The 144,179-nt window shown below is 38.8% G+C and overlaps 1 protein-coding gene across 4 annotated transcripts; it reads left to right on the forward strand.

Annotated features, from left to right (window-relative positions):
- Nucleotides 1-4,964: 4,964 nt before the first annotated feature.
- On the forward strand, nucleotides 4,965-110,020 carry PCDH19 (protocadherin 19). Of its 4 annotated transcripts, none has more exons than XM_084790143.1 (6): nucleotides 4,965-8,834; nucleotides 11,646-11,786; nucleotides 12,463-12,790; nucleotides 61,592-61,650; nucleotides 69,148-69,320; nucleotides 104,362-110,020. In XM_084790143.1, the coding sequence occupies exons 1-6, from the start codon at nucleotides 6,688-6,690 to the stop codon at nucleotides 104,949-104,951; spliced, it is 3,438 nt and encodes a 1,145-aa protein (XP_084646269.1). In that variant the 5' UTR covers nucleotides 4,965-6,687; the 3' UTR covers nucleotides 104,952-110,020. The 4 variants fall into 4 exon arrangements, with proteins under 4 accessions (XP_084646269.1, XP_084646268.1, XP_084646270.1 ...); XM_084790142.1 differs by having other exon boundaries at nucleotides 6,054-8,834; nucleotides 69,151-69,320; XM_084790144.1 differs by lacking the exon at nucleotides 11,646-11,786 and having other exon boundaries at nucleotides 6,054-8,834.
- Nucleotides 110,021-144,179: the final 34,159 nt, after the last annotated feature.

The raw sequence follows: 144,179 nt of genomic DNA on the forward strand, positions 1-144,179 counted from the left end.
AATGGTCCCCATGATGTGTGTTTTTTAGGGCCAGTTATGAGTCTGGCAGCAGCAGGAATTTGGTCTTCTGGGAAACAGAATTCCTAAAGAGAGAGGACATAACGTTTGAGGCCAGGGTTAGATTTAACTTCTTCAGGGATGTTGGCCTTGTCAAAATGGGAAGATTTGGAGTGATTAATAGCCTTTTTGTAGTCTCCACTGTCCACGACACTTTTGTTTTACTTGGAAAAGGCAGGCGTCAGGACCACAGTGAGCAATTTTAGCACTTATGAACACTTTCTGTATTTTGTTTATCTGTTGCAATTCCTGCTGTCACTGTTTTCCTTTGTAACACGGCAAGGGTGAGGTGGGGCTTGGCAAGAAGAGAAAGGAAAAAGTACAACGGATCTCAACATCTTTTCTTGGCCCCCATCTCTAGTTTTCCTGGTGTTCCAAAAGGGTTAGAAACTGCATGCCTCATAGTGGAAACCACACCTCATTCCTGCTCCACAGGCCCACATCCCCGGACTGCTGCTCTTGTTGCCTTGACTTCAACTGCCTGGGTCAATGAGGGGGGAGGAGGGGAAGTTACTACAAATTGAGTAATCATTTGGGGTAGAAGGGATTAGAATTTCAGGAAGCTGTCAACATAAGAAACCCCATTTTAGTTCTTTCTCAGGGAGTATTTATAGTGTATAGAAACTCCATGCTGTTATTCAATTAATGGACTGAATTTTAATCTTCACAGGGACAAGGTCCATCTTTAGAAAACTCCTTATTCCCTAACACAATGCTGGGCACCCAGCCAACACTTGTTGATTTCACAAGGAAAGTGGTTGAGTTTTGTGTAATGAGGTCATCTTGGCAAATCATTGAGCCGCTCTGCAACTGTGCTTCCACATCTGCAAAGGAGTTTTACCTCCCAGGGTTACTGTAAAGCTTAAATAGGATGATGACTTTAATAAGGACACTTTCCTATTTCCTCTGCGTACTCCCTTTTCGTTCTTTCATTCTGTGTATTCTAAGCATTGTATCTCAAGCCAGGAGAGAAGATGTGTAGTTAAAGGAAAGTGCAATTGACTTTGGCCAGCTTTGAAATCAAGCCTTTCTTTCTAAGAGAATGTTGCCAGGCAGCTGATCAAATTATTTGGGGGATGGGATGCTCATGCGATGCAACAAAAATCAAGCTAGAAGACATCTAGGTTTTTTTACAGCAAGGTCAGAGATGAAAAGAAGAACGAAGGAGGGAGGTGAAGAGCCAGGGGAACTGGAGTCACTTGAAATCTATCCTTTCGAGGGGGTGGTGAAACAAATAATTTTCTAAGCATAGCTCAGAGAGCTCATTTAACTTTTCTAACTCTACTGTCCCTCATAACCCAGTATCTTAGTTCTTACCTTCAATTGAAAAATTTCTGAACCAAACCTTCCTACCTGAGTCTTAGGCAGCAAAAGATTACGCTCACACATCAGCTTAATTTAAAGTTAAGGATTTCCCTGTTTTGATTATTTTATTGCCACTCTGGACTATTTTAGAGGCGTGCATAAAATTCTAAAGACAAAAAACCACAATCCCGTTACCAATTTTGACTCTGGCCTCTGTAGCCTAAGGAATTGACTTGGCCTAGAAAGCTATAGCAGACTCTAAGGCTTGTGTCCAGAGCCCCCTGTTTCTCCACACCAGTTAGATGAAAACATACTAGAGATAGTCACTAGATGGCGCTCTTGTGTCTCTATAGAGGCTGAGGAGGCGGGGCTCCCCTCAGGATTTAAGTAAACGGAAACAAAAACGAACAGAACTTACTTTTTGCTTTTATTATCTACATGCAGACGCTTTTATTCAGCTAGCTAATAAATTCCTAATAATGAAAGTGTTTTGGGATCCCCCATTTAGTTAATAGTATTGTTGGAATGCAATAATTTCTGGTACATATTAGAAGAAAAAAGAGAAAGAAAACGGAGTCAGAAAGCAAGGGGTGTTAGGATTATCTATAGACAGACTGGGGGATGGAAGAACTATTGTGTGTGCAGGGGGTTGTAACTGTCACTGCGAGTGTGAGGGTGGGGGAGGTGATGGGAAAGAAGGGAAGCAGATGCATACGCCCCCTGCCTCTCTCAACATTTGGCCTTCTGTAAAAGCAGTTTGGTAACTGAAAGTACTTTGGTGCTCTGCTTGGAATAAGAGGGGTGCCTGGAATTTGAGCAATGAGCAGGAAGCCAGAGAAATGGTGCCACTGCGTTAGGGAAGAGGGCTGTCTTTGTAAAGGCAGAACATGTCTTTACAGTGTGATTGCAGTTACAAAGGAAATGACATTCTACATGAATTGAATTCTCCTATTTATCTTTAAAAAAGACAGCAGAATATAGACATTCTATTAGCACTCCCTAAGGTAAGAGGTCTGCAGTCTTCTTAGCTTGTTGTGTGCATCTTTTCAGATGCCACGGTAATGTTAATCATTTTACCTGAGTAATTCTTCCATTTCTCATTACCTGGGGGATTGTTAATGGCCGAGACTACTTCTCAGACTCTTTGCTCCCGCTCAATCAAGCCGTGGAGGCGCCAGTTTACTTTTATTGATCAGCGGGTTCCTGACAGCCTTCGCCACAAGGAAGCAGCATCATCCTTTTTTAACTTAAAGGGGAACAGATCGCCTTAAAGTTTACAGCTAAGAGCTTCTAAGCATAGCACGCAAACATTTTAGCATGCTGCTAATTGTTCTGTTTAAATAGTCCCAGCAATATTTTAGAAAGCTGCCAAACACGGAACTCACATCCCGTGAGCAGATAGCAAACCCATTTCAAATGCCTTTTTAGACCTTTTTAATTAGACCAAGCTGCACTTCATTCCCACTCGCTGACATCAAAGGTAAATAACTATGATAAATCAAATGGAACCCTTCCTTTAGCAGTCCAAGACGTGCGCCCAGTACTGCATGCCATGTTGTCATTCTCTTCCACTACTTGCCCATTTCTCTACCGGGGTCTGCAAAGAACTGGGCGGGCCACAGGACTCCCTGAAGCCACCCTCTCAGCCATCTACCCGCAGCTCAAATGATCAAAATAAAATGATTCTCATTGCAGATGCCTCGATTTTCTCCCTGATGTTCTGGGCTGAATTACATTCTAATGTGAAACAACCCCCAGGAGCCAAGCAGATCAGGCGCTTGGCCTTGGCTACATTTTCAAAGGGTCCCGTCCCAACCTCACCAGCAAAATAATTCCTTTTTGTGGGAGGAAGCTGTCTTCCCACCCCCACCGCCACCGCCAAAGTAAAGGCTGCTAGACTAGCTCCTTTTGGATGATATATTCTTTTAAGCAGCTGGGTTGCTCTTTGCAAAAAGATGGCAGTTTGGGGGTGGGGGGAATCCATTATATGTCCAAATGCGTTTTCTCTTTTCTTGTTTAATGTTTTTTTAAGGGCAAAAGCAAGTCTAATTTTGAACCCACAGGTTCGGGCGAAGTTGCTGAGCTAATTATGAGTTTGTTCAACCAAGACTCCCAAGTAATAGAGATCACTAACTCAGAAGGAAGGCTTACTCTTCCAAGAACTGTGAATTCAGAAGCTGTTCTCCATCCTCAATCTATAATTCAAAAAAAAAAAAAGCAAAAATTGTTCATCAAGGGCGCTTTTGATTCCTTCTGCTCGCGATCTTAATTAAGAGCCTTAGATTTGGGTGGGGAGGAGTCCTCCTCTGTTTCTAAGGTGCCTTTGGTCCAGAAGGCAGACTAAGCTTGATGTCAGCGGGCCACACCGGCCTCTCTGGCCTCCCGCTTCCCAGCATTGGCATAAGCTGCAGCTGCCACCGCCGCCAAAGGAGAACTGGAAGCCCCGGGAGGGAGGGACTAGGCCCCAGGGGAAGGCTGAGAGCCCACCACTCCAGCGCGGGCCCACAGCTGCCAGAGACCTTGGCGCGCCCACTCCATAGCTTCTGTCCGGATCCATGCTCTCCTGGCGCGGTGCGGCTCGGCGCGGCTCGGCGCGGCGCGGCAAGGCGGCGTCCACTCCGCTAGCTTTTCTCAAACGCAGTTTATTTATAGGGAGCTAAATTATCACACAGGGTTGGGTGAGGGGAGGCTCAGTCTTTAAGCTAGCGATCCCGTTTGATTACCAGAGACCCGAAAGAGCAGGACCTGACCAGTAACTACTGCTTCTCTCCTCCCCCTCCCTCTGTCTCTGTCTCTGTCTCTCCCTCCCTCCCTACCCCCCCTCTCTCTCTTTCTCTTTCTCCTCCTCCCTGCCTCTCTCTCTGTTTCCACACCCCCCTGTGTGTGTCTGTGTGTGCTTGCGCGCCGTACCCGCGCGCGCGCACATGCTGGGGTGTTCAGGGGAGTGCATCATCTTCCCCATGAGGAGGGATAGGGATAATGGTTTGGGTGGATGGCGGTCTTGCTCTTGGCAAAAGTGAAGATACATTGGCCAAGAGCTTGATGAATGACCATAGTGGGGGCGCTTGCTCCTCTTTCTTCCACTACCAGAGAATAGGAGAATAAGAAAACAGAAGTAGAAATGCAGAAACAGACAAAGGAGAGAGAAAGAGAAGCAGGAGAGAAAATTGCATTTAAGATATGAAGATACGTGAGTGAAATAAACCACAAAATAAAAATCAAATCCTCATCTTTTTTCTGTAATCACTGAAAACAAGAGATGCAAAAATGCTCAGTTCATAGGTGGACTCAGCTTCAAGGGCAGCACACCTCAAGTCCAGCTTACCCTTCCTTCTCAACTGTGCTCGTCCTGCGCCAGTCAGGTTCTCTCCGCCCCCGACCCCCATCCCCACCCCCCCACTCCCGCAGGGGCTTTGCAGGCCAGGGGAACTCAACTCGGTTGGGCCGGTGTGTAAGTTTCCGCTTGGCCCCGCCTCCCCCTCCCCCCACCCTAGGCTGTGGTCCCGCCCCAAGACTGGAGCCCGCTGGGCGGCGCGCTGATTGGCTAGTGCCTGGCGTAGCCAGGCTCGGCAGCTCGGGCTCTCTCCGGCTCTCTCCAGACTCTGTGGCCAGTAGTTTGCGGCAGCGGGAGGAGGAGCAGCAAGAGCAGCAGTAGCGGCGGCGGCTGGCTCAGAGGAGAGATAGAGGAGCGGGTGCAGACCGCAGCCCCGGCTACCGCTCACCATGTTTGGCTTTCTCGGGGGGCATTGGCATCCACTTCCCTAGCCCCTCGCGGGCCCTTGGCGCGGTGTCCTCCCTGGCTTTCCAGCTGAGCCAATTCGTCTGAGATCTGAAACCTCCCACCCCAAACCCATTTCTTCCTGCTCTCTCATACTCCACACTCACACTTCCCATCCACACACACTCTTCCTCCCTTTCGCACATCCACGCACAGCCCGACACAGAGAGACAGATCTCCCTAGCGCGCTAGCGCTGGGGAGGGAGAAAGCCCTAAGCAGGGCGCTTCTCTTGGAGGATGGGATCCAGACGCTCCGGCAAGTAAACTTTGGAGGCGACAGAACCTCTGGACCCTGGCAGCAGTTGAGGCAGAACCCAGCGACCTGAGCCTGAACTAAAGAGGGCTTTCTGCGGCGGCGGGGGCGGCGGCGGCGGCGGCAGCAGCAGCAGCGGCGGCGGCGGCAGCGGCAGTGGCAGCGGCTGCGGTCCCTGGAGCAACACCCCAGCCCAAACCTAGGGAAACGAAGAAGCCCGGGTGCCCGCGACTGCAGCCCCGCCTCTCCTGGCCGGTACTGTAGTAGCTTCCCTTCTTCACCTTCCCATTTCCCCCCTACCTCCCTCCATCCCGGGGAATTGGAAAGAGCAGGACTTTGCTTTTCTTGGACAAATTGCCATCTTCCCATTTTCATAAACTTAAGGCGGAGGCCAGGGCTGCGTTGGTAACTTTGATTTCTGAGCTACAAACGCCCGCAGACCCTCAACCGCTCTGTGGGAAGAACCCAGCGCCCACCTCGGATCCTGGGCAGACGCGCCCCCCACGCCCTCGGACGCCAACCTCAGCGCCAGAGAGCACTCTCGCATCTCTCCCCTCCCCCCTTCCTCTGCCCGCCCCGGGACAGCCCTAGAGCTCAGCCAAATCCTTGGGAATCCACGGACCTTGCCAGCAACTCAGACTTCTGCCCGTGATCCCCCCCTTTATCCCCAACAGGACTCAGAGAGGCCAGAGTGGCCCCCCTGGAACCCGGAGGGTGCGTACCGGGCGGGAGCTCCCTCCGCAGTGAGCTGGGCGCGCTGGGGGGAGGTCCTTGCGCATGCCAGGTGCACAGACTACGCGCTCGCCTGCCCCAGTGCCGGTGCGCTGCGGCGGGTCGCGCAGTGCCTGAAAGGCTGCGCCCCCACAGCCTTCCGCGTCCGCGCCCCAAATACCGTCCCAACTCTGCCGCTTGTGGCCGTCTGGGGCGTGCGAGCGCCACTAGACCCGCAGCCCTGCGCCGCTGCAGCCAGTCGCGCCCGGCTAACTTTGAAGGGGGAAAACTGAGTAGCCGGGCTGGAGGGAGGGGGCTCGGGGCCGCGCGGTGCTCCCTCGGCCCCTCGGAGCCCCCGGGCCCCCAGAGAGCCTCTGCCGAGTCCACTGCAACCTCAGCATTGGAGCCTGCGCGGGTTCATCCCGTGCGCCTCCGGGCCGCCCTGGGCGGGACTCCTCCCGGGGCCTCCGGGGCCACGGGACGCGCGCAACAGGCGGCCCGAGCCGGCGGGAAGCTGGATCGCCGGCGGCGTCGGCCTCGGAGGGGTGTGGAGAGGCGAGGCCAGGCAGAGCCCCGCGCAGCCATGGAGTCTCTCCTACTGCCGGTGCTACTGCTGCTGGCCGTGCTGTGGACACAGGCAGCCGCCCTGATTAACCTTAAATACTCGGTAGAAGAGGAGCAGCGCGCCGGGACGGTGATAGCTAATGTGGCCAAGGACGCGCGGGAGGCGGGCTTCGCTTTGGATCCCCGACAGGCTTCTGCATTCCGCGTGGTGTCCAACTCCGCTCCGCACCTGGTGGACATCAACCCCAGCTCAGGCCTATTGGTCACCAAGCAGAAGATTGACCGAGACCTGCTGTGCCGCCAGAGCCCCAAGTGTATCATCTCACTAGAGGTCATGTCCAGCTCAATGGAGATTTGTGTGATTAAGGTCGAGATCAAGGACCTGAACGACAATGCTCCCAGTTTTCCGGCCGCACAGATAGAGCTGGAGATCTCTGAGGCAGCCAGCCCCGGCACGCGTATCCCACTGGACAGTGCTTATGATCCGGACTCAGGCAGCTTTGGTGTGCAGACCTACGAGCTCACGCCCAATGAGCTTTTTGGCCTGGAGATAAAGACGCGGGGTGATGGTTCGCGCTTTGCTGAACTAGTGGTGGAGAAGAGCCTGGACCGGGAGACACAGTCACACTACAGCTTTCGCATTACTGCGCTAGATGGAGGCGACCCACCACACTTAGGCACAGTTGGCCTCAGCATCAAGGTGACAGACTCCAACGACAACAACCCAGTGTTTGGCGAGTCCACCTACTCAGTGAGTGTGCCTGAAAACTCACCACCCAATACACCGGTCATCCGCCTCAATGCCAGCGATCCAGATGAGGGCACCAACGGCCAGGTGGTCTACTCTTTCTATGGCTATGTCAATGACCGCACACGTGAACTCTTCCAAATTGACCCACACAGCGGCCTGGTCACTGTCACCGGTGCGCTAGACTATGAAGAGGGCCACGTGTATGAACTGGATGTGCAAGCCAAGGACCTGGGGCCCAACTCTATCCCTGCACACTGCAAAGTCACGGTGAGCGTGCTGGACACTAATGACAACCCGCCAATTATCAACCTACTGTCGGTCAATAGCGAGCTTGTGGAGGTGAGCGAGAGCGCCCCCCCGGGCTATGTGATTGCCCTGGTTCGGGTATCTGATCGCGACTCTGGTCTCAATGGACGTGTGCAGTGCCGCTTGCTGGGCAATGTCCCTTTTAGGCTGCAGGAGTATGAGAGCTTCTCCACTATCCTTGTTGATGGAAGGCTGGATCGCGAGCAGCATGACCAGTACAATCTTACGATTCAGGCTCGAGACAGCGGTGTGCCTATGCTGCAAAGTGCCAAGTCTTTTACTGTGCGCATCACTGATGAGAATGACAACCACCCACACTTCTCCAAGCCTTACTATCAAGTCATTGTGCAGGAGAACAACACTCCTGGAGCCTATCTGCTCTCTGTGTCCGCCCGCGACCCTGACTTGGGTCTCAATGGCAGCGTCTCCTACCAAATTGTGCCATCACAGGTGCGAGACATGCCCGTCTTCACCTATGTCTCCATCAATCCCAACTCTGGTGATATATATGCGCTACGATCCTTTAACCATGAACAGACCAAAGCATTTGAATTCAAGGTGCTGGCCAAGGATGGCGGCTTGCCCTCGCTGCAAAGCAACGCCACAGTGAGGGTCATTATCCTCGACGTCAATGACAATACCCCAGTCATCACCGCCCCACCTCTGATCAATGGCACTGCTGAGGTCTACATTCCTCGAAACTCTGGCATTGGCTACTTGGTGACTGTAGTTAAGGCAGACGATTACGACGAAGGCGAAAATGGCCGAGTCACCTATGACATGACAGAAGGTGACCGAGGTTTCTTTGAAATAGATCAGGTCAACGGAGAAGTCAGAACAACTCGCACCTTTAATGAGAACTCCAAGGCTTCCTATGAGCTTATAGTGGTAGCCCATGACCATGGCAAGACATCTCTTTCTGCCTCTGCCCTTGTACTAATCTACCTGTCCCCAGCTCTTGATGCCCAAGAGTCAATGGGCTCTGTGAACTTATCCCTGATTTTCATTATTGCTCTGGGCTCTATTGCCGGCATTCTCTTTGTCACTATGATCTTCGTGGCAATCAAGTGCAAGCGTGACAACAAAGAGATCCGGACCTACAACTGCAGGTAGAGCCAACTTTTTTTCTCTTTTCTTCTGTGTTTTGAATGAGTAAGATATGTGTTTTTGTGTCTGTGTAAAACCCTCAGTGCTTTTGTTTCCCACTTAAATGCATGCAGCATAACTCACGGTTCGTCTTTGTGGAGGGTGAAAAGTTTGTGACAGTCCAAGTTGATCAATTCTTTTGATCTGACAATTTGCTGGAAGACAATCATTTACTGTTTGAATGGATTCTGTCACATAATGATGATGAGCAGAAAAGCAATTATCATTTTAAAATTTGCACAGCTGTCTCCAGTGAAGTTAAGGGGGAAAAAATGAGAGGAGGAGGGAGGGAGAATCAAGGAGGGAGAGCTAAAGAGAGACAGATTTTCATATTTTTCGAGAAAGTTCTACAGATCATGGTTTGAGAGCTTGGTTTCCTGGAGCACAGTGTTTTGCAGACAAAACCGGAAAGGAGATGGAGTACCGACAGCTGTCTTGTCCTGCTGTAGGGTTACACTCCATGGAGTGCTGGGAGTGAGTATTTATGATGGGAAACAGTAGGAGGAAGAGAGAAAGCAGTGTGTAGGGAAGCAGGTCGTTAGTGGTTTTTAGTGTGTTCTTGGCTTGTTTTGTATCTAGTTCCCAGACATCTGGCTATCCAAAGTAAAATTCTGTCAAGTATCTGTATGTTTTCAAATATCTGCTTGGTTGGTGTGTGAAGACCAAACATCCCAATGAAAGACAAGACTTTGCATCCAGATGTTTCAGTAAAATAGCAATCTTCTGGAGCTGGCTAAGCTTTCCTCTAATGTAAGACTGTGCTGTGGCATTAAGATCTGGTCCCTACCAGTGGATGTCACTATGGGATATTGTGTTACAGTTTCTCTGAAGTGTGTGTAGGATGTGTGTGGGGGTGGGGAAATAAGGAGAAGAAAAATAAGAGAGGAGGGAAATGTAGAAACTTGAATGGCATGTAATGTTATATTTTTAAAGTCTTGATTTACACATTAGAGGTGCTTGCTGAAGACTTCCTTGCAATTTGATAGAAAAAATAAGTCTAAGAATTTCTAGAATCCTACTTAGGATAATCACATAATTCTTTTTTTCCAGCAGTGTCTCATCGAAACAGTTGAAAAAAGAGTTATTTTTATTTTTTTTACTTTGCTGAAAATGAATGATGCTGCTATTTCTAGCTAAGGTGTGTGTGCTTGTGTGTGCTTTCAACACACCTACACATCTACTGTATCTTATACCATCTGTGCTTGCATGTTAATCAGTCAAAATATGTTCCTGTAGGTCCGATGTGTATCTGACACCATCTGAAATACACACTTCTGTGAATCAGAGCTCCCTGAATATGTAACAGCCATGCAATTATTGTTTCCCTTTTACTATTCTCTGCATTACACAAGTTAGTAGACAAATGCTAACCACACATGAATATCAATCAGGTGCCATAAAAGAGCAGCTGCAATGCCTCATAAATGCTTTAATCCTGTTACTAGTGAAATGGCCATGTCTTTTCTTCCCTTCAGTACCAAGTCACTTGAGATGGGAGAAATGGAAATTAATATTGCTCTTACCTTTGAAACCTGTGAATGCCAGTGGTGATTTTTAGAGGAGAAAATGCAGACTCAATAACATTTTATTTATATGGAGATAATGATAAAGGGGATTCTTTTTAAGCCATTTTCTCAGCATAAAGTAAATGCCTAAGACCCTTCCCATGATGAAAAAGAAATCAGCTTGAAATAAAGATATTGAAGGCTTTGCCACTTCTTGGTGATGTATGACTAGAAGTAAGAGCTCTTTCTGAGAGCTTGCCAGGGACATCATTAAACAGGAAAGAGAGCATTTGAATTGGGGAAAAAGTGCAAATCTCAGTGCTCTCCAACTTCACCCAAATGTGTATTTTGTAAAGTACTCTTTCCTGTGATGGCTCACGATTAATGAAGTATAGTTTAATTAAATAATTGGTCAATACAGAATGGGCCAAGCAATGAATGCCTCCACTGAATAATTGGATGGGGCACTGCCAAACTTACCCATCATGGGTAAACAAAATGATTAGAACTTCCCATTGATTCAGTAAGCAGATCAGAAAAGAAATGTAACCCTGGCCCTGAGATTTAGGGGGATTCTATCTGCCCCTTGGCCTCTGTATCATCAATTTGCCATCATTTCAAGTCAGACTGGGCAGAGAGCAAAAAAGGTGAGGTGAAATAAATTGCTTAGCTCTAGGTAGATCCCAGGGACAAAGCAATAATTTGCCTTGGTAGAAATGGATAGATATGCAAACTCCCCATCTGCTCAGACTTCTTAGAATCCTAAAGTTCAGCAGAAGCCTATCTTTCTTTGTGATTAGGCAGGGTTTTCTAGTTCTTTGCTTCTGCAGGACCTCTTCCTGAAATGCATTAATTTATGAGGCTTGTGAGATGATCTGCAATTGCTGCTTGAATTGAGCTCCCTTTTTGTATTCTGACAACTAGCTTTGTCAAGTGAGAACACAGATACACTCTTTCACTTGTAAAGTCCAACCTGTATTATTTATTAACCTTATTGTTTTGCTGGTTATTACTTAGAGATTGAATTCTCAAACAATAAGCTGAAATCATTATGTGCAAAGTAATTCATGACATTGAGAATCTGGCTACATTTTTATGTATTTCTTTTGACAAGTCTCTGAATGCTTGGTGTCTTTTCTGCACGTTCCTCGGTCTGTGTCAGTGTTAATTAAATTGAGCTTTTTATGTTCCAGTTGCAGCACAGCTGCTTGTAGGTACACCTGAATGGAGAAGGATGCTGAATGCACTAACCTTTAAATTCCTTTGCAGTAATTGTTTAACCATCACTTGTCTCCTCGGCTGTTTTATAAAAGGACAAAACAGCAAGTGTCTGCATTGCATCTCGGTTTCTCCCATTAGCGAGGAGCAAGACAAAAAGGCAGAGGAGAAAGTGAGCCTAAGGGGAAAGAGGTAAAAAGGCATTTCCCCTCTTTCAAATGGGTTTGGCTATCAGATTTCTCTAGGAGAGGAGGGGGAAGGGTGGAAAGTAGAAGGGAGCTGGGCTAGGGCAGGGAGGAGGGTGTGGATGAGCCAAGCTAGGAGCTACTGGAGGACAAGGTCTGAACCTCAACCCTAGTTTAAGAGTGATAAGTTTAATCACAGAGGAAGCTGCTCCATGGTGTTTGCCAAGTTACAAATTCCTGGAGGCATTGGCAAGAGCTTTTCTTAATTCCCTCTTTCTTCTTTCCTGTTAAATTGGCACTTACTTTTTTACTTTACCCAGTACTTCCTCTAGGTTCCAGAGAAGCTTCAGATTTGAGCATTTTCTTGCTCTCTCCCATAGGCTCGACTTTCCCCACCCCCACCCTTGCTTACTGGCCACTCACAATGAAAAATTCCAAATCTAATATATAAAAATTTCTGTGGGAGGGGTTGGTGGGAGGTTAGTAAGTTTAATATGAACACTTCATGGCCCTCAGTTGGTTTTTCGCATGCAAAAAGCACAGGGAGAAACCCGATGATGTAATGCATCAGAATAAGGAGCTGAAGCAGAGATGGGGTGCAACCCTCTGGGGTGCTTAATGTTTCTTCATCAGTGCATGGTCTGGGAAGGTGTTCTATTCATGCTGCCTTTTCTGTCACATAGAATCGCTGAGTACTCCTATGGGCATCAAAAGAAATCAAGTAAGAAGAAAAAAATTAGTAAGAATGACATCCGTCTTGTACCTCGGGATGTGGAGGAGACAGACAAGATGAATGTTGTCAGTTGCTCCTCTCTTACTTCCTCCCTCAACTACTTCGACTACCACCAGCAGACACTGCCCCTGGGCTGCCGACGCTCTGAGAGCACTTTCCTGAATGTGGAGAGCCAGAACACCCGCAACACCACCGCCAACCATATCTACCATCATTCCTTCAACAGCCAGGGTCCCCAGCAGCCAGATCTGATCATCAATGGTGTGCCCCTGCCTGAGGTGAGTGCAGCTGAGTGGTCCTGTGAGGTCTTCCCAGAACTTCTGGAGCTGCTTGCTATACCATAGGCCATTCTGGGGGCACATCCCTTGTCTAAGCTCATTTTCACACTCTGCATTTTACTGATAGTGCTTTGTGGGACAAATAGTGATTCAACATTTGTGTAAGGGGTGGTGTTGGGAGTCTGAACTCAAATGATCTGAGCCTTGACATGCCTTCATAATGTCCTAACATACTAAGAGATGGTTTCACCTGTTGCAGCCAGCTATGCATGCTCAAAAGCCAGTGTTACCAGCTTGGAGACTAAAGCAGCTTATGGTTGCCAAGCAGTGTTGAAAATGAGTGAATCCCTCTAATGCTTCAATTCCACTTTCCTCTTGTGGTTCAGAATCCTAAAAGCCACTCCCCATTTTGTTTTTTTCTTCTCACACTACTGTTCTCTGCCATCTATCTTGCTGGCATTATGGCTAATAAAACACAAGCAATAATGTTTAAAAAGTCACAGTGTTGGCTCTTAGCAGTTCTGGAATTTTGTTTGACAGTTGAGGAGGTTGAAACTGCCACTAATATGAATATTGTATGAAGTAGCCATGTATGTGAATTAACTGTTTCCCTTCAGTTTGGCCGTTTTCATGGAGACATTTTACAAAGCACAATATGGTCAAATGTCTGTTGGTTGTTGAATTATTTTGGGCAGTAGGGTGATATGCCTGTGTTAATAATGACGATAGAGGGAGTGGGCCAGTAGAAGGCTATAAACAAGTTATTAAGTTGATCTCATTTTCTGTGAATTGCTTAAGTCCCTCTTTGATTGGAAATTTAATACACTGGGAGATATACTTTCTACCTAGTCACTATGAAAGCTATTCTGCAGATTTCAAGTGCACTTCAACAGTTTTTCAGGGTACATTCACAAGCACCATCTCATTATAAACTCATAAACAGACATCTTAATATATTTCTCTTTGGTGGAAGATGAAACAAAGGTTTAGAGATGCCAAGGAACTTGCTCAGACTCAGACAGCACATCACACTTCTTAAGTGTTTGAGTAGTACATCCTGCCTTTAGAAATGTTTTAGACTGACATACCTAGGCAATCATGGGAACATAAGATGGACTCATAGTGGTTGTTTCAGTTTTGTAAGGTAAAGGGTGCTTAGGACCATTTACATTGTTTCCCTGTGTCTCCTAGTTCCTGGAAAATAATTCCTACCAGAATTAATAGCATGGAAAAAGCAGTATTTTTACTGAGCAACTTATAATATTCTGCTGTCAACAAAAGGACCAGAATTTTAAGTACATAACTCTATGAATACAGAGTTATTCAAAGCATAGTGCTGTGCCATGAAAACTCAGTTCTAAGTATTAAGAACCCATAATATCGCTAGAGCCTCATAGACTGCTTGGAGAGATTCAGTGGACCACTAATAGTTCAGCAATAGAGATAAAAAGGTAAGGGTTTGTAGTAGAATCAAATGGACCATGATTTTGAATCCAGGAGTCACCTTTTACTATGAGACCTCTCCGAGTCTCTGTTTCCTCATCTAAAAAAGTGGGTACATCTATTTCAGGAAGTTTTTCTAAGAAAAAAATAAAACATTATGAATTGTAAAGAGTGTATGTGATTTATAATTGTCCCTAAAAATAGAGAGCATTGTTTTACTTGAAAACTGGAGAATCACCATTAGCAATGGGCTAGTCACTTGAATATGTCTCTCCAGTCTCTATAACCAAATAGGAATTCAGGCTAGCTCTATGTAGATAATACTACAAGATGGTGTAACCCGACTATTGACTCATAGTGATTGTTGAATAATGAAAATGAAAAATGTGAATATTGCAAATTTGATTGCTGGTCTGTTATTGCTTGGGGTGATGGAGAAAAATATAGAATCCTGAAGATTTGGTGATCATTTTACTATCAATTCAATTTCCTTAGAAAAAGGAGCCATGTTGTCTACTGAATATGTGCAAGAAGCAGAAGGTTACTTGGTTCACCTAATATCATTGGTGTCTTTTCTGGGTTTCTTCTAAGGCCAGGGTAAAACAAAGAATTTCAGAAAGCTAAAGGCTCAGTTATGCTGCTTTCTCTGACTCTCAAAGCTAGATATCCCCTTTGTCAAAAAAAAAAAAAATTGCACCCTTCTGGCATGTAGGGTTAGTCTGAGGTTACATATGTATTTCCAGTAAATAGTTTTGGAAAGTTCATAGTCAAGCATCCATCAAGATATTTTGGATAGAGAAAATGACACTTTTACTTTTCTTTCATACCATAAGCCCCTGCACATTGATGGCATAGACTGCTTAGATTTGGTATGACCTACGGAAGAATAGGAATGATTGATGTGTTTATTCAACTGATATTTGTTGAGTGTTTCTTGTGAGGTACTGCTCTAGGGTCTGTAGTTTCAGACACAAAAAATAAATACATAAAAATGAAAATGCAATGAATGCATATTCTAAAATGAGGCTCACATATAAACAAGTAGTTTTCAATATAGGATGCTAAATGTTACTATATTGTGCAGTAGGATTCCTAGAGTAATAATGTTCTGGTGTATTTCCCACCTTTATACTCATACTAATCCATCCAAGAAATAATTCACATATGAAGCACTTATACTGCTGCAAATGATACGTGCTATGATGTAGTAAGTAGGCGATTCTACGGAAATTTCTCTTAAGTCGTATTATGACATTAAATTTATCCTTTATGTTATTTCATGAAACCACTTTTCATTTGTTCTTAACTCAACCTACTAGCATTTATTGCATGGTTAGAATGTGGCAAACACTGTATCTGCTATTTGCTAGTGATGCAAAGATAAAACACTTGGTCTTTGACATCAGAGAGCTTAAGAGAAACAGACAAATAACACAGTTTCAGTTCTGGATGGTGTCCCTTTCCTAAGCATATTCGACATTCTTACTCTTCAGATTGGGACCAAAGGTCGCTACACATTATATTCTCCTGCTGTGGTACCTTTTATGGCACACACTCCTTTTATTATTTGTACAGTGATAGGGATTATTTGAAATAGTAATTACACAAGTAAGTAGACTCAGATCTACTGTGCTTACCCCTTGTTTCAACTGCACTTGACTTTGAAACGTATCACCACTGCAGTATATTAATTAAACCATCAAGTGTTTTTTATAATGCTTAATGCTCCCAGCTATGTAGCAGGTTGTGTAGAGATTCCAAATATGTATAAGAGGAAAGGAACTTTTGCCCTCAGAGTGTTCACAGTCTAGCTAGGGAGCCAAGAACATTCAAAGGATTCAGCTGCCAAGGAGGCAACACAAAGATAGCTTTAGTTACCCCTTCCTTTGTATGCTAGTTAGTATTTCTTCTTTCAAGGCAACCCAGATATTATTTTAATGTAAATTTGCTGCTGAGCTAGCTAGGCTTGGTTCTGAATTGAAGGTATCTTTTGTTTAGGTGGTAGGGCTCAAAGCAAGAGCTAAGTGTATACTAGTCAAGTGCTCTACCACTAATTACCCTTAGCCTATATAAACCTAGTTTCCTTCCAATTAGATCAGGTCAAAGGTCATGGGAGCATGGCTTTGAATGTGGTTAGGTAGGTTAGGTAAAGAGCATGGAGCACTGATCTAGAAAATTGGAATTTAACTTCTTGTACTGCAGAGATAGCCTCCTGTAGAACCAGATGTGAATATTTTCCTGTCCTCTGCTGTTGCTTGAGATGTCAGCTATGGTAATTTTATGGTTTTGTATACAAATATGAGAAGGTAACGTGGAAGGTGTCTTTATGTTTGCAGAAGGATTTTGTAGAATCCGTGATGCCTTGTACCTTTTAAATAGTTTAACTTGGATTCACATTCTTTGGCATCCTAGTTTATTTAGTTTGTAGGCTTTATGTATGAATGCAGTGTGTGTGTGTGTGTGTGTGTGTGTGTGTGTGTGTGTGTGTGTGTAAGAGAGAGAGAGAGAGAGAGAGAGAGAGAGAGAGAGAGAGAGAGAGAGAACAGAAGAAAAAGAGATTGAAAAGAAGAAAGATATTAGGCTTGCTAGTATTTTTCTGAAAATATCTGGATTTTATTCTGAGAATTCCTTAGTGTGTCACATTTTTTCTTTAAACTTCTGATATTATGTGACTAGAAGCATGAATAGTGGGTGTTACTGGGTTCTAGAAAATGTGATTCCTTTGTATATTAGTATTCTTGTATTGCCCCTTTGGTCAGTAGGGAGGGGCTCTGGTCATTAAATGTCACAAATAGAACTTACGTTTTTTCCTATGAAGAGTGGAGATTTGGGTCGAGTCTGTTTCTTTTCATTTCCAGGATGGGTGAAGTGGTCCAAATACATTTAACCTTTTGTGAGACTTTCTTCTTCTTCTTCTTCTTCTTCTTCTTCTTCTTCTTCTTCTTCTTCTTCTTCTTCTTCTTCTTCTTCAATTTTTAGTTTCTGATGCTCAATGATTTGGAGCTGACTCTGTTCTGCATGAGGGATAGTAGGGAGGAACTTCTAGAACGTCTACATAGATGCAAGGGATTTCTGTTTTGGCTTACCCTCAATCTTGAATTTTCTCTTTATGTTTTTACTTGAAACCATTTGCTGGCAAACTGTAGCATTTTTGATATGAAACATTTGTTCATGTGTGTGTGTGTGTGTGTGTGTGTGTGTGTGTGTGTGTATGTGTGTGTTTTACTCCAGTTGTTTGTGCAACAGCTTTATAAGTAGTAATGTAGCAGTGGAAGAATCTGCAGAACAAGGCTATGTATGACAGGGAGCATAATGAATGCTTCCAGTTAGCCTACAAAATGTCTGAATGCATGGCCATGTTATGACAAATATGGAAAATAAAATATGATTTAGGTCTTGAAGAAAAATTTAAAAATGAAAGAAACCTCTCAGTATGCTTTGTTCCTTAAAACAAAGAAAGATTGGGATTTGCAATGACTTGAAAAATAAATTTGGAATGTGGATAACCACAAGCCAGTCAGACCGACAACAGACCCAGAAAGCAATACAAACCTAGTAACTCCAATGAAGCCAGTTTACATAGGATGGATACCATACACAGTATCACTTACAGTTTTAGATCACTAAATTCTAAATTTACGTCACTAATTCTAAAACCAACAAGCATTTCCTTCTGTGAGCTTAGGTTTTAAAAAAAAAGTTTCCTTGCCAAATGCAGTGGCACATGCCTGTATTCCTGACACTCAAGAGGCAGAAGCAGGCAGATTACTGAGAGTTTGAGGCCAGCCTGGTTTACAAAGCGAGATCAGGACAGCCAAGGCTACACAGAGAAACTGTCTGGAAAACGCAACCCTAACCTCCAAAAACCCAAGCCAACCCAAGCAACCCAAAACAAAAAACAAAAAACAAAAAACAAAAAACAAAAAACGTTTCTCCCCCCCCCATAAAAGAACAACCCAAAACAAAAATCAACCCAAATAACAAGACAAAACAAACAAAACCCAAAAAACTGGTTCCTTGTTATTATAGGATCTTGAACTCACTGAAGCCATATCTATAAAGGTCAAAAGACATCCTAAGGCTGCAAGATGAAGCAGTAGAAAACAAAGCATCCCTGCACCACCTTGAGCTCGCTTCAAAACTCAAGGGCTCTACTTCTACCAGTGGCTATTCTTGGGCTACCACTGCCTGCTGTATGTTTACTAGGCCAGTTTCACATCTAGCTGAGGTAGTGCCTCTCCCAGCGGGCATCGGGTAGCAAGCTGTGTTCCAGAATAAACTGTTCCTCTGTCGTCTCCATGCAACTGCTGCAGAACTGACTTAGTTTACATTAGTATTTGCTAATTTATTATTATCATTCCTTATTGGCAATTAACTGGTTACCTGAGAGATCACCTCTCTCCCAGTACACCTTCACTGAAGTTGAGCTTAGCCAGAGTGCTTGCTAATGATCCTGAGATTTTTCTCCCGCAGGGATCAGGAGGCAGGACATTTTCCAGAGAATGCCCCGGGGCTTTGGAATTCCTCTTATCGCAGGACCATTGTGGTCCAGCCTGTTTTTCTTCTGTTCATCAGATTCACAAAGTTTGAAAGGGCTGTCCCATTGTCTCCCCAAACTTGCCCTGATCTACTACTACTGTTGAGTCCATATACTGTGCCCAGCTGTTCAAACTTGGCAGGTAGGAGATAGATAAGCAGGAGTTAGAGAAATGAAAAAAGATGGAGTTACTGCCTGGCCAACGTAGAGTCTTTCATTTATGGCCCTGCAGTACTTTTAACTTTCAGATGTTGACCCCTTTGCTTATGAGTCTTAGCTTTCACGGCTTGCGGGAGGCCAAGCCTGACTAGATCGTGTCTCATACGTGGATAAATAAAGGCACGTGTCTAAGAGTTCTGGGTCTGAGAGGTGGGAGGCTGGTGCTAGAGCGGCCTTTTCCCACCCCTGAGAGAAGGCTGGATATTTTGATGTGTGACTGGCTGGCCTTTAATGAGTGCTTCATTTACTTCAAACAATTGGGAGATTTGAAGTGAAAGTCCCAGTGGGGTCAGTTGTTTGTAGAGGGAAATGCTCTTCAAGTTTCATTTCCTGTTGAGTATGAGAAGTGATTTTTTTTTAACGTGGGCTGCTTAGTGGGGTCACCCAGATTCCACTCTGCTAATGCCTGCCTGTGTCCCCCACAGGAATGATGAGCTGCCGAGATGGGCTTTCTCAGCTCCAGGAGTTGGATTTCTATGAAGTAGCCTTTTTGGCTTTGGGTTAGTGCTTTGCTTAAAAGATTGGCTGTGACCGCAAAGGGCCATAGACTTCTTGGAATAGTTGTCATGAAAATGTGGTTACAGAAAAGGCAAATGTCCTGTGGGCTTGGTGGGACAGCTGGGTCACCACAGCTTCAGGGAGCTTGAGGGAAAGAGTCCCAAATTTAAGGCCAGCATGGCCTAGACTGTGAATTCAAGAGTATTCTGAGCAACTCACTGATCCTCATAAAAAAAAAGAAAGAAAGAAAGAAAAGAAAAGAAAAAAGAAAACAAAAGGGGTGAGAATGGAGTCCCGGGCATCTTGAGATCCTGGCTTCTGTGCACAGTGCCTCCCACCTCAAATCAAATAACCAGCCCAAGTGCATACAGCTGTGGCCAAAGCCGACGCCAGGTACCTTGACAGTAGTTCCTCAGCTTCCCCGTGTATTTCATTCTCTTTCAGAAGAGAAGACCACCAATCCCCTCCTCTCCCGGAGGCTGGTAGGTGTGTTCTTGCAAAGCTGACCCACCAGGCTGCGTGTTTGTTTTGCAAATTACACCCTTTGTTATCTACCCAAGGTGATCCTCTGTGTTTAAAGAAACCTAGGGTGGATTCCTTCTTCAGGAAAGGATCCTAATGTAATATGAACAGCCAACGCTTAACTGTCTTCCTTTGGAAGTCTGGAGTTTTACATATTTTGTTTGTTTAAAGCCAGGCTCATTACCCTGGTAAGATTTGCAAAAGCTTTGAAAGCTAGGGCAAATTCCTTATTCCCAGGGAAGGTAACTGGCTCTCCTGGGTTAATTCCTGCTTGAATTTCACTTAATTAAAAATGCAACTATGTAATAGTTAAAACATACAGAGTCCAGACCTGACAGATACATGCCATGTAGCTTTAACACATTTTTATAGTTTTTATTTGCTACAGATATGAAAAAACGAAATAAAAATGTGTAGCTTTCCCTAGTCAGCCCAGTCTTTTCCCTCATGCTCCTCACTTCCTATGCCTATGGTACAAACCTGCCAGCAATGCTTTTAGGTCTTTCTACCTTCTCTTTTAAAGTTCATTCCTTTTTTTTTTTCCTCTAGTATGTAAAAGCTCCTCAGGTCAATGAGGATTTCCTGGATTGAGTAGAGCCTAGAAATTACTTTGAAACATGAAAGAATTCCTTTATAATTTTTGTTTAAATTGAGTATTTGTGAAGGGATAGAGGGATTTTTCAGATGCAATGAGACTGACAAGCGTTCGGAGCAGCTACCTTGAGAGCTGTGCACATTTGAGACTTAACCAGACAAGAAGTTTGGTGTCAAGCCTTTGTGCTTCTTGAGCCCAGCATTAGTGGACTAGCACCAGGGCTTCCTAATGTCAGATGCTTAAGCACTGTCTTCATATGCGTAGTCTTCTGATGCTCCATTAAGCCTCTGAGTGCCAGGGTGGCCAGTTTTCAGCTTCTCACACTGGGCCCCATCTGGCCGTTGTTCTGTGGCAAGCTGCTCTCCTTCAGCACCACCAGTAACTGGCCTTGGCGGCCTCAGCTTTCTAGATTGGTTGCTCCTAAATCTGATTTCCAGAGCATGAAGGGCACCTCTTCTCAGCCTGTAGTTCTTTTGAACAAAATGGATTCCCTGGTAAACCAGCAGGGAGAAAAGTTTAATACAAAAGTTTCATCCTTCTTTACCGCGTGTGTGTGTGTGTGTGTGTGTGTGTGTGTGTGTTGGGCTGATAATAGACACATCTATGATTTTTAGATCATCAGAGACCCCTTCTCAATTCTCCACTCTGTTACCCTCTGCTAGTTGCCTCTGTGAGAAGACCAAGGATAGATTTTTCCAGGATGACGTTTATTTAGAATTCTGAGTAAGAAGTTGTCAAATAATCATTACTGCACGTGAAGCGCTGCTAAAGTATATCCTCAGGTGAATATGCTTAATTCTTTGGAAATTATTTCCTGAAGACTGTTTTTCATTTTGTCTCTTTTGAATTTGCCTTTGTTTAGAACCCTCCTCTTTCTCATTAATTCCCATGGTTTGATTTGAAGAAGTCTGACTGGTTTAGCCCGCCAACATGTATAGGTAACTGGCTATAAAACCATTTCTGATGATGATGCATGAGTAGAGAGACAGCCCGTAGTCAGAGGGATTGGTTTAACCCTTGAGCAATTTTTTTAATAATGAAAAATCTCTGTGCTATAACGTTAATATTTGAAATTTAACACCTGAGAGAGTGGTGCATGCATTTGGCTACAGGCTTATTGGAAGATTCAGCTCCTCCTCTGTGTTGCCAATCACAAAGACAGTGGTGAAGACATGGGCACACTGCCCTCATATGACTGGCATTCACTGTGATTTTGCTGTACTGATCACTTCTTCAATTAGTGCTTTTCCATTTTCCCAAGTAGAGATTTTTTTTTTTCAAATGACAGAGTATGTTGACGGTCATGTTTGTTCCTAAGAGCTTAGAACAAGACTATGTAGACATTAGTGTTAAATAATGATTTTACCCTTCATAGTGGAATTTTACCTGATTTTTTTAAGGTTGCAAAACAATTTAAAATAGCTACTGCTTTTTAGAAACAAATATCAAATTCTACAGAAGAAACAACGATTTTCTTCATGGCTTGAGAGCTTGCTATTGGGATGTGTGTTCTTACACCTCTAGGTCAATCTTTTTAATTTTGCCTTTACTGATAATTCTTTAGAAATGGAAAAAGGGGGTGTGCTTCATAGCAGTAACAACGTAGTATAGGGATACTCGAAGTGGAAAGAAAATGAAATTGCTTTTTCACAAACTATGCATCGTGTGGTGACATGCTAGAGAAAAGTTGTTAAAAGCTGGCATGCTCTCAAGGCTGTGACACTGGGAATTATTGCTTGGCATCCACATCTGATCATCAGGTACCCTCCAGAAGAGATCATGGTAAGTGGAGAAAAATCCAGAACTGCAAAGGTTTGTGACTAAACAGTCTCATAGTTAAGGCCACCTGAATAAAAGTGTATTGAAAACTTGCAAGCCTTTGCCCTTCTAAGTCTCTGAGCCCAGTAAAGTGTGCATCTGTACAGTTCTGTCTAGAGTGTGTCTCCAAAGGTGACAATGTAGCAATCTACAGTCCTGTGAGAGGGGGTATAGTAAAACAGGTTAAACAGAACCTCACAAAAAAAGTTTTGCTTTCTTGAAACTTGTTATTAGTAAGGAACTAAAAATCTAAGACATCAAAAATTTTGAAGAATCGAAACAAAAACCAAACTACACCAAACCTGAAATAATATGAATTATCAGGGATTGGATCAGTGAATTTCCAGTTTCTCATTCACCTCATCTCTGAGAGCAATTGTATGTATGTAATTCTGCCCAATTGGTTTGACGAGCTTTATAAAGCTGACTGCATTAAGGTTCGAGTCTACAGATGTTAGTGTCTGCTTTGTTGGTTGTATTGAAGGCAAGGGCCTAGTGCATGTAGACACGACTCTTGTTAGCTTTTAAATGAGGGTAGAATGTTGTATGTGTAATCAGTGGTGAGTATCATCTTCAAATATGTCTTTCAGCCCAATGCCATTTCTTTTTTTGAAAAGACAGCAACAAGTCCTCATCTTATTTCACATTGCATGTACTTGTTACAAGGATGAACAGGAGATGGATCTCTCTTGCCTGACCAACTAGGCCTTTGCAGAGAAGACAAATTCACATATCTAGAAATTCTGTTGATGATTATCACCATACCTAAAAACTCATAAGCTGAAAGTCAGTGAGCTCTCCTTTTAAAGTTAGGTATTCTTGAGAAAGGTTTCTGTCTATCTTGATAAATTATCCAACCTTTTATACCAACAAAAGCCAACAGTAAATAAGCAGTGTTTTATTCTATCCTGAGGTCAATCTAACCAGACTATGCAACTTCTAAACCAATTTTTGAAGCTTCCACTTAGAAAGTTTTCTCATTTTAATACCTTGTGGCTGAGGTAAATATTTTAGCTACAATTCATGTGTAACAGTATGTTTCACTGATTGTCATTTTTTGGTGGGATTTGTTGGCATGATGGGCAGTTCTGCTTGGCTTTGTTCATTTTGTTGTTTGCTATAGATTATCAGCAAAGAGCCAGAATTCAATAAAAATGTATTTTTGTTGTTGTTATTTTTAATTTTAGTCCATAGGAGGAGGCTAACTTAGCCTTGCACAATCAATATTGGGCACTTGGGGTTTTACTTGAGAGCCAAAAAATGAGGTAGATTTTTTTTTTTTGCAAACTGGATTTGATTCCAAAATTATTAAACCCAATAAATATTGGAGGCTTGTAGATTGCATTCAGCAGGATTTAGGACATTGTTTGCAGTAAGACAATCTCTTTCTTTCAGAGAGTCAGTGGCTACTTCAGGGGTTAGGGAAGTCAGTGAAGTGGTGTTCTACTGCAAACCTCTAAAGAATCATTTTCAGGAGTCTTTTGAGAGGCAGGTCAGCTGTATACCATCCCTTTCATACAGTGTCAGCTGTTTATTGACTATCATTTGCTGCTGATGAGTTTAGCTCTTTAGTGGTTAAAGATCCCTGCTCTTACAGGATATTCACTTCGTCTGGATAAAACTTGGCCTGCCATGATGATGTGCTTCTACAATTTAGCGAATGGGGGTACTGTTTAATAGTTAGGCCAAAATATTTTGGCTCCAAAACACCCATCCACGCACCAGCCACTAAATATTTGCAATCATCTCTTCCTTACCATTCTTTTTTTAAAAAGATTTATTTATTTACCATTGTGCCTACAGTGCTCCGCCCCACATATACACCTGCCTGCCAGAAGAGGGCATCAGATCACATTATAGATGGTTGTGAGCCACTATGTGGTTGCTGGGAATTGAACTCAGGACCTCTGGAAAAGCAGTCAGTGCTCTTAACCTCTGAGCCATCTCTCCAGCCCCTTCCTTACCATTCTTGTACTCAACTCTAAGAAGTAGAATAGGAAGCTCTTACCTTTATAGCTTAGATGGCCAGTGGGAACACACACAAGAAGATGATACTTGATGGTGCTAGGAGATTGGTTTACAATTAGAAAAAAGATTTTCCATTTTATGACAATGTAAAATTTACATAGGTTAAAGAGTTAAAAGTGAAAATTTGATAAACATATAGCAGTCAAATATGTAATTTGAAGAGAAAAAGGAAGGGGAAATGGACACAAAACAAAAGCACCGATCGTTTTGCCTCACTATTTAGGATTTAATAAAGTCCATGTCTTAGGAATTTATAAGCTAAATTAAAAACACTAAGCTGAGAAAAGATTTTAAATTCACACAGCAGTTGAGTAAAGTGTATTTATTCATTTTGTTTTACAGCTTTATTGGAGTTATTTGATATGGAAGTCATATACATTTAGGGTATATAACTTTATATTGTGATGCCTAGATACAATGGGAAATGATTTCCATAATCAATCCAATTAATGTATCCACCATCTTATATAACTGTTGCTTTTAAAATAGTGAGAACACTTAAGTCTTACCCTCCTGGCAAATGTTACGAGTACAATACTGTGTTGTCATCTATAATGACTCTTACATATCACACGCTTTGATACATTTTATACTCAAAACTTGGTACTGTTTGGCCAGTTTATTTCTATTTTCCTCAACCATAACCTCAAGCAGCTACCATTCTCTTCTGTTTCTATGATTAAAAACTCCATATTTTCTAATTCATTAATTCCTCAAATATTTGTAGAGTGCATACTGCATGTTAGTCACCATTTAAAGCACAGAGGGTATAAAAGTGGGCAAAAGAAATTTCCAGCTCCCACCGAGTTTGCATTTCTATGAGTAGATGCAAGCAAGAAGCAAGTAAACAAACAAACAAATAAACAATTAATTTACATGGGGACGTAGAAAAATAAGGAAGCATAAGTCATACATGTGTCATCAAGAAGAAGGACTATTTTAGGAAAGTCAAGAAAGACATCTCAGGTAAGGGGACATTTCAACAATACCCTTATATAAAAAGGACTGTTATAAATCAACGAAAAGGCAAACATTAGAGTATAAAATATAAAGTGGACACAAATAGGGATGTCACAGAGAACCTATAAGATGGCAGTAGATGTGAAAATATTTCAGTTTTAACAGTCTGATAATAGCCATGGCATGTGAAAATATTTCAATTATATTAATCAGAGAACAGAAATGGAATGACATTATTAATTTTTAATTGTAAAACTGATGCATGCTTATTCCACGCAGTAAGAAGTGTATAAAATATAAGGTAAGGTTTTCACAACTGTATCCTCAACAACTTAGCATCATAAACAGTGGCAGACAATAGTTTAATAAGCAAGATTTCAGATTTTACTCATCACATTAACACAGATTATAAAAAACACTACTTGGGGGTGCTATGGGCATGATTAGGATATACTGCTATATTGAGTGTAGTCAATAAAATTCATGTCTTTCTTGAGGCCAGTTTGGTGATGCAGTAAGTATAGGTACTATAATATCTATTTTTACTTTTGGAATTTATTTTGAGGGAATTTTAGATTTGTATAGAAATTTATGGTGTTACAGTGTCAAATTGGACTTGGAAGTATTCAAGTATCCAAGTATCACTTTATGTGAATGATTAAATATATGTTAGAATAATGTGAGGATGTAAAATGGCTTTCTGAGGATTATTTAGTGACAGAGGAAAATGCTCATGGTATATATTAACTGGGAAGAAACAGAACAAAATAGAGAACAGCACATATACATTCGTCCCACTTGTTTTAAAACAGAAAGTGAGCAAGAGAGAGAGAGAGAGAGAGAGAGAGAGAGAGAGAGAGAGAGAGAGAGAGAGATTATCAAACATTAATTTATCTGAATATACAGATGTATATTGTAGGATAGCAGAAATTGTGTTAGTTTTACTTTTTATATATTTACTCTTCTGATTTTTCAAATTTTATACAATTACTTGAATATGCAGTTTTTGGGAAAAAAGCCAGTTACTTAAATAAATAACTGCTAGACTGTACAGTGAGTTTTAAGGACCAACGAGATGACATACACAGATTATATAAGTTATTTTGAGGAGGCACCGAACAAATATATTTCTTATTTTTATTTTTAATCAAATTTTGTCAGTTTTCCTCTTATATTTCTTCTTTTGGTGGTTTCTCCAAATTAATCACAGGCATGAAGGATTACATTTAAAATGAATTCTTTTCTTTAACACTCACCTGTAAAATGTGAAGACTAGTGTTAGGAAAAATATTTTCCTCCTTCTTCATACCTATTTCTATTTTCTTGTAAAAGTAGACTGTTCTTTCCAGCTTTGGACATCTGGTTTAAAAGTTTTAGGTTTTACTTTTAGGATGAGATGCATTAAAATAGTAACTGTTAACTACAACCTGTGCAAAAAATTTAAAACCATAGATTTTTAAAATATTCCTTATATCAGGACCACTTTAGACAAAAAGTTTATCATCACTCCTTTTAGTACCAAGTGGACTTATTTTTGGATTCTGTACTGTTTTGTTTCATGTACCTGCTACTCAGTCCTGAGACATGCACACTGCTTTAGCATGGTACCCAAACAATTTTGTACAAAAAGAGGAAGTCACTGAAGTGGTTGTAAATTGAATGCTGAAAATTAAAAGTGTAACCATTTTTCAGTAAGGTAAAATGGGTTCAACCATTTCATGAAAGGCAAAATAATTTGATTGCTTCCCTAAGTAGCAGCGCAGTTTTGAACACCAGAAATTCAAAACACAGCTTTCCTTTGAACATTTGTTGTCTTTTATCACATGGCAAGGACTACATCTAAATGTAAAATGTTTATTTCAGTGGATCTGTATAGATGGACATTAATTGTGAAAAAGTTCTTATGGAACAAAGAAACCACATACAGATACTACACCCATTGCCCATAGATGCCCTGATGAATGAAGTGTTTCCCTTTTTACTGGACAGCATCTGCAGCCTAAAGCTGTAGACTGCCCGTTACATAAGTGGAGACTATCACCTTCATTGGACTGTATTTATTTTATGTGCAGTCATTTAAGTAGATGACTTTAGACTTGAATTTTAAATTTGTTCTTGTTATGACAGGATGCATTTTAGAAATAGTGATCTATTGCATTTTCATGTGTGATGGCACCGAAGGGACTGTAAATTGAAGGAGAGCCTCTCCCTATTTGTAAGTTTCTTAATGTAAAATTATTCTTCATTGGAAGAAATACTTAAAATTGATTCTGAAGTGACATAAAGAAGAGATTAACTTTTTTCTTTGCGATGAGATGATGAAAGATTTTGGATTAGAAGAAGAGAATTTCCAGGAAATTAAAATATTTAATTGCTTTTAAGCCTGGATTTGGAAGGAGTACAGCAGATAAAACCTGTAGCATTATGCAAATTTATATCACCACTAAAGTAAATATATAACTGTAGAAGGTGATGACAAAAAATAAGAGGATTTCTTTATTGACTTCTGATTCTATTTACACTTGTCACTTACATGTTAATATCTATATGATGTGTATGAAGGACCAATTCGAAACTTGTTTATGGCTCCTGAATAGGTCTAAAGGCCTTGCGGTACCTGTGGTACCATCTATCCTCCACCCACCATGGCTGCTGTTGCCCAAGAACAGATGTGATTACATGTTGTATTTGCAAGATTTCGTTCACTAGTGCTAACAGAAGGGAGATGGAAGCATACAAGAAATTATAGATACACAAGAGTCCCTTTCAACAAATGATGATTTTTAATGTGTTGTCATCTTTGAAGACACATCTGTTACTATCATGAGGGAGGGAATACATTATAGTATCTGGTTTTTACTTGACAATTATTAGGGAATATGTTGCTGTCTGGGGAAAGTGGGTTGGACCCTAGTGTCTTTTATGATTGCTTTTATTGGTTACTTTGTAAGAAGTCAATTCATGTCAATTGTGAAATCAAGTGAAAATTTCAGTAATATTTGAAGATGTTGTAAACTCATCCATAATTCTTCTATTCCAGGGTAACCATATTTACATTCTGTTCAATTCCTGAGACAAAACAAATGTCCAGCAAATGTTTAATTAACGAGGAAAAAAAACCTGTAGTGGCCTTAATGTTTATTGCTTCCTTTTACCATTACCTTATAATATGAACTTTTTTAAAGCCTAGATTATATTTATTTACAGAATTTTTATATAAACCCATTAAATATCTGTTTTATTTTAAGCCATCTCTTTATAGAGTTGTAAACAACTTTAAAATACACATGTGATTTTTAAAAATGCAGGTTACAAGAATGGGGGAAATTTACTTTGTTAAGTAGCCAAGAGTATTTAACTAGAAAACATCTGTAAATAAATTTTATAGCTTCTGAATTATATTCTTATGTCCCATAGTAGAATTTACTTTTATTCAGTCTCTAATATTTAACCTTGAGGCTATTTGGCTTTTAAACATTTATATTATATAAATAAAACAATGATAAAAATTCTTGTACCTAAATCACTGATATAAAATAAATTCTATAGACGAGAAGTTGTTCTGATCTAAAGGTTTAAAGAATTATAGTGTTTCCCCATGAACTGCATATGATCTGATTACAGTGTAGTCATAAAGCATATTACCATCCTTAATTTTCAGTGTTGGGGATCAAAACTGGGTCATAGGGCATGCTAAGCAAGCATTCTACTACAACTGCACACCCCTCTAGTAACAGCATTATATTTTAAGTATCACTGCCAGTATGGAAAGCTGGGGGAAATAGGCAGTCTCATACATTCTTGGTGGGAGTGAAATTGGTATGAGTCCCAGTGGAAAGCAATTTGTCAGTCTCACTCAAAATTGCAAACACACATACCCTTTAACCTAGAGATTTTATGTTTAGGGAATTCATTATGCAGGCATGCTTGAACATGTGCAGCATTATATGTACATAATATATAATATGAGTATATATGATTTTATATATATATATATATATATAATTTGAAATAGAAAAAATAGAAACTGTGTGTCTGGCAGTAGAAAAATTAAAAACTGTTTTACATATTGATATGCAAAGCTCTCTAAATATAATGCATTTAACAAAGATTTTGGAGCTATACTCTTACTTCACTTTTAAAAAGAAGGGAAAGAAAAAATATTGATTTGCATATAAAAATATTTGTAAGAATAAATGGGCAATTAATTAGAGTAGGTACCTATTGAATGAATACCAAAGGAGAGAATAGGAGCGAGAATGATTAAGTTCATATATGGAAATGTGTATATAATATCAGAGAGAAGATGCAGAAGATGAGAACTGATGCAGAGTCACAGAGCTAGAAATTAAACACACACAGAGAGAGTCTAATTTGGAGGTCTCCATCAAATTGTTCCCTCCAGAGCTCAGGGAATCCGTGGAAGAGGAGACAGAGATTGTAAGAGCCAGAGGGGATGGAGGACACCAGAAGAACAAGGCCCTCTGAATCAACTAAGCAAGGTGCTTATAAGCTCATTGAGACTGAAGGAGCAAGCACAGGACCTACATGAATCTGCAGCCGGTCCTCTGCATATATCTGATAACTATTAGCTTAGTATTTTTATGGGACTCCTGTGTGTGATGATGGATGGGTCTCTGACTCTATTACCTGATCTTGGGACTTTTTTTTCCTCCTGTTGGGTTGCCTTTTCCAGCCAGCTTGGAAATGATAATTTTTGCTTCATCTTATTATATTGTATTTTAACATCTTTGGTTGTTATCTATGAGAACCCTGTTCTTTTCTAATGAGAGACAGAAAGGGAGTGGATTTGAGAGGAGGGGAGGTGGTGAGGCACTGAGAGGAGTGGAGGGCGAGGAAACTATAACTAGGGTATACTATATGGAAAAACAATCTATTCTCAATAAGAGTAGAAAAAAAAGTCTATCTAATTTTAGTTTCAACTTGTATTGCTTTTTAAAAAACATTTCCTTTGTTATTTATTATTTCTAATAACATACAAATGGGGAATAATTCATATATACATATATATTTAAGGTAAATCCTTTGTCTTGTTTAATCAAAAAACTTTATTCAGTTTGTTGTATGACTTTTTTTTAATGAATTGAAATCAGAGTACTGACAATGTGAACAACATAGTTACACCTTTGTTTTGTTTTTGTTTTTTGAGACAGGGTTTCTCTGTGTAGCTCTGGCTGTTCTTGAACTCCCTTTGTAGAGCAAGGTGGCCTCCATTCACACAGATGCTTTCTGGTGCTTCTTAAAATATGTCTTAAGTTTTTATATATGCTAGAGACATTTTACAGCTATCCATATGTTTTACATGGCTCTATTTGTATAGCCTTGTACTGCTACCATACTCTTTTAACTACTAATGTCTTATAGCAGATTTTTAGTAGGTCATATGGAAATTTCTCCTCATTCTGTTTCTTTTAAAATACATTTTAGTTTTTATGTTGAATTCTCTCGGGTAAAATTTGAAATCATATTAAAATGTACAAATTATTATATTAAGGTTTTGGCTAAAAATATCTGGCAAATGAATAATTGGGGATATCAGATCTTTTTATTTCATCACTTAGTCTTGGCAGTATCTCTTTTTTCTCTAGGAAGGTATCAGTTTATAACTCTCAGTCTGAAATGAGGTAATCAGTTCATTGCACCTACATTAATGGGACAACACCATCCACCTAAGAAAATAAGGAAACTTCCAGTTGCTTCCATTTTAGTACTGTGAATAAATTCCACCCAAATACACCTTTCTGTAAGAGTGTTTATTGTGCTCATACTGGCTCCTTCATGCTGTCTCATTGTTCTTCACTGTGATGCTTTTCGATAGTTCAGTTTAAAGTTAGAAAAGGACCTACATGAGTTAGAGTTAGCTAGATGGGCTGGAGAGAGAGAGCCAAAGGCCCTTCTCTGATGTTATCCCCCCTTGTATTTTCTTTCCAGAGTCAGTGGATATCAATTTGGGCCTTAATATGGCATTTTTCAACCTTTCTCCTATGTGACTGTGTGCTGGGCATCTCCATTAGCTGGGAAGCTCTGGAGATGGCAATTTCATGGACCACTGGCTTGGGGTTGTGACCTGCACTTTAATAAATACTGCCTCCAAACCTTTCTTCTCCTGTGACCTGCTGCTTCTGCAGACCTGGGTTCTGTATCAGGGCCACTGGGTTTTCTTCTTGCTTTCATGCAAGTGACTTACAAATGAATTTTAAATAGCTAGTTCATGGTGAAGAACTTTTGAGCTTCTGTTCCCAGAGAACATCTTTCTTCACCCCAGGACATGAGCTCCTACTAGAAATATTTTATACTATGTTCTTAGTTTCAGGATAAAATATGGCATTGGCCAAGAGCAGGGACTCAAATTCCACTTTTGCCATTTGGGGACCAATTTATACTTTAAGGAAAGGCCAGGAGGCTTCGTGAGGGAAGAAGAGTAAAAGCTTGCTTCTCTCCTAAAGTGTTCAAACTGGATGAAGTGTAAGAATCCTTAAAGAATTTTTTTTTTACTGTGTGTGAATCGCTGCCAATGGAATATTAGGAAGCTGAATAATAATCTGTCATTATTGTCCACTAGTAGTAGCACATGTACCATACTAATGGAAGATGTTAATAACACTAGGCATTACACACAGATTCTCTGTATTATCTTCTTAATTTTCTAATAAATCTAAATGTGTTTTAAGTAACAAAAAAAAGAAAGGCCATATGTATCAGAGGTACTAAAGTATTTTTAAGTAACATATATTTTGGGTTGTTTAAAAATATTCTAGTCTGAGAAAATATTAGGGGGATACATATATATGTTATATATATATGAACATGATTCATAAAACACCAGTAATATACTAAAATGGGCAGTCAGCAAATGGAATTTCAGGGTAATTAGTCAGCTTCAGTATGTTTTTTAAAAAAATATAAATAATCAAAATGTTTTTAAGGAACCATAGAAAATAGGTAGCTTGTTGGAACCATTTCCTAATCAGGCTCCTCTTAGTCCTTAGTACATTGGTTTACTCTTTTAAACGGATAGATATTTTCTCTACCAGATCCAGCTGCTGAGTACCTGCAACTACTTTCTGTTCATTTAAATACAAGCTGCCCTTTCCCTCTTCTCTGGTTTACAGAGTTGTAATCCATGCACATAGGATTAAAATGCTACCCAAATGCAGCTCCAGGTTTCCTTTGCATTTGTACTGGCTTTGTGCACCGGGTAGGTTGTTGCTTTGCTCTCAAGCACAGGCCCAGAGTAAACCTCAGCTGTGCTGTAGCTATTTTCGACGACAACTTTCTAGTTGCTTGTGTGTAATTGCCCATATTACATCATCCTAACTATTGTGAAATGTACAAAATGCAAAGCTTATCTAATGATTCACACCAGGTGGATAGCTCCTTTTGCAAGTCCTTTTATAATCAGTTCCTTACAATAAACAGATCACTCCACTTCTTGTTTTCTTGTTCAAGCCAAAGGTAATTTAGTAATTAATAGCGATGTACCAAGAGAGAAGTGGATCGTATCCATTGTGCCCTGTAACCCTGACAGTCTATCTAAAATGTTCCATAGGCTGTGATTTCTGTTAGTGAAAGCAAAGAGCTAAGGGGAGAAAAACTCCTTTTCTAGTAAATCAAGTTAACATAAAACCCAAATGAAGTTTAAATTTTGCTGTCTTGAATACTAAAGGGAGAAAAGTATCTATCTTTAGGACCGGAGAATTTTGGTCTTCCTAGTGTTTCAGTTTCTCGGAGTTTGCTGTCTTTTATGATGGTGGGTGCATGATGCACAGATTTTAAACGTCTCCACTGGAAAAGTGTGGTAGCCCCCACTTTTAAGTTAGACATAGGAAGTTTCAGTACACTTAGACCTTTTGGTTTTCTCTTACAGTCGTTAAGCATTTGCAGGCTGGGTAATATCATATGTTTACTCACGTACTAGAAAGAAGATGAATTTTAAAATAGTAATATTTATCTTTGGCCTCAAACTTTAGAAGTTGCAAACAGAGCTCAGTGTGGGCAGTTGTCTTAGAGATAAGAATTTAAAGCAAGCAAAAAAAGAGAAGACTGTTCAAAAACCTAAAGACCAGATATAGATTATACAGTTCTGAACCCTTTTATTGCTGCAAAATAGTCTTTATAAATACTGTACATGCTCATTAGACCAAAAGCGAGAACCTAGAGCTCAATATGAATTGGTTAGGTATCAGCTGATAGCCTGTATGCAAGATGCAATGAAATTATGTTATCAATATAATGTTTTATCAATTCCTTGGTTTGCAAAATGAAATAAACACAGCATAAACACTTTCAGTGATACATTGTGGCAAAGAAAAGTGTCTTAATTTGAAATTTGAAAACAAAATTAGAGGTGATTGAAGCAGAAAGTAGTCTGGGGCCTAAGATTTCTGCCTGCATGTCTTAAAATGATGAAGTATATTGGGGTGTTTGAGAGGAAGGACACCCAGAAAACAGATTTTAAGGGAAATGTTTCACAAAGCTTTCTTAAGGGCTTCGTTAATCCCTAGAATTCTTTTATTTTGATTGGGTTATTTCGGTTCAGCATGGGTATATTCATTTTTCTAATTCTATGCTTCTCTTTTTCATTGTTAATTCTATTCCTTTGGAATCTAGATAGTGGTTAAACAGTACTAAGCAAAACTAACATGGCTCTGACTTCCTGGAGTGGGAAGATGAAACACTACCAATAAAAAATTTCAATACCATGGGAGAAAAGTACAAATTCTTATGAAAGAGAAAAGTAGGCCAAATCCAACTAGTCTAGGGAATTAGAGGCCAGAGGTATTAGGGTTGAGAGCTGTGACCAAGTGTGTGGGTGCTGAGGTGTGGCTCCGGAATGGAATCTTTGGCTTAACCTCAGAAAGCTATTCTCTCCTCCTATAAACTAGTCTCAATCTGAGTGTTGACGTCTCAGATCTAACACATTCGTTATGAAAGTGGAAAGGAGCCGAGGCAGGAAGGTTGTGGTGCTAAGGCCAGAGTCGAAATTGTGCAAAAAGCAAATTTATTCCTGAAAAGCAGCCATGGAATAAAAATCTATTTCAATACAAAGAAAGAAACAGCCTGCAGCCAGCTTCGGGTGCCTGATTTGCAGCATCCAGCCTTCCACTCTCTGCTCAGTGGCCTTTGGTATTGACACTGTACTTCACCGGAGCATTTTTTGGGTGGTGTGCCTGTGGAGCTCAGTGGAAAGGTATTTGTGATGCCTGCAAGGCTTACCTAGTCATATTAGTGATGTGGAATCAGAAAAGGGTGAGGTAGTACTTATGATTATTTTCTTGGCTGCTCTTGATATTTATTCAAGAAACTAGTTTCCAATTCACCTCCCTCCACTCAGACACACAGACTCAGGAGAAGAAAGGCTTCTTCTTTCCTTATTTTCTCCTTCCAGTCTCAGTTTCTTTCCTCCTTTAACTTTTTTTTTCCTGTGAAGTTCTGCCTGAAAGTCAGCAGAGGGCGCACAGATGCACCAAAACTCAGCCTTTATTCCCTTGGCCACAGTAATTTTATTGTCTTTATCTCCTCTTTACATTCCTCAGAGACAGAAATGCATTTTCTTTCTTTTTTTTCTTTTCCTTTGTAACATTTCCATCAAGGACAAGCCGTTTCTACTTGTTTTGTAAGGGTGGGTCAAGGCTACTATCTGAATAATCAGAGGGAAAAAAAAATTCTGTTTCTGAAATCTGGGATGAACTCTGTATATGCATGCCTCTCTCTGTCTCTTTGTGTGTTGTGTGTGTGTGTGTGTGTGTGTGTGTGTGTGTGTGTGTGTGTGTGTGTGTGTGTGTATGTGGGAGAGACAGAGGGGGGAGGGAGGGAGGGAAGGAGGGAGGGAGGGAGAGAGAGAGAGAGAGAGAGAGAGAGAGAGAGAGAGAGAGGGAGAGAGGGAGAGAGGGAGAGAGGGAGAGAGGGAGAGAGGGAGAGAGAAATCTTGGGAGTTACTAGTAACCTACGTGACTGGTTTGGAAAGGACTCATTTTTTGCCAGTAGCAAAGCAGACAGTCTGGGCTTCTCCTTGCTTCCCCCACCCTAGCCCCGCTGGCTGTTGTCCTGCTAGCAGCTGCCCCGCTTCCTGACATATCCTAATAATGAGGATGATGTAGCCAGGGGGAGAGTCAGCTTCTTCCCAGTATGACTTCCTCATTGAATCTGCCCCTTGCTGCAGTCCACCGAGGATTGTCTCCTCTTAACAGTGTGCCCTCTTCACTCTGCCCAAGGTCGCAATATCCAGCTGTGGTCTGTCTGTGTCCAACATCCCTGGCCGCAGAGAACGATCTGCATATGTCTTTGCCAAATCCACGGATGATATGTGAGAGGCAGAGGAGAGCTAGTTTAAACCCCTACAAGGATGTCTTGGCATGGCAGTACTGATGAAAGCGGAGACTTGTTTGTGTCAACGACATAATCAGACAAGACACCCAGAGCCCAGCTTCAGAGAGTAGGGAGGTGTGCAGCTCAGCGTAGTGTTCTGACAAAAGCCCTCACATTTCACGTCTATCTGCCCCAAGTGCCAATCTCCCTCAGATGTCTTAACCTGACTTTTGTTCGAGTTTGCTTGAATGATTCTGGTGCCACAAAGAATTGCCTAGCTGCTGATTGGTATATTGTGTAGCAAGTTCATACAAAGTGTTTTATAATGAACTAATCTCATGATAGTTATATATGATGAACAGGTAATATTTAGCATAGTCTGCTTATGTATGGCATCTAGCATAGTTATGGCTTCTTACAAATAATGGTCATGTCATCTAAAGCCATTTTTTCATGTACATTTTCTCACCATGACCGAGCTTGGAAAAGAGATGTACTGGAGAACAGATTTTTTTGTTAAAATCAGAAGTATTTTCCACATAATGTTTTTCTCAGAGATCTACTTGGAGACTGCATGCTAGATTCTGCCCCCAGAGAAGCACGATTGTGTTGTGTGCCAGCCAAAACGCTAATACTGTAAACACAACGAGCATTTACCAAGTAACTGTTTGTGATGGAGTAAGTGGTGCTGCCGGCTTGCTCACTTTTGGATGGCTTCTACATGATGGGAGCAGCGCTGGGAGTTGGGCCCAGGCTGCTCCTTGGTCTAAATGAACAACTTCAGAAAAGTGTTTGTATAGTCAGGGTAATTTTGGCCTTTCTCAAAAAGACTTGCAGGCCTGTGCTGAATACTGAAACCTGCTTGGTTTTGTGCTTTTGGAACAAAGGAAACTTCCAGTGGCCAGTCTGGTTAATCACCAAAGCTTATCCCCTCTTCACTACTAGTCTGTATTGGGTTTCCTTCTACTCCAGTACATTGCATTTCCAATCACATCAAACCCTATTAGGCTGTCTTCCATTCATAGTAGATTAGATTCCCTTACACCTCACTGCCTAGCAGGATTTTTCTCTCCATAATGTGTCCAGTATTAGGTTCCCTGACAAGGGTTGCTGCTTGTTAAGTTGTGTTTGGTGCTGCGGAGTATCGAATTCTTTATCTCATCAACAGTCACTGGGTTGCTAATTACACACTTGCAGATTCCCTTCTCTTGCACATTCTTTGGTGTGCAGCTCTCCACAAGCTCTGACCTCACACTTCACTGCCTCAGGCAGTTATATCTGCTCACGGAATCTGGAATCCGTTGACTTCAGCTGTGTGGAATCACGCATTTGTGCATCAGGGTCCGTGCTGAGTGCGGCAGCATTTACAAAGGGATGCAGAATAAACTCCTCAAGGAGTGTAATCTCCTGGAGCGAGGCCAGGGCAGAGCAATACATAAGATGAAGGACTCCTACATGACGGGTAAGTGCTGGCTTTATTCCTTTTCTAGAAACCTTTTGGTATTTGGTATAAAGCCCCTTGAGAAGGCAGCTTGTTTATTATGACAACCCTCTCTCCCATAATGAAAAAAAAAATTAAGTAGTACAATTGAGTAAAAAAAAAACATCTAGAAGATTCCACTGTAGTTACAGAGCTGGGATGAAACTCTTGGGTCTTTTAAAATACTCTCTTAACAGTCTTACTTTCTCAGGGATTTCAAACAGCTTAAGAACTCTAAAAGGTAGTTATCAGGCAGAGAGAAATAATTCATTTGTGCACTGTTCTCTAACATGCCTCGACATGCTTTGACATAAAATATTGTGCAATTGTATTCATCCTTGCAAGTTAAGGATCCAAAACTAATACAAAGTGGAGTGAGTCATGGATTCCCACAGGCACTGAAAAGTGGAAGAAACATTAGCAGTAGCAATTTTAGCACCCAAGAGTCTCAACTTGGGGGTAAATTCACAATCTCACGTTTCGTAGTAGTGGGACTATTGTCTAATTCCTTCCTCATGTGGCTTCACATTCCTTGACCTCTGTGTCAGACCTTGTTCTAGGCACTTTACTGTAGCATTCCAGCAATTACCCCAAAATTGATCTTCCTTTTTTGCATTTTCTGTAGTTAAAAAAAAAATCCGAGTTTACTGGCAACAAAGAGATGTGTTTTGTGTCTCTTTCTGCCAACTCAACTGGAGTGCTTCGTTAATGCCAAATTTCTAATTTGATGTGAACTGTACTCATAGCCTAGTCTGAAGCTTGAAGTAAATAGTGATTTGTAAAGAAACAGCAAAATTTAAAATTATTTGATATCGGTATTAAATAAAAACACAGATGTTGGTTGAGTATTTACTATATTTATTTATTTATTGATAGATCGATTGATTGATTTTTATTTTATGTGAATTGATGTTTTGCCTGCATGCATGTCTATGTGAGAGTGTGAAATTTCCTGGAACTGGAGTCACTGACAGTTGTGAGCTGCCATGTGGATGCTGGGAATTGAACTCACTGGAAGAGCAGCCAGTGCTCTTAACATCTGAGCAATGTCTCCAGCTCCTAATATATATGAGACAGGGTCTCCTTATGTAACACTGGTTGGTCTAGAACTCTATGTACACCAGGCTGGCCTTGAACTCAGAGAATTGCCTGCCTCTGTCTTTTGAGTGCTGAAATTGAAGGCATGCATGGCCACCCAGTTTAGTATTATTGCTATCAAAGGATGTTTAAATTTTTTATTTATTCTTGAGAATTTAATGCAATAAAACAATGGAATCATATTGATTCCCCTGTTGTCTCCTCCAACTCTTCTGTATTATCCCTAATAAGACCCCTCCCAAGTTCATGTCTTTGTGTTTTTTTTTTTTTTTTGTTAACCTACTGAGTCTACTGAGTGCTTCATATATGTACGCGTGTCTGGGGCCACCCAGTCTAGTATGGGCAACCTACCAGTGGCCACACCCTCAAAAGAGAGGGATTATTTTTCTTCCAACACTTCTTAACTGCCAATAGCTCCTCATTAATGGGTGTGACCTGAGGAGCACTTCTCCCAGCTAAGAATTCTGGCTAGTCTGTTCCTTGTACAGGTAACTGTAATTGCTGTGTGTTCATGAGTGTGATAGCCACATCAGTCCAGAAAATAGTACCCCACAGCACTTGGCCCCAGTCTCCTGTGCCATCTTTTAAAATCCCTGGAAAGAAAGGCACCAGAAAATATGGCAAAATAGCAGAAAGCAATTGCTTTTTCAACAAATACAGCTTTTACAACTACTCAGAATCCATGTCCAAAACACAGAGTATAATATTCATATTTCCTAATCTAATTTGTTTGGTGTAAAGAGACTTTTCTAGGATGAAACATGGCAGGCAGCAACATTCAGAATTTATTTTCCAAAGTTTTGCTACTATTTGGATCATTTGGACCATATTATTGTTTAATTAGAATAACATGTTTATCTTCAAATGAAATGTCCTTTTATTTGACTATAGTCATCACCAGTAACAGGGAGCTTTTCTTTTTCTGAGACTTGCTTTATTGTGTAGGCTTCCCATGCACATCTTGGCACAGACCTTATCTTTTCCTAATACTGTTTCCAAACCTTACTGAGCTCCTTTTGTGTATCTTCCTAACCTCTCAAATACTTTCACCAAGACATGTACTTCCATAACTCAAAGTATTTCATATTTGATTCTCTTTTGAATACAAGACTTGTGATCTTAACATATAGAGTATAGAGTCAGAGAATTATTAGTTGCAAAGTACTCTCACCATTTCTTGCGTATTATGCCTTCGTTAACAGCAGAATTTCACATTTTCTCCTCTGTTCGATTTTTAGCTATAAAGAACACAGAGTCAGTCACTGCCTCAAATCCAACCACCCCCTTTCACATTAATAGCATAATGGTGAACATTCTGTACATTGCCTGTGACTCACATAATCACCATGCAAAATGCATCATTCATAAACTGTTTAGTGCGACCTTTTGCACAGTAGCACTAATTATTATTATCACAGAAGCCCAGTAAACTAGACTGGTAATTATCAGGGATTTATTTGAATGGACAGCAAAGCTATTCTTGGCAAGTTAGTCAAAGCAGTTGTCATGACAGCCATACAAATATGTCTTTTGAATTGGGTTAATTAGGGTAATTAATATCTGTTATTTGGTCCCCCTTTCCCAAGGTATTGCCTAAACGTTATCAAAAGGGGGGAGGTAAAGTTTGAATGAAGATTTGAATCCTTTTATGGAAGCTATTTTTGAAATTAATGAAAACTTCCCACCCTTCAGAAGGTTCTCCCCTAGTGAAAACCTTATTTTTGTTGGAACTCTTCCTACCTTTGGATGTTTCAGAGTCAGCAAGCACAAGCAATACTGAAAAGGGATGGAGTTAAGAAGAGGAGCTAAACAATCAGTTCCCTAAGGCTGCTGCTTTCCTTTCAGTCACCTGTGAGAGCTCTCAAGGGACCATCCTTCTGGCTTTCACTTTTATCACAGGCCTACTTTGTTTTGGGGCTCATCTAGAATGTTGGTCTGCAGCCTTGCCATGGCATCAGCTTTCTTTTCTCATTTTTTTCCTCACAAGGAACTTGTGAGTTTTTCTCAACTGGGTTTCTGCTCCTCTGAGGCTTTATAAGTTTTAATTTTGTTGGAGGCCTTTTGTATTTAATGCCTTGGGGGATCATCTGAAGTTGCTCGATGGTGGTTTTGCTCTTTTTTTCCCTAAGAAACAAACGGAATGTATCTGTGAAGACTGAAGATCTGTCTTCTTCTGTTCTCCCCACCCCAAGTAGAATATAAAGTCTGTTTCTCCTCTGTACATCTACGCATATTAAGTTGTTTTCCTTCTGTTAGTGCAAAGACGAGAGGAAGGGAGAGATTAAGAAGGAAACCCATTTCCCTTAATGAGGTCATCCTTTCAGAGGATACTATTGTTCATAAAAGGAATTGGAGACTTCTGGTAATGCTTTTAAATAGAAAACTTATTTTCTTTTTTTTTTTTTGAAAAATTATTTTCTATTTCTTGCCTAAAATAATAAGGGTTATGACAAATGGAGAGAACATAAGACATTTATCTCAGTACCTGTGTCATTTAATGGATGTTTGTTTTTTTTCTCATGTATTAACTAAATTGATCCTTACAACACCAAGAGACCAGAAACTACAAGTATCCTAGTTTTATATTTGGCAAAACTAAAGTATATGTAAATTGTGTGATTTTTCTGAGGTCTCATATAATTAGGATTTGAGTGTTAGTCTTTGATCTAGAGTCTTTTGTCTATATCAACTTGAACACAACTCACCTGAAACTTCTAGGATTTTGCAGATCTCATGATCTGCAGTTCATGAACTGAACTGTCATTGAATGGAAGTTCTCATTCTTGGTTCGTGTTCTCTCTCTCTCTCCTTCCCTCTGCCTCCCTCCTATTCATCCCCTCCCTTTATACTTTCCCACTCCTTCTGCCTCCCTTCGCCTCTTCTTCCCTCTTTCACCTGCCCCCCTTTGGAAGTTCAGATTTCTAGGTCAGAAAATGGTGTCTGACTGACCCATAAAATTCAAGTTCAGGGGCAATTTTATTAAACAGCTTTTACCAGAGGGCACCAGGTTAATGCCTTAGAAATGAGCCAGTGCACTTTCCAGTGCCATATTGGAGTCTTGTAAACAGGAAAAGGCAATCCTCCTTTCTGTTTTACCGATAGATGCCATGTTGGGAAAGACAGGGTAAAGTTTTGTAAAGAGTGTCTTAGCAACACTTTCAGAGGACAGTTATGCTAAGGCTATTTTGCAAGCAGAGCAGAGTATCATTAGGAGTGTCAGAGATTGGCTCTCTCCTATGAGGTGTGTCTCGTGTTGGGCCAGTCATTGGTTGGCCAATTTCTCAATGTCTGCTCCATCTTCATCCCTGCACATATTGTAGGTGAGACAAATTTTGGGTCGAAGGCTTTATGTGTGGGTTGGTGGCCACTTCAGGCTTCATCATTTGCTGCTAGGAGTCTCAGCTAGAGTCACTCCCATAGACTTCCCGGAGCTTCCCCTGTCCCAGAGATGACGCCCCCTGATTTTCATTATTTCTCCAGGCCCTCCCCCCTTTTCCCCACACCTGATCCTCACACCCTTTCACACCCAGTTCCCTTTCTCCATCTACTTCAGATTATTCTATTTCCCCTTCTGAGTGAGATTCAAGCATCCTCCCTTGGGCCTGTGGATTGTAGAATGGTTATCCTGCACTATATGGCTAATATCCGCTTATGAGTGAATATATACCATCTGTGTGTTTCTGGGTCTGAGTTACCTCACTCAGGACGGTCTTTTCTAGTTCCATCCATTTGCTTGAAAATTGCATGATGCCTTAGGTAAGTCTTTAGTAAATCTTAATTTTGTTCTTTATCACTTTACACAGATTATTTCCTTCAGTTAGCCTCATTTATTCAGTTCTCTCACTTATTAGTGTCACTCCTACATATTCTTGTACCCTACTAAGCCTGTTTAAGGACAAAAGAGATGTTACCTTTAAAAATCCAGAGTACAATTCAGGATATGTTAAAAATGACTACACAGATAATTGCTTACAATTATGCTAGGTATGATAAAAAGCTAACTCATAGTATTTATTCATGGACATTTAGGCTCACTGGGCTATTGCCTAGTGGGGAGACTATTGCATACTATGATTGCAAAGCAGCAAGATCCAGCCAGAGTAGGCTGTGAGGGGAGATTTAGGAATTTGTGATCTCAGTTGTCTGGTTACCATAATTGCATATAGATACCTCAGACCTCTAACCCAGCTAATCACCGGCATTTGATTTTAAACATATGTATCTCTGTGCAAACACAGAGCCTGTTTTTTTTGAAACAAATAAAAGACCTTTGGATGTGGTGAATTTTGGAGCTGCTAGAAAACAGACTTAGAAGAAGGGCAAGCGTTAATGAAGGTAATGGCTGATTTTCACAGCAGAGTGATTATTTGTTTTTTCTTGTTCTTTCGTTGTGCCTCTAAAGCTTCAAAACCCCCCTAAAAATGAAAAATTACAGGACAAAATGCAACTTTTTTTTATTTTTAAACTGTGGAGAGCAAAGTATTTTAATGAGGAAATATATTATTCTTCTACAAACCAAGGGCTAATAGTCTGGAACTGGTACTTTGGCTCCCTAAAAAGTCCAACAAGACAAGCCAATTATGGACTCTGAAACATTTTTATTTTTAGTTCCTTGTAATAGCAATTCATTCTCTGCTATGGTACATTAACTGGGAAACCAGTTGAAATGAGAGTTTTGGCACCTTTAGAATAATTGACTATATTTACTGAATTCTTAATAGTACAGAGAGGTGAGTGGGAGAGATAGAAGAAGAACAAAAGGCTTAGCCAAAAGACGTGCATATAGAGAGTTTTGACTTTCAATAAAGGCCAACAAAATGGGTGTCTATGGAATATAGTTTATCTGCCATTTTTTCTTTTAGTTTATTTTTAAGTAGGCAAAAGATTAATTTTTGCTAATTTCTGTCTTTATTGTGATGTAGAGTTACTTTGGTGAGCAGGAGTAATTAATTGTTTGTAAGTGAAGGTCTGGAAGTCTCCAGTCGTCTACCATGTCAGGGCTTATTTATTGATGACATGTTTATTTACCTTTTTTTTTTTTTGTAGAATTTTTGTTTGAGAGATCAGTTAGTTTTGGTCTCCTTTTCCTACAGTGTCTCTACATGCCTGTCTGGAGATCTTTTCTGGAGTTAGCCTCTGGTGCCAATTTAGAGTAGAGCTGATAAGGCTTCTTTAAACATGTATATATGCTGTATCAGAAGGTACAGCTAAGACAAATACAACCTTAGGCCTCATTAATGAAATACGTATTTGTGTTTATGGGAGAAAGCCACTCTGAAGTCTTAACTGATTAGAATGCATCTAGAGGATGATGTTAATTTCTGGATGCTTGCACTTAAGTGGAACACCAATGGACTAGAAAGAAGTTACAACAAGGTTAAGAAATGGGCTAAGAGGCTGGATATCTTGTAACTTATCTCTTAGGTGATTGGAAGATTTATTCTTCTTTATTAAAATTTCTTTAAAACAACAACAACAACAACAGCAGGTTTACACCACCGAGAATAGAAGAGTTCTAGGAGGGCAGGACTGATGGGTGTTATGCCGTCTTCTATATTCTTGACACCTGCTAAAATTAATGTGCTGGAAACTTGATCCTCATTGAAGTCCTATGAAGTGGGACATTTGAGAAGTTCTTAAATCATGAAAGGAGGGTAAAGCTCTTGTAAGTGGATCCATGCCTTTATTGTGGGAGTGAGTTCATTGTCACAAGAATTATTTTCTTACAGAAGGACAAACTTGCCCCTGGTGGCTCTCTGTCATCATATGATACCTTCCATCATATTATGGCACAGCAAGAAAACCTTAACCACATGCGGTCATTCTGCTCTCAGATGTTTCTGCCTCCAGAATTGTAAAGAAATAAATTTCTGTTCTTTATACAATTTCCTTCTCTCAGGCATTCTGTTATACAAAACAGAGTAAGATTAACAAGCAAGTCAGACTTACACTGGTATCCTTTTGGGACAAGGGAGGAAATAATGACTTAGAAAACTTTGGATGCTGGCTTGTTTTTCTTATAGAGATGTAAAGAACATGAACAGATGGTGCCAAAATTTGTGTTAGTGCATATTAACTGTACACCATTAAAGTTTTAATTTTATATATGAATATAATAGTATTTGATCATGTTCACTGACTCTATTAAATATATATATAGCCTAAGGCTTATAATGGACATAAAGAGTCTTTTCAGAATCTTCCAGATGCTGCCATTTATGCAGAAAAGGCACAAAGATACCCATCTGACTAGACGATGTGTTTGTCAGTGAGCCACAATTTATCTTGCTTCTTGTGACTTTGCTTTAGGGCATTATATACGATGAGGTTTGTAGATGTGACACAGTTCACTGGAAGGTGACAGGGTGATTAAGGCTCCATCAATACATGGAAGGCATGAGGGTGACCCAGTAGCACTTGAGTTTCTTTTGGAGGAAAGACAGAGAGCTAACCAAATCAAGAGAAGCATAGAAAAAAAAAATACAACCATGACATCCGTATCCCAAAACCATATATAAGGAGAAAAGAGAATACTGTCTCTCTTTTCCACTAAAGAAGTCATTGTCACAGTTGTCTTTACTAGTAGGGCTAAGAGCTTGGCTGACCTTCTGAGGAAATTGAAGGTCCCCACCTACAGGCTTCTGCCAGATCGGGCTCTTATTCCCCCTGTTTCTATGTATGACTTGGGGGCTGGAGTCAGTTTTCAAGGAGATTATTCAAGCTAGGGTCTACTTGTCTCAGGACTCATCCTTATGTGGATGCTGCAAAAAGGACATGAAAGTCATGACCATTTGACCACCAGAGATAACCTTTACCAGTTCAAACGTAAGTCTCTGTGGTTTAATTAGCCACCCCCTCGGACCCTGGGGTTTTCAATTTTGGCACTAGTATAGAATTTAACGTGTCCTCCAAAGGACTTTGGCTTTAGAGAAGAGCCAACTCAAATCCAGCTGGATGTGTGACTGTAGAGAAGTGGCTTGATGTTGTTAAGCATGGTTTATGGCCTTTCTCTCTCCCCCATACTGATACGTAACTGGCAAAAGCAAGAATTTGAGCTAGAGCAAAGAACACTTATCCTTCCTCCCATAGACTGCACATATCTGAAGGCAGATCTCCCAGCACATGCTTCCTAGGGGCGAGGGCTTTTACTCTGTTGCTTCCTTCTCTATATACTGTAAGGGATTAAATGTTTGTGTTGCCTCTGCTCCCTATGACCTAATACAATATTATTAACAAATGGGGCTTTTAGGATGTAAAGTCATGAGAGATCTGCCTTTAAGAGTGGGATTAGAGTCCTTATAAAAAGGCTTAAAGGATTAGCTAGTCCTTCCTGCCTTTCTGCTTTCCACCATGTGAAGACACAGTATTTATCTTCTTTGGAGGATGCAACAAGAAGGTGCCATTTGGGAAGTAAAGACTAGCTCTCACCAGACATGTGGTTTTCTGGTACCTTGATTTTGGATTTTTCTATACTCAAAACCCGTGAAAAACATGGGTTTCTGCTCCTCATGGATTATTTGATTTTAGGCCTTTTGTTATAGCAGTATAGCCAGACTCAGACACCACCCATAGAAACACCCACAGCATTGCATTGTAATTGCCTCTTTGTTTACCTTTAGCCATATGACATCAAGTGTGCTCCTTGAGGGCAGGAGTGGAAAAGGATGCATGTCCCTGTCCTTAGCACTGATCGTGGAGCTGGTACCTACTCTTAACAGGATCCATACGTTACATAGAAAATTTCAGTTGTCCATGTTGGCATTTGTTCTGCAGTATTCGACGACAGCCAGAGAGCATGAAGCAAAGCTTTTCAATTGTGAGATCTTAGAATGACTGATCTCTTTTTGCTTTTCCTTCTATCCCTCTGGTTGCTTCCATCTGTCCTTTTGTACCAGTGGATACCTATAGTTTGTGCAAACAAAGATCTTAAACACAGTATAGGAACTTCTGTGACTTTTATGTCTTTTGACTTGGGTTGGTGCCTTTGCCATTGTACTTCATTTTATATAGTACAGTCAAATCTGATTAATCGAGACTAACTTGGGGGAAGGCCAGTTGGAAGTATAGATAGAAAGGAAATGCAATTTTGTTTCTTTCAAGTTCATAGAGTATTAAGAAGTAGACTAACAAAGTCCTTGCCAGGACGCTTTGCCAAGTAGAAGTCCTTGGACCTGTTTTAATGAATAAATAAGAGTGATGTGCAATTAACATATTTATTATTTGTAAATTGCTTCTAAAGTACTTTAATTTATTCTCTTAAGTAGTTTAAACACTTCCCATACAATCTTGTTTACACCACAATTTACCCAGCAGATTTTCTAAAAATTGTATAAGGCAGCCTGTTTCTATCTGAATGATCATCAAATATGAATGAGTGAGGGCCCAACCACAAAGGTGTGGCTCTAACATGATGAGTCATATATGCTATTAGGAAGTGGGCAAAACAGACTCCTTTCCTGCCTAGTTGTTAGTCCCCCATAGTTACCCGCCCAGTTCTATTCTGAAAAGAAAAAGGCTTCCTGCATGCATTGCTTACCACCAGTCCAGCCCCTTCAGCCATCTAATGCCAGAGAGTTTCCACTGAGGAAGTAAAAATGAGAAAATTTACCTTTTGGATAATTTCCCAATGATCAACCAACCCCCAGTGGGCAAAACTAATAGAAGATACTATATTTTGATTGCAGTTTATCTCTAGCAATTATAGATGAGCAATTTAAGTGGCAACCAAGCAAGTCATTTGCTAGAATGAGGCTGTATTTCAGAGGGCTTTATCATTCCACATCTCCCAATCACTAAGCTAAAGACAGTTTGTTTCCTTGGGTGGATCATATATTCTCTTTCTACAGTTTCCCTAGGCACAATTAGTTTTCTTAAACGACAGAAAATTGACAAAAAGTGATTTATAAATATCATTTGCACTAAATTTCACTTTTTCCCCCAAGAGAAATTTAGCTGAGAGGAATTTGAGTGTTAGGTTTTATTCTTCTGGGGCTTTTTTTTTTTGGGAGAAATAACAGGAGGACCTGGGCAAGTGGAAAGAGATGAGCTATGAGCTCAGTGTTGGAAGAAATGAGTTCAGAACTCAGGTCTAGGTTTATAATAACTAATTGTGCTGCCTTAGAGTGGTTGCAAGATCCTCCTCATAAGCACATTTGTGTGTGTGTGTGTGTGTGTGTGTGTGTGTGTGTGTGTGTGTGTTCAAAATGTTGAGGGGATAAAGTGAGGGATATAGGAAGAGAGAAAAAAGAGGGAAGGAGGGAGATAAGATAGTTTCTTAAGTCATACTGAATTTTCATGCTTATAAAATATATAATTTTGTGGTGGTCCTGAGACCAAAGAGGAGTTCTTTAAAGTCCCCAGTATATAGCATATCATTGTACAGATGCAGTGATGATTTTAAAACCTTTCCAAATGACCACATTTGGCAATCAAACAACCAAAGGCTCCATCATGAGCTGAAGACGTAGTACATTAAAGAATAGATTTCTTTCATGTGTGAAAGATAGATTTCAAAAGGGGCTATAGAGTGAAAACAAGAGCAGTAAACCCACCAACAGGGCTTCTATCTCCTATTCTCTGTAAGTGTCGAGGACACAGCCCTTGTGTGGGAAGCAGGGGCTCTTGGGCTTTCACTCTGACTCTTCCAGCACTTGGCCACTTGATCATGGACTCAGAAGCTCATGAGGCTCATGTTTCCCATCAACTTAAAAGGCAGAGCAATACTTTCCTTCTTCCCTTCTTAAGACTTACAAAGCTCTGTAAAATCAGTTGGCATACCAATACAGAATGTTTATTGACAAAATATTATTCTAATTGAGTGAGATCCATACCCCAAAAGATGTTTTAAATTCTATTAAATTGTAATGCATCCTCTTTGAAGGATCACATTGTGTTTAGAATTACTTGTTTGACCATTAATGGGAATAAATGAAAGGCATTATCCTTTTTAGGTTTATAAATGATACTTTGAACAAATGAAAAGGATGGAAAAATAGGGATAACTATACATAAAATTTATGTTTTGACTTAAGCCATTCCTCTCGACTGTTAAAATTCTTGAGAAATGTTCAAACATACACCAGTCTCAGAAACAAAGCAATCAATCTTGAAAGAGCATATAAATTTTGGCATTCTGGATTCAATCTCAGAGACAGGAGAGAGATATTCCTATCTCAAAGGATGGTTAATCAGCTGACACCAGCCTGTGAGTATCTGCTTCATGCAAGTAACTGGGACAAGCCCTGAAGATGCAGTTCTAGCCTTGAAATTTTCTGGCCCAGTGCGGGTAGTACACAGTTAAGCAATACCTGGTATTATGTAATATGAGAGAAGTGAGTATATTCTTTCTGTTTCTGTTGGTCACTAAACGTGTCACATTTCACTACTGGAGAATGCTGAGTCACAAAGCAACAGCTTTCCTCTACATTACTGCTGTTACTAGAACTTTCTGTAGAGATACAAATGGTCTACAAACAGAACTGTAGCCACCAGCTTCATGTAACATTGACCTTTTGAAGCCTAGTGACTATGACCAAAGAAAGAAAATGTAAAGTTAATTGTATTTTTGTTAATTTAAATATGAATTGCTGCCAGCGTCTATGCTATTGGAGATTGTGGCTCTGAAGGAGTGGGCTCATAGTTAGTCCTGAGTGGGCTCTGATGCAGCTGTCCAGTTCTTTAATCCTGTTTTCCTGCCCACAGACTAAACTAGCCTTGCAGTGGCTCATTTCCAGCTGACAGCTCTGAATTATGCATGCTAATGTGCTTTACTTAACCCTGGGATGATTTTTTTTAAAGAAAAGATATTCTGTGACAGTTCAATCATAACAAAGGAAGGAAATGGGGCGAAAGAAAACTAGTTTATAAAGGCTTTTATTTAAAACGGCTCAAATCTTGCTTTTCACATGATTTTTGATAGTTTGATGCCATTTCTACACTCTTTAATCTAGATCTCACTCTCTATGTATATACATATGTATGTACATATGAAATCATATTGCATTAAAGAATATATTTCTTTAATGTGTGAAAGATAGAGTGCAAAAGGGCCTATAGACTGAAAACAAAAGCAGTAAACGCACCAACGGGCCTTCTATCTCCTATTCTCTATGAATGTCAAGGACACAGCCCTTGCGTGGGAAGCAGGAGCTCTTGGGCTCTCGCTCTGACTTTTCCAATACTTGGCCACTTGATCATGAACTCAGAAATTCGTGCGTCTCACATTTCCCATCAATCAAGGAAATGGGGAGAAAGAAAACTAGTTTATAAAAGCTTTTAAAATGTCATATAGCATGTGTGTATATACATATAAATGCATACACCATAATTCTTTATGACAAAAGAAAGATTTTTCATCATATCTTTTGTTGATAGGAGAAATAGTACAAGAATGAGACAATAAAGCACAGCAGGAAAATGTAGAAAAAATATTCACAATGCTCAGTGAGAATTTAGAAGTATAAATAAATATTCAATGGAAAGCAAGCTTATGAACTGACAATAAGAGGTACCACATGTCTGTGGAGTCACAGTTTTAGAAAGCATCGGTACACATTATACCATTTGACCCTAATAACAGCCTATCAAGGTAGTTAGGACAGACATTTTCTTTTTCCAGTTTATACATTTGTAATTCAGGAAACTGAGAATTAGAGTGATTCCATGATGTTAACAAGCCTAACATCTAGTAACAATCTTCACTGCCTTTATTTCAAAAGCTTCCTGGGAGTAAAAAAAAAATATTCTATGATCTTTTGTAAGCTTAGAACCATCTGTGTAAACTGTCTCCAGGGTGACTTTAGCCGTAAGTGTAGCTGGTTATACCAAGGAAAAGTAATTTAAACATCTAAACACAGTATATACTATTATAACCCTCATGACAAAGTGCTCTCTCTCTCTCTCTCTCTCTCTCTCTCTCTCTCTCTCTCTCTCTGTGTGTGTGTGTGTGTGTGTGTGTGTGTGTGTGCACATGTAAAGAAATAACAGCCACAGCCGCATCTATTTGTACTGATTTAAGCCTAGACCAAATGTCTGGTTTTAAGCGGACACAAGACCTAGGTACAGTGTAACATATGTGTCCTCAGGGTACTTGGGAGGCTGGAGGAAAATGAGTTTAAAGTCAGCCTTGATTACATGAGACCATGTCTCAAAAAACTAAACAAATAAACAAACACCCAACAAAACAAAATAGAATCAAGTAGACACAAATATTGAGCTGTCCAGAATGAGGAGTGGGTGTGCTAGTTAAGAATGAATGAAAGGAAAGGAAAGGAGCTCTAAATCTACTTAAAGAAACAGATCATGGAAGAGGCAGAGAGGGAGTAGGCTAGTAGGATGTGGGCAAAAGAAGGGAGACATAAATGTCCCAGGTTGAAGGGCTGTGCTGTCTGACACAGTGTGGTGTTACATTTCTGACTTTTGTTTTCCTGCTGGGAATCTGATGGTAGAAGGAAACTGAGGAGTTCCCCCTCCCTATTTCTTAATCTCCCTTCAGGAGGAAATTGCTGTAGTCGTTGTGTTCACTGCCCTTGGACTTGTCTTGTTTAAGCAGGCTGGGGACTTTTTTTTTCCTCTCCCAAGTAGTATACTCAGTCAGCCAGTCCTAATTACTTCCCTTTCATTGCGTTTTTCTAGAATCCTAATGAGGTGTGGCCTGGTGGTGTGAGCACGGGCCCTGGTGTGAACAGTCTCAAATTCTAGTTGCAGATGCCTGATGCCTCTTTCTAGCTGAGGGCAATAATATTTATTTAGCTTCTAATGGTAACAGGAGGATTAGCTAGTTCATGTTAGCTAAAAGGCTTTCAGGGAAAGAACGGTAACTTTTGTGCATTGTGTTCATTGTCAAATGCTAATTCCTATTAGTAGGAGGCACCTGCTCTATTACAGTCATTAAGCACCTCACAGAAGTCTTGCTGGCTGGATGATAAGCAAAATTCTTCAGTTCTGTGCCATGAGCGCTGTAGAAAATGTAGCTACTGTCAGCCCTAGTTTCCAACTTGGGTCTGTGTTTTCTGCCTGTCTAAAAATAGTTCCTCTCCTTCATGGCTTCTGTGAGGTTTAGTAATTCCTCTCTCTCCAGCAAGCCTTTATATTTACTGTTACTGGTGCAGAATGACTATTGTGTCTCCGCTGTGGGGGGAAATAATCCCTTTCTATAGGAGCCTATTAAAACCTTCTGGAAATCTTATGATAAAAGGTTCCATGTAAACACAAGGTGCCTTAGTAATTGTTGTGCTGTTGCTTCTTTCCATAACTGCATTACAAATCGCTAATACTTTGACAACATCAAGCTGCTGATACCATTAGCTATTTTGTGAGGTGCAATAAATGGCCTTCTTGGGCATGGCTGCCAGTATTCCACATCAGAGTAGCCTTTTGCCTTGAATCTCTCTATCTTCAACATGCCCTCCTACACACTCCTCTGCTATACAGAAAATAAGGAGGTCTGTTGAAAGTCGGGAAGGCGCGTTGGGGGGTTCTTGAGAATGAGTTACCATTTCCGTCATCAGTTTTGAATCTGCTTATTACTTCGCCCTTGTGGCTCACAAAGTTCCTCCCCTTAATACTGATTTCCTACGATGCTTTCTTTTGTCACCAGAAACTGGAGGATACTGTGGCCTTCATTCAGTACCTAATAATTTGTATAGAACTAAGTGCTCTTTATTTAAACTGCTGTCATAATTAGGAGGTTGCCAATGTTAAGCAACCGTGCAGCCCCAGTTTTGAGAAATGTTTATTGTGCCTCATTAAATTTGAAATTAGTACTTAAAAGGTCAAAGATAATCTATGTACATGTTTGGGACAGAAAATGCATGTGAGTGCCGTGTGCGCACATGCTTCTCTCCGTTCATCCCAGGATGCTGAGAGTCTGTTTTCTTTGCCATAGCAGTCATCAGAGTATCTGCAACAAAAGAGACCCATGGAGGTTCTCATTGGCCACAAACAAGAAAATGGTCTATTGTATTGTATCTAATTAGAAAATATCAATATTAGAAGCTAATGCACTCACTAATTCTAAGATGGGAGATTGCTCCATTGTGTGTGTGTGTGTGTGTGTGTGTGTGTGTGTGTGTGTGTGTGTGTGTGTGTTTGCCGGCATCACATATTACAAGCTTGAGCAACGAGCTGGTACAAGGGAAATGGATTAAGAGTGATATGCCAAAGTCTGTTACTTTTTTACTTTTAAATAAGCTTGTGAAGGCAACTGCATTTTAAGTGGTGTATAATCTAAATAATGGGATTGGGGTTGGAACCAAATTTGGGGGTGTTGTTTTGGCCCACAGGCACAGGGCCACCTGCCACTTACCCTCCAAATATTTTGAAAGTCTTTTCAGCTGACAAGGCTTGCTCAATAGAAATTGTACTCTGCAGGCAGCCAGGGCTCTATAGCTGCTAAGTAGCAGGAATGGAGGAACTGGTAAAGTAGAACTTAATGGGAAAGAATGGACCACCGCAGATTCTGAAAGTGCTGGGCCTTCTCTGAGCCAGTAGCTGGATCCAAGGTAACTTATACTATGGATCCTTGGTTGTCACTGTTGGTGGGAGGTCTCACATGGATATATAGTATTGAGGACCAAATAGATTTCTTGTTATATGTTATATCAGTTTTTATCAAATCATAGCTTCTGAAATTGAAAATCACTGTATAAATTATGCCAAGTTGTTTTATTTCATGTTTTAGAGATGGTTGACATTGCCTCTAAATGACAGTTGAAATGCTCACCAAGTTTCTAGGGAACGAAATCACTCATTCCTGGATCCCTTAGCTCACATGACTGGGTCCTCCAGCTAGAGCTGGGAAACTGCCTTCACTCAGTGTGCCAAGTGCCAAGTTTTTCTTTTTCCTCTGTTTAACTTCTAGACCACACTCTACTCACTCACTCCTTCATTAGAAGCAGCCAAGCAGTGTCACTCTTAGTAAAAACAAGTATGAAAGAGGTGGTTAGTTCTCTGTTGATGTTATGAGTCTTATATTTGTTTTCCATTTCAGTAGGAGGTAATGCCAGGAACAGTGTTCCTGGTGATTTTCTTGTCTCCCTTGTTCTTAAGGCCTGCTCCAGCTGAGTTAGTATTTAAAGTGGCTGTAGTACTTAACCCGTGGGTTTGTTTTCTTGGCTCTTAGAGGATGAAGGGTAACAGTTGGCACCTGCTTGTAAAGAGCTTTGATATTTGGAGATGAAAGCATTCTGTGCTAGTGCCTGCCTGCAAAATAGCTTTAATGTGTTGTAGCTCCGTATTTGGGTTGATGCTATGGTTCCAGGATTTGCTCACATGTGGTTGATAGCTACTTAATCCTGAGTTGTGTCTTGTTTATGTGGAATGATATAGTTTGCCTTCCATGACTTCATTTTCTTTACTCTTAACCTGTATTTACTCATACTGTGCCCTTATTGATTTTATTTTTTTACATACAATAAGCTCCGGAGAGCATTCTGTATCAGATCCTGTATCAGAGTATATTATGTCTTATCAAAGACTTAGTGACAGGTCCAAAGAACTTATTCAGAAGACTGTATTTGCTTGCCTGATAGTATCACATCTAACTCAATCTTTCAGCAGGACCTTTTCATTAGAATTGTACAGATTTCTGTAGAAAACTACAAGCTTCTTAAGGAAACGTTTGTTGGAAAAGGGCTGCTCTTCAAGAGATACAACTCAAAGCAAATAGTGTTTTTCCTAGGCCATTTCTGACATGTCAAGGCAGGCTGACAACATTGGTAGTGTCAGTAAAACTTTGAATGACCTGAAAGGATGCCATGTAGGAAGCTCTTTCAGTTCAGCTGTTAACATAGTAGCCCGTGTTACCCATTGACAGTCCTGTTCTGAAACTCAGTGATATCTTACCATTCTCTATCATGTGTAGAAAAGTAGGTACCACACTTTCAGGTGGTGTCTCTAAAGTCTTCATGGATGAATACTTCTCTTCTCACAGAATTTTTATCTACCATAATTTAGAAAACTGTCAAGGATTATGACTGCCATTGCTGGACATGTTCAAAGTACTGATGGATTTAGATGGACATAAACACTTACTTACATCAACTTTTTTCCATGACAGTAGTATTTAGTCTGTGTGTACTTATGAGGTTGATGTTGGGCAAGATAAGAGACTACATTGTAGCCACGAAGACAGTATGCAGTGTGAGGGCATTCTGAAGAAAATAGGATCACTTTGGGTTAACAGAACTGACCACCTACCTTCACATGTGAGTAGGTTCATTCTTAACCAGATCCATCTTTTTTTTTTCTGGTGATTCTTAAAGCATCACAGCAATTCTTTCTAAATAATTGATCTAAAGTCACTGTAGACTTAGGTAGAACAGCATGTTAAAATACTTTCTGAAACTATCCAGGATTGTAGAAGATGGCATAGGTTCCTCAAAAGAGATCCACTACCCAGTTGGGAAAGAAATCGACATGTTCCATGTGAAATAGTCACAGACATTGAGAAAATGTATAATTGCATGTACAACATGTAATAAGTGTGAAAATATGATAAGCAATATAAAGGGATCAGTGATGGACATATATTAGAATTGAGAGAAGTAAGAAATGAGAAAATAAAGGGCTTATTCTCAATGGCTAAGTGTGGTTTTGCTTAGAGTTAATGCTAATTATAACAAGGAATCATGTCAGGTTTTGAAAACAAAAGTGTTGTAATGACTGCAGTGGGCAAGAATGACTATCCAAATAGTATTTTGTACAATGGGCTGAAGCATCAAAAAATGGAAATGAAGAAACTGTGTCAGAAGGTGATATAGGCTTTAGAGATGGTACTGAAAGAACAAAATCATGAGCTAGTCCTAAAATTTGTAAGAATTTTACAATCTATTTTATAAAAGACATATGTTTCTTACATTTATGATGTGTGTTATGCACATGTAACAAGTACAAAGGACATTTTTTCTATGTGAATCACTCACATGATCAAGCTGTTAATATACTATTTACTTCTATAAAGTACTTATATATAATTCCTTAAATTCCATTTCAGTGATGTTTATACAAATATATGCATACAGGTAGGTATGTGCCAGTTACCCTATGCAATTTATTAGACTGATGGTCCCTGGGAATACATTTATTAGCTTGAGAGCTCCTAGAAGACATGAGCTGTTTCTTACCCTAAGTGCTTGGTACATATTAGTTGATCTATATTGAATGGATGAATTAATGAGTTAGTTTATAAGAATCACTTTGTTTAGACATTTTGGTTAATCTCACTTTGATGATGGATAGGTTAAATTCTCTCAGTCTTTGTTGTGTCTTGTTTATGTGGAATGATCAGTCCAAGGTCATCTGTGAGTGAGTGACCACTATGGGTAGAAAATTTAGGTTTTTCCTAAATTTTAAGAAATACACTGTTCTTTATAGTGTAATTGTGTGTGTGTGTGTGTCTGTGTGTATCCGTGTGTGTGCACACACACATGCATGCAGGCACTTGTGCATGCCTGCTTGCTTGAAAATTTGTTTATTTGTGTGTCAGAACTGGAGCTTGGGTGTACAGACAACATCAGACTTACAGCATATGGACAGTAGTTGTCTTTCTAGTGGTAGGAACTCTGGGATGGTACCTTTTATTTTGCTGCCAGTAATTCCTAGTTTAACTGTTGCTGTGCGGCTGGATGAGTCTTTGAATATGCATTCTAGCTGGAGGCATGTTGGCTTTACTGCTATGCAGAACTTACATTTTCATTTTTTATGTGTTAGGCATAGGAAGCAGGAAAAATCATTTGTCAATTAAAAAAACCTTGTGAAAGGAGAGTCTTTTGAATGTCTAAAACAGTATTCTGTTTTTGGAAAAGGTTCTGGGCCTTTTCATCATTGATTAGTGGACACAATTATTATTATTGGAGGTTAGCTGGTAAGAGTATAAGCAGCAATTGAAAGTCACTTTGCTGGGCATCCGATTTGGTGCTTGAAGTTTCACAGTTTGTATCGCGGAGATGAGTTAAGAGTTAACCATTTAAAAAGAGTGAATTGCAGTTGTAATGCTCTTCAGTTTGGTGGGAATTTTAAAGTACAATTTAAAAGATTGTTCATTTTTCAAACACAAACCTTTAGGTCTGAAAATCTCTGCTTTAATCCCAAGGTCTGAAACCTTTTTATAGCTTGTTGTAGTGGCCTGGGGATTTGTGCCAGTGGGCAAAGAGTCTAGTCCTGGATATTTGCATTTATTGGGCTTCTTTCTCCTTAGGGTTTAAGTCTCTTCTAGTGATAAATGTGGTGCTGAGAGAGCTGCAGTCACTCTTCCAGAGACTAGGGCACAAGTCAGTGAACTGTAAAAGTAATACAAAATGACAATTAAAGTAGGGCATTCTCTGCTACCTTGAGGGCCTGACAAAGTGGAAGTATTTGACTTCTGATGTGCCAGACTTATTAACATAGAAATATAACATATCACCCACCCCAAAGTCTCACTTCAAATTTCATATATCCAGAAGGATGCTGAGGATAGAAAGTAGCAAACAACGAAGGTGCCTAAGCAGCCGAAAAAGAAACAAACCACAGAATCCAAAACACTGCATACAATTCTATATACTGAAGAGTATGTAATTTCTATTTTAGAACCACATCACCATTCTCTCTACTCAGAACTTATTAGCTCATTTCTAGACTATGTTCAGACATGTAATTTTATAGTTTCCAAGAACACACTAGAGTAAAAGCATCTGAGATAAAATGGTGGAAGGGTCCTGGCAAGCAGCAACACTTAGGGTTCCCCTTCAAGTTCAAGCTGTAAGTCCCACAAAGATAGTGCTTTGGGGTCACTGAGGGTACAGTTTAAGCCCACATGTCTCAGTATTGTAGGTCTAGATGGGTATTCACAAATAACAAAGGAAAGGTTAACTTATGCTTTTTATACTCTAAAGAGGGCAATTTGGTGATACATTTTGGAGACAAGTAAGAAAGGTCAAGGTAGTAAAGTTGTTTCAGTTCTTAAAGGGGAAAAGCCCTAACCTCTGGATGTCTCAGCTCTCCAGAAATATACATTCTTTAAGCACTGTAGAAAAACCAAGGCTTTATTAAATCAAGACCAACCCATCTAAAAAGTCTGCTCTTGGTGAATCCCTAAGGGAAAAAGGCTTCTGGTTAGAGAAAGAATTTGTAGGTTTATTGGGTGATTTAAAAACTGACATATTTCCCATCAAGACTGGAAATAAAAGTTTGCTCTTGACCCATTTTAATGTCAAAATTACGTTTTCAGAAACAAATGTTGTTCTTGTCTCTTTTCTGTGTTTCTGTGTTAACCTGGCTGTCTCATTAGAGATGGGGACATTTCCTAGTGAAATTAATGTGACATTTAGAGAAAATTTTCTCTCTCAAATGTTTCATGTTATTTGCCATTTAGAATACTTAGAGATAGGACTGGAATAATGTCAAGCAAATCTTGATTAAGTAAGGCTAACCAGGAGCTAATATATTCACACACGAAAGGAAAGCTCTGTTATTATTTCTTGAAATGTCTGTTCATTCTGTGGTTCTTTAATCTATATTGAGATCACCTTCACTGATAAACTTACAGAAGTGCTGCCATATGGTCAACTGAGCTTTGAGATATTTGGCCAAAGCCTGTAGCTAGTTCTTTGTTCATGACACATGGATTTCCCCATGGTGGCACTTTTGATTTACTGGAGACACTTTAGAAATAGTCTGGATTCCAGTGCAATTTTCTCCGCATCTTTGGTAGATGATACTTTTTTAAAAGTTCCTGAGATGATTCTGATGTGCACTCAGAGTTGAGAAACACTCATTTGAGATGTGCAAGCTGTTTTAGTTCATTAAGACAAGATAGTTTCTTTCCCAGGGTTTTCTATGTATCACTCTTAACTTCACCAGATGAGGAAAAATTGACACTTTCCGTGCACAAGAATTAGATTTGAGTACACACTGGACCCAGTATGAGACAGAACTACTACTACTACAACTACTACTACTACTACTACTACTACTACTACTACTACTACTACTACTACTACTTCTTCTTCTTCTTCTTCTTCTTCTTCTTCTTCTTCTTCTTCTTCTTCTTCTTCTTCTTCTTCTTCTTCTTCTTCTTCTTTTTGTGTGTATTATGTTGACATGTAGGTGTAGGCCTGAGGCTGGTGTCAGGTGTCTTACTTACTCTCATCTTATACATTGAGGCCTACTTCTCAATGAACCTGTGGATAATGGTTTCAGCTAGTCTGGCTAGTTAGCATGGTTCTGGTATTCCCTGTCTTCACCTCTCAAAAGATTACAGGCAGGCTGCTATGTCCACTTGGCTTTTCTGTGTACTCAGGGCATGCAGTCTCCAGTCTTCATGCTTGCACAATAAATGCTTTACCTGCACAGGCATAGCCTCAGCGTGAGCTAGAATTCTTGATGCTAAGAAATACAGGCCCATAATAAAATAAGCCTTCATGACCAGTTAACTCAGATGTTCTGAAGTACTGTTCTGTAGCACTGAAGCCAGAATCATGGATTCTGTTCTCATGTGAATGATTCTGCTGCACAGATTGTTCCTTCAATGGCAACCTAGTTACTTTAGGGATTGAGACTGACTGTAAAGGTAAAAAACAGTGGATAAATTGGAATATCCCCATTCATTCTGAGGAAGATGATTCTAGAATCCAATTTATTAGAATGCAGCATGATCTATCTGCTGGTTTGGATAATGGAACATTCACATTTGGAAAGCAGGATCCACAAGACTGGAAAATTTACTCTAAGCTTCCAGAAGAAGGAAGGTAGAGGAAGATGATATAGTTCAGTGGTACCCCTATGGTATGCTATGCCACCTTGATGGAATATCATACTGGTTGCACCTATCAATGGATAGCCAATTTGTGAACCTTAGTGGGTCGGGAGAATTTTTAGTCATTATAAATAGGGCTTCTACAATTGTCTCTACTACTAACTCATTGAGTGGGATACCTCATGGTGAGTGAGATAAATTATTCCCTCAGGAGTGAAACCTAGTACAATTAGCAGACATAACATTTGTATGATTATTCTTCTCTGCTCAAACCTGTGGTTCTTGCATGGTGCCTGGAGGACAGGTCATCACAACGCATACAGATTTGATGCTTTCATCTGCACAAATTTCTTCTGGAAAATATGTTCTTCTTAACATGATAGTAGCTTAGGATGTTGCTCCTGATTTTCCTACTTTTTTTCCCTAGCGCTTTTCTATATCTATGTAACCCCCCCTGCCCCCCCACCCACCCATACCCTCTTTACTTGTAGAGATTCACTAAGTTTGTACAGGCACTTGTTCTTTTTTTCCTGGAATGAAGAAAATTTCTGTTTCTACTTACAGTGTCAAGCTCTGTAGAAAGTAGTGTTGGTGTGGAATCTCATTATGAATCTTGATGAATGTTGTCAAATTTCTCTTTTGAGTTCATGTTCCTGTGGTTTGTATTTCACATAGGATAAAACCGAGGTGCAGAACAATTAAGCAACTTAACAAAGATTGTACAGTGAAACAAAGAAGCAAATCATGGGGTGCTGAATCATTTCCCTATTTTCACAAGGCAGCATAATTTTTAGGAGCTGATAACTTCTTGTTAAATTGTGTATAGCCCTGAATATCATAAAAAAACACGTAAGCAATGCCATTTTGCCCATTGTGTTGGTAATATGAATTTGCTCAAATGTTTCTTAGTGAGGTGGTTGATGATTGACTTTTTACAGCAAATACTAAAGTCATATTCTCAACACAAATTCAAGTTTGCCGTCTCCTCCACCAATTACTTTTGTCACAATCTCAGCATTCACTTACCAATCAACCAATTAGAAATGCACTGATCATTCTTATTTTGATTATTTCAAACTTTTTTTCCAAGATCATCAAAACTTACTTGTGCTTGCACTAAAGGGTATCCAAATATCTAGATGACAGCACTGTAAGTAGGTATTGCACAGTCTGTCTTCAAGGAAGAGCTGTGTAGGGAGCACAGACATGTGTGAGGAACTACAGGACACTGGTAGATTTTAATTTCTTTCCCAATTCTCTCTACTTATTTTCCTCCCAACTGTTCAGAGCCTATTTTCTACCTACTCTAGCTACCGAAGGCCTTTACCCTGATAGTTGGCTGTTTAGTGCCCATGTAGTAGCTGGATCTGCTATAACCTGTATAATTTTCTCCTCTATCAAATTGAAACTTTGAATGCAAGGACTAAATCTAACAGCCAAGGACAGCCAACTTCTGACAGGCAGCCATCTGAAAAAAAATCTGCTATTTTGTTCTCTAGACAGCTATTGTATTTCCATTTGCGCGTACTTTCAGTTGAAGTGAGGCCTCTAAGAACGGTGGGACTAGTTGAATGGCAGGGTGGGGGAAGAGATGTGTTTGGGCATTTGGAGTTCATACAAAGGTTCAACAAGGGTTGTGCTTTTAACATTGGGTGTAAGATCAAGTTTTCTAGGACACTGATTTCAGTATAGATGCTTCCTTGGCCTCTACCTCTTCTAACGCTGTCCCGCCCCCCCCTTCAACTTACCCAGACTCTTCCTGCTCAAAAGCTGTCTTGCCATCTCTTTCATCTGGCAGATACCCTGCATTTGCTTTTGTAAAACCCTTGCTCCAGTCAGCTACTGTAACCAGATTAGACAGTAGTGTTTTAATGATAGGAGCTGAGACAGGGGTTTGCTTGCAAACCTCACGTTTCACATGAAAGGCTTTGGTATCCCCTGTGGACTGCCCTTCACCCTGTTTCGAGCATAATACTTGTTTGCCTTTATACCTGTGATAAAACGAAAGGCATCCTGTGTAACTGATGCTGAGCAAATGTCTTAAAACAAAAAGAAGTGCAGAGTTTAAATCCACAGTAGGGGATTACCTTGCTGCATTTCCATATCTTTGGAATAAATATTTTAACATGTTAATTATCTACTTCTAATAAAAATACCTTTGAACTTATAGTCAATTTGATGGGTATAAAATGGTCTCCACTGGGGAATGGGAAGCAATTAGTTTCTGTAACGATTATGAGTAATACTGTCTCTTCTCTCTAAGTGGTTACATTGTCAGTAGCCAGCCATCTTCTACAGAATGTTTGTATCAAGTCCACCATGGTCTGCAGGAATAGGCTACTGCTTTCTGAGGGCCCTCGAGGACCCACAGAAGGTATTCATCAAATTGCTGTCCAGCTACAGTTTTGCTTTTGGATTCATTCATTGTTTTTTTTTTTTTTTTGTTTGTTTGTTTTGCACAGTAGAAGCTACCCCTTTTTAAAATAGGACACTTGGACTCTTGTGAATTATCTTTTAATCTTCTTTGTTTCTCATTGCAGACTGAAAACTATTCTTTTGACTCTAACTACGTGAATAGCCGTGCCCATTTAATCAAAAGGTAGGTTGGTTTGCTTTCACATTCCTACTGCTTAGCATGACTTAATATAAAAACAGCACATTAATTTTTAAGAATTATGTCCTTTAGGATGTTGTGGTCCATGCCTATGTGCTTATGATAGGAACGGTGGGAAACTTAAAGAAAATATAAAAAGTGAGGATCACTATAAATTCCATCACACAAAGAGAATCCCTGTTGGCTTCTTTCATCATAGTTATTACCATCAAAATACATGTAAAATTAGGATGACATAAAATATTTTACTGGTGATTTTGGAATAACATTAGAAATGTTAGAAAACTTTCAAAATCATACTGATATCCAAATCCTTGTTGCTACTCAGTTTTAATAATAGGGGGCTTCAGCTTTCGTACTTTTGTGGAGTTTGTAGTATGTTTTGAGATTGTTATTATTTTGATGGTTTTGAAAATTCAAATATACCTAAATGACAGGTAAAATGTCCTTTATAATATTTTTAGATGAGACTGGAAAATAAAAATTTCTAATTTAATGCTTGTGGAGACACTTTGAAGTGTTTCAGATGAAATCTGAAATTTGTGTGATTCGTTGGTTACAATTTAGTGATACTGTGAGTCTGGAGCAGAGGTGAATATTGACAAGATTCCACCTGGGGTGGTGAGCCCTAAATTCTTGCAATGGGGAGGAAAAGCAGATTAGGAACTCATTGAAGGAGGCAGAACTGAGCAAAAGAGAGAACTTGACCATTCAGATGAAGCCTTTATTGCTGTTCCATATAAATAGCCTCTCCAATGATCCAGTGGTTATTTTGCAGCTAAAATTGAACACTGAGTATATTTGTTAAAATAATAACAATAAAGCAGAGGAACAAACCATATATTAGAGCTGCAGTGGAAAAAATCTGAAAATTCTATTATTTTGCTGGCAGTAATCTCATAAATTTATATCACTGTAAGATTGGGATTCATAGGGAAACAAAATCCTTGCTTGTTGTACAAGAAACTCAAATTCACATAGAATTCAATTTATGATACAGCAGTAACCCCCGAACTATGGTAGATTAATCTATATTGGCTTGGGATAGCTTTGACCTTAAATCTTAAAATGGCTACCCTTGTATTACCGATCAGAGCATAATTTGGAAAAATTTGGAATTGGTGGGAAGAATCCCCTGAACAAAAGGTAAGAAATTAAAAATTATCTAAGTAATGTATTTTATTTTATTTTAAGTAATGTAATTTAGAAAGAAAGAAAAAAAGCCTCTGTATATGTACTGATCAGAAGGGCTTTGTAGGAAAATACTGCTTTGTTTTCTGCTTCAGGACTGTTATTTTCAAAGCTTCTTTTTGAACTGGTAAAAACAGTGGGCTGCTTGATCCATATAAGTCTCTGGAGCTAGCTCGTTCTCGGTATTTGGAAACTCTCTGACTAGGTTAAACTGATAATACAAGCCTGATTTTCATAGCCTAGTAGAAGGCTAAGACTCCTGGGGACCCATACATCTTAGAACAGCTCCAAATATCAAACTTACAAGGCTGACTTATGAGATAAAGACTTATGTTAAAGCATTTAGCCTTAGAGATACATGTATTTCCACAGCAGCTTTGAGACTCACCACAAACCTCTGATTTTGATTAATTACTTTGCATGTACTTTTACACACACCCATGCAAAAGGTGCATCCTGGACTGAATGGGCACTTGGAGGAAATATCTCTAGATGTGGCCTAAAATCAAAGACAGTAGATTATTTACCAGTGACCACCTGATTAAGAGGAAACATCTGAAAGCTTGGACACACACACACACACACACACACACACACACACACACACACACACACAGACAGACACACACACATACACTTTTGTCAGTTACATTTTATAGAACTGTTATGGTTTTGGGAAACCGTGAAGGTTTTTATGAGGCCAGTTGCATTTAAACAAATGCCAATACCTAGAAAACTACAAGATATTTTGTGTGCTATCCTTTTCCAGAGAATAAGCATTTCAAGTGTAAAATCAGTAAAGAAAGAGAGGGAGTGAAAGAAGGAAAAGAAAGAAACCAAACAACCACAACAAAAACTGACAGTGGTGACTAATGCTATCACTGACCCCAAGGGATCAAGCCATGGGAAAAACAATCAACTGTTCACCAAGATGTTTAAGACTGGTGTTTGAAAAAAGATCCTAGACAGGAAATTCTGAATCTTGTCATCAGTCATCATTAATTTTATGAGCAAATCTCTGAAGTTTTAAAATCCCAAGCAAAGTTCAGCCTAACTCTTAGAATTTGTTTTTCTATATACTTTTCTCATCTTACATTCAGTTTTTAGTTATTCAAGGACATTTTGGGCTTTCTTGGCTAGACTTTTTACACACGGACACTTTTTCTTTCACATCTGTCTACATTTGGTAGTTGAGCACTGGCCATCTCTGGTCTTTTCTTATAGCAAGATCCATTTCATTTTTCTGATATAAAAACAAATGAAGGAGTTGGAAATTCTACTGAAAGTACTCATCTAGAGAAGCATGGGAAGAGTAATAATGACTTCTAGTCAGTTGAGACATGTGGTCATAATAGAGTGATTCCATAGGATAGTCAGCACCTTAACATTCATCCTCTTCTATTGTCTGCTTTTCTGTTTTTGGCATCTGTGGGGGTGGGGGTGGGGAGCGCTAATCTCAATAGAAATCCAAAGTGAGGAAAGGCTCAACAGACACGAATTAACATTGAAAAGCATGAGGAGTGGATCTGGAAGGGACAAAGAAGGTCTATCGCACATTCCCCATAACTTTCTAGATGGAGGTTTTCCAATATTATCTCTCTAAACCTCTGTTCTGAGTGTATTCAAATGAACTTGCCCCTAGGCTGGCCACCAGAGCAGTAATAAAAGCATCTCCATTTACAATACCATCTCTGAAGTTTAATTTTTTTCTATACCATTATCTGTAATCTGGGCATATACTCATGGTGGTTTCTGAGAGAAGCCCAGATTAGCAAACTAGGTGAGTTGGGGATTTTTTTTCTGGGTGGCTTTTCATCCTACTATGTTTGTATCCCTGCTATCTTCTCAAACTAAGGAAGGCCAGCAGTGCTACTTTGCCAGGGCTGCAATACTCTTTCCTCAAGCCTGCTCTCTGCAGTGCTGGCTAATATCAACTCCCGGAGTGCTTTTGGAGCCATATCAAGCAGAACATGAGGCTGTAGCTCAAAGAAAGCACAGCAGTAATTGAGCACCACATCAGAGACAGTTTAGAAAGGAAAATGAGCCTTGGCTTCTAAGCTGTGCATGGTGGTTTTCCTTACTACCAAAACTGCACCAGAGTTCTGTCGTGTCTGGCATGGTGCCATGTATATTGTAAGTACTTCTTGGAACATGTTTTTCAGAAAAATAAGAGAAAGGAGTAGAAAGAAACATGATTTGTTTTCCATAAAAAAGCAGTAAAACTTCTTTCAAAGCAGCAATTTCTAAACAATAGTGTGGATTGGTAAAGTCAGTCGTTGAGCTCCATTTTAAGAGAAGTTCCAGTTTTAACAGGTTCCAAGGTGATTAATGAAAGAGGTGGTCCATAAAACACTCTGGATTATACTTCCATAAAGCCAGTTACAATAGTCTTTTGACTCTTTGTTCTTAGTCACAAATGACAATTCTCTAGGTATGTGGGATTACCTATTGGAGATTGGACCAGTATCCTTTCAAATTCTGTGTCATTTTTGTAAAACTAGTATTTTAAAGGGCACATACAGGTTGTATTAGTGTAATGTTCTTTTATCAAGCATATGTAGAATAGCTCTTGTGTATAGAACCCTGGTATGGGTGTTTTAAAATGAACTTGTCCTGCTGCTGGCCACCAGAGCTGTAATAGAAACATTTGCATTTACAATACTATTGGAAACAGGTGCCCCTAATTTATTGTCCCACAAAAGTTGTTTTACAAGTCTCTCATCTCCCACGAGATACACAGGTAATAAAGCAAGTGAAATCAGCATTTTTTATGCCTGGCATAAATTGTTATTTGTTTTGGGTGAGTAGCCATTTACCAGGCTGTTTTACTGTTTGCAGCATCTTGCTCACTGGTTCTTAAACTGCCTTACACAAATCCATTCATTAAGCCACTAAATGTCCTTACAAGATCACAGTAAGCGGTACTTAGTTTGTCAGATGGGCAAACTGATCTTTAAATGTGTTAACTATCATGAGGTTTGAGGAGGTAGTGGCTATAGTTTGATTTTTCTTCTTTTGCTCACACCAGCAGTTCCTTAGATCATAGTAGCTAATCCTTCACAGTTGTAATATTTTCTATCTTTTTTACCTGGAAAAAAACCCCCAGAATCCCTGAGGTGGGTTGCAGCATTCTGATGTATATAAAATGGATGACCAAATTTTTAAAAGGCAGATTTAAAACCAATTAGGAGAAGTGAGATAGAGATCACCAGCTTCCAGAGAGATAACTCAGTGCAATTAAACATTATGCTTACCTTGAAGCTTTTGAGAAGCCAAGGCAAAATGAAAAGTGCATTAGGTCATATAGATTTTATCATTCAGTAAAGCAAGGACACATATTTGACAGGAGAGATATTTTTCTGTTCCTGAATTTTAGGAGAAATGGCACAATGGACAAAGGCTAACAATTGTTACAGAAGAAAGGAGCATTCATTAAATAAATAAAAAATTCTTATACAAATCCCCTAAACATCAGGGCCATACTATTTAATAGTAATGTGAATGAAGTATTAGAATACAGAATAGTGATCATATTACATAATGATAATTTCATTGAACACCCATTTCTATCTTGCTCTTCATGCAAAGCATCTTTTAAAAAATATTCATTTATTCACTTTACATCCTGATTTTAGGCATCCTCTTCTCCTCCCAGTCCCCCTCACACACTCTTCCTCTCATTCTTCCCTCTCCTTCTCCTCAGAGAAAGGGGAGATCCCCCATGGGTACCAACCCACCCTGGCATATTAAGTTGCTGCAGAACTAGGTGCATCCTCTCCCACTGAGACAAGACAAGGCTACTCAGTTAGGTAAATGAGATTGAAAGTCAGGCATCAGTGTCAGAGAGCCGCCCACTCCCCTTCCAGTTGTCGGGAAATCCTCATGAGGACCAAGCTGCTCATTTGCTACATATGTGTAGGGGGCCTAGGACAAGCGGAATTCTTTGAGTTCAAGGCCAGCCCGGTTTACAATACAGAGGAGCCCTGTCTAAAAAGATCTCTGTGCCCCCCAGAAACCCAAACCCAAACCCAAACAAATAAAAAACCCTGTACAGATATGGAGCCCAGAGCCACACAAAGTGGCAGATTGCAGGTTATCACGTGACATAATGACTCCAAATTCAGTGCTTTTTCTTGCACACTGTGTTACAAGAATGCTGGTGAAAGAATGTAGAACAGTTGTCCTCAACTGAGGGTGATTTGGCAGTGTCTCCCTGGAGAGATTTTCAATTATTAAACTTGGTGGGGGTCATCACTGGCAACTAATGGGCAAAGGCCAATAGATACATTAAACATCTCATAATGTACAAGGTGTACACAACAAAGAATTCTGTGACTTAAAAATTCAATAGTGCCAATTACATTTGTCTTTAGACTATTTCATTCACCACCATATAACTCAAGCAAATTTTGGCAACTACTGAAATGCATTAAATTTAAACTTGAGCTCTTTGCCTTAACATGGCAGCTTTTATGCTAAGGATTTAAAGAACCTTTCATTATACTCCAGAACCAGATAATATAGGTTGAGAAGCTAATATTTGTTATAAAGATGGAGCAGCCTGTAACTTCATCCAGGCAGGTCATTTGTTCTCTCTGCAGGTATATGAGCACCTGTAGGCAGGGCCAATTTTTGTTTCTAAAATATAAACTTTGAATCTATTTAAGCTTTGGATTAGTATATACAGGAAGCCAAAAAATCTGTGCCATGAAGCACATGGTGAAAAACCTTTAAATCATGAGTTTCGAATTGGTCTTTTTGACCATGAAAGAATTACAGAATCTTCTTAAATAGACTTACATCCTGGTAGGTGGATTGGCCCAAGTTGTCTCTGTGACATAATTTAGAGGAGCTTCGTGAACTGGCCTGTTGAGTGATTTGGATTTTAGTGACTTTGATGTTCAGATGTATTTTCGGAAATAATTAACTAACAGGGTGGTGCTTTACATCATCGGATGTGCTCTGTCACCAATAAGCTAGAAGATCAGAGCAGCTGAGGGTATAATATGAAAGCCTGAGAACTAGAGACCCAGTTGTAGAGCTTGAAAATGAAGCACTCTGAACATGGGAGAATATTGATGTCCCCATTTAAGGATATTCAACCTTTTGGTTATTGTTCTTTCCAGGCCTTCTTCAATAGATTGCATGGGTCCTACCAACACTGGGAAAAGATACATGCCTTACTCAGTTCTTCAATCTAAATGCTAATCTCTTCAGCTAATGCACTCACAGACACCTTCTGAAATAAAGCCTAACTAGCTACCTGCATCATCTGTGGTCCAAATAGACACATAAAATTAGCCCAAACATGTTCCACACACCAATTATTTCCACAGCTACAGCCACTCCACTCCTTTTTTTTGAATTAGTCCCTCTGCCATTTTTATTCAAAACGGACAGGGGAGCCAGATGTGGTAGTTTAGGCTTGTAATCCCAAGAATCAGAAGGAGGCTGACAAAGGGACTTATCACAAGTTCAAAGGCCAGTGTGGGCTATATATATCCAGATCAGCCTGGAGTACAGAATGAGACCCTGTCTCAAAAGCAGAACAAGCAGTCATACAAGCAGGAAACTGACCTGGCTTTTACAATTCTGATCATCATTTTAATTTTAATTACATTATGTCAATTTCTGCCATTTTTGCTTTTTATAGTTGATGAGTAGTAGATATCTCTAGAGAAGCAATTTACATAATAGTTAAGATTTTTAAGCACTGAAATTTGACAGGCTGGGTTTGATCTTAGATGTGCTACCTTTTTTTTTTTTTTTTTTTTTTTTTGCTAGCAGTACGACCTTGGGCAAGTGATTTAACTTCTACATATCTCTGTTATCTCATCTATAAATAGGAATATTATTAGCCCCTTTTCCTTACACAGCTAATATGGCTTAGAAAATTAATATTGCTTTCTTAAAACAGTAACTCACAAACAGCAATATTTCATGAAACATTAGCTATTTCTATTTGAGTTTAACCGTAGAAGAATAGAAAAAATGTGGTGACAGTCTATGGAAATGGTTTTAGAATTTGATCTCTAACTACTTTGCCTGCAGTGAAGCACAAAAAAGAAGAAAATGAAAATATTAGCTGTATCAGCACCCTATATTGAGAATCTCTTTGTATTGTTAAGTTCTATTATCTTCTAACAGAAACGTCTCTTCTCCATATTTCTACCCCTTTGGACAATCTAGACACTGCTGGCCTCCGTACAGAGCTGACATCATCCTGGCTAGGAAAGACTTGAAAACTCAGATCTATCACAGTTGTAAATTAACATACTTTCTTTAACTCAGCAGCTCCACCTTCAAGGACCTAGAGGGCAACAGCCTGAAGGATAGTGGCCATGAGGAGAGTGACCAGACTGACAGTGAGCATGATGTCCAGAGGAGCCTGTACTGTGATACTGCTGTGAATGATGTGCTGAACACCAGCGTGACCTCCATGGGATCTCAGATGCCTGACCATGGTAAGAGATGGACAATTTTAAGTTGACATTGTGTCCCAGAGAAGCCAGAGTCTTTCTAGACACATTGTAGGACTTTAGTGCAGCACATGTGGTATTAGGTGGTCCATGATAGCAGCATCTAGAGAGTTTTGAAGTGTTACAACATCTCTTGTGATAAGTCTACCTTCTTGTGTAATGTTGGATCATTTTAAGCTGACAGTGTCCATGTTCTCTTTGATAATAATTGCACTGAGCACATAGGAAGTAAGCAGATGCTTTCTCACCAGGAATAAATGCTTGTTTATGCTATAGTGCATGGATTCAACTGATAAACTGCAAAGAACACAACTCCAGACCAGAGGGGTAGGGTTTATTTTTCCACTAGTCTAGTTAGCTTACCCCAGAGCCTCTGTTCTCTGCTTCCAGATTGTATAGTCTTTCCTGAAGATAGAAAGTGCTAGACTTTCCATTTTGCCTACAGGGCTGCTCTTCTAAAGCCATGGAACTACTGAAGACATCAGTGTCATTGGTTATATGGGAGGCAAGCTAGGGAAGGTGACTGAGTCAGTCCAAAACCTTCTGTTGTGCAATGAGTCTCAAAGCACACGTGAAAAGCCACATCCTCATGGACTAAGAGAATGCATTTTCATGAATCCAGACACAAGTACTTTTAAAAATAGATGATCTTTAAAATGGAGCTAGGCAGAAACCACAGAATTTAAACACTAGCAGAGTTCAGGTAAGGCAGATTGTTCATATGGATTGGGCACAAATGTCATTTTCAATATTTTACTGATGTAAACATGCTATGCAAACAGCCTGTCTTTTCCAGTTAAGAAGTATGAATTCAATTTGGTGTTTAGGTTCAGTGAAGCTTCAGAATGCTTGATTATGTCTTGAGAAAAGCTAGTCTCATGCTCAGCTGGAAGCCCTACTGCTAAAAGTCTTAAAGATGAGAAAACAAAATATGGTGATTCCGTGCTGGTCTTCAGCTGTCTCATTTTACTGTCAACATCATTAAACTCTTTTGTTTTGGTTCTCTAAATGAATCAAAAAATGCATGATTCACAAAACAAAATGTTTTTCATGGAAAAAAATTAGCCACTGTAAATTCTATTAAATTGTCTAATCCATTCCCTACTCAGGAGAGTCAAGTGTCAAAGTCTATCATACAGAGAGGTCACTACCAATTGTACCCTGTCTCTTTCCTTAATTGGCAAGTGGTGACATTGGCAGAGATAATATTCTTTCTGGGAAACCTTACTATATGACTGAGGATGAAAAAAAATTAAACATTTATATAGCTGAATCAGAGGCAATTTAATTCTCAGAGGATGAAGAAAGATATGTATCATTTCCTGCTCATGTGTATCTCAAATAACTGCTTTCTTCATTTAGATCAGAAAGGTTTTCTTTTAGATGCTCTCTAAAATGAAATGACTCCAGGAAAGAAAATAGTCATAATTGATTCTTACATTATGCCTGGCTAGGCACACATCTGTTTTAATTTTTTGTCATATTCCTCTAGGAAAATAGTATCAGTGGGTTGTAGCTGGATGCTCTGAGTGTTTCTTACAGATGGGTTGCATTATGTACTGTGTAGACTGAATAACAGTGAGAATATTAGAAAACAAGTATGTGACAGCATCCAAAGACTCTCTTACAAAAAACATGATTTCACACACATGCATATAGATACACTTTTATTTTACTATGTCATTTTGACAACATTCTTACAATTTGGTATTTTATTTACATGCTTATATTTTCCTTTTTTTTATTGCTCCAGCAATGTTTAAACTTTGAACCAACCCTTCAGCTGGTCGTTTCCAGTTTGAGTGACAAAAGGAACTGAACTCTTGTTTATATCTCAGTCTTTACCTTGTGATACCCTACAACTTCTGATGGTTTTGTGATGATTTTGCGTATCCCAAAACAACCCAGGCTTACCACAAGAACTGTGACACCAGCTAATGGGTTGATTATTAGTACTCCAAAATAGCCACTATTTTAACAACTTACATATTTTAGTATTTCTTGTCTCTAACCTACATTCATGTAAGTGTACGTTCACTTTGTCTTAAGGCTCACTAGTTGAAAGACACTCACTGGAAGAATTCACCGTGCATGCCTGGTCTTGAATTACTCAGAAAAAACTCTGAATATAATACTTCTTTTTGTTTGTGTGAACCCTTGCAATATCATACCAAATGCAACCAATAAAGGTTAAAGCCTTACACCATGGTATTGGGGAGTTTGACTCACCTTTGATGTCACAACTGTGGGTCTTTCTTATGCCTTATGACCTATGACTTTCAACATTAGTATTATCTCCTTCTCTGTACATGTGGGAACATGTATTTGATGGGAAATCCCAGGAATATCAACACAAAAGCAATTTTTATGCACCCATTATTTTTTTCCTTGAGCAAGCAGAAAAGTTTTGTTATATGGTCTCATATTGCATTGTCAATATTTAAGAAGGTACAAATTATGGTTGGTTCACTCATTTTAAGAGGCTCTGGAGCCCTAGGCTTCATTGTAATGTCCTACATTTCTTCAGCATTTGTTTTTATAACTTTGCTACAGCATTTGAATGCTCAGTATGAATGACAAGGAGGTTTTCTGTCTTAAGTATAGGCCCAAATGTCTTAGTTTTCAGTAGCTTTTCTATGAGACTCTTCCTAGGCATGAAAACCCCAGAATCACTGTGTTCAATGAAGGAAGGAGACCATTTAAAAGACTTTCAAATTCAAAGGACAAACCCGGATGTTTAGTCACTGTGGAGGTTGGATTGTATTTTGATTACTTCACACAAAAGTATTTGTGAGCTGGGTCAGAGTGACAATCAAGGAATGACAAGAATCTCTGCTTTCTTCATCAGTATCCACACTGGCATCTCTCTTAACAAGTTTGAAACCAGGTCAGGAAGTGGGTGAACTTGCTGAGCTTAATTCCCTGGTTGTCACAGAATTCCAAATTTATTTGCCACCCATTGTGGCCATGAATTAATATGGCTTATCTAGGTTTGTCCCCAGTCCTATGATCATGTTGTGGCTTCCTGGAAAGGAAGATAATAGAGCTTTCTTTAACCTCTGCTTCCTCTTGACACAGTACACTGTTTAAGATATTATCTCTCAATTGGTCTCAATGTGCCTTTAGAACAAGCAAGTGTTGTCACATCTGGCCAGCTTGTCTCTTCTGACTGGGCTCCTGAGGGGATTTGATGCTGAGTGTGGGCATCCAAGTCACATCACTTAACCAGTGTGTTCCCTATCTGATTTATTCAGTACGTTTACCACCTTCTTGAGAAGATAAGAATATTGATTCCTTTAATGCCTAAAGTTGACAATAGGGTGAAGAGAGATGGCCGAGGCTCATGGTTTGGTTGCATAATTGAGGTTATTACCAGATTCAATCTCGCCTGAGCCAGTTTGTCTCTGAGATGAGTAGTGCTGAGGTTAGTAGACCATTTGCTTTCCTCTTATTTTTTTTTTTTGCAAGGACATTTGTGGTGATGTGAATATTGCATTATGCTTAAATGTGTGATATAGATATAAAACTAAAGTTTATGGGGATCATATCTTAGAACCACACACTAGTTCTAAGCTCAAGTAATTCAATTGAAATCACACTCAATTTCCTTCCTTATGATTGTAATTATTGATTATAAATTCATCTACTGAAAAAAATGACTGTAATTGCTCTAATGTGCACCTAATTTAGAGTTCACTACAACACTGAGTTGGTTTCCTTCCCATGTTAATTGGTAACAAATAGAAGCAATGCACAGAAATTTATAGTGATGATCTGCTTTCACATCCAAACACACCCAAATACAAGATAATCATTGCTTTATTTAGGGAAGAAGATTTAATGGGGAAGTGTTAAGTTCTGAATTTTACTTGTTTATTTATTAAATTCACCATGTAAATATTATTCAGCGTATTTTCTGTGTAAAACATGAACCAGAAAAACTCAGTGCACACCTAATTTGACTGCTGCTATAACATTGCCATGAAAATGTCCCATAGTTTTCATTCCATGCAAAGACTAGTGCCAACCACAAATGTATTAAGATGTTTTCACCAGCAACACTCTACTGACAGTTTGGAATTTCATTTCCTCTAGTCTTTTAATGAAATTATGATTCAGTGACTGAACATCTTTCTTTATCTCCTTATCTATCCCCCTGACTTACCTCTCACCTCACTAAATTTCCAAACACTCATTTCAATTAATCTCTTGGCAAAACAGGGAGTTCTCAGTGGAGAATAATTTGTGACATTGCAAAGCAGTGTGATGCTGGGCTCCAGAAATTGTAGCATGGACCAGATGTTCATAGAGTAATTGAAAATTCCATTTTATCAGAATAGCATTTGCTGTCAAAAAGTTTTATCTTTACTTCAACAAAGAGGTTGATTAGATCCCCCTGGACCTGAATTAGCATCTTTGAGGCTAGATATACTGCTTTGCAATTCATGTGGTTATTTCCTTCTTAGTTTTGCTCATATAGGAACTTTTAGAAGTATCTTCATCTTTTGCCAGTATACTCACTGAGATGTTTACATACTTGAACACAGAATCATGTTTACAATGTTGTTACATATGTTTCTTTTGACCTTATTCATTATGCCCCAGGTAGTATAGTATTTTGATATTAAACAAATATGATACATACATAAAACACATAGATAAGACAGAGAGAGATAGAGACAGGGTCAGAGACAGAGAGAAAGAGAGAGAGAGTCCTTCACTCAAAAATATTTTTGAGGGCTCATGTATATAGCTCTGAAAATGGAATGTGTTAATTATTCTGTTACTGATGCTAAAGTACCATGTGTTTGCTTTGTCTTATTTAGGGTCTACTGAGATGACCTCAATACTAAAATTATTAATATTGTGCCAGTACAAAGGGCTAATAAAGATCTTATTTTATGAAAATATCATAAAAATATTTCTTGATGTTTTCATTTGCACAATAATATTAGAAACTATTTTTAAAACATGCTTGCTCTGAGGTTGAATTTCGTGTTCATCTTTAAGTTCATTATAGGATGATAGGTTTCTTTCCTTGTTGGTGTATGGGGATTCAATGCCTAGTTCAACTTTTTTTGGTACCCCGAAATATTAAAGTTTCCTTGTGTGAAATATAACTTTGTTGTGTAGTGTAGTATAACTTTGAAGCTAGGGAGAGAGGTAAGAGGTGGAGATTTTATTTATTTCAACTACATGCTTGTATTTAGATAGTAATTTCCCTACAAAGCATTATTTATGCTTTATTGTGGTAATCATTGGTTGCAATAGAAAGTTGCTCTTAACTAGTTAAAACATCTATTATCTTAGCACTTATTCACTAACGATATTTTGGTATAAACCATTTGATCAAAGAATTCTTTTTTACACTTAATCATCCGTTTCTCCATTGCAAGACATTTGGAGTAAAACAAATAGTTTATCTTCTTTGAAATAGAAAAACTAATTGCATGTACACACACACACACACACACACACACACACACACACACACACAGTGTTTTTATAACCCATTTGGAACTTTTAGTTATTTCATATTCAAGGTCATTTGAAAATTTACTATAATATCAGTTATGATAATAGATTCATTATTTATCCAGAGAACGTGCTATCTTGATTAGATTATACAATGAATTTAGAGATTAGGCCCTATACAATGGGGGCACAATGAACAATTAAAAGTTTGATCCTGTAGAAGTTTATGAAACAATAGCATAAATGGTCCAGTATGGAATAGACTGCCATATGGTCAGTGAAGAAGTCAATTAAGAGTATTTGAACTGGAAAGCAAAATGCACCTTAAAAGATACTTTGGTGTAATAGAATCCCGTTGGAGAAATAGCAGGAAGCCAGACCCCAATACTGTATGTTAGATAAAATTATTCTCTATTTGGATAATTTTCTAGGTGAATCTTCTCCAGCTGTTTCATGCAAAAGTAAGTTTTGCATCCCAGGATGAATAGATATACTGCAAATAGGGTAAAAGTTAGGGGCAAAGTCAAAATGATGGCTTCTTAATTGTTTCCACTCATGACTTTATTTTGCTTGGACTTGAAATATATAAGAATCAAATAAGGTATTTTCTAATAATAAATGATAGAGAAATTTATTTTAAAAATATATCTTTGTATACACATAATTTTAGCATTTATTAAAGATTAAACAAAATTTGCATAAGTTGAATGTACTTATTTATTTTTACATAAAGACTTAAATATTGGGTGCATATTTTATATGTAAGGATATAGAAATTCTTAATTTTTCAGTTTATAAACATTTTGATTTTATAATCATCAATGAAGAGAACACTGCTTTGTATATATAGCATAGAAAGGCAGATGTATCTTTATGTTCATTTCAGATTTCCTCAGTATCTTGTCCTAATCTGAAGCCAGAGTTCATTTAAAAATTTTTTTTCAAAATGAAACTCAAGTCAGCAACTCAAACGTCACATTTTAAAATAAAACATTCTAAGAGAATATAATTCAAAATATACTGATTTAATATACATTGAGGAATGATGAGAACAAAATATTAAAAAGCCTTTGTTTTGTGTGATTAATTTATGCTGCTTCATAAGAACAGTGTAATAAACATGACATTTCATACCCTTTGATATTTTGACCAAAGAGCTTGAGTGAGTGTTAGTTGGTGTTGTGTAGTGTTTGGTATGCACAGGGAAAAGCGTGCATGTGGTGAAGAAGAGCCAGAGCTGTGATGACGTTTCAGGGTTCAACATGAACTAGCACTGCCTGAAACACATCAGATTCATCATGTGTTTGATTCAAATTTATTTTGGGTTGTTGTGTGTCCAGAAATATTTTACTATTGTCATTTATTTTTTTTACAATCCTCCCTATGAACCTGTATTTGATTATAACCCATATTCTAGGGGGCCGTAATATTGACTGCTTCACATGCTCAATAGATGCGCTAATATAGGAAGATTATTTTCCTTTTTGAAACTTATTTCTGTCTACAATCACATAACCAATAATCTGTCAGGATAGAGACGCATGAGTCTAAACATGGCTTTAAAATACTTGTATCTTTCTCATTCTTTCTGTTAGTACATTTACTATGAAATAAATATGGGGAATTACATATGGTAACAATTTAAGAAGCAATTTAAAGAATATCAGACTTATAAATCATCTTTTTATTATGTGGCCACTTTTGAGATGGGCTTTCTTTGGCCACACATGTTTTTTCGGTCATCAAAAATTAGTTTTTCTCCTGGTCTTTTTATTCGCTGTCTTCACTAAGTGTTTCATTGCTAGGACACGTCAAGCCAGGATACGTCAAAGCTTTCTTGATCCATCCACATGTGAAATATAAATTTCTACAAGGAAATATTTTATCTTTTTCTTCATGTTAATCTTCACAATAAAAATCAACTTAAAAAACAAAATCATCAACAACACCCACAACAACCAAAAAAAAAAAAAAAAAACAAACCAAAAAACCCACCAAACACTAGGTCCGACAAGGTTGCAGTTGTCCTCTAGAGCCATGAAAACCATTGCTTGTTAGGGTACCATCCACATGCTCTTGTAGAGATGTTGTCAAAGGTCCTAAAGCATCTTGAAGTTGGTCATACGTGACCTTTTCAATGTCAAGATGGCTGGAAATGTCATTCCCTGTTGTAAATGGGAAGACTAGTATTGCAAAAGCCCATTACTCTGCCTAGTGAAGAGAATGTAAAACTGTTCTTCACAGCTAAAGAGAGCCAACAAGGGGCTGGGGAGATGACTCAGCATGCCAGAACACTCAAACTTGGTGGCTTGAGTTTAAATCTGCAGAACCCACGTAACAATTTTGGTATGGTTTCCTAACCCTGTAGTTTGGTCATGGGGGGCGGGGGCGATGGAGGGTGTAGAAACACACAAAAAACGCTGAAGCTTGCTGGCCACCAGCCAAGCTCCAGAACCCTGAGACCCTTCTCTTCTCTGTTTGTGCACATGTATGCACACTATCCCTTCTCACACATGTATGCATTCAAGCTGCCTCCCCCAGGAGAGAGAAACATTAATCAATTAACTAAACAAAAAATGAAAAAATTAGCAATGAAATGGTCTCTAGGGTTATCAAACATATCTTTTGATGATAGAGACCATATGTGTGGGTGAGAAATTCAAAGTAACATTGTGAGAGATTTAAGGTTTTATGATGAACTCTAAACATTGCTTAGAAATAGGCAGGTCAGAGGTCTACTGTGTGACTAGAGATATGTACAAGCTGACGTGTAGCACAGGTGACTTGAAGGGCACTGAATCCAGGAGGTGCTAAAAGAATTTATTGGAAAACAAACTCTGACTTCACACTGCCACATTGAAGAGGCTTTTTTGAGAGATACTTTGTCTTTTAGGGATCCCTGTAATCAGAAATAATAGCTCTACATTGATAAACTTTGAAAATTCTAGCAACAAACAGGCAGGCTGCTAAATAAAAAACAAGTGACATTATTTAATTTGTAAGTTTTGCTGTTTTTAATCTTAGAAATACCCACTTCAATGGCAAACAGGAGTATCCGGATTCCTGTTTCAACAGGAAAAATTTCAACATTATTAAAGTTAGAGCCCCAGACACAAGTTTATGGGCTCCTAGTCCAACTGGCCAAGTCCCTAGTGACTTTCTGAACTGTGGCCTACAATCTAGTCTCTAAGGTTTGTGGGAGGAAAATTGAAATCTGGTTTGAATAAAAGGATACTTTATAATGCTGTGTCTTTTAAGTGAAAATCTGCAAGCATACATTGCTCTAATTACCTGAGAAAACTTGATAGGCCTAATTGATTATAGCAAGGCAGCTTCCCAGACATTAGTTTGCAAATTCTGATTCTGTGCCAGAGATCTAGTTTCCAACTTCTCGGCTGTCATTCTCTTGGTCTCTGCATTTTTCTTCCCTTCTAATAGATGTTGGATGGCTTGCTTTCCTCTTCCATCAGTCTGTAACATTACCAACCTGTGTGAACAACAGCATCTTTCCATTTTAATACATAGAAAAGAGGGAGAAGGAGAATGGTATAGGTTCCAAGATATTTAGACTGGTCAAACTGTTCTAAGCCATCACCACCTGCTGTTTTTAATCATTAATGAGGCTGTCAGTTAGCTTTAATCTGGGAGATGAACCAAAAGGATGGTTTTGATTTAATTTAATTTAAAAATGAGCTTATTGAAACAAAACAAAACAGAAATGCCTCCAGCTTCTAAGAGTCAGGTTTTACCCTGCTGATAAACCAAGGCAAGTTAGAGACAGAAACTGAACCATCACTAATATGTAAAAGTAAATTATTTTAAACGCAGACAACTTTTGTCATTGCCATGACTAGCCAGAAAATTTAGTTCTTTTAATTTGAGCATTTATTGCATCCCACAGACAGGCTGCATATAAATATCTGTTCCATTTTTCTTTCTGGGAGAAAAACTGATGTACAAAACAGTAGAACAGCTGTATTAATGTCAGAATACAAATTGATGACAAAGTCCAGAGTGCAGCTCAAAGTACAAATTATTTCTTTGGACTCAATCCTCATCAAACTGTTTGTACATTTCAGAAAAGTTGAGTGATTATCTGTGAGTTCTCTATTAAGCCTGAGTTTTTGTATACTGGGTGATTTTGCTTAGTGGCAAAATGAGAACTCAGAAATACAATGTTTAAGCACCAAGTGAATTTCAAAGACCTATAGCCAGAACTTTGTTTGTGGGGACTGTCAATGTAGAAGGATCCATTACACCTGTCTGAGCTCACCCACCACTTTCAGATTTATAATTGATTTAAATTGAAATTAGACAAAAGGGAAACCTTCCTTTGATTGTAGAAAACATTACTATTGGGCCCCAGTAAACTTGAAGGTAGGTGTATCAAATCACACTAGACTGCTAGCACAGCAAGTCAAAGCACTTTTGGAACAGAGCTCTTAATCTATTCAGCTAATGAGTCTGGAAATGAACTGAACTAGCAGAGCAGGCACCAAGGAACCAACAGTTCAAACTCCTATTTACTATCTCCTATTTACCTTTTGGTGTTTCCTTTGTGATGCCAATTAGTATCCCTTAAAACTTGCAGCTCAGGCTTTTTCTTTTTGTCCTGGTTTTTTTTTTTTCTTCAGACTTTTTCAAAGAAACACAGTTCACTCTAAGGATAGTGTTCCCCATTATGAAGGAAAATGATTGGTCATTTAAGTAAAGTTTGAGTGATTAATCTATATTTCTCTGTCAAGTAAAATGCCAGGAAAGTTCTGTCGTCATGTAGTTTACAGGATTGTCCAGATTTTGATAATATGGAAATGGACGGCGGATTGTTTCCACCATGTCTACATCTTACATCAACACATGTATGTGCTGATGATCAGAGGGTCCTTTCCCTAGGCTGTAGCCACAGCCAGCCTGCTAGACTGCCAGTCTGCCTTGTGATTTGGACTGAGTTTTGAGTAAAGTTAATGTTGTGTTTTGCTTCTTGTGGGACAACGAGACAAAGAATGCTATAGTTTGGGAAGGAGGAAACATCTTCAAAGCTGAAGTGCTCCTTAACTCAAAGTGATAGGTTGTCAGATGGTCCCACCCACAATTTAAGAGACTGTATGTGCATAAGAAGAGGGAGGAACAGTATTCTTTGTCCTTGATAGTTCCCCATTCCACTCCCTGTTTGGTAATTCCAACACTTGGAAGTAAGTGTATCATTAAAGAAATATCATTGTGAACATTTCAAGCATGTTGCACCCTGGCCTTTTGCTTACCTGTCTTCAGTACTTCTTAGTGGTTTCTTTCTCTCTTTTGTATTCCAAATAAAAATTATCTAAAATAAGTTACTTACAGATCCTGTGGGAATGAATCTCTAGATGAGGAAATTAGCTATCTCTTAAATGAGACTTACAAAGCTAGACAATACCTTTCTTCATTTAGGAAATGAGAACATCCTCAAGGAGAAGAATGTTCATCATCATCTAGGATCCTTTAAAGCTTAAAAGTTCTTGTACCAGAAATTCAAGGATGGAACCACATATTCTACATATCCCACATTTCCATTGACATTGATATATGTTTGGATCCTGGCAGACTTTGGAAACATTGTGATAAGCAACACATGTTATAATATATTATTTATCCTTTATGGCAACTCTAAGTGATAGACAAGCATAGAACTAAAACCAAAAAATGCAAAGAATGTGAGCCATTTAAACTGAGGAGTAAAATCAGACTCTTAGCAGACTAAGAAATATATATATAAAAAAACCAACATAGAATGAGGTGATGAAAGAGAAATGAAGTAAGGTACACAGATATATGGTTGAAACTGAGATTGACAGGGATATAATGAGCTATAATCAAGACGTCCTTTACTGTGTGTGATGTAACCAACCTTCACAGCTAAGCCTGAGAATTCTGCTTCTCATTGGAGTCTTCTAGATAGACAGAGCCCTATAAATACAGGGTGTAGCTATTATGAGCTGGCTCTAATGAGAGAATGCAAATACTTTAATACTACTCCATAATATTTAAGATCATCATTGCCAGTCTTGCCACATAGCATAGTGAAGATTAATATAGACTTTGGAGTAGGACAAATCTAAGTTCCAGGTTAGTCTTTGACAATCGATGCCTGTGGTTCTCAGTTTAGTCACTCCTTTTTTCTTCTCATTTGCAAAATGGGAGAATGACAGATATTGCCTATCAGGGTGGTTATGAGATGATTCGCTTTGTCTATTTTCTGCCAAATAGTAAGTACCCAAAGCATAAAAAGAGTCAGTGAACTAGGCTTTCCATTTTGCTTGAGCTCAGCATCCCTATTATCCAAAACTCCTTATCTGTGATCCTTTGAATAGAGGCCAAGGCAACTGCATTTTATGATGGTAGTTCAAATTTCAGACACCCCACAGGAGGATAGTGAATATATGTTTTCAAATTCATAGTAAGTTGTAAATGACTTCTATTAGATATTATTCCAAACTGGGGATTAGGTAGAGATGCAGAGGAGGATGACTTCTAGATATTGAATACAGTCTCAGACAAGGGCCATGTATAGAAAAGAGAGGCGTGGAGCTATCAGTGTCCAAAAGAACATTTGATAGTTGGTATTTGGCTTACTCGCTATGAAATGTGTAGATGTCTGAAAGCTCCATTCCCTACCCAGTCAGTCTTTAGAAATCAGCCAAATAGAGATATAAGAGATTATAGGATATTTGTGAAAGATTTGAAGTGGACTCTGGACTAATTTAAATTAAAAATGCACGTATTCTGGCATCCTTGTGAGATAAGCAAACCTCTGGTTCTTCTCTGATGGTGATGATTCTACTTAGGCTCCCCTAGGTGAAATGATGATGCACAGCTCGGTTCCTAGGTGCCTCGCCTCGGTATTGTTCTTGCCTCATTGCTCATAAACAGCTGATAAGGGGCAGATATCGTTGTGATTCTTTTTGTTCTTGCTGTTCAAACAGCATGGTCAAATTCTCACAGAAAAAAAAAAAAAGGAAAATACCCCTTTCATTTCTAGATTTCCTCCAAAAAAATCAGCCTACAAATAAAGAATATAAAGAATCCCTTCTGTTCTTTTTCTCTTCTCCCACTGCACTGAAAAATGCTCAGCTCCTACCTGAAAGGTCATATCTTCTTGCCATATGAATGAGCTCACAGCAGGTCCATGGGGACACTGTCATCTGAGAAATGATGGGAATTTATGTGCCTCTGGATTTCTTCCCTTTTTGTAGTGGAAAAAAAAAGTGAATTTCTTAATGATTGAAAAAAAAAAACCCCTCCAACTTCCAGATCTTAAAAAGTTTTAAAATCTTAGGAGAGAGCCACTCATATAAATGAAATAATAAGTGAAAAAAAGAATTGTACCCTAGCTTTCCTTAGAGTTGTTTGTTTTATATTACTTTTAGTTAAGTGGCTCATCCTTACCGGTTCTATCCTATTGAATCGAGCTAGCAGGCTGCAGTTTTGCAGCATAAAGTGTTTTGGCTTGTGAAGGACCTTATGATGTATTTGCATTTGTCAATATGCAAATAGAAAGGAGGGACAAAAGAGAACTGTGAACAATTAAGGATATGCACAAAGAATTAGAACACAGGGATCAGCGCCATGGCTGTTTAAAAAGGCACATCCATTGTCAAAATAATTTTCCTTTCATAATTTGACGTCCCATGACGAATGTAGCTGAAAGTACATAATTTCTCTAGACCTAAAAGTCTAAATCCATAAGCTATATGCAAAATATTAAATATAATTATAACTCCTAAAATAATGTTATAGCACATGATTCAGTAGGAACAAGGGCTTGAAATTTCCATAGTATTTGTTTACATACTGCCTTGGGTAAGTCACTAAATGCTCAAAAATTCACTTAATATGTTTGTAATGAAATCATTTTATATGCTTTTTCCCTCTCTTCTAATTAAGTAAACTATTTTAGGATTTATATCTTGAAAATATAGAATGAAATAAAAGCAACTGTTCAACAATTCTCATTTTAGGGTTTAGCATACTGAATAAAAACCAAATGCATTTTAGTTTGTATCTGAAATTCTGTCATGCGCATTTCCATATCTGCATAGAGAAATACTCTTACCTATGTCTAGAGCCTTCTTCTCTCTTACCTTAGTGAATCATATAAAGTGATTTCTTTCCAAATAATGTCACTCAATTATAAGTTGTAATTTTGAATATTTTTGTATTAATCCATAACAAATGTATTTACTGTCATATTATTAATGAAATGTGACAAGATAAATGCATTAACAATATGAAATTGTAAAAAAAAAATATGCTTGTCAGGTGATAGGGTGATGATCAGCATGGCTAGGATCAATAACTATGAGGGTGTTTTTATGTATCACACCTCTGCTTGGTATACTATAATTTTGAATCAGATTGCTAGGTTGCCTGCCCCTTGTGCCCTTCCCTTTCATGTCCTGTCTGCCTGAATGCTTTCATCTCCATGTGATCTCATTTACCAACAAGGGCACTGACCTAAGAGTCAGGGGCTTCAGTTCCTCATTACATTCCACAGATTAATAGCTGTGTGACTATAGAAATGTTATTTGCCTGCCCCGATTTCACATCTGTACAATGAAGGCTATTGGTCAAATTTGCCAGGGAGATAGGTACTGAGAATTGAATGAGATGGTAAAGTAAGACAAAATGCATATTCTTTAGTAGTTACTCAAAATGGAATTGCAAAAATAAGCCTAATGAAATATTCTTCCTGGTTTCTTCTTCCCCTTCTCATCCATGCCTCATTTACTTTATAATACAGGCAAAATAGAAGTTCTATGAGTAGCTTTGCTTGACTAGAAATCTAATCTGTGCTGATCTCTTCTTTACTTGATGCTGTACTTTAGTACCTATGTGCATTATTTTTGCCATGCAAATTTATGGCTTGCCTGTGTCTATTTTTTTTTTAATGCAGGGAGAGAAAAGGGGAGTTGATAATTGTTAAAGCCTTGCTACTGCTGAGCGTTCTTTTATCTGATTTTGGGTTCAGGGCACAACCTTTTCAGATTCCTGAGCACATAGCCATTTGCCAGTGGGTCTGTAATGAGTGCCATATTCAAGTTAACAGATGGTATGGTGTGCTTGCTTTGAGGGGCAATTGTTCTTTCATCTTCATTTCCTCCCTTTGGCATTCATTTGTTGGAAGCAGCTCAATGGCAATGTCATAAAGCTTGGGGTAAAAACCAAACTGAAGTAGCAGGTCACTTGTCTATCAAAAACCACAGTTAAACTAAAAACTATTGAAGGTGTACCAAAGAGGAGGCTTTTAACCTTGGTAGTAGGGAGTAAATAAGTCTTAAGGGTACAATGGACTTAATTGTCAGTTCATTCCCTCTTTCCTAGTTGTTAACTGTCTCTGTTTTCCTTAAAGATTAGGACAACTGCCTCCTGCTTGGCTAACAGGTCACACCTCTCATAGTTCATCCGTTCTTTTGAAACTAATACTCCAAGCCTTTTCTTCAGTGGGGCCACTGCTGTTTTAACGACAGCCTCTCCCTCTCTACCCACATGCACGTTTACTTTGATAGTTCTTGTTTAGGTCTTTCTCCAAGCCTTTTGTCTACAGGTTGGCCTTGTTCTCTGCTCTTTCCCTTGAGGGACAACTTCATATACTTTTTCCTTTAATGGGAAATGGAGATATAGTCAATGACATTGAAAAGTTTTACCCGGTTTTCCTGATTTAGTTATCTTTTATTGAACATTTTTGTGGCGTCCTTCATATGTAAGAATTAGCTTCCTTATAACTTCTTCCAGTTTCCCACACAGGTCATAGGCAATCCCAAATGCATTCTAGAAACCCTACTAAACAATATAAGTCATCTACCAATCTTTGTTCTCTTGTGAAGTTCTCCTTCATGCCTTTATTCTAGAGATGCTAGTTGTGAAACGATTTGCTATAAGAAAGAACACGGACCAGAAGAAAGTTTCTGTTTCCTACATATGTGGCTCCAGGTATTGTTGGCATGCTTGATAGTACCTGGTTTATGTACAGCATCAGCATCCATATAGTTCCTGCCCTTTCACTTCTTGCATGTTATGTTGAGTTGGCCTGCTGTGGTAAGCTGTGTTACTAGCGGTTGGGCTTTCCACAGTATGCCAGTTGAATCACAGCTTGAGTTGCTTTCCTACTCTATCCTTGCTTGTTTCTTGCTCCCACTGGTATGGACCCACCCAAATCCCTGCCAAATGTCTGATAAAATCAGTCTTTAGTTTCCGTTCCTCATCATTTCCTCTGATTTGAACTCTTTCGGATCAGATTGCTCTATTTTGACCTATTGGACTACATGCTTCCCAAGGCACAGTCATTCTAGATTTTCTTTTGTTTTGTTGAGAAAAGACTTTGTTCTGTAGCTAAGGAGGGTCTTGCATCTGTGATTCCTTTGCCACAGCCTCCTTAGAGGCAAGAATACAGGTGTGGGCTATCACGCCGAGCTTTGTGTATATGATAGTGTATATTGGTAACTTGGAAAATGACCATTTCTCAATGATGATGTAAAAATATTTTTCACGTTGTTGAAATATACCATAGTCATCCTGGATTTGTCATCCTGGGAAAATTTCTTCTCCTCCCTCTCTTCTATTGGCTCTTTTGTTGTGGAGATGGGAGACAGTCCTGTTTAAGCACATGGATTGAAGTCCTGGATCTGCGCTAACTCCCTGTGTGATCTCTAGCACCTATCTTTGTCTCTCTGAGCTCCTCATTCCTTCATCTGTATTGCAGCATCCAGACTTCAGTGATTTAAAGGAACTCACTGTTGCTAATGTCCTGTTTAGCACACTATAGTTTATTAATCATGAAAAGGCTATTGGAGGACTCTAAGGCTGAGGTTTCCTCTGTTTCTAAAGAACAAGGAGTGTCAGGAAATCTGACTCTTAGTTTTGAGGTTTTGGCATCTAAAAATCCTTCCATTATTGTGAGGCACATGGGGAGAAAAATTGGTCAGTTTAGGATTTGTTAAACATTGTGAGATTCTGGCTCCTTTTGGGCTTTTGTTTGAATGGGTTTAGCTTCCAAATGTGTGTATTTTTGTGGAAGTGGTCCTCTTTTCCTTATACACCCAATTCGTGTTCTCATCTTTCTTCACTATTTCTGAATAGTTTGCAATTTTCAACTTAATTAGGTCTTTCCCCTAAGTGAAGAACGCAGCTGTTTCCCCTCTGATGCTTTGGCAGCTGCCTCTGCCTTTCTCAAAATGGAATGATTAGCTCTTTCCTTTGATTTCTTAACTGGCCATTAGTTCAGGACTGCTAGCCCATTTCCTGTATGTTAGACCTACCAAAATCCTATGGCCAGACTTGCTCCAATTCATGGGTAGGGGTTGAGGGGGGTGTTCAGTCTTTGGGGACTTTATATATATATTATGCAGGCTTTCTCAATCTTTCAGAACTGCATTTACCTTACTATTCCCAGTGATTATATTGGTTAGCCTTTTGGGATACTGATCTATGTGGAGAACTTAGCCTAGCATCCATGATTTGGTTTTAGTGGAGAAATAAAAGATATGACATCATAAATATATTTTGTCCTTGCATTAAATAGGTCTCATCTGCACAAGCGCTCTACTTGGATTTTAAAGGGCCCTCTTGCTGCTTTAGTTATTTGTGCCTCTATTTAAGAAAGCGATGGCTGTTTTTCTCTAGGTGTTTTGATTTTACCTATCTCACTGGCCTTTAATTTATGGTTTCACTTTCATTATTGGGATTTCCTCTTATCGTGCCTTTCTCTAGCACTCACAATTTAAAGTCAACTTCTGCATTCCTCCCCACCTCCCTTCTCACATTATCTCCCTGCTGGTCAATGGGGCAAAACTTTCTGTACTACTGCCTTTCCAAATCTGTGTGCTGCAGCCTCTTTTGTTTGCCTGTCCCAAGTGCCTCATTCAGTTTAATTCTGCCTACTTAGCATATTAAGCATTTTGTCTATATTTCCTGCCTGAAGTACATAAAAAATTTTTTTTTGAATTTATCTTTCGTGTATGTGTTTTCTCCCTTAAAAGATTAGGTCTGTAACAGTGCCTAGGAAGAAAAGAAAGCATAAGTGAAAGAGCATTTCTCAAGCTTTCTGGTGTATGCAAGGCTCGGCTTTTGAAACCACTGTGTGCACAGTGTAACAGCATCTGTCTACCTGCAGCTTGTCTCCACTTAAGAGCCCAACTATCAAATACTTGTTTTACTCTTCAGGTTTTCCTAGTTTCTCCTACCACTAGCCCTTCTACTCAAAACCCTCCATGTGTTCACATCCATTGTTTGCTTCTTTCCTACTAGTCATGTAAAATTTTGCTTACTCAATGCTCTGTGTCCAGGGACTTGTTAAACAAACTGCTCTCCCTTTTCCAAGTAGCACTTGCATCTTAATGTGAATACAGTCCAAAAGAATAACCCTGGTGGCATTTGGGTCACCTGTGTAGCCTATTGTGATATCTTTAAAAGGAGGTCTTTCTTAGTACACTTTTCTTTGTATTCTAACCAGAGGCGGATACATAAAGGAAGGATGGGACCAACTTGGACTGCATAGCTCCCGTAGTTAGAGCTTTCCCTACATGTCTGTAATTACACTTCTTAAGTTGTACTGAATTATTCTTTCACATTGCTAGGCATTATTATTTTTTTTTTAGCTAAGTTTACTTTTCTTTTAATTATTCTGCCCATTCAAGAGGTGGTCTTACTAGTCTTTTTTTTTCAGATTGGAAAAAAATTCAAGAAGCTATGGTTATTTTAAGCAGCTTCCGTGAGAGTACCATGAAGTCTCAGAGCTTGGACTGAGAGGCCATTTTTCTTCAAAGCTCCAATTCTGAGGTCCCTTGGTAGACTGCTGTTAGGAGGGGGTTTGCCTTTCACACAAGTCAAGTTCACTGTGAAAGGCTGGCTTCTGATGTTCAGTGAAGGTGTAAACTTCCATTTGATGTGAGGCAGGTTAAGCCATGAGTGGCTCCAGCAAATATGGTTCATGCCTCTGTTTTTCTTGAGAGAAACTTGCCTTTGGACAAAGGGTTGGAACAGAAATGTTTGCCCTTTTTTTTTTTTTAATCCAAGCACTTTGCAAATTTCAGCTCTTACTGTGGCTTTAGGCTATCAGTAGGCAGTGTTGAGGTAAGATCAAATGTACACTTTATCTTTTCTTTACATTAGGGACTGATAGGGCTGTGCGTTAGGGGGGTGCTTTCTTGGCATTGATGAGCAAGAATATGAAAGATTCCAGGTAAGGATTCTATGAAGGGGAGAATAGACTCATCTGTACTCTCAAGTGCCACGCTGGCAAGAACCCTGCTTCACTAAAGCCATTTGCTCTGTCATTTTTAAGATAATGATAAAATGAACTGTGAAGTGGGTGGTCGTGTTTTCTGGTAGGGCCGCTCTTCCATCTGGAGGAAGTTATCATTGACTGCTTCTTATTTTGTAGCAGATAGAAAGCCTCCTGCCTTTGGGCTGCTGCAATCATGATAATGGCCATTCTCTTCAGAAGGGGAGCATTCGGGCTCTTTCCCAGTGTCTCTTATCATGACACTGGGAATTTAATACATTCATTTATTCTTCTTTCAAGAAATAGGATTACATTCAGAATGGAGCAGGGAGCAGTCTTTAGTCTTCTTTGCATGATCTTCAGGGGCTGTGCAGTCCCAGCTGTGTAAACATGATTGCAGAACTTAGGTATTGTCTAGTGGGGGAGGATTGCAATTTGGGTGAGGCACTCCATGGTGGGGCTGGAGCCAGACATTCTTCCACCCACTTTAGTCCACACCCTGCAGGGTCGGCTTGCTCAGCTCCTAGAGTCAGGAGTGAAGATGGGGCAGCTGGAGTTAATTATACTGTTTTATAGCTTCATAGCAGTAGGGGATGAGAACTAGGCAAGGGTTAGGAAAATCTAAAATCATATCCTTATGATGCTGCACTTAACAACAGTAGGGAACAAAGAAATGGCAGGCAATAGACAAAGAAGGAAACATAACATTAAATACCATAAGAAAATCTAAAGATGCCTATTGAAACTGCAGCTGAATTTGCCTTCCATTCATTCTTCTCCTAGGTGACAGGAATGAAGGGTTGGTAACATTGAGTTGATTGGAGAAATTTGTTGTCGAAACCAGTATTGGGAATCAACTTCGTTCTTGAGATTTTCTTAAATTATGAATTGATACATAATCTTACAGACATATAATATTTGGATATTATTATTATTATTATTATTGAAATAAATGGTTTCTTCAAAATAAATACAAAAGCCATGAGCATCCATCCTTTCTCTGTGCTCCTCTCCACAGTTGCATAGGATACTGGCTCTGCTCAGGTCAGTAGTCTAAGTTCTAGTCATTGAAGAGGCACATAGGCATACAAAGTCCTGAAGTTCCTAAGGAGATGGTAGGCTTTAATGACTTAGAATTTTCCATCTTAAAGCAATGATAGTTGACTTCCCAATGGGTGTGGATTTTCGGGTATATTTGTGCTTAGCGAAGAAAGGAAGCCATTACTTTTTCAGTGTACTAAAGTGACATGAGCCAGTTAGTGATACATTCTTGATATAACTGCTTGTTGAAGGACTTCCTTATGATTGGATGTGAGCATACTCCACGAGAGGGAAATCATGTCTGATTCTACAAACCTGGTCAAGAGCCTATGGCTGAGGAGGTCGCAGGCCCAGGATTGGTGGGGTTATATACTACTCACATTTTACTAAATGGACAAATTCTCTTCCAGATAGTTCTATTTATACACATAGATTAGTGATCCTCTCAGCCTTGGTCAGAGAAACATTTTTGCAGTGGGTGATAGTCCTGAGAGTAAGTCATGTGGAATATTCAACTCTAAACAAGACATCTGTGTCACTCCCTCCAAGTCCTAGGGAGCACCAAAGAGAAAGGGGAAAAGAGATTATAAAACGCAAGGGATGGAGAAAAGTGCTATGACATGCTATTGCAGCTATGAACACACAGTAACTGTGGCTACATATACAAGACCTTCACATACAAAAAAACTACATGAAAGCATGAAAGAGCTGGTTGGAAAGAAGGGAGTCAGGAGGAGTGGGAGGGGAAAGACGGTAGTGGGGATGGATATGACTGCAATCCAGTGTGTGTGTGTGTGTATGGGATTGCCATAATTATTTTAAATGGCATGATTATTATCCTGAGCCATTCACTTCAAATCAGTGTCTTTGAAAATATTTATAGCATGGGAAGCTATGAATTGAGAAAAATGCTGAGTTGATAGAGCACCAAGTTTGACTCATTCTACAAGTATTAAAAAGTAGAAAGGCAAAGAAAGTTCAGTAAATTACTGTTGGCAATCAATATTGGAATGTCAGGGAAATCAGAGATGTACTAGTAACACACACACACACACACACAAACACACACACATTCTTTTGTTCAACAGCTGTGGGATCCCAAAGAGATGGAAACATGCCTGCAGAGTACCCCGCAGGAAATATATGGACACCTCTATCTTCCATCATATTCAACTGGCAGGGTGAGGTCTTGTCAATATTGTCCATGTGTTGCCTCTGGAACTTCAAACTGGTGCACCTATTAACAGTGTGCTGCATGCTGTAATTGTAGCATGTGCAGAGCATCCGATAACACTTAGCTGGTGGATGCCTGTCTGAATCATTAAGTGTGAGCATTATGGGTGCCATAACAGTATTGGAATTCCTGCTACTAAAAGGGAAACACATTTGGCTTGTACTTCATCCACAATCACTTACACTTAAGCTATTGATAGTTGATTGGGATCTGTAGCATGCTGGGTTTGTGCCATGAACTTCTAAACATATTTGATGGGTGGAACCGACAGGGAGGCTGTGGGTTTTGGCAAGCTGTGGCTCCCATTAGTCAGGCTGACTGTGTCTGACACTAAAGATTCCAATTCACCGAAATGAAACTTACTTCTCTAGGCTTTGGCTGATGGCCCAATGATCTTGACGTGAAGGGCAAAAGAGGGCCAGTGTTACATTAAGCTGTGAGTCTCCAATGAGCAAATAGTTGAGTAGTTTACTGAATCCTCTGCTCTTTTTTCCTTTTGGAAAAATATGAAACTTGTAGCACCTTTTTAGAAATTGACGACATTTCTAAGATTTAAAATTTTTGTTTTATAGCAAATGTTAACCGTTGATTTTCCTTATAGAAATGTGAGCTCTTTCATGGGTTATGCAGACTCTGTAATTGTGTAGTTAATATTCTTGTCCTTAAAATTTTATCTTGTAAGTGGTGCGGGTAACATATCCTACTAAGGACATTCCAGACACAGCTGTTTTTAATATTAGGAGGGGCCCCATAGCAGTGTCAGGCATACTCTGCAGGGGCTTTGGTGGAAAGAAGAAAATGTGTCCAGAAAATGGACTGTTTCTATTATCAGTGGTTTTCCTGGCAGACACTTGCCCATTGCTTTTGTCTATCATTGCCTCCCTGTAGCTCACTGAGAGTATGAGGTTTTTTAACAGAAAGATTTGCTATGACAAGGAAAGGCCACAAAACTGAAGGAAGAGAAACAGTATCTGCAGAGAGACTGTAAGATGAGTGGATATTTTAGTCACAGCCGAAAGGAGCTGACCACTATGGAATGGAGACAATGAAGATGATATGAGGACAGGAATGGGAATTAATCCATGAAAGTACTTATTATTTAGAAGTTGGAATAAAAGGTTCATTGAACAGTGGAAGCTTCTTTCATACAATATCTATGAATATGATGAAATTTTTGGGAGGGCAATTCAGTCTTCGACATATTGGGGGAACTGACTTCACAAGATTGTTCTGTCTAGTGGGTAATCAAGTGTGCTGTTCCCCAGACCTGAGTCATCTGTGGGGTGTGGCCAAAAGAAAGTAAATAGTACAGATGGGTGACTTCCTTTGACGCCAGTTCTAAAGCTTCCTTTAACAAAGGGGAGGTGTGAGAACATTCTTTCACCTCTACTATTAGTTTTATTTTGTTTTGATAGAGTCTGGCTGTGTAGCTTAGCTGGCTTTAAATGTGAGCCTCCAGCTTCCTCTTACTCCAGTGATACCATTATAAGTGTACACTACCACAACCAGCCACCTTTACTTTCTGTGAAGTGGAGGCTGGCCTTGAACTCCTGACCTCTCTCTGGCCTCCTGGCCTCTACCTCTGAATGATAGTTGTGTACCAACAGTCACGTCTACTTTCTGAAAAATCTGTTTTACAGCTCTCTTCAAATTTTTCTGGCTCCTTCAAAGCTCCCGAAACATTTAGATACTACAATTATTTTAAATTTTAAGTATTAGTTCATGTTACAGACTTTTTTCTGGACCTCCTATCTAGTTGCGTGGTACAGAAGGAAGGCCAGCTCACTCTTCATTCCCTTAGTAAACAGACATGGCCAGAAGGAAAAGTTGTTTTTAATGCTCATGTAGACTAGACTAACTATCATTTCAGTCTGTTGTTCAGCACAAAAAATGATTCTTAAGCGCTGGACTCATGTGTGTCTTTTTAGCAGCCTTTACACAAGGAATTAGTTTCATCCAATCTGTTTGCCCACTTTTGTCTTGGTAAAATTATTACTCCTGAGTAGTTTGTTGAGCTACAATGGCTCTCCTGTATTGGAAAGAATGACAGTGTTAAAAATGTAAACTTTTCCATTTACATAAACTCTGTAAGAAACATTGTACTCCAAAGAGTGCAGAAGATTTCCCGAGAGGAAAAAAAATCATTTCTCAGTGTCCTTGTTAGTGTTCTAGAAACATTTTATACAGGAAGTTATGTCAGCATTACAACTCTGTGTACAACCTAGCTTAGCCCCACTGTGTGTGTGTGTGTATGTGTGTGTGTGTGTGTGTGTGTGTGTATTTGTGTGTGCGCGTGCATGCGCACGTGCTCGAAAACATGAGTGAGTGCAGCAGTGTGTTCAGAGTGTTCTTTGCACATCTCCTGAAGTCTTCTGAATATCATATTTTTTAACCCCACTTTATTTGCATGTGAGTGCTTTACCTGCCAAAGAGGGCATCAGATCACATTATGGATGGTTGTGAGCCACCATGTGGTTGCTGGGAATTAAACTCAGGACCTCTGGAAGAGCAGACGGCACTCTTAACCACTGAGCCATTGCTCCAGCCCCCCTGAATATCACATTTTTTCCTTCCTCATTTTCTTTGTTTCAAGGTTCTCCACTCCCAGCCCAACCCATTGATTCATGGCTATTAGGTTAGATACAGGACTTGTGCCATGCCTTTTCCCCTAATTTTCATTTTTATTTGCCATGTCTTAATATATGAGCAAATGATGATCTTTAGCCCTTACCTCAGTACCATTTGCATTTTCCAAAGCTGATTATTTCATCTGAATTTTTAATAAGACAGATTATTTTCTGTTCACAACTGATAAAAAACAAATAAAAAAAATTGAAGTTGAATTAAGGGGATAAAAAAGCTCTAGGGCCAAAGAAGCTTTTCCTGTAATTAATAATTTCAGTTTAGTCTTAGAATACTTTTATGCTAAAGTCCAACATTTCTTGTTAAATACCTCGTGTCTTCTATCTGCCAAATTGGAATATCAGAAGATGGAAATCATGCAGGTTTCAATGAAGCTTCCAATTCTCTACTCCCAGTGCTACCTTGTTTTCTGCACAGCTTGCTTAGGGCTACTCTTATCACTGCTTGCTCATTAGCTCTATGTTTCACAGATCCAGTCATGAAAGATACACATTTAGCTGACAAGGGGAAATGCAGTAAGATCTGAGTTTAGTAGATGCAATGGGAGGTGGGAGGAGTGTGGGGAGAGGGAGAGCTAGATTGAGATTTTATCCAAGGGGATCTGCAAATGGGCACAGGATTTAAATTTGAGTGGTTTTTCATTAATCTTTTGATTTGTTTATTGTTTTAATTTGTGAATACAAATAATTAGTAATGGTATAGGTGAGGCTGTGGAGACAGGGGGAGTGAAGAGAAATGGATGAGTAAATTTTGTTGCTATAATCCTCAACTGTGACAGTGTGAACATGGGTTTGAATCAATTCAGGAAAACCACCCACAGCTCTGGCCCAAATAGATAGCAAGGCCTCTCTAATGGTCTATGGAACCACCATTTTCCGCAACAGTGAGGAATTGGGAAAGGTGATGTTAAAGGGAGGATCCAGTGAAACATGCATGAGTTAAAGGTATAAGGGCCATTTACTTCCAGATAAAATCATAGGACAAATGTCAGACGTCTTCAAAGAATAGATTAATTGGTTTCTCTCCTGAATTTGTGTAATTGCTTTTGAGACAGCACTTAATAACATACAGCCTGCTTTCCTATAACTTGAGTGATTAAGTGGGGAACCCAAAAAGAATAGTTCTACATTGTTTAAAAAAAAGACCAAAAGAACAGAATTGAGCATTGTCCATGAGAGATGAATAATGGCAAGTAAACAGGAGGTGATGTTGGATCCCTTCGATTTTAGTATTCATTATTCATAGCTATTATTCATAAATTCTAACACAATTGCTAGGTCCTCACCACAATGACACACTTGCATTTTACTTTTAGTTGATTTCTACTTAGTTGTGCAAACAAGGATTTCATGAGTTGGGTAATCTTCCTTTGCTGTTTATCATTTTCATATACTCACTTCTATATCTTTTACATTATTATCTCCACCATCTATTTCACACTATTCTACCCAATTCCTCCCAAAATGATTTCTAACACTGAAAAGTGATATTTGAATATATCTCCCTAAGGCAATCAATTTACTTTTAATTTGTCTGGAACTAAGCTTTTCTTTGTTGCAAGAAAGAAGGATTGAAACTGCTATAAAATTTATTAGCTTGCAGGAAGATATCTGAAATGAATTTTTTAATGATTGTGCTGTTTGCTGTACCCAGAAGCAGTGTCATCATACTACAGCATTCCAGATGGTTGCTAAAGTTACATTAAACCATCAAGATAATGCTAAAATTTTCTATAAGACTTCTGTTGCTATAAGACAATTCACCCTAGGTAGTTAATAGATATCAATGCCTCAACTTTTCTGCTTATTTTCAGTAACCATTTCCAGTGATTACTATTTGGCTAAAGACATGGCACACTAGCTCTTTGAATCATTGCAAGAGATAATGATTGGTTTACTGAACATTTTTATTTTCAAAGTCAAATGGGTGATTGGAGAATTCCTAATGTAGTCTTTTGACTTACCCAGTCAGTCCCACGAACTATTTGGCATTCAAAAAGCTCTAAGGAATCTGAAAGTTAAATTTATGTTCATTGACTCATGGCCAGTATTGTACTTCCCACAAAACTTAGTGTCCTGGGACATAGCTGAAGGAAATGTCAGTTCCTGTTAAGGGGAACACTGCTGTTGCATGTTCCCCCTAGTGCCAAAATTAACTTTTCATTTAAAAACTGAGGTGTAAGTGTGTGTGTGTGTGTGTGTGTGTGTGTGTGTGTGTGTGTGTGTGTGTGTGTGTGTGTGTTTTCAGTGCTGGAAGTAAAACCCAGATCTCCCGTATGCTAGGCAAGCACTCTCATCATCAAGCTAGTACCCAAGCCCCATGTGATAAGGACAATTTTTTCTCCTGGTTAACATACCCTGTTCTTTCTTACTTTATCTCCCAACATTACTTATGCTATCCTTACTTTGTGCTTTTGTCTCAGGCACCCAAAAATTCAGATCCACCTCAAAGAAGGTGTTGTGCAAGTTCATAATGTACTAGTAGTTTTTCTATTTTTTTTCTGACAAAAAATGAAACCAAATTACAGCTGAGTTTAGGTTCAGAGCTCCTGGTGGGCAGAATGTAAAGACTATGCTTTGCCAGCAGCACAACTGTTTTCTGAATCTGTGGATGATCTTGACTGTGTTTAGTATATACAAAATGAAACAAATAGATTGAATTCTTTAGAGACCTGACTAGGTGTTGTAAGTGTCCCATTGGCGTGGGACAAGGGGCTTAATTCTGTAAGAATCTTACAACGAAACCCTTGAAAACAAGTCTCCTGCCGTTCGGAGTTGCAGCATCTCAGTGTTCTACATTGTAGGGAATAGTTTAGTGACCTTCCATGTCATCTCATATTTTATCTATAAAGATGCCTTTTTAAATGGTTTCTAAGCACTTCGATGAAGCCCAGCACTTTGTCACATAATTTTTTCCATCACAGAAGACAAATACAAAGATCCCAGCCTACTCAATCTCTGCTTATCTCAGTCACTGTCACCACTTCTTATTTCTCTCTCTCAATTTTCTGGGTAGCCCTTTGCTCCATTTCCTTGCTCCCCATGAATCAGCACAAATGATTTATACTTATACACATCTTGATATCTGTTCTTTATGGACTGAATTGAATTGAGCACCAGTACAAAAATGAAAATGCTAGGAACTATTGTGACTGCCAAAATTGCAACTTTGATGGTATGAACTGCACATGCCACACTGTCATCTATCATAAATATTAAATTCTCAAACACTCATACTTCAATATGTTTTAACTTTGTCTCTTCAACCAGCTCAGCACTAAAGATTCCACTGAAGATAATTCAATTTCTTTGAATTCTGAAAGGTCCATCTTTTAAATCCATTTCCATGTCCATTGGTGGTAAGTGAATTGCAGGAGAACAGACCATGAATGAGGAGAGAGGGTCATGTACCATTTGGCTCCAGAGGCTGTCTATTGGGTGGTATTTGATAGCTAATGCTGATCTGTCAAATTGTCTGGGACAAGCTTGGGATTCATTTATTTTTTTCAGCTTCCTTCCCCATGCCAAGCCAAAACTAACCCTTATAGAATTCCCAGTGTTTATCACCATTCTGAAAATGCCAAGCTAGGTTAGTTAGGACTGGCTTTCCCCATGCTCTTCTTGTTTCTGTTTTTGCCAGCATTACTTTGCCATGCTCAATAACTTTTGTTTTGATGCTCCATTCCCACTCTGACCCTTTTCCACTAGAAGCTGTGTCTGTTCTTCCTCACCCCAAAAAAGTTGGGTCCCCTTTACTGAGTGCTCTGATACATTACCAAAGGGAAAAGACTGTCTTAATTTGACAAAGGACCCTCTTATTACCACTGGCAGTTCTTAATGTGTACCCCTAGATAAATGAAAAATGTAGAGAATTTCTCCATCTGATAAGAACTGGTTTGTGGAGAGCACTTTTTGACATCTGTCAAATAATATCATGTCACTGTTTTCAAATGTCATTTACAATTCTGCCACCCTACTGATTCTGTAGTCTTTGTATCCAAGCATAGTGCATGGGAGGGGCTTCTAAGAAATAGGAGGCTAGGGAAGTGAAGAACAAAAATGAATGAAGTAGGGAAGGAATAAAGGCAGAAAGGAGTAAGATACAAGTAGGTGTTTGTAGTTAAATCTGTAATGGAAGATTCAACAGAATTAGACTGGCTACAGGATAGCTCAGTTTTATCGGCTCCTGAGTCTGTAAAACTGTTTCAGCCTTCATGGATGTCTCATATTTATTTTACAGAAGGAATACCATCTTTTGTGGATAGTTATTTTTACTTTATGAAGTGAGTGCAATCCCTCTTTCCTATGGCTTTGAGTTGACCTCAAGTCTTCACTGAATTTTTGCTAGATAGTTAGAAGGTACTTTTCTCCTTGCATCTAAACACCTAACCAGTTCTCAAAATATCAATCAGATACAAGTAATCATAGAGGGTCTGCGTCCCACACAGTGTTTCCTGCTCTTAGCCCCTTTTCAGCATTCCTCTCCTTTCTTAGTTTTCCATTGAGCCCATTAGTGCTCTGAATGCTTTGTCAAGTTATAGAAAAAAATACGTTTTTCCCTTTGGATTCTGAAGGCTTTGAAAGTGCTTTAGGAATTCTTTCTTGGATTATTCTTCCTGTTTGTAATTCCACTGCTTAATGGATTGGTACATGAACTTTATTATGAAGTCTTGTAATATTTTTAGTAATATCTTAATTTTGCCAGAGTACATCAGTTTCTCTTGTAGATATGAAAGGCTTATCTTAGGTCATATTAGTCTATATTTTATGAAAATCAATGATGTTTTTAGATGTTAAGAAAGAGTATTTGATATCTAAGCAGAACATTTAGTTCATAGATCACACTTTTAAACTAAGTTAAAATGCTTAATTTATCACAGTAGGATGGGAAACTCCCAGGTTGAAACAATTATATTTTCAATTGGATGTCAAATGCATATTAGTGTCTTGAAAACCACCCCAAACCACTTGTAACTTGACTAATAGTTCTCAAGTTCCATTTTTATTGCTTCTGACAAAGTGACACAGATTGCTTTGTAGATTTCTAAACTGTTTCTATTAGATATAACATTTAATTCCAATTTCAGGAGTTGTATGAGTGGTATAGTATCTTGAGGATCAGTCTAGGTTTCTTTTTGTTCTTTCTGTACTTTTTATAATTTCATTAAGTTAAACTGTTATTCACAATTACTCTGTAGTGGCTATTTTGCTAGTTTCAGTAGGTAGGGGGGAAACCAGACTGGCATAGGTTTTACTCACCCAGAGATTTAAAAAGCAAACAACTCAATTACAAGTGACTCCTATTTTAGCCTAATACGTCATTGAGTGATTCCTTAAGAAAGTGAGATTCTAGTTGGGACTTCAGGAATAATGTTATCCATCATGAGTTGTGCTCATCTATTAGAAATAAAGACTCCACTAAAGAAATTAATTGGCCTAAATAAAGGAGAGTTTATTTTGCTTTTTGTATAAGGGAAGTTCACCTGTACTTTTTCAGCATCTGGTAGGTTTATAATTTTCATCCTTAGAGTTACTATATGGCTATTAAGATAGATATTGCAGCTATAGTCACTATGATTCTGTTCCAGATAAGACAAAGCAGGAAAAAATAAGGACAAATAGTCTCTAGATAAACCAGTTTTCATAACGTTATGCCTTCGTAAGGTTGGTTTGATCTTAGTTATATGATTATGCCTGCCTAGAAGGAAGTCTAGTGGTTTTTTTTTTTAATGAACCACCTTGTCATCTCTAATGGAAGCGGGGTTCTGTTTCTAATGATAAAAGTAAATAAAGTTATTTTCTGGCAGCTTTTATTGCTGCTTCAGATGAGGAGAAGTTATTTAAGTGGGGATACTTATCAAAAATGTGTTTCATTTAAGGACACTTTTATTTGTGTGTATGGGTGGGATTATATGCCATATGTATGCAAGTGCCTCTGGAGGCCAGAATAAGGTGTCAGGTTCCCTGGTGCCAGAGTTACAGTCACTTGTGAACCCACCTGACTTGGGAGCTGGGAGACAAATTCCAGTACTCTGGAAGACCAGCAAATGCCCATTGCCACTACTTCATCGCTCCTGGGATTTCTTGATTGGGCAAATGAGGCCAATTTTAACGATATTTACCTCCTTCTTAATCCTTGCAGCAATGTTCTCCATTATACTTTACAGAAACTGATCCTGTTTTGGTTGTAGATTGTCTTGCCCATGGGCTGGTGCAGAATATGTTATGTAGGTGTGTAATGGTATAATCCACGAAGCTTTTCTGATTAATATATCACTTGCTTATATGTTCACTTCCTGTTGCTATGTAGATCTTGTAGTAGTTGGGACTCACTTTATGTTTTTATTTCTGTTTTCTTATTTGAAAATCACTTTTTTAAGACATAACACCCTGCTCTTGTAATGTAGTCTTGAACTATTTTAGTGCTGGAGTCTTATCTTTGATCATTAACATCTTTGAGAGAATGCACTCACAGTAAAGAACTAGTGGTGTTTTTGACCACTTTCACTATGACTGGACACCTATAGAAATCCAGCAGAGCCTATCAGCTCCTCTGTTCTTCCAGGACTTTGAAACTTTTAGCAAAGCCTGGCTTGGCATTTATTACTTTGGATAAGACCATGGATAGATTCTGTTGTTGAAACACATTGTTTGCTTTTATCTGAAAAGACAGCTGCTTTATGTCTCAAAGACAGTACTAATTGCTCTACAGACTTTTACTGTTTGTAGAAAACAACATATTCGATTTTTCTATTTAAATTACTTATTTATACATCACAACATAATTATTATTGTGTGTTATGCCTCCTACATCTTTAAGACTGATGTTTTGAAGACTTATTTATTATTTATTTATTTGTTGCCAGATGATTGGAAATTCTCTACTCAAAGCTCTGAAAACACGTAACAGAATTGTTGATTACTATGTACATTTCAGAAGCTCTATCTATTCTTTCATTCTCCTCCTATTTCTTTTCTTCCTTTTTTGTCTAAAACAACTATGTTATGAAGACTTCTGACACTATGATGTACGTTGTCTTCCAAACTTATGCACCCATGTTTTTTCTGATTTCTATGACATGAGGATAACTTCATTAGTAGAGGGGACTACTTTACAAGTTTATCAGTCATCCTTAGTCCTGTATATGTTTGAATTAAAGCCACTTGCCTTGGGCTATAGAGATAACTCAGTGGTAAAAAGCAGTTGCTCAACTTACATAGGATCCACGTTCAGTTCCCAGCACACACATGTTGCCTTAAAATCATCTGTAACATACATTCCAGGGGTTGCCCCACCCTCTTTTGGCCTCCTTAGATACAAGGCATGCATACAATTCACTTACATACATAGAAGGAGAACATTCAAAAAATTAAAAAGAAGTATATCTTAAAAAATATACCTACCTTCATTCATCTGCATATGGCAATGTGTTTGAATCATCACAACTGTGTGTGGATTTTAGAATTTTACACTTTGCCTAGGTTTAGACCAGTACTTTTAGACTAAGATGTAAGAAACTATCAAGTCACACACGTGGTTTTTAGGGGAATCCTAGCAGAGAACTGGTAAATCATTGGGATGTTCAAGCAAGAGCCTGTGTCTGGCCTATTTGGGATGGGTCATACAAAATGGTTCCTCTCTAGTTTCACATCTCTGTCTAACACCCAGCTGATACCTATGCTGGTATTTTTTCCTTTTTTAAAATTTATTTTCTTCTTTTGCTTATGCAATCTATCTTTATTGATATCAGTAGGAGGTCTTATGGTACTGTTCTCATGTTTAATATTACAGTGAATTTCTTTATTGAACTTAAGTTATGATTTGGAGTACATTTACTCTGTCAGTATTTACCACGACTTGTCTTTTATAGAAAGTGGGTGTAAATATTTTAAGCCAAGTTAGACTTTACTAGCAGAAATGTCATCTGTTTTGAAGAGAAACTGGATAAACAGAAATTCACTATCTGTAGTAAGCAACTAAAGAAATATAGGTATTTGATTTAAGTTCTAAGTGAGAAATTACTAATAAACGGACCTTTTAGATTCATGTTATTACTCACATAAGTGAGAACAGTGAATATAAATTCACATCATTAATCTACGCAAATAGTGTATTAATATGTCTCATGTACAACTGGGATAGGCTTAACAAGCTTGGTTATTATGCTTAGAATGATTGAATCTTTGAGGGTGCTGCATTAGTTTATGTTTTTCTACCCAGACAGGGACTCTTTTTCATTTATGTAGTTGGTAAGAGGAAAATGAACATTGTTTTGGCAAAGATTCTTTGGAGACATCTGATTTCCTACTTCTCTTTTCCAAGATTTATAACATCTAGGAAGCATCTGTACCTGGTATTTTATTTTATTTTATTTGTTATTATAATTTATTATAATTATGCCCTTGCTTGTATTTTCCCATTTCCACCCTCCCTCTCTCTTCTGCCCTATTCCCAGCCCCTAGACCTGTGACCTGGGGTGCCCTCCTCCCCATCATATGACCACAACTTATCAGGTTGCATTCTTATAGCCTGCTTCCCCTTCCTCTGCGTGCCCTCCTGGCCCCTCTCCAAGGGGAAGTGATCAAATCTCAAATCGGGGTGGGGGAGTGCCAGGGTTCACATCAGAGACAGTCCCCTATTCCCCGCCCCCACAATCATGGAGCTGTCCATTGGCTAGATGTGAACAGGGAGTCTAGGTTTGCTTCATGCATGGTCCTTCAGAGTCCCACACTGAGACCATCAAGGCCATCGGATCTGCACCCAGGAGGGACTGCACAAATTGGCATTTTTATTTTTGTCAATGTGTGCCAGGAATCTAGGCTTCCTCTTGCTGTTCATTTGAAATGATCTAGAATAGGGAGGAAACTACTTCATACTCTGATTTGAGGTTAGCACATGAGTGGAATTCTCCTATCACATTGTGTTGAAAACAACTTCATCTGAAAATATAAAGACAGCTACTTCAGTAAACAAAAGAAAACAAATAAACAACAATAACAAAACCCTACAACAAATGAAAGGTTAATGCTGATTTCATTGGGCAGAGTTGACTTTACAGTGGCTCACCACTGTTATACTCTGGACTTGTAATCCAGTAGCCTGTAGTATTAGTTAGGCTAGAATCTAAACATTTGATCTGCTCACATGTCCATGGCTTTAGTGATTAGAAGCCAAGGCCTTTCTATCTTTGTGCTTTGATTTAGGAACAAAAGGAATACAGTTTCCATGGCTTTCTGGATTTTTTTTCTGGTCCCTTCTGGGGATACTTGCCTTGGTGTATAGAAAAGGTAGTCAATTATTGAACTATGTTTATTTTCATTTCTTTATGATGTATCCCATCCTCCCAAACTGACATTAATTTCTTATAGAAGTTATTTGAAGTTACTAGATATACCTTAAAAGTTGAGGTTTTCTTATTAGGAAAACTGTGAGGCTGTAAATTTGGTTGTACTATAACAATGCTAGGACCTCCCAAAGAAAGCACAGGATTTAAATAAACCTGACATGGATATATATAGCAACTCTTCCCCTCATGTGTTTGGGGCTTACACAACTGTCTTCCTTGTGTGTACAAGCATGTTTCCATTATTTTTATATCTTATGCCTTCCCAAGAATAGCTGCATGTTGAAATGTGATAGAATATTAGATAGTATCCCTTGGCACTTGTAAGTAAGGGGCAGAGAAAGAAGTTCGACAATCCCTTCATTTGTTCCCATGCATGGCTATTCATGCAGGCATGATGTAAAACTGTGCTGGCATTCGAAGAACTGTCCTATCTCTGTCGCAGGCACTTTTCTTGTTGGTGATGATGCTCATTTGTTATTTGCTTTCAAATATGCATAAGTCTGAGTGCTTCATTCTTAAGCATTGCACTGGTTCAGGAAATATCCATATTAAAGATGTTCATAATGTTTTCATCCAGTTACACAGAAAGGGTTTTTTTTTCTCTAGTCAGATTTTAAATAGCTTAAATGAGGTCAAATACCCTGTTCACGGTTGTCTTCAAATATGGACTCAACATAGATAGTCTTTGCCATCTAGCTTATTTCAGTGATTTTTCTCTCATGTGCTAATTACTCTCATTTTAAAACAATTAAAGAAACACACACACACACACACACACACACACACACACACACGTGAGCAAAAGGCAGGTGTGTTATGTATAGACTCATTTCAGGCAAGCTCCATATATGTGGTACTTGTTTTTCTAGTCTTGGCTTATTTCACTCAGTGTAATACCCTTCAGTTTCATCTACTTATCTCAAATGATAGGATTTCATTTTTGTTTATGGCTATATAATTCTAGTAAGCATACATACCATGCTTTCTTTATCCACTCATCTTTTGATGGGCAACTGACCTGATTCTGTATCTTGGCTAATGCTCATATTAAAATAAAATATTTGGTTTTGCAGGGATCTTTATGGTTTCATTTTCTTTGAAGATATGTCCAGAAGTGAGAGGTAGATTTGGTAGTTATTTTTTTCTGCTTTTAACTTATTTTTGAGAACCATTCTATTGTGTTGTCTCTAATAGCTGTTGTAATTTGAATTCTTATTAGCTATATATATTCCATTAGGAAGTAGGCCCTTTATAAAATTGAAGATTAAACAAATAAGGAGAAATTGCTTGTTTGTGGCTACTTAAATGATCCTCAACATATAAGAGGGGAGTGTGTGTGTGCATGTGTGAGGCTTGTGAGTTCTCTGAAAGGGAGGGGTCACAGTGTATTCCTTCTGATGGGAAATCTAGTCATAGAGATGTACAATGAAGTGATTGCTTGGGGTAATTGATGGTAAAAAAAGAAATTATGTGTTAGGTTTTTGAGGAGAACGCACAGTGATCTAAACAGAAGGACCATGTGTCACTCATGGGTAAGGTGGAAAAAGTAGTTGATAGTGTTCATAAAAATTATGGGCAAGTTTCTTTGCTAAAGTGAGCATTGCATTCCCTACACTGCTTCCACTGCTTTTCTGCTGAATGCAGTTTCAAACAGGTGAATTTTAGCAGGAGGTGTCGATAAAATTGCTGACTCTCCACACCTTAGCATTCAGGATAAACTTGAAACTAGTATTTTTTTTTTCATTATAACTTTTTTCTTTTTAGGATTTTTGTTTTGTCAGCAGTGGGAACAGCAAGGACAAAAAAAAAAAAAAAAGAAAAGAAAAGGAAAAGAAACTAGTATTTAAAGGGAGATATAGATCTATAGCTTTTTAAAAATCCATTTTCACACTTGTCACAAACAGTAATAAAGGACTAACCAAAGTGCCATTTGACAAAAGGGTCTGTGGATATGAGAGAGACCAGAACTGGGGACTTGCAATGATTCCTGGGAAAAGCTGATGAAATTGACCCCTTCCTTTTCTTCTTACAGACCAGAATGAAGGATTTCATTGCAGGGAGGAATGCCGGATTCTTGGCCACTCTGATAGATGCTGGATGCCCCGGAATCCCATGCCCACCCGCTCCAAGTCCCCTGAGCATGTGAGGAATATCATCGCTCTGTCCATTGAAGCTACTGCTGCTGATGTTGAGGCGTATGACGACTGCGGCCCCACCAAGCGGACTTTTGCAACCTTTGGAAAAGATGTCAGTAGCCACCCAGCTGAGGAGCGGCCCACCCTGAAAGGCAAGAGGACTGTTGATGTGACCATCTGCAGCCCCAAAGTCAACAGCGCTATCCGGGAGGCGGGCAATGGCTGTGAAGCTATTAGCCCAGTCACCTCCCCACTCCATCTTAAGAGCCCTCTGCCCACTAAGCCTTCCATGTCTTACACCGTCGCCCTGGCTCCTCCAGCTCATGATCTGGAGCACCACGCCAACAATGGCGCTTCTCGTCCTTCTGAAGCTGAGCCCCGTGGAGCCGACAGTGAGAAAGTCATGCATGAGGTCAACCCTATTCTGAAGGAAGGTCGAGACAAGGAATCTCCTGGTGTGAAGCGTCTGAAGGATATCGTTCTGTAAACCCGTTTGGGGAAGAAGAGAGAAAGAAACCACACTGGCTAGTGAAGATGTAGCAGCTGCTCATTTTAATTGCTCACCAATGGTTGGTTCTTGAGTGGCTGCATTACAGAGCTTTCACTAAATGTATTGTGTATAAGTGACTGTCATTCTGTGACAATCCCTCTCGTTTCAACAGGCAGCAGGGGTGTTCAGTTGGAGCAAATTAGCTTTGGCTTGAGTTGTTCAAGGGGCCTTGATGTTGGGGAAACAGAGGCAAATTCAGTTGTGAAAAAGTATTATGTATTAAGTGTTTGAATTTATATATTTTTCTATGTCAAAATGATAATATAAATTACCATTGTTTGTGAAGAATTACATTTAAAAAAAGCAAAAAGAAAAAAGGAAAAAAAAAAAAAGCTCTGGACACCTTTAATAAGCTCGCCACTGTTTTTTGTAGTGTAGACAAGTTATTGGTCATTTATTGTGTACTATTCATTGATTCAGTGATGTGAAATCGAGCCCCCAAAAGGTTGTGTCTGAAGCTCGAGTACTTTCCAATGCCGCTACTTTGCTGTGGACGCCCCTGCTTTAAGAACCCTTTTGCTAGCTGTGCTCTTGTTGTATTTGATATTGCAAATTGCTATGTGTGTGGTGATGGCAAAAAGGCTTTTAAAGGTTGATGTTTTCTTTTCTTAAAAAAATAACAAAAATACAGATAAAAACAAAATGCAAACAATGAAGACAGCAAATGAATGAGCAACACCACACCTAGAGGTTGAGTACTTGGTGAGTACTCACATTTTTTAATCCACGTAGTGATTGCTCACCACCTTGCAGAGGATTTCTTCTGCCTTTCCGTCTTCTGCCTGGGTCTGTGCTAGATCATTGTAGAAAGTCATTTTTGGATATGCTGCTATCTAATTTGCAGTTGTCAGAAATACTGTGCTGAAAATTTTATGAGATGCATTTTTTTTCTAATTTTCAGACCCTGAACAGGAAAGTTACTCCTGAAGTTATCAGTTCTCAGGCTGAGACATTCCCTGTCTCCAATCATCTAAAGCTCATGCAACATGACTGAGTCTATTTTGAGATCTAAATTACCATCTCTTTAGACACACACTTCCTGACTCAGTGTTTTCCCAATCGTGATTGGAATTAGATGGTAAAGTGCATCATGGGCTGGAATCGAGGGCTCCATAGTGCTCTTTATCTTAGACTTATAAATAATGATAGAGTAAGCAGTATGAAGTGTACACATAGGAAAAGACAGGTAATAACGTCACTAATCTAATTAATGTGCCTTCTAAACGGAGACACTCAGACACTTGAACTCGTCTTTTTATGACTAATACTTTTTTGATTAAAAATGTGAACAAGAAATTATTAAAACAAAACTCCTTTAGATTTAGCTAACTCTGCTGTAGGCTAGGAATATGCCTTTTAAAACTAACAAACTGCATTTTTTGTTATTATTTTAACACTGCACAAACGCCCCAATTTTATCATCTGTCTATTAATATTCACTAGCCAACATAGTATTCTTGCAGCCTAAGAGTTCATTATTTAAAATAAACTAAAGAAACATGTCATCTTTGCTCTACCTTTGTCTTAAACGAATTGCTTCTAAAGAAACACATTTTTGTTTATTCTCTCTCTTTTGTAATTCAAGAACACTTAGAAAGAATGGCTAGAAGTTAGATCGGTAGAATTCAAAAGAGAATTTATTTTCTTAAGTTTAGTAGATACAGCCAACTCTTTGAAATGTTTTCATTATTTTTACCTGAGTTCCTAGCTTTATACATTACTAGGAATACTTTCTTTTGTGGGAGGTGGGAGGGCTTTAAGGGAGGGGGTGGGTAAGGCACTGGGCATGGGGCTAGGTATTGGAGAAGATTTCTGCAAAAGAAAAAAAAAAGGACACCTATAATAAAGCTACAAATCCATCCTTATTTCATATTCTGTGCTGAATACTACCTCATGCAAAATATTGGTGTGGCTGCAAATTTCCCCCTGATATTAACACGGAGATCAATTACCCTTCCATCTTCTTGCCTCATTTACTTTTCTCTCACATATTTTTCTCCTATTCTGGTTTATTTCATTTTAGTGTAGTAGATTATGAGTTAGGTATTTCTTCTTTCTTAAAAATGACTAATTAGCACATTCAACTTTTTACAAGTGTCCTTTGAGTTAAGATGACTGCCTGTGGAATTTAGACTGCTCTTCATCATGGTCCATCTGAGATTATCTTGTTAGCCAGCGCCTCCAGGTCACTTTGTAGTCAGGTTTATTTCTTACTTTGCTCAGTGGGAGCAGGGAGTGTGAAAGACTGTGGGAAATGGAAACGGATTGATGGAATGGAGAGAGGCCACTGCCAGCCAACTGAAAACAGGATAGCAGTGGCATTGATTATTATCTTTTTTTTACATTTAAAAAAAAGTAACTAAAATTCTTAAATTTTGTCCCCAGGATTTACTTTCAAGCTTTAGATTCATCCTTTTACCCTATCTAAAAACATTGTTCTCAGTGGGCAGTCAGAGACTTTTTTTTTTTTTTTGGTATTCAAACTATTTACTGAGTATGTTTAGAAAATTTTTCTCATTAAGGAAATATCTTTCCCCTCCAATTGTCTGGCAGAAGTGCAAGTGCATCCTAGGAGGGCTTCTGTAGGCGGGTTCTACAGACAGGCTATGCTTGCAAATAGGACTTTTGTGAAGGATCTTAAATTTCCCATCAACTTGGGATTCTTCCCCTCCTCTTTTAACACTTGTTATGAAAAGCTACCAGGCCCAGTGGGGCAAATATTTTTTTTCTGTTTTCTCTAGAAACATGTTACACATTTAAACATGTGGGAGCACTTCCAGTTCTCAAATCCTAGGGAGTTTTATTCCTTTATTCTGATGTCCCTTGGTTATGAAGTGTAACATGCTTACAAATTTCCTGGCCAAGTAAACTTCTTTATTCAGTGTAGGGAATCTAGTTTGCATTGATTGCTTTCTTCCAAACATAGGAACATGCTATTCAATAAGAAATAATCCAGAAAGTGATCCATAGTGCCCTGTGGAAACTTTTCTTTTCCCTATGCCGAATAATAAATGAACCTGTTCTGAATGAAACTTAAGATTTCATTGATTCTCTGAAGCCAGTACAAAAAGTGAGGGTCTATCGTGATACTGAATAGATAGTGGGCTATGGAATCCAGTAAGTTCCTGCAGAACAGTGGTTCTCAAAATACTGTCTCAAAGCAACATCACTTAGGAACTTGTTAGAAAGGACAATTCTCTATTCCTGCCTAGAATGATTGTAGAAGAAACACTGAGGATCTGGCCCAGAAATCCACATGAGTCAGAGGCCCACTAGAGTTTCAGGGCTTGGCAAAGCACAGGTTGGTAGAGCCTAATCCTTAGAGTTTTTATTCAGTTGCTTTGGGGTAGGATCTCTTTTCCTATATATTGGTGCCTAGGTGATACTGAGGAGACAGTGTTTCCGAGGAAAGTTGCCCCATAGGACTAGCTGCATCTAAGGTGGCCATTTATACATATTTGTTGATATGGTGAGCATGTGATGACTAATGAAAGATGTAACTCTGAACTCTGAAAATGGAAACTACCCAGAGTACCTTCCAGATCCTGTCATCTCAGCATATGGGTATTAGAGGGGAATTCCGATGATTTTTTTCCTCTACACATACCATATCACTGAAAAACAAACACAAGTGGTCCACTTGAAGTAGCAAAGACAAGGGGCAGTTTGGGGAGAGGCTGGGATGGCAGGGATAGCTCCTTTTGGGCATCCAAGGTGGAGAAAGGATTATTACTGTACATAACCCATTTTGTGGGGATCATTTTGATGTCAAATGTTCCCCCAAGGCACTCTCGACAAGTCTGGTCCACTTGGCTCTTTTCACAGGGTAATAAGACCCTTCTGACTTTGACAAACTGGCATAAATGAGCTGAAGAAGTCCATTGTATACAGTCCTAGTGTTTGCCTTCTTGGTAAAATTACATTTTAAGGATGTCATTTCATGAGTCAAATTGTATCTGCTGACACTAAAGTGTATTGAGATGTTGTTCTTTAGTTTAAGTATGTATCAAAGTAATATTCAAAGGGGATGTATGGGGGTGGGACTGGGACTGGGTGGCTTTATATTGATAATGAAATATTCCAGAGCAAAACACATTGTCCTAATGAAGTTGTTGCAGCTCTCTTTGTTTTCTTGTGAAGCTGGAATTGGCCCGTGGGTCACTTGTTGTGCAAAAGTGAATTAATTTCAAATAGGAATCACATTGCTTTTGTAAAACCAAGAAAATTAACCACCTTGTCTGAAGTATACGTTGTAAGGCGCTTTTGGTAAAGAACAGCCCAGAAACACCTGACCTTGATTGGAAAGCATTGTAGGTCATTAGGGAAGTCTGATGCTGCTGACTGTTGCTCCAGCTGTGTTGGCAATTAAAGACGACCTTGTTACTAACTGAATGTTGCCGTCAACCTTAGCAAACACGGCTAACACCTTTATAGCACTGGTTAAGTAGATATTTACTGGCACTGGTTGGCATTCAGCTGAGGAGGGCTAAGATACAGACTAATGACCAAGAGCCAGACTAGGTCTAGCTAGAAATTCAGCAACAAATACCTCCTTGTGCTATTTGAATGCTAAGGTATTAGTTGCAAAAGGCTTACGCCTTCGCTCCTCTAGTGAGGGGAATGAGCCTGATGACACTATTACTGTTTACCTGTCAAACCAGGGTGGCAATTTAGAAGGATGCAAGTACAGTATGTCTCATTAAGCAGTCTCTGTTGCTGATTATATGAAGATGAAATGGTTGTATATGCTGATCTGTATGTTATGTACATTTTCACAGTGATTGAATCATTGTAAAAACAAAAAAGACAAAAAAGAATCACCACTCTGTCTATTTTATGAAGATGATAAAGCAGCTTTATTAAATTATTACAGTTCTGTTTTAAATGGTGTTACCTGCCACATGGTTTCCTTTTATCTGGTGGTTCTCTGTTTCCCTCTTAAATGTGTTTTCTCTGCTTCAAAAATTTAATGCATTTTAGTATTAAAGGCTATTATGGAAAAAGTATTGAGTTTTTGGTGAACTGTGTCTTGGAGAGTGTTTTTTCCCTTGATTTGGGGTGAAAGCATTTCAGAACTTGTAATTAACCAGCTCTTGGTACAGTTACTAATGTCCAGGCAGAGACTTCCATTTGCCTTTCCTACTTCAAAGAACTTTCAACTTCATAAAAGAGGGGCTTCTTTCTGGATCCAGTAAATCTGATAATCTACATTGCAACACCACCTATTGCTAGCCCCTATGCATATTGGTACAGAAGGAGGGAGACCCATTTCACATCCAGGATGCTAAAGATTTTCCCATGCGCCACTTTAAACAAGCACACTAAAATTATTCTTTAAAATAAATTGTTTTGGGGGCAACTGCACAGTAAGACTTCTCTGTAGAATTAATTTTTTTAAAGGGCAAGCTATAGTTGAGGCTGTCAGTAGGGAAAAAGAGAGTGTAAAACAAAGATGACCTGGCTGCCCCTTAATGCCTTCAGGTTTGAAAATGAAGCATCAGGAGAGGCTCTGACTTTGCAAATAACAAGGCGGCAGAGAAAGCCCGGACAAGCTCTCTTTATTCAAACAATTATTCTGTGGAACTTAACACTTGGGCTGCAAGCTTTCATTCTGGCTGCAGCTGGAGGGTGTGGATAGAGGAAAGGGGGGGACACATCAAACCATTACAAATAGACTACTTTAGTGGCTAAAGGCTAAATTGCTTCAGCATGACCTATTCTTTCCAGACAATTAAAAGTGATCTCAAGGAAATCCACTGTCTTCCTGGATCTCCATCTTCCTGTTATCTCTGCTCACCTGTATTAAATTGAGATTGTATCTTATTCCCCAGAATTAGCCCTTGAGTCAAAGCAATAGCAAGAGACTTGGTACTGCATTTTAATAGGTGTTTCATCAGAATGCAAACAGACAAGCTGGGGCACTCGAATTCCATACGCTGGTGTATATACAGATGTTCACATGGCCTCACAGATGGACAGGCACATTGGAAAGAGGCTGGTCTGCCAGTGGCCTGGAAACTATTAAGACACGGTGTCAAGGGAAAGCTTCTGGGTTAGCCTGTACCAAAAGCAAAAAGAGTGAGTTTCATGGAGTGTTTTCCATCTACTATCTGCTTTTTGAGGTTGGGGGGGTGGGGGGTAGGGATAGAGCAAAAAGGTCAACTCCTTCTTAGGAACAAAGAAGAGAAAATAAAATCTTATATGACAAAGAGGCTTCACTTGTATTACAAAGGTGTACCCAAATCATTACCATAATCACTGCCTTTCTATGGGAAACTGTCAATATTATACAAGCCTAAGTTTAAATACATTCAACTTTATAAAACAAAACAAACTAAATGATCTGTTTCATAGTGGTAACAAAGTGCCTGTGTGGCATTTTATTGTGATATTGGCATGCTGTGTGTTGCATCCATGAGAATTGATGGCTTTTAGAGTATTCTCTCCTAGCATATGGAATCTGTACTGGAGACACAAATTTGCCTAGCCACTTTCATTATTTTAGTTTCATGGTATAGACGTGATTAAAGATGTCCTGGATGCCACTTCACCACCTGGAAGGTGATAGAGCCTCAAAACAAAATTGTTTAGCATAAGAGCAGATGGGTGCTGCCATCATAGTCTTAATCCTCCTGTATATTGGAAAGTTGCTCATTCACCTGTCTGACATTTTAATTCCATACGTTTTTCTTTGAAAATTTATCTCCATATTAATTGTACAAAAACAATACACTTCATTGTAACATTTCTGTATATGTATATAAGATTGATCATTTTCACCTCATATATTATTCTTTCTCCTCCCTGCTTTTTCCCCTTTCCCTTCTACATCTCTCCTGGTTCCCATTTTAGTTTCACATCTTTGTTTCCCTATCCACACCTTCCATATATGACAGAAAACAAGCAATACTAGTTTCTTATGGGAGTGGTTTTTCCACTTAATATAATGTATCTGAGTTCACCTATTTTCCCCAAGGATTACATATTGTTTTCTTCTTTATGAATGAAAGAAACTGTATCATGCATTAATTCCACATTTAGTTTATCCATTCATTTCTTGGTGAGCCACTGTGAATAGAACCATGATAAAAATGGGAATATAGATATATTACTTGCTTTTCTCAGTCTTGTGCTAAAATACATAACAAAAAATTGAGGAAAAAGGAATGTGTTTTGGTTTACAGTTCAAGGGGATACTACAATTCATTGCTGCAGGGAAAACATGGCAGCAGGAGCAGATGGCTCCTGGTTACATTGCAACTGAAAATTAGGGAGTAGAGAGTGATGAACACTTGTTCTCAGCTCACTTTCTCTTTTTTATTCAGTCTAGGACTCTAGCCCCTGGTATGTTAATGCACATTTAGGCCAAGTCTTCCTATGTAAATTAGCCTAATTTAAATAAACATAGATATGCCCAGAGATTTGTTTTCATGGTCATTCCAAATCCCATCAAGTTGATGATTAGCCTTCATTAGCATGTATTTCTTTTGTATGTTGACTTTCCTTATGGTACACACACACACACACACACACACACACACACACACACACACACACACACACAAGTTTTGTGTTTGTTCTTTTAAAAGAGCGTTCACAGTAAATTGAGTGCTGATTTCCATAGTGACTGGACCACTTTTAACGTGGAGAAGGAAGATGGATGGGAAGTGGTGGGATAAGAATCTCTTGGTTACCCACAGTTCTTGCTGTACGGAATGTATCTTATGTCTTGGAATCTTAACTTTCTCCAGATACCTAAACCTTGACTTCTCATTAGTTTTCCAGGTTCTCTAGGATGGATCTTTGTCTCAAACAGGAGCTTTCCCTGTATTACACATGTTTCTACTGTCTCTCCTACTTTCTAAAGTTCAGCTGTGTCTGGATGCGCTCCTGGGACTAACAGAGAACTACTGTGTGCCAGACACTTTACAAGAATTATCCCCCCAACAGCTTTTTGTTTAAGCATTTATTTGTTTTCTGCTTGTTTGTTTTATATTGAGTGAGAGTGTATGTGTAGGTGCAAGAGCATATACTACGGCTGCTATGTAAAGGGCAGAGGAGAATTGTGGGATTCAGTTCTTTCCTTCCACTATGTGTGTCTTGGGGATTGAACTCAGCTCCTCACACTTGGTGGTAAAAACACCTTTATCTGCTGAGCCATTTTCCCAGTCTCACTACAGCGTCTTGTCTTTGAGGCAACCTTGTAGGGGAGAGGATGATGCCTCTATTCTGTTTACAAACAAATTGAGGCTCAGGGTACTTATCCTAGATTGCCCAAGGTGACAAGATCACTAAATAGCAATGCTAAGATTCCAAGCCATGGCTGTCTACTAAGAAAGTAGTATTCTCTTCTAGTACTCTTTAGGGACCAACAAATATCCTCTTAATTTCTTCTTGGACAGTGTTTTTAATAGTGGGTGCTTGTATGTTAAGGAATTTATTTATTCATCCTAGAAAACATATAGAAATGTTAACAAGTCTCTGGGAAGCCAATGTCATTGTGCTAAGAAATGACTGTCACAGTGGGAATTTCAGGCGAGGGTGCTTTTGATCAGCCTCCCAGGCATCTCCCTACGCCTTCTTTACTTGGTGCCTCCCTTTCAAGTTGCATTAGTCATGCATGACAGAACTGTGGCTCCTTTTAGAGTCTGTGCACTCTAGCTAGTCAACAGCCCTTGAAATGAAGGTCTGGTAACCCTATATTCTTCTGTCCCTCTGGATTTCAAGCAATCTATCAAGGATGTCATGTGTGTTACAGGTCAGCACAGCTGGAGTCAATCCCAGTATATGCTCACAACAGGCATGGGTTAGTTTTTTTTAGATGCAGAAAGTTAGCAAAAGATGAGAGAAGTTTATTGCCAAAGCAGGGTGCTAGTGGTGATGGAGACAGAAGGCATATTTGAAAAAGAAATTGAAATCACAGGCCATTATAAGGAATGGCATCAAATAATAAAAAAAATTAGTTGGGGAAAATGAGTAATTCAGTTGTGAGCGCTGAGTCACTGGAAACATGAGTTGGTTTCCATACATGCTTCATAGTTCATGTGGAATTGCAGAGGCATTGATGAGTTTCCCAGATCCTTTTGTTTGGTTCTTGCAAGTCAGCCAGGGTCCTGATACGGATCTAAACTAGGAAGTGAGTTCAGACAAAGATAAGTGGGAAGGAAAGAGAACTTTACAAGCCTTTGGCAATGAATACTGCAGCTTCCTTAAAAGGGCTTCCATATAAAGAGTCAAAAACAGCCTCATTTAATAGTTCCTGTTATTGATGTGTCCATATCCAGCATGTCTCAGTGGCCCACCACTTCCTCAGTATTGAGTATAGCCCTAAGAATGTGGCCTCTCAGAGCTGAGTGACACAAAATGTTAAGCAGTGACATGTTTTGTATGTACTATTATAAGTTTGTTTCTTTCTTTGTTTCTTCTTCCCTGCCATCTCCCTCCCTCCTTCTCTCCCTCCCTCCCTTCTTTCTTTCTTTTCTTCCCTTTTTACATATAACAGAAAATATGCATAATACCAGAGACTAAGATGCAGGTAATTTATACCTCCTCGTCAATACCCAGGGAATCTTTCCTCAAAGTATCTGATCATCTTTCTTTATTCCCACTGTAACCATTGTGATCCAGGCATCAGAATTCCTCATCTGGGTAACGGAAATAATTTCTTAACTTGTCTCTTTTCATTCCCCTTGCCTCTTTGTGTTACATGTTCACACTGCAGCAAGAGGGATTTTGCCAAAATGCAGCACCCGTTAAATCACACCTCTGCCTAAGATCTGTCAATGGTTTTGCTAAGATGAAATCTAATTTCCTTAACATGGATTACAAGAATGATTTTCAATTTTTTTGTCTGTTTCCTACAGTAAGAAATTCATTTTGCATGGCATATTTGTAACTGAGATGAACATTTCACAAACAATACTTATCTTTGTTACCTGCAATGCACTTTTCAGATTTTCTATTCAACTCTGAACACCAAGGGTCAGTTTTTCCTGTAAAGGGCCAGATAGTAAAGTTATTAAGCTTTCTGGGCATATGGTCTCTATGGCTGCTACTGTGCTTCATCATAGTGCTTTGTATAACTCCAGAGACTTGGTGAATCCTCCAGAGAAAGACCCTCTCACTGTACAGAGCACCGCATCCTCCACCCTGGGTAGTAAATACTCCAGAGACATGTCAGTATCACTCACTGCCTTATCCTCAGGTCCAGATAGTAGGCACTTTCACACCAACATGCCTTTCATATAGATATATTCTTAGTTTAATGCTTTTACCTTGCTACACAAAGGAAACATTTACCATTGATTATGAACCATGAGCTATGAAAGAATGTTTCCAATCACTAAAAAGAGAAGGAAATCAATGTGTCACCAAACAAATCGTGTGTCTTTTTCTTTTTTAATATAGATAACGTTTCAATGAATGCATATAAATAAATATATCGGTTAGAGCACACTGTAACACAAAACAAATCTCTATCTTCACTTCACATGATTACACTTTTCTAATAACAACACAGAAGGAAAGAATACTCCCATGTCATAGCACATTAGCTGACATTTTTAGATCTTGTTAGCCATACCTTATACATCTTGAAAGAGAATGGTATAGTTTGAATACTTCTCTTTTGCTCCCTCTCGTCCAAAATCCATTTTCTTTCACAAACCTTTACATACTGATGTTTAGCATTGCATCTGGGATGTCAAGCCAATTATTTTCCTCTTCACCTGGCATTGCCTTTCTTCTGTCTGTAAGCACTATTCTCTTTCTAACCTTCACAAGCAATATAGCTGTGCCCAGACTCACTCTATTCTGATCTTATGTGCCCTAATTTGAATTCCTTAAGTCACAGACTTATTGAAAATATTGACTACATGGAGGGAAGTGGCATTTTTGCATGCCAGATTTTGTGAAGAATGGATTTGTACATAGGGTAGATGTTAAGGGCAAATGGGTAAGTTTTTCTATTACCTATGCATAAAAAGTGAGGCCTTAAAATAGGACACTAATAGTGGTATTAAAAAACCCTAACAGAGGGCTGGGAAGATGGTTTAGTTAAGAGCACTTGCTACTCTTGCAGAGGACCTGGATCTGTTCCCAGAACCTACATAGAGGCTGACACAGGTGATCTGACACCCTTTTCTGACCTGCTCCAGCATCATACACACACACACACACACACACACACACACACACACACACACACACACACCATGCACATGCATAGGTGCAGGCAAACCACTTATACATATAAAAAATCTTAAAACAAACCCAAAGATTTTGTTCCTTGATTTAGAGAGAATGTAGAAGAATGTGAGAAAAGGATTTGTGAGAAGGGTAAATTATAGTTAAGGTTGATGATATAATCTATAATCTTATTTCCTTTTCTAATTTCTCTGCCTGTAGTTTTACGACACCAACATCAACACACACACACACACACACACACACACACACACACACACACCATGCACATGCATAGGTGCAGGCAAATCACTTATACATATAAAGAAAATCTTAAAACAAACCCAAAGATTCTTTTCCTTGATTTAGAGAGAATGCAGAAGAATGTGAGAAAAGGATTTGTGAGAAGGGTAAATTATAGTTAAGGTTGATGATATAATCTATAATCTTATTTCCTTTTCTAATTTCTCTGCCTGTAGTTTTACGACACCAACATCAACACACACACACACACACACACACACACACACACACACACACGCCCAACGTGCATACTAAAAGATAGGAACTGTGAGAGGTACTAGTATTACTATAACAGACAAAATTCTTTGTCCTCACAGAGTTTACATTTTAGTGGGAGAAAACAGACACTAAATAAGATAAATGAACAGAATACATTATGTCATATTGTGATAAATGCTAAGGGAAAAGAATAAACAAGCAGAAAATAGGAATATTAAATGTCTGCAGGGGTTGCTGAAACTTCAGCTAGGGTTTCCAAAGAAGACCTCAGTGACAAGATAATTTCTTTTCTTAATTTAGTTAATTTTTAAACAATATCTTGCATTAATAATAAATTTTAATTCTTTTCCATATTCCTCCATCTCTAGACAAAACCTTGGATCCTGCAAGTCCCTTGTCTCTTTTTGTACACTAGGCGTTGAAATTAGAGGGATGGGTTTTTGTTGTTGTTGTTGTTGTTGTTGTTGTTGTTGTTTTTGTCAAAGCATGGATAGGAGGTTATTTATTGGAGCAATAACATCTGAACAATAGCTACACCACTGCACAAAATGACACTCTCTCTTTTTTTGCAGCAATCAACCGCCAAGATCCCTCAGAATGGGGTGGGGTCACAGGAGCCTCTACCCCATCCTAGTGGAAATGTTGATGGGCCCAATTTATACAAGCAAGTCTTAGATAACCAGAGCTACGGTGAATTCGTGAGCAAAAGGCCTATGCCATATCCACAAGAGACACCTTTGCTGTTTTCTTTGGCTCTCACATTCTTTCTGCTCCTTCTTTCATGATATCCCCTAAACCTTGGAGGGCATGAGATAAATGTCTCACTTAGGGCCAAGTAATCCACTGTCACTTACATTTGGCCATTTTACCAATTTTGAATGTCTGCATTAACTGCTGTCCACTGCAGTGTGAGGCTTCTCAGATGAAGGTTATGGATATTTAGAAGGCATCTTGACAACAAGACCACTTAACAAAATAATAGTGTGTTTCCCCATGGGCTTATGACCTTTCTACCCATGGGCTCTTAACCAGGCTTACAGGATCAGGCATCTAGGCTCTCATGAGGAATAAACTTCACACCTAATCAGAAAGCGATGTTTATACATAAATATCATTAACAGCACTGTACCAGATAGTGTATCTTGACAAGGGAACTTCTGTGTAAGACCCTAAAGTGAGTATGAGGTCAGGAAAAGAGGAGCTTTCGGGTTTTCAGCAGGGACTCAGATTTTACTAGTGCCACTCTTAACTGAAAGTAAAAGTGGGGAAACACAGCCAGGTGTAGTGGTGCATGCTTGTAATCCCAGCAGTCTGGGTGGCAGAGGTAGGCAGATCTCTGTGAATTCGAGGCCAGCCTGGTCTACAAAGTGAGTCCAGGACAGCCAGAGATACACAGAGAAACCCTGTCTCAGAAAAAAAAAGCAGCGAATCAAATCAGGGAGTACTGTGATAATCTAGGCAGACAGGAAGCTGATCCAAGGTGGTAGTTGTGGAGGGGACAGGAAGGGATCCAAGGTTGCTATATTTCACCATCTATTTGGTTTTTTTTTTTTTTTTTTTTTTTTTTTGGTTTTTCAAGACAGGGTTTCTCTGTGTAGCCTTGGCTGTCCTGGACTCACTTTGTAGACCAGGCTGGCCTCAAACTCACAGCGATCCACCTGCCTCTGCTTCCCGAGTGCTGGGACATAAGGTGTGCGCCCCCACCGCCTGGCTCAACATCTCTTTGTAATGATAGATCCTGATATTGGTACCTAATATCTGTAGAAACACCGATAGAATGTGGTATATGATCACTTGCCCTTACAGTCCAACTTCTCAGGCTTCTGATGCAGGAACATCTCTTGAAGCTAGGAGTTTGAGGCTAGCCTGTGTAGCATGTGATAGAAAGCTGTAGAGATACAAGAAAGGAGTGAGAAAGGAAGGGAGAGACGGTGTGTGTATGGGGGAATAGTAAAATGCTCACTGTCTTGGTGTATAACGCAGTGTAGGTAATTGGGAGATGAAGAAAGATATTGTGAGAAATGATAAGAGGCCTGTGCAATAGTGTAAAACCTGTGAATTTCAGTGTGTTTTAAATTAATTTTTCAGTGTCAAGTGCTTCCAGTGACAAAGGTAAGATCATCACTGTGCCTTTCTCTTTACCTGAAGCCATGTAAGATAACTTGATTTGCAGCATTTTGAAATAGAGAACTTGTTCTCTTTTATATTTATAGAGTATGGAGATACATGTTCCTCTCCAAGCTAAATGAGGCAAAAGGAAATTCTAATTGGTTCTGGTAAAAGTAATTAATTGGTTAGCACATCCCTGTCCATATTTGGAGTAGCGCTATATGCATGAATAGAATATAGACAAGTCTCCTCTCTGGTCTGCTTTCTAATTACCAAACATGTGATACCCACCTGTGAGGCTAAATACCATCTGTTGAGAGATGGCAGACTAGAATTTCTTTCCATTATTAGAAGACCAACAAGAGTCAAGCCGTTTCTGGAAACTTGCCCTTAAGCTTTTGAAATTTATTATGAAAAAGTATGTGCAAAGAATACAATATTTACAGACTAGTATGATGAATGTAATGTATCCATACATAGATTTACTAATTTTCAGTATGCCAAGGGCTTTGACTGTCACAGAGAGTAGGGAGGAAGAGGGCTCTTTGGGTAAGATTGTCTTTTCCGTTTCTGACATTTTGATCACCCTGTGTGCTGGTTAGTGTTTTGTCAACTTGACTCAGGATAGAACCATCTGGGTGAAGGAAATCTCAATTGAGAAATTATCTCCATCAGATTGGCCAGTAGGAAAAGCAAGTGGGAGCATTTTCTTGATTAATGATTGATGTGATAGGGTCAAGTTCACTGTGGGTGGTTCCACCACTGGGTAGATATTCTTGGGTTATATTTCTTTTTAAAAAGCAAGCTGAGCTAGTCATGAAGGACAATCCACTAAGCACTGTTACTCTATGAACTCTCCTTTAGTTCCTGCCTCCAGGTTCCTGTCTTGAGTTCCTGTCATGAGTTCCATTCATGATGGACAGTAAGCTGTAAGCTGAAATAAACACATTCTTCCCCAAATTGCTTTTGACCATTGTACTTATCACAGAAAGGGAAAGGAAAACTAGGATACCCTATAGTCAGAAGACCCAGGGTAGAAATAGATGACTTAAGAACACCTGGGAGTAAAAAAATGGAGCATGATGAATTTTAGAAAATTCCACCAAGTAAAACTACAAAGTACTGGGCTCCTGATATATTGCCATCCTGAGGTTATGAGGTTGGCACAATACTATTACTCTTCCCTAAAATATTTCAGCTTAGTTTATTCATTCAACTATGGAGTTTGTATTCTTTATACATAGTAAAGCAATAATTATTATAGTTCATAATAGAATCTGTGAGGGAAGTCATCTACTTTGCCAGTGATTCGTTTCAGTCTCTCACTCTTTTTCAATCCATTGACTTTTAAATGTTTAAGTTCTACTATTCTTAAATAATGTAATTGCTTTTCAAATTTTCTGATAAAGTAAACATCACACTTAACTTTGTGCCATTTTCATTACTCTTATGCCTGAATCTTAAATGTGTTAGAATAAAAGAGGTATTCAGACATATGATTTTTATATGGTATGTGTGTGTGTTGTAGACCCTATTTGGGATATTTTGAGTGCAGATAAGAAGTAATATGAAGAAATGTTCTTTTTAAAAAAATTAGCTAATAATTATTAACAAATTGCTCCATTGATAAATGCTGGCATAATTTTCCATGAGAAATAATTAGTTTGAGTAAAAAAAAAAAACAACCTCTAGGAGGCTACCTCAAGAAGGGTCATGCTTATTTGGGCCTTGGGGAGATGATATAGAAGGATACAGAACCTGTGCCTGGTTTGACCTTCAGTTGAACATATGGTAGTGATTCATTTCCTTGTGTTCAGATTATTATTTGGCTCCCAGAGGTCTTTAATGACAGCCAATGATAATACTTTAAATTCTTCCCAAATGCTGTGAAGTATCTGCATCTGGCTATGACAAACTAAGGAGTAATGTGATCAAAATTCCATACATGGGCTAGAAGTCAGTGAATATGAGAACGTCTACCCTTCCAGGTGAATAGAAGTTTAGAACCCATGTAGAAATAATACACATGATCTTGAGGTGCTATTTAGTGGTGAATGGGAGTACTGAGAATTTCTAAAAATATGGCACAGGTAAGAAAAATGTTCTTTTTTTTAAGACCAAGGTCTTTCATATTTCATCTGACAAATCTGACACAATTAAAAGGAGATGAAATCCAAATACACTAAAAGAAAGGATTGGTGTGCAAATTGCCATTGCTAGATAGCCATAAAAAAACCTTAGACTTACAGGAAATAATAGATTTTCATGTTGGAATGTGCAGATTGTGAAGGACAGAGTGACAGTGCTAGACTATTAATGGCTGTTTGTTGGTCATTTACTACGTGCTTAGCACCTTTGAAATATACATATATAGAAAGACATATTTATACACACATACATACATATTTATACACAAACACATCCCCACAGAGTCATCATTCTTATCTTATAGAGGGAACTGAGTATAGAGACTCTGATTTGATCAGGCTTCAACATGTGGAAAGTACTACAAATGAGGTTAGGTTATTTTCTTTGTCTGTTTTCTGTTTTTGTTTTGCTTTGTTTTTGAAACAAGATTTCTCTTAGTAGCTCTGGCTGTCCTGGAATGCAACTCTACAGACCAGGCTGGCCTCAAACTCAGAGAGGTTTGCCTTACATTGCCTCCCGAGTGCTGGGATTACAGGTGTGCACCACCATGCCCATGATTAGGTTCATTTCAAACTGCATGATTTTTAATCTGCTTATTATATTTTATTACCCAAATAGAAGAGATTTTAAACACATTCAATGTTTTAATTTTACAAATGAGAAAAATGAACGGAACAGAAGGTAAATGGCCCGTCTCTCTTTGAGGGCAAGGATCACTACTATTATGTTGATCATTGTGGACTCCATGACCATCACAGGGTCAAACCTATGGTAGACACTTAATAAAAATTGCTGACTTAAGTACACAATAAAACAGTGAAGGAAAAGACTTCAGTTATGGATCTTTAAGATTTATTATATGTTTGCTGTTGATATGACCCTCAGAATTTTTATACTTATATAACGTGTGACATAAGTGTATGAGGGCCATGCACAATCAAACTTTATTAACAGTATATCATGAATGAGGGCTGGCTTATACTAGGGGGACAAGTTTTATGTAGTCTATGTGAAAATACTTCATGAGTGCATAATTTGTGCTAAGTATGGTGTTATTGTCTGATGGAACTACTACTACTAATAAAAACTCACCTTTTCAAATAAGCTAATTTGAATTTCCAGGGTCTGGTGTATGCTCTTTATGTATAAAGCATTCAGCACATTTATATTGAGCACTTATTGTGTTCTGAGAACTGGGATTGCATTGTTGAGCAAAGCAGAGAAAAGAATTTCTTTATAGGATGTATCCTCCAAATTCTTATAAACACATTTATGAATTTGATTACATTATTAGCACCATTGTATAGATGAGGAAATGAAGAAGAGAGGTAAATATCTCACTGATCTAAAGAACAGGGCTGGAGTGTAGTTCCAGAGACTGTTTTAAAATATTGTACTCTATGGCCTTTTAAGGACCATAAGAGGGCTGGGGATGTAACTCTGTGCTACAATATTTGCATAGCATTTACAAGGCCTAGAGATTCATCTTGAACCCCACAGCGGTAATACAAGTCCTTGAAACTCAGGCTTAAGGGGCACTTGGGCTGTTTGAAGAGATAGACAAGAAAATTAAGCATTACAGCACAATAAAAATAGCAGGAGCTGACACTTTCTGAGCGTCTAATGTGTTTCAGTCCTTGTGTTAGTAGTTTGATCTTGGGCAAACTAGATGCCACAGTTGGTAAAGGTGCCCGGTGCCAAGTTTGACAGCCTAATTTTAATCCTCATCACACACACACACACACACACACACACACACACACACACACATACACACACACACACACACACACACACACACACACACACACACACACAGAGTAGTGGAAGCAAAGAGACCCAACTCCTAAAGTTATCTCATGACCTTCACATGAACATCCAAACATGCACACAAAATAAATCAATAAAAACTAATATAAAATTAAAAAGAGGTTGACATGCTTCCATTAATTGATTTCATTTTCCTATTAACACCAAAGAATTGGTAACATTATGGTTTTCATTTTACAGATGAGACGAGTGCCATGTCCTTCAACATTATAATGTCATGCTTACTAAGTAAGTATTTGAAATATATATCCAATTACACAAATGCATAGTTGATCTGAGAGAAAATCCAAATTAACATTGTTCCCACTTACTTTCAAGCCACTAATACGATTTCTTGTGTCCATACGATAGGAGCTATATGCTTTGCTATGAAGGCTAATGGTAACCAACCAGGCTGCATAGTTTCTGAAATATTATGAACCACATGTTTCCAGAAGTATGCTAGTGGTACAGGCTGCTTTTGTAATGGGAAGCTGGCCTAGTGGATGAATGTTCTATCTTTACTTATATAGGACAAATTTTAAATCTAGCTTACTCCTTCCTTCTAACTGAGTTCCATCTGACTATTATTAGACTTTGTCTAACTTAGTTTTTAGTTTATGTTACACACACACACACACACACACACACACACACACACACACACACACATCCTAGAGGGTCTAATATGAATGAAAAGTTTGAATTGTCCAACATGCTGACAGGAACGAATTCTGTCAGGTCCGATCCAGTGTCAGTGTCTGGTTCTTTTGTTCTGCAAGCATATAATTTCTTACAAGCACTGTATAGTCCTAAAATTATAAATGTATGAGGTGTGTTGGATGCACAGAAAATTAATATTGCTTCTCTGCTCTTTGTATGAGCAGAAAAAAAGAGATCTGTAAATCTTCATTCATGCTATATGAAGAATGGCATCTAACAATAAATCACAGGGAATCTGTAACCTACAACAAGCATTGTCTATGCATAGACTTTTATGTCTCAGCCAGTCTCAGGGCTATTCCCATGGTAGTGGGATTAGCAATATAAGTTACCTGCTTGTTCTGCAGTTTGAATTCTTCACATCCCAATTGTAGCCCCCTCACTCACTCACTCCCACTTCTTCCCTCTCCTAGTCCTCAGAAAAAGGAGCCCTCCTCCCCTAACATCTGACCTCTACCTATCAAGTCTCATCTATACTACCTGTTTCCTCTTCCTCTGTGACCTGACAAGGCCACCCTACAAGGGGGATGTCACCAACACTGGGGAGCCAGAGTCCATATCAGAAGTAGTCCCTCAACCCCTCCCAGTCCCACCCTTCCTCTCTCATCGCCTCTCCCTCCCTCCCCTAGTCCTCAGAAAGCATAGCCCTCCTCCCCTAACTTGTTCCAGCACCAAGTGCTTCAGTTGCTGTTCTTTATCAGAACAGGACACCTCCCAGGACAGATTTAAAGAGAGCTTGCAATCCCAATCGGTCCAGTATTTCAGACTGAGCCACACAGGACTTCTATTAATCCTAGAATTTCTCAATATTTAGAAACTGGACCACAAATATTATTCCTGGCTTGCTTAAGCATTTTCCACAATTTTATTTAGGTATGATTCATCCCAAATCAGTTGGAAGAAGCCTTAAGAGAATGATGTCCCATTTCCCTTAAGAGGGGTTGGGTAGGTTTTTGGTTGCTTTCTTGGGCTATATGTGTTTATTTTCATTGGGAGTTGGTTATAAGTTACTATTGATCTTACTCAGAGAGAAAATGAGGTTGGACTGAGGGATGTCTCTCTTTTCCTTATCTTTCTTGCTTAGGTTTGGAGATAGGAGCTATAAAGGAAGACAGGGGAATATAGAAATATATAGGGATGATAGGACAAAAAGTAGATTATTGAATCTAATCCTAAACTTAATGCCTTAATTGTTACTCACAAGGTTATTTTTAATTCATTGGTATTAAATTTTGTATAGTGGTGCAAAATAGTTTACTTTGGATACATTGGTATAGAATTCAAATTTAAGATTACTCTTCACACACATTAAATATATTTCTACTCTAATATGAAGTATTGTACCCATACAACTTGATTATAATACAAGGTTTACTTCTAACACTTTGAAAGTGTTATTGCAGGCTGTTTAGGATAATTAAGTAATACAAGTTAACTGTTAGTTGATCAAGTCATGATCATGTCAATTACTAGTCTACCTTTATTACAAGAATACACATTCTGGTTATAACAGATATGATTCTATAGATAGATAAGGTAAAATAATTAGACAAGGTCTTCAAAAACTTCAGAGACCTAACAGATATGTCATTTAAAGATTTTTTGTTGTTGTTTTAAGGATTCTTTGACAATAAGACATGCTAACTCCTGGCAACACCCAGCCTACCTCAAAAAAGATTATGAGCATCAAAGAGCGTCCTTTTGGAGATAGCTTCAAATGTGGCAAACCAGCCACTGGACAAAACATCCTCATTTCTATCACAGACAGAATTCTGCCTAAAAGTAGGCAAGCTTGAATGCAGCCAGAGTTGATGGCCAAACTTTGCCAAGACAGGGTTAGCAAGTCCTCAATAGTTCCTGCCTCACAAATATATCTGTCAGATATATTGGGCCAGAAGGCTGAAGATGGTGCTCCAATGCTATAGAGAGGGTTGGGTGACTGATCAGGCAGCAAACTGTCTCAGTCATCTTCTCATTTGGGAAGCTGCTAACCTGCACTCCATGTATACTCAGGCAATTAATTTTATTCTTTCTGAAGTCTTTCATGTGGTTGAAGACCAGATAGTTTAGTTTTACAATTAAGCTTAGTTGATTAGGAGTTAAGATGTTTTTAGATCTAGGTGGATGTTTTAAGTTGAAAATGACAAGATGTGATGGAGATTGATTTACATTCAGAATTTTAGATGCACCAAGATAGGGAAGATGTTTTCTTCAAGACTGCCAAATACAAATAGCCAAAACACCATGAATGTAACATTTATATCATTCCTGATTGTTTTGTGGTTCTTCTTGCTGTAGATAGTTCATTGTATATATGTGTGATAATATAAATGTATATGTAAAAAAAGAATAAAAAGGAAAAGTTCGAATTGAAAAAATTTATAACTCATATTTTATGCTGCTTGTATGTGTATGATTGTGTCTATTTATATGTGTACATGCACATGTGTGCATGCTTCTGTAGGTGTAAAAATGTAGACTCAATTTCACTGTTTCCAATATTATCATATAAATTGGTTACAATATCAGAAAGGATCCTTGCCATTCATTTTTTCCAATTTTTTCTTCAGAAAGTGCCATATAATCAAATTCCATGTAAGGTTGCATTTCATACCTATCCTAGTAATAAAAGTTCTCTCGTGACCACATTTGTTAAGATGAAACCAGCTGTTAATTGCAGAAATAATTTGCTATTTATTGTCAAATGTTAGCCAAATTTACATTCACCTCTAGTTAACATATAACAATTGAACATTAATATTTATTGCTAGATGTTGCAATTTTATGGAGCCCTACTTAAAATGTTTGGTACCTCACAATCTGTTGGCACAGAAAGTATAACAAAGCAAATGACAAGAAAACGGATTAAATTGGAGTCTGCTGGTTCATCTTTAAAAGGGAAACTTATTTCCAGAGAGAACATCTGCTCCCAATGGAGAGTGCGGGCCTATAGCTGGGGCTGCTATAGTTTTAGCAGATGGAAGTGGTGTGGACTAGAAATTCACAGAATGTTAGAGACTCAAGTTTGTCACCTCACCAGATTGCTTCCTAGATAGTTTCTTGTCTGCCAACTTTAAACCTGCTAATGTAGAGTGAATACACACTGCCATCTCAGTAAAAGGATCCCACCTATGTGTCAATTTCAAGGTAATGCTATTTACAAGAGACCCGGGACTCAGACACCTACATGTTTCCCTGTTTTGTATGCATGGAAATCACAGTGTCAATTTGTCTGGATACATTAGTATGAATTGAATAACAAAGTTGGGGCTATAGAATTAGGAAAGAACATATCAGGCTAGTCAACCCACTTCCTAATCATGGCAGCATTTTCCTTTTAACAAATCAGTCTGGCCTTTGTCAATTTCTTTTTTTTAAATATTGAAAATAGATTATTTTCTCATACAATATATCCTGACTGTAGTTCCTCTTCCTCCACTCCTCTGTGTCCCTCCCCACCTTACCTTGCCTCCAAATAGCCTCCTTTCTGTCATTCATAAGAAAAGAACAGGCTTCTAAGAGATAGCAGCCAAACATGACAAAATAAAATATAATATGATGAAGCAAAAACTATCATATCAACGTTGGACACAGCAACCCAACAGGAGGAAAAGAGTTCAAAGAGCAATCAAAAGAGTCAGAAACATACTTGTTTTCATAGTCAGTAGTCCAATAAAAATACTAAGCTAATAGCTATAATATACATGCAGGGGACCTGATGTAGACCCGTGTAGGTCTTGTGCTTGCTGCTTCAGTCTCTGTGAGCTCATATACCTCTTGCTTAGCTGATTGAGGTCTTGTTTTCCTGGTGTTTTCCATCCCCTCTGACTCTTAAAATCCTTATGCCTCTTCTTCTGAGGCACTGGCTACCTAAGATGAAAGGGGAGGGATATTATGGAGATCTTCAGTTTAGACTCTTTCTTTGCATTACATCTGGCTATGGGTCTCTGATACTGTTCACGTCTGCTGCCTGAGGAAATCCCTCTGATGATCACTGGATAAGACACTAATATATGAGTTTAGGAGAATATCATTAGGAATCATTTTATTTGTTTGTTTAGTCAGCCATGTTTGGTTTCACTCTAAGTCTTTAGGCTATTTAGTTACTGGTTCTTGGCTACCCAAGCTGTGTTGGGTATGGGTTCCTTCCCATGGAATGGTCCTTATGTCATATTAGATATTAATTGGCTACTTCCACACATTCTTTGCCGGAATTTCCCTAGCACATTTTGCAGGCAAGACAGGTTGTAGGTCAAAGGTTTTGTGGCTGGGTTGGTGTCCATGTTTCTCTTTCTATAGCCTGCAGAGAACTTTCCTGTGCCAAAGAGACTACAGTATGAGGGGGAAGGCTCCATGTAGGAACCAGCCCAACTTCTCCTTGTTCAGTGAATTGTGCGAGAGTTGTCCTCCACAATGGGGCCCTACTGTCAGCTTGCAGAGAACAACCTTTTGTCTTAGCATCATCATGCATTATTTAGGGATTTCTATGGGGTCCATTTGGCAAACAACTCAAATGATTACAACCCTACCCCACCACTGGAAGCCTTGTCTGGATATAAGAGATGGCCACTTGAGACTCCGTATGCCCCGTTACTAGGAGTCCTCATTAGGATCACATTCATAGATTCTAGGAAGTTTCCACAGCACTAGATATCTAAACCACCCACCCAATGGTGCCATTTCCAGCCATCTCTCCCTGCATCCCATCTTTATCCATAAATGATCCCTCTATCTCCCATCCAGACATGCCTTCCTCCAGTCCACTCTAAAATCACTTCTATTCCCCCTTCCCAGGAAGATCCATGCATCTCCTAGAGCCCTGATCTTTACCTAACTTCTCTGGGTCATTAAATTGTAGCTTGATTATCATTTACTTAGTAGCTAATATCCACTTGAAAGTGAACACATACTATTTTTTTTCCTCTGGGTCTGGGTTACCTCTTTACTTAGGATGATTTTTTTTCTAGTTCTATCTAAGTCAATTTATTTTTAAAGGAAAAATGTTTGTAAAGTTCTCTGTCATGTAATATCATTATCCTTTGAGTATAATATATCTTTCATCCTTCTCTTTAAAAAACATTTCCACACCCAAAGCTCAGGGAGCATCATGGAAGAGATGGCAGGAAGATTGGTGAGATTGTGTCTCTTACTAACATCAGAAGCAACACTCATAAAGTCTCACTAATATAACTTCCCAAGCATGAGCTGGACAAAGACATGCTAGCAAGGGCAGAGAGGGGGAAATAGGCAACCGGGAGGGGGTGCAAGGGGGGAAGCTCACTTGAGACAAAGCATTATAGGTAAGTGAGAAATGTTGGAAGATAGGGAGAAGATCTTCTCCCAGACTGTTCTCAGTCAATAGTTCTCTTAAGATGAATGAAATACCTATTGTGCTAAATTGTTCAAAGATCTAAAAGTAAAATCTTACTACTATTTGACAGTGCCTTGCTGTAATACCTTTATGTGTTAGTAAGTTTCCCTTGTATTAACTTATTATTGAGGTAAAAATTAGAAAATATAGAGCCTTTTAATAATCAAGCTACTTTCTTGAAGTGCTTTACTGGAAGTGTATTTTGAGGTTACATATAACACACAGTATATTCATATTTTGAAAATGACAACCAAAGTGTGATTTGAGGCAACTTAAACTTAAGCTGAAGTGATATCCTTATTTTTAGTAGGAATGGACAATATATTGAATATATTTGGCTTTATATGTCTTGTGGGTTAATGGATACTAGAAATATGTAGTGGTATATATATATATGAGAGGCTAGTGATTCATTCCTGCTTATCATATAATGTTTCATCCAGAGTTATGAAGATGCCATAACAAACACGCACTTATGATTAGTAGTTGAACATCAATAAGAGAAGATGAATGAGTGGTGAAAAAGAAAGCAATAACCAGAAGAGATCCAAAAATTACTGTAAGTAAAAGTCTTGGCATTTCTGTTCCCTTTGTGTCTCTGTGGATGAGAGGTTTCAGGTTTACCTTCTTTTTAAGCAATAATACTTAGAGCAATGGCTCCAGTAGTAAATGTCACTTACCATAGATATATGTGAACTGGAGCTATAGGTTATATTATTTGATAATCACAAGATCTTGATTATTTACATACTGTGTGGAAAGAACTATGCTAAGTGCCTTTGGAAAGATAAACAGGGGGATCAGTATCTCTTTTACAGGTAGTGTCATTAAAAAGGCATGAGGTGGAAGGGATAGATCAGAGCATTGCCCAGTGTGCTTTCCTGAACCATTTTATACTTTATACATTTGAAAGTCCATCAACTTTTGTCAATCTGCAACTCTAAGGCAGACTAAAGGGGCTGCTTTATAGCAACAAGATTTCAGCCTAAAGAGCCAAGAAACAGTGCATGTATTTGTAACAGGGAAACATGTTTCAAGATAATAGTACTCTTATGAATTAATTCATCTATCCAGGCTCAGGAACATAGAAATCCAAAGTGCAATGTTTGTGCTTACAGATGCATATTAACTGGGGGCATCAGATGTGGCTTTGTGTATAAGGATGAATATAATCATTTCTGTGGTATATGTTTTATAGCTATAGTCCTATATATTATTAATGCTCTAATCATTTGAATGATAATTTTTCCCTTTGAACATGATATTTAGTAATATGTTGATGATCAAAATAACAGATATAATGGTTATAATAATATTGTAATATTTCATCATAGTACATATGCATGTATGTGAATTAAAAAACATTTCTCCAATAGATTTCTTTTGCTCATGGTTGATGTTGCTTTTTTAAAGTAAAAGAAAACAACACACACACACACACACACACACACACACACACACACACACACACACGGCTGGGCTTTGTCTTTGGTCTATTTTGAAACTGGCTTTCAGCTTTCCATTTCATTTTATAGAACTTTTTCCCCAGAAAATGTTTGGGATTCAGTCAGTGCTCACTAGAGGAACCTCAATGCAGTTTAAAAAATGTTTGTAAGAAGGAATGTTTAGATTTAATTCTTTCATACATTATTTTTTAATCAAAATATAATTACATCATTTTATACCTTCTCTTTCCTCCCCCCAAGCTCTTTCAAGTCCATGGCCTCTTTTTCTTCAATTATTCTTATATATATATATATATATATATATATATATATATGTATATATATATATATATATATATAATTACACACACATTTATATATAACTATACACACAAATATGTGTGGATAAATATGTATACACACACATATACATGTACATGTGTGTCTGTGTGTGTATTCCTAAATATATAAATACACCTTGTTCAGGCACATTGGTAGATCTATAAAACAACCCCCTCCCGTAAGTTTAAGGAAACATAATGGGAGAGGAGGTAGAAAGATTGTGATAGTCAGAGGACAGGGAAATTTGCTGAGACTGTGCCTCCTCCTACAACTGTTAAAGAAGCTACACCGTTGAAGTCCCATCACCATGGTTGCCTAAAGAGGATATTTCATGCTTTCTCTTAAACTCTGTTCCTAGAGGAAGGATGCTGTGTTGTTCCATTCCCATAAATAGCAGCATGCCACGGATATAATTTTCTTACTAGAAGTCTAGGATGGAAGAGTTCATCAGAAAAAATGAACAGCTGAGAATATTATGTATTTACTGCTCCCAGGTTTTGTTTTAATTGATTTACAGGGTTTTGCTCATTTGCTTCCCTCAGTACCCCTGAGGACTTAGATAATATCAACTGTGCTTTGCATTTAAGACAGCTGAGGCTCATATAGTCTAACTTGCCTACCAACCTATGGCCTTAAGTGGCAAAGCTATGTGCATGGCCCCAGCAGTCTGATTTTGGGATCTAAGACACTAACCTTTTGATCCAACTGCTCCATCTCTGGACAGTTGTGGCTTGGCCATAGGCACTGAAAAAATCCCCTGGTCAGGGGTGGAGGGGGATGACTCTAATGAGCTTCTGGAGGTCACATGCTCCATCTGAAAGCAGGATGACCTGGATTCTTTGGAAAAGAGCCAGCACGCAGATCTACGGAGAAAAGGGAAGCAGATAGCAGCAATACTCATGAGGCGTCTGATGATAAACACCCACCATATGGTCAAAATGATTCCCAGCGCTTCCCAGTGAGGGAAGCAGACACTTTGAGTATGAAATGCACTGTTTATTTTCTTGTGCAGTGGTTTCAGTTCAAATTAAATGCTTCACATCAGACAAGGAACTAATAACAAATGATCTCCTCCCTCAGTGGTGCAGTAACAAATATGCAGTAATTTGAAAGCTGGGAAGAAAATTATCACTCCCAAAGATGCAATAAATATACAGTATGTTTAGAGAGTCCTTTGATGAAATGAACACTGAAGGTGCTGCTAGCAGTACTTCTGCTTACGAAAGAAAAAAAAACAGTCGAAATAAAAAAAAAACAAGAAGCAGCATTTAAAAATGCTGTCTGATCTGTCAACATTTTGTTAACATGTAATACCTTAAGGACACAACTTAGAAGGAGAATCTTCAGTGAAGCAAAAACTCATTCCTTCACATCACAGAAGAGGAAGCCAGCAAGCAGAACAGTCAAACACAACATTTTATAGTTTGAAAGTAACTTAGTAAGACTGGTTGCTTCTGTCCCTTTTCTTATTTTGGTTGGTCTCAGGAAAAGGGCAATGGCCATTTGAAGGTTTTCTTCAGTGAGTTGCCCTTGTGCCTGACCCTAAGACCCATTTCCATTCTCCTTTCTCATTCCTCCCTGTATCCTGGGAGATTTGTTATTTCTGACTCTTTGCCAGGCTCCCTGCTTCAAGGAGGCCCTTATATTCGACTGCATCTGGATCTATTCTAAAGCATTATCAGAAACAAGAATGAAATCTAAGGCCTGGTGTAGGGACTCCTGCTAGAGTCTATTCATAGAGTGTGTCCAAGGTTAGGTCTCTACACAGGGATTGTGTGCCCAAACTTAGGGCATCTTTCTTCCTGTAGCCTTGAAAGTTGGATGCCATGGTAAAAAGACACCAGCATACCATGTTAAAAGTGGTTTTTTCACATCAATTATATTTTTGTATTTTGAAATGTCGTAGAGTCACAAGAAGTTATATAAAATGTACAGTCACCGTTAACCTTCCCCCTCTACAGTATTATCATCTTCCATGCTGTGGGATAATGTTTTAAAGTGTGTATATAGCTCTACGGAACTCTATCTCATATATAGCTTCATGAACTGTCATAAGAGTCAATACAGAACCTGTTTTGTTACCATAGAGTAACCTCATGTTGCTCTTTTGTTGCTACCCCTTACCTAGAGCTCTAATCTCTGTCAACCACTGTTTTCTTTTCTACTAATATATTACAATGTTTCAACAAATTGGGTAAATGGATTGAAAGAGTACTTGAACTATTTTTATTTAGCACAATTCATTTGAGATTCATCTAAGATGTTTCATGTATCAATAATTGCTTTCTTTTAACTTCTGAGTGATATTGTACAACATGGATTTACCACAATATACTTAACTATTTATATACTTAGTGGTACCTTAGGTGTTTCCAGTTTTTGGCTATTGTAAATAAAGTTCTACAAAATTGCTGCACAAGTGATGGTAGTTCATATGATAGTTGATCATATTTACAAGAAACTTATAAATTCCTTTTTCAAAATCAATATATCAATTTCCATTCCTATCAGCAATGTGTAGGTAAAGTCATTTATCAATCTGTTTGCTAGGATTTGGTGTTGTATTTTTAATTTTATACATTTTGATAGATATGTATATGTATATATACATATATGTATATGTGTAGGGAGGTATGCCTGCATACATGTTTGTGTGAATGTGTTTTTGTGGGTGCATGTATATGCATTTGTGGTTGCATGTGGAGGCGAGAGGTCAACATTGAATATTGTCCTCAGCCACTCTTTGTCTTATTGTTTGAAAAAGAGACTGATGTCTAACCTGGATCCCACCAATCATATTCAAACCTTATTTCACCTTTCTACCATTCCCCACTTCCTTACCATGTCCCCTTCCTGATTTTTTATTTATTGTTTTATTTTACATGTAGGCATGCTCTGCTTGCATTTATGTCTGTGCACTATATAAGCAGTGTCCAGAGAGTCCAGAAGAGGCTGTTATATCTCCCTAGGACCAGAGCTACACACAGCTGTGAAGTGTATGTAAATGCCTAAAACTGAAGCCTGGACCTCTGGAAAAGCAACCAGCAGTTCCAAACACTGATCCCACCCACAGGAATGAACTTTTGAAGGATCTGGTAGGTATAAAGGAGTAGTTCCTCATATTGGATGTTTATCATAATGATTTGATGTATTTAAAATAGATATGGGGGTTAGAGAGATGCCTCAGAGATCAAGAGCACCCATTGCTCTTGCAGAGGATCTTGGTGGGATTCCCACACCTGTGGGGTGGCTCACAGTAGTTTGTGGTTCTAGTTTCAGAGGACTTAATGTCCCTCTCTGACTTCCACCAAGAACACAAATGGTACACATACATACATGCAGACAAAAACGTCCATATACAAAAATAAAATAAAACAAATCTTTAAAAATTATATGGAATGGTGTCAATTTTCTAAAAATGGAGATGAACTATGGTCATGGAACGTTGTGTATCATTTATCTGTCTATCTATCTATCTATCTATCTATCTATCTATCTATCTATCTATCTATCTATCTATCTATGTGTTTTGCCTGCCTTCATTATTGTAGAATACATGCATGCAGTGCCTGCAGAGACTAGAAGAGGGTAGATTTAGGATCCCTCTGGACTAGCCTTACAGACAGTTGTGGGCAATTATGTGGGTGCTAGGAATTGAACCCAAGTGTTTTGTAAGAGGAGAAAGTGCTCCTAATTTATGAGGCTTTTCTCTAGCCTCCCCTTTCAATATTTTTTTTCTTTAAAGAAAAGTAATATACTGAGTCCAAAGTGTTGCCCATATGCACATGTGTTTGAAGCCATCTACTGGGACAAGGGCAATGCCACCAAAGAGAAGTGACTTTCCTTCCACCAGCAGCTACCAAGCTGTAGTTCTTCTGCTAGCTGTAGGGCCTCAGTAGACCCCACCTGCTTCATGCTGGAATTTTAAATGGCTTCATCTTGTGCAGACAATCACAGCTGCAGTCAATTCTTATATGCCCCAGCTGTGTCATGTCCAGAAGGCAGCATTTCATTTTGTTTGTTATTGCTTTACACATGGTTGTCTAATTGTCCTATCACTATAACACACTTTGTTAAGAAGATAGTTTTTTTTCTCTGTTGACTTACTTTTGCATTTTTTTGGTGAGAAATCAGGTGAGTATATTTGTGGGGGTTATTTCTGGATTTTGCATATCCTTCTGTGAATTCCTCCTTGTCTTGGTTTCTTTATTGATACTGTAAGCCTTAAGATCAGGAAGAGTGATTTTTTTGCCTTCTCAATATTTTTTTAAAGGAAAAAACTGTCTCTACTCTTTTTTTTCTTATTCCAATCAAGAGCACACTTATCAGTATTTTTTTTTACCCATTGTCTGGCTCTGTCTGAGAATTCATTCCATCTCCAATGAAGGAAAAAGGTACTTTTGAGAATAGACAGAGGAGATGACAATATTGGAAATTGCCAAGTGCACGATTTCATTTGTCCTTGGGGAAGAGAATGCGACATATAGAAGGTATTTGGATTGTCTTATACCTATCTCTTTAGAATATACTCCCAAACACCTCTGCCTAGAGCCACCGACAATTTAACAAGCCCAAAGATACCCAGTTTGGACAGGCCTCTGACTGTTATCAAGAATAGTCTCCAAGAAGAGCTGTCTGATATTTGCCTACTTTAAAATCCATCAAGTTGAAACTGAAGACCACAGGGATAAAACCACTGGCCTAATTAAGAGACAAAATAGAGTTACACCTCCATAACACCTCCTTTACCCTTCTAGCAGGGACTAGTGAAAATCAAAAGAAAAATTACTTCCTGTTCATATAGCATAATTTAGGGAGTACCAAAAAAAAAAATAAATAAAAAGCCAATATGTGTTTCTCCCCAATCACTAACCTTAAGTGTAAATTGCTCAAATCCTTACAGTAATGCAGACATCTCGGGGAGAGCTAATACTTCCAAGATATTCTTATGGTTTATATTTGTGAATGTGTGTATTTCATCAATTGTAGAGAGGATGATGGTGGTGGTGGTGGTGGTGATGATGATTTTGATAAGGAGAGGAATGAAAAAAAGTTTATGAATATACAGGGCACTGAAATCTTGAGAGGGACAGAGGATGGCCTAGAAAGCTGAGATGTCAGTGGTGCTGGAAACAAACTTTTTCTTGCTTACAGGGCTTTCTAATGGAAAATTCACCTTAGGCTCCTTTGTTATTGCTGCTGCTGGTTTGTACCAATGACATAATTGGGATTTTAAAAATTTACATAGTTATCATTATAAAACAAACTACCAGCTCATTGTTTTTTCATGTATGCTGGATTGTATTGATCGTGTATTTATTCTCACTTTGTCTAAGGAAGTTTGAAAAAGGACACTTGGAAATCTGCCATTCATACAAGAGGAAAGACCCCATTTAATCAATCCAAAAGAATTGATTTCTATTCAATTACATTCTATTTCATGTGACTTTGTTCAATTCACTTCAATTTATTCCACCATTTATTGCATGTTAAGCAAATGCTAGGCTCTGAGCTCTGGTGCTAAGTGTTTGTGTTAAGACAAAACAGATCACTTCTATGACATGGCACTGGCTTCTGAAGTTGTCACTCTGTTCATATCAGGTCAGAAAGAGGTGTTTAAAAAAATAAAGACAAAGGACAGAGGATGAAAAGATTTCTGAGCGAAATACATCTTTTTGCCTCAAACTTCTACAGTTCCCTTGAAGCCAAGACCATAATTTCCTGGCTGATCCTTGTCTGGCATGTTAGCAGTGAATCCGAGGGCTGCTGAGAGAAGGAGTGGGCTGAGGCATGATAGTCAGACTGAGATAGAATGATAATTGCACACTCAACCTCAGCGTAAGCATCTATTAGAGGGATTTAGTCCCAAGGATGGCTGGGAGTTGATGCCTTCATTATAAGCTTCATATTCTTGGTTTTAGTGAGCTGTGTAACAGAATGCCCATTACATTTTAAAAGAGATGCAAGCTTGTGCTGACTTTATGTCAAGCTGGGTAGGTGCAAACGGGCTGGAATCTTAAAACACCTTTGGTGGCTTTTCCTGTCACGTTGATCTATTGTGTCGCCTGGCTAGCACAACAGTAGCCTTGCTTCGGAAAATGTGCTAGCTGGATCTTGGATCCAATTAAACGTTGAGAAGTAAGCAAGACGAATCTAGCTCAAGCCGAAATGAATTTCCACCTTATATGGTCAACAGCTTCAGTCCTCCCCACCACAGGATGATTCTCAGAAGTCACAGACCTTTAAATCCATCAATAAGTGAGGCAAAGTTACCTCTTGCATTCATGAACATGTGTGGCTAGCCCTGATCTGTCGCCACTGTGATAAACTTGCCTAGTTGGCAGATAAAACTTCTCAGGGAATGGCTAGGTAGGATTCAGGCTGCACAGGTGGAAACTAATGGAGTCATTGCCCAGGTCTCTTTCCTGGCCTTTAAAGCATAGAAATTCACTCAGGAGACATTGCACATCTCCCTTCCCCCAGTTTGTGGCAGATAGCAGTAATGCAGAGAGGTCAGCCTAAATCACACTTTCTGGACATGCCACTGACAACTGTGTGGGTGTGAGGGAGGTGAGGTGAGAGGCAGGTGTGAGATGTGTCAACTTGATATATAAAGACTTACAATACGCCTTTCACTCCTTGTAAATCAAGAGGCTTCTTAGTAGTAAAGAAATTTAAAAGCAACCATGATGGCTGATTTAAGTGCCTATTAAAGAGGATCTTCTAAGTTGAGGTTTCCAAAGCAGACATTCCTTGGTTGTTCTTTAATCAGCTGCATACAGGTTGCGTTTATGAAAGCCAGAGGCAGTGGGAAAGTACTTCACTCCCTTCTCTCCCAGATGTAGTTCAGTTAGTAACTGAAATGTTCATGGAGTGCAGACTTGGAAACAAGGAACACTGTGGGAAGAAGAACCTCTGGCCAAATATTTGCATAGTTAAATTATTTAGGCGCCAGCTTAGGTCTCTGAAGCATTTCTTGGGTACTGTTTTGGCTTCCTTCTTCTGAATAGAAGTAAGGAGAGTGTGAATTCCTAAGATCTATGACTTTTGTCAGGGTCTCTGATCAAAAGATTTGGTTGAACCACATGGAAAAATATTAGCTCCTTTGATAATCAAAGGAGTGAAAAGTAGAATATAGAGTCTCAAGATCCACCCTAACCAAAACATCAGAGAAGAGAGAATAAAAATATGCAGAGCTGAGGATGGCATGATGGAATAGGCACATTCACATGCTTTGGGTGGGACTATAAACTGGAAAAATTGGCATTACTCATAACTTTTGATGTAATAATTTAATGTCTGCATATCCTCAGGGAATTGTACTAACTACATAAAGTTTTCAGAACATATATACTCATTGAGACTTATTTACTTTAGCTAAATATCAAACAAAACCAAAATGCATTAGTGTGGGATTACATTTAAGTACATTATGGTTTATACACATTATTTGCTACAAGGCAGTTATTAGAAACGTGTTTACAAGGAGTTCTTAATAACATGGGAAAATACCTATGTTGCAACTTTAAATGGAGAAAATAAATAGTATCTCTAGATACTGGATGAATACAATTAAATTTAAATATACATGTATAGTAAAAAGAATGGAAGGAAATCAGAGTGATTCTGTGGGTTCATTGATTGGGTTTGGATGATAACATTGTGATTAGATTTTTCCTGACTTTACATTTTGGTGGCCTTTCCTCTTAATATTTTTACACTGAATATGGGTCACTAATTTTTGGAGAAAGAATCCATGTCATCTCATTCAGGTCTTGAACTCATTCTGTACCTTGAGCTTCTGATCACCCTCCCTCCAACTACTCAGTCCTGGGATTATAGGCACATGCTACCATGCCAAGTTCATCACCTGCCCAGGATTAACGTAAATACTTTACCAAATGACCTACATCCTCAGCCCCACATGACTATTATACTTAGAAATTTTTTCATTGCATATATACAGGCAAAGAAGTAGCTACAAACTGAAACTAATAAAGAAAAATAAATTTGGTAGATTACAGAGATTTTTATTTAACTATGTTCTTCCTATTTCTCTTCATTCCGTGAGTTATTTTCAGTCTCTGGAAATGTAACCCTGTCAGCACATTCTACAGACTTTTTCCAACTCTGTCTATAGCCAGCGCTTCCCTAGGATATACAAAGAGAAATGAAGACTCTCTTCTAATAGTTGTCATCTATTTTCCATTTACTGAGTGCTTAGAATTAGGCTATGTACTTGCTATTCTTCATTTCATTTAATCCTCAAGAAACATTTTAAGAGAACTTGTGCTATCATGGTATTCTATTGATTTGAAAATTGAATCATGGAGATTAGACAACAATCTCAAACATATGTCTAGTCAATAGTAGACTGAAAATTCAAGGCAAAATCTACATTAATTATTGTAAGTTTAATGCAATTATTGCTCTCGGTAAGCAGGTGAATAATACAGCTTATGGAAAATGTTTCAGGTTGGATACTTTTGATTGATGGTGCTGAACATGGAGGTAGATAATTTTTACTTTATGATATCTGGGATCTGGGAAACCATACTGGAGACTCATTTAGCTTTTCCTCAGTTTCATGGTGGCTGAAAACAAATTAAACATCATCATCATCATCTCACTTGCAAATGCTCTAAGCAGGAGGATAGTCAGGAACTCAAATTATTCAGCACTTTCTTTTCGTTGTGGCTAAAAATCTTTAACAAAAGCTTCCACTGCAATTTTCTTTTTATGTTTTTGTCAGGAAGCAATTTTCCAGTGATCTCTCACATTTCAACGTGTCTTATGAACAAATATGATGATGCATTCATTCTGGAATACTGTTGACTAATATTTGTCTAATTATTAGCTTGGAAAGTAGAAGCAGTTCCTTTGGTGCAAAGGTCAGGCATAGATGCTGTTCCTTGAGAAGGATTTGAGTTTCGGGTACTCAGGGTTCCTCTTCTGTCTTAGAATCCATTGTATGTCAGGTGTCATGTCTCTTTGTATCAACTTTTGAGTATGAGGGTCTGGAGAACAGGCTTAAGATAATGTTGCTACTTTTTCAGTGGTTATTGCTATTGTTATGGGCAAAAATGTCCTTTGTTTCTGTCCAAAGAGTTACATCTTCTTTTAGCATTTATAACATGAGATAGCAAACTAATTCATTGGTTTGTTAGTAGGATAAAATTCAAGACCCTTCATAATTCTTTAGTCCCATTGATCAAATATGACCACTACTGTCTATGAAGGAAGGGAACATATAGATTGTAGAGCAAAGGAAAATGGGACATTTGACTTAAGTAAGTTACAACATATTGCCCCTTTAGTTGAATTTTTAAAATTATTTTTATGAAATTTGTTCTTGACAATTTCATTCATGTATGCAGTACATTCAGATTAATGTCACCCCAGTCCTCTCTGAAATGTCCTGCCCTCTCCCTCCACCTTCATATCTTTCACTTTTGTTTTGTGAGTCACTGAGCTAAACTAGGGCCATTTTTATGATCATGGATTTGGAGCTAGCAAGTGCAGAAAATTAGTGAGTAGATAACCAACTGGGCTTGTCACAAGTGCCATCATAACATGGAATATTTCATATTTACTTGAGAACAGTATCAGCTGAAGATTCTGAGGTTAAGAGAAGGCATTGTTTTCTTTGAGGACTTGGTATTAAACATGATTGGTGTCTCAAAAGTCTGAATTTTGCTAGTTGTTAGTAGAGATGGCTTGACTGGTAGGAAGATATCCAAGGCAAAAGGAAAAGAATCACACACACACATTTCAAAATATCATATGCAGAGATTAACATGTGCAAGATCCTGATTTTAGTCCTCAGCACTAAAAATTAAAAAAAGATATAGTGTGATTAAAAAAATCAGTGTTTTTAGGGAACAGTAAAGATGACTTAATTTTCCTATAGTGTCCAATCTTCTAAACAGCCCATACATCAATGATACAAGACTTCATAATGAGCTATGTGAATATATTATGTGAAAATAGTTTTAAAATTGAAAAAATATATAATTACTACAAATTTTGTGAGTAAGAGGGAAAATCAGTTGAGAACTCTCTGAACTAGCTACCTCTACTGCAGAGTGCAGAGACATGCAACAAGTCAGAGGTTTCTGTTTAAGAACAGATGCACTACGAATCATTTTTTGTTGTTGTTGTTGCACTTGGAAAGTATCCAACATGTGCTATTCCTTTGAGACCATGACTGTCAAAGTTGGCTTTTCCTATTTTCAATCCCATTGACCACTAGAGTACTAGGAACAAGACATTACTAGTCACTGAACACATTTATCTTATTGACCTATTTTGAAAAAGTGTTTTTTCCAGTTATGCTTAAAACTACATATCATATCATTCTGAGTGTTATTTAACATGTACCATATACCGCTATACTTAAATGTGTTTCTTTTAAAAAATAAAGTCTGTGCGAAAATGAACAAAAGAACTGATGGCATTGTTTTCATGATTTATTTTCCTTTTCTAGAAGATTTTGAACTTGATGTTTGAAATTGTTTCTAGCTCTGATGTATCTCTAGCTAAGTTAGAGATCACATAGAAAGAATTTAGTCTTGAGCATTGTGTTCTTCTCCCATTTAGGAGGCAAAGTTTTTGATCTATTTAAAATTTTCATCTTAATCTTGTATTGAAGTTCTGCCTTCCTTATGGAGTTCATTTTTAGTTTCCCCCTTGTATGTGCCAAACCATTCTTCAGTGGATGGAGATAGAATTATAAATCAAGATGGAACTAGGAGTTAAAAATTTCACAGTCTTAGAACTGGATTTTTACTTAATAACTGGTAGATTGTTTCCTTATTTTATGAAATCCATTAGGGCAAAGACATATTTGTGTGACCCAAAATTTCCCCTTTACTCAGCTCACAGAGGCATTAGGGTGAGACCAGCTGCATGCAAAAAAATCTCCAGGTTGTCAGCTTTCATTTTAGGGCTAGTCTTTGTCAATTCCTCCAAATTCTGTCCCTGAGGAGTGTTCCTGCAGCCCTGGTAGAAGTTTTTTTTTCTGTCTTGGAAAAAACCTTTCTCGACATTTCATATAAGTCTTAACGACCTCAGAAATTAGCAATGCCAGGAAAATGCCTGTGATCTACTGTGTATCTATCAGTTTTAGGCATACAAGAAGAGAAAGAAAGATAGTATGCTTGATTATGAGAAATTTGCTATGTATTTTACAAAAGAAATATTTTATGGGTTGAAAATGACTTACAATTACATTTGCAAAATAGCATATGAGTGAGTGAAAATTAATATGGTGCAACTAAACTAGTGAAAGGCTGGGGAAGCCCAGGATGCAGTGTTCTGGTTGACATTTCAGTCAAATATTCCACTGGTTTCTCCAAATTTAAGAACTGGCCACAGTGAAGCAGGTTAATAAGAGAAGGCTTTCCAAAGGATAAGAATTTTTAAGCTAAATTTTGAATGACGAAGGTTCGTAACACATTTACACATTGCTCCTGCTGCCATTTCCTTACTCAGTTAAGTATTTATCTGCCATCTGCTGTAGCATAGCACTATGCAGAGTGCATTGGGGATGGAGGAAGGTACAAAGATATAGCTATGCTTTCGTTTCCCTGTAACTTCATGTCTTCCAAGGAGGTTCACTCATTCCCCACTCCTGAGCAGGTACTGGGAAGATATATTACAATATTGGTATACTGTCATGTGCTGTTTCAGTTTGGTGAAAATAGACTCTGGAGGTAAGGAGGCCTTCCTTTAGCGTCTCTAAAACCTATTCTGCATTAGACTGGCTTTCTGCTTCCACAATGGGGAGAGGGGGAAAGAACAAACAGCTAAGAGTATTAAAAACAATGTGTCCTTGAAAGGAGCTAACTAAAAAGATATATTTAACAAGGGCTATTATTGTCTATTCTGGCATAAAAGACCTACGGTAAGAACAGAAAAGAAGAGGTTCATCCATGAAGAAAGCCTTGTTGGGAACTCCAGATAACTGTCTCAACTTCCCTGGTCAGTTTCTGCTGGATGTTTGCATGCTCCCATTTTGATGTTTCCTTTGTTTGCTCTCTCATTCAGGCTACTCCAATGGTCTTTGCTAAATGTTGAAAACTGTCACTTTAATAATGTTTGTATCTGCTACTTATGCCTGCCTGACATTTGCTATTTATGCTTTTTACTTTTGTTTGCTCTATACTTAATAAACTCTCTCATTTAAAACTCAAGGTATAGTTATTCTAGACTTTTCAAAGCAGCAGGTGATGCTCAGCTATGTCTTCAAGCTTCCACGCAAATTCTAGTTTGCTGCTTTGCAGGAAAAACATGCCTTCTTGTTTGTTCTTGCATGCCTAAGTCTTCTTGGAAGCTGTAAATGCCTATACCAGGGAGGCCTGCTAGCTTCCAGTACCATTTGTGACTGGTGATTCTGTCAATACCTGGGTGTTAAAATTAGGAAACCTACCTAAGTTATGTCTCTGACCCTAGACTTTAACATTAATTAAATAAGATACACTGGTATGAGTGTTTATTAGCCAACTGACTCAGAATTGAGAGGAGAGCTATTTATTCAGACTCCTTATCATTACCAGTCTACTTAGAAGTATGGCATACTTTTATATAAAATGTTAAGGAAAGGTGAAAATGATAAGTTCCATAAGATGGCTAGGCTTTTTAAAGATTCACTTCTTGACTCTGCAAAGACTGTCACCAATATAGAAAGGAGGACCTTTTGAGATGCTCAATATTTATAGAATTGCTTTCAAGCTGGCTCCGTTTCACTTGCTTTCAAGTCTTTCCTGACTTCCTGGTTGTTGACTTTCACTCTTCCTCTCATTTCTGTCTTCTGAGTCCATGACTTGTATATAAAATTGCCTGCTTGACATTTTCCCTGGAGGATTGCATAGCTTTTTCCAAAGTTAAGTGGCCAAAATTGAACTCTCAAGTTTATGTTGCTTGAGTCCAACATGATCTTCTCCCAGTTCTCTCATCCAAAATGTTACCACTCTCTATTCATCTGCTCAAGCAAAAGACCTTTGTGTGCTCTATATTTAAATTATTATTTAGTCACCATCTCTTTTTACTTTTTCTGCCATGTGCTAATTAGGATATGTGTACATACTAAAACTTATTGGATACTTGTTGAATATTATGTTCTACTAATTAACTTCCAATCTAACCTTTCACATTTTTAACTGGTTTTGGGCATTAAAGTGTTTTACTCATTGTTACTAGTTTTATTTTTCCCTTTCTTGTCAATATTCAAGTAGGCTTTGGTCCTAGGCTAGTACTGATAGACTGTAAGGATATAGAGGGAGGGGATAGGATGGGAGACTATAGACGATTCATAGAGGAAGAAGAATTTTTTTTTTGAAAAACGGGAGAGGTAGTAACAAGGGAGTGAGACTTTATGGCTAGAAAAAAATTGACTGAGGGAAATTGTAAAGCTAGGAAAGCACTGAGTACTTTGGGAACATGGCCAATAGTCCAGTCTGAGAAGGGACAGAATTGAAGCTCCAATTGGAAAAGTAGGCTACTGGCAGTTTG

This window comes from Acomys minous (genome assembly GCF_964271855.1).
Source record: "Acomys minous genome assembly, chromosome: 7".
Classification (NCBI taxonomy): domain Eukaryota; kingdom Metazoa; phylum Chordata; class Mammalia; order Rodentia; family Muridae; genus Acomys; species Acomys minous.

What these genes read in the sequence shown, in the direction of transcription:
- PCDH19 (XM_084790143.1), top strand. Translation starts at nt 6,688, where the DNA reads ATGGAGTCTCTCCTACTGCCGGTGCTACTGCTGCTGGCCGTGCTGTGG. An exon ending in ATGGTGTGCCCCTGCCTGAG is followed by an intron (nt 12,791 to 61,591) that starts GTGAGTGCAGCT and finishes TTCTCATTGCAG; the next exon opens with ACTGAAAACTATTCTTTTGA. An exon ending in CGTGCCCATTTAATCAAAAG is followed by an intron (nt 61,651 to 69,147) that starts GTAGGTTGGTTT and finishes TCTTTAACTCAG; the next exon opens with CAGCTCCACCTTCAAGGACC.